Here is a 132,306-nt window from a genome sequence, read left to right on the forward strand (position 1 = left end):
CCTCTGCTCCGGGTTTTTTGGAGCAGAGCAGGGCGTCCGCAACCATCCCTGCCAGCAAGAAAGAACCTTTGAGAACCTGGACGCAGGCAGAGCGATACAGGAGATCCAGGTGAAAGTGAATTTATGATCTTTAACTCAAAGGACTCTGTGGAGTTTGAAAGTGAAAGTGCGTAGTAGGCAATAGTGGGTGAAAATGGCTGCCAAATCCTCTAAAGTTCCTAGAAGCGCAGGGGCTTCTCCGGTGCAGCAGTTTTCATTACAAGCTTTAATGCCCCCTCCCTCTGCACCTGCACCTGCATCTGTACCAACTCTTACACTTAAAGACCTGCAGGATGTGTTGCAAGAGGCTATGAAAAAGCAATCCCAACAATTAGCTGAGCTTATGGATGAAAAGCTTACAGAGCTTCTGGATGAGAAGTTAACAGAAATAAGGGCAGACATCTTACTTGCATTTCAAGGCATGGCTATATGCATAGAGCGCTTGAATGAGAGAGTGGAAGATCTCAGCCAAAATAATATTAGATTAGATGCAAAAATGACAGAGACTGAAAATGTGGTGGAGAAAATTGATAGTGATTTGACCTTGGTACAATACCATGAGATGGAGTTTGCTGTGAGAATTAGAGGCTTAAAAGAGGATCCTAAAGAAAATTTGAAGAAAATAGTTTCTGAGGCTTTGGGTGACCAGCAGATGCAATTATGGAGGATATAGATAAAATCTTCCATGTTAATTCGTGGATTGCAAGACAAAGGAAATTACCCAGAGATGTGGTGGTTTATTTTACAAAGAGAGCAATTAGAAATGAGGATATTCAAGCCTTTTACAATACTAAATTTGCAATTGCTGAGCAAGAAGTTTTGATTTTAAAAGAGATCCCTCCAAGAATCCTAAGGAGAAGGAAAGAATTCGCCTTTTTGGCACAAGAATTAAGACGACGTGATATTAAGTTCAGATGGGAGATACCAGTGGGTATGATGGTGATGCATGAAGGCATGAGACATCGTCTTACTACAGTGTTGCAGGCACGTGATTTTTATAGTAATGTTTTAAAAGCAGTCCCCATACCACTTTTGGAATCTACAAAGAAGAATGGTGAGGGAGAGCCTCAACTACGCAGTGAGAATTTACAAGGTGCTGAAGGAACAACGCAGATAGATGAGAAAGCTACAGGAGTGGATCAAATTTCAGTATCATTGGAGGAGGCCAGGGACCAGAGGATGACGCGTGCTGCTTCGAGACGAATGAGACGAGAGCAAGAACAAGAACAGCCGAAAGTCATGATGGCACCTCCAAAACTTACTTATAGTGAAGCTGTGGGAGGAGCGCAACCTAAGAGAGTGCAGGTGATTTTAGAAGAAGCGCTCCAAAAGCTTCGGGTCGCGAAGGATGGCGACAAAGTTTCTAACCTGGAATGTTAATGGCTTAAATTCACCACAGAAGAGAAGGAAAGTTTTTCAATATTTAAAACAATTCAAGAATGATGTTATTTGTTTACAAGAAACACATATCAGAGTTACGGATCAAAAGTACTTATTAAATTCAAGACTGGGTACACAATTTATTGCCTCTGCAACGGATAAGAAAAATGGAGTGGTTGTTTATGTTAAGAATACCTTGACAGCGGAGCTAATTGAAGCAGATAAACAAGGAAGATATGTTATAATTGAACTGTTAATAGAAGGCAAGAAAACACTTCTGGTGGATTATATGCTCCTAATCAACAACAAGCAGACTTTTATAGTTTACTACACAGCAAGATTACTCAGTGGGATTATAAATCTTTTATTTTTATGGGAGACTGGAACGGTGTTTTGGATGTACAAATGAACAAGAGTGGTTTTTTTTTAAAAGTATTCCAAGTCATGCTAAACTGCCTAAATCTTTTTTTGAAATGAAGGATGGTTTGGAATTGCCAGATATTTGGAGAGAAAGAAATCTGCAAGAGAAGGACTATACTTTTTTTTCCCGATAGACATCAATCTTTTTCTAGGATTGACTTTATACTAATTACTAATGATTTCTTTTCCAGGATTAAGAAGATTAAGATTTGTCCAAGAACTATGTCTGATCATAGTCCAGTCTGGTTAGAGATAGAAAAAGATAATAGAGATAGGCGCTCCTGGCGTCTAAATGAGAATCTGTTTAGAAATTAGGAAAATGTGGAAGAATGTAAAAAACAGATGAAGGATTTTTTTAAAATTAATATGCATAAAGGTACTTCTATTGAAATGGTCTGGGATGCTAGTAAAGCTTATATGAGAGGTGTATTAATATATTTGAATAACAAATATAGACGTAATTTGGAATTCAGGAGGAAGGAATTAGAGAATGAAATTAGGGAAAAAGAAAAGGCTTTAATTTTGAATCCATCGGATGTGAAGATTAAAGAGGTAATTAATTTATTAAGGGGACAGTTCGACAAGTTGATGGCTGATCAAGTGGCAACTAACGTATGATATGCTAGACATAATACTTTTTGCAATGCCAATAAACCAGGTAGATGGTTAGCTTATTTGTTAAGGAAGAAGCAAAGGGCTTCTAATATAGATAGAATAGAACATAAGGGTAAGGTAGTGTATCAGCAGTCTTATTAAGAAGACTTTTGTTGATTTTTACTCTAAGTTATATGCTAGAGATAAGATTAGTGAGGCAGATATTGATGTATATTTGATGAATGCTAATATTCCTGTTCTTACACAAGAACAAAAGGAAGAGATGAATCAATTGATAACTGAGGAAGAAATTTTCTCAGCAATTAAACAATTGAAAGTGGGTAAGGCGCCAGGTACGGATGGATTGACTGCTGTGTATTATAAAAATTTACAGTTAGAGATGTTAAATCCATTAAGGGAATTGTTTCAGACAATTCAAATGGGAGGAGGGGTGCCCCGTCCTGGAAAACTGCTTTTATTTCTTTGATTCCGAAGGAAGACCAGGATGTCACCCAAGCAAAAAATTATAGGCCAATATCACTTTTGAATACGGACTACAAGATATTTGCTAAGGTTTTAGCTAACAGATTAATGAGGGTATTGCAACAAGTAATTCATGGTGATCAAACTGGGTTTATAAGTGGTAGACAAATGAAGAACAATGTGAGGCATATAGTTGATTTGTTGGAATTTTTGGAAAGAAACAATCAGATCCCTGCAGCGTAGATCTTCTTGGATGCTGAAAAAGCCTTTGATCAATTGGATTGGCAATTTCTGTTGAAAGTATTACAGTAGATAAAATGAACTTTGGGGATAAATTTCTACAACCAATTAGGGCACTATATCAAAAGCAAACAGCCCGCATAATAGTTAATAATAGTTTGACGGAAGCATGTAACATTGAAAAGGGTATAAGGCAGGGGTGCCCGTTGTCACCTTTATTATTTGTTTTAACATTGGAGATATTATTGATTAAAATACGGGACTCGGAAAAAATTAGGGGAATTCAAATAAGAGATCATGATTACAGACTGAGGGCGTTTGCAGACGATCTGGTTGTTACGGTAACTCAGCCTGAAGATTCAGTGGTAGAACTGATGGAGATAATAATGCAATATGGGAAAGTCTCTGGATTCAAGGTCAACATACAAAAAACTAAAATGTTGTCTAAGAATATGACAGTATCACAAAAGGCGGTTTTAGAAGAGCTAACGGGATTTGAAATTGTTAAAAGGGTTAAATATTTGGGGATATATTTGTCACCCTCAAATGTAAAGCTATATAAAAATAATTATGAAAAGTTATGGGGAAAAGTTCAAAAAGAATTGGATAGCAGGAAAAGAACTACAATTATCTTTATTGGGAAGAATTGCAGCAGTGAAAATGAATGTTTTGCCGAAATTTTTATTTTTATTTCAAATGATACCTATTCTTAAAAAGGATTCAAACTTGGAGAAATGGCAAAAGGGTATTAATAAATTTGTCTGGGCAGGGAAAAGGCCACGAGTTAAATTTAAGATTATGCAGGACACGCGTGAGAGAGGTGGTCTTAAAATGCCTAATCTTAAACTATATTATGAAGCTGCTGCTTTGTCAGCGATAAGTGATTGGATTAATTTAACACAAGTGAGATTATTAAATCTTGAAGGCCATGATTTTTTATTTGGTTGGCATGCATATTTATTGTATGATAAGAAGGTGGATAATGTGTTCAAGGTACATATTTTAAGACATGCTCTGTTGCGAGTTTGGAAAAAGTATAGACACAAGTTAAATTATAAGATACCTATATGGGCAATAACGAAACACGCAATAGAAAATATAAGTGTTGGGTTTAAACATGATGTGACTACATATAAGGAAATTTTAAGTTTGAAAGGAATGTATGGCATTTGAAGATGTATAGTATCTTAAGAGAAGAAAAGATTGTACAAACTTGGTTTCAGTATGGGCAATTACAGGCCAGGTGGAAAGAAGACCAGAAAATTGGTTTTTCAATGACTGATGAAAATCTGGTAAAGCAAATTAGAGATCAAGGTCAAGCACATATTAAAAGGATATATCTTGCATTGATAGAAATTGATTCAGAGACAGAACTTGTTAAAGACTGTATGATAAAGTGGGCTCAGAATTTTCAAGAAGTCATTACAATGGATACTTGGGAAAAGATTTGGGTGAGAAATGTAAAATTTATGCAAGCTCAAAACTTAAGAGAGAACTTTTATAAAATGTTTTATAGGTGGCACTTAGATCCTAAAAAATTAGCAAGTATGTATTCGAACTGCCAGCCTAAATGTTGGAGGTGTGGTGGTGAAGATGCAACGTATTTTCATATATGGTGGACCTGTAAAAAGGTTAAAGCTTTTTGGATTAAAATCTGGTGGAACATGCAAAAGATATTTAAGAAAAGGATAAAGTTTTGTCCGCAATTGTTTTTACTGGGCATTATTACTGATACTACTGTTGTGGACACTAAGTTGATGTTGAATTTAATTACGGCAGCAAGACTTTTAGTAGGGCAATATTGGAAGAAGGAAGAACTGCCGACTATAGAAGAATGGACTTTAAAAGTTTCCAACCTGGCGGAAATGGCAAAGATCTCAGCGTACTTGAAAGACCATTCGCAACAGAGATATATTGTGGAGTGGAAGAAATCCAGAATAAATATGGGACTAAAAAGTTTCATCTAGCATTTGAATAAGTATTGATGTGATATTTATATTGCTTGTAGTTATTTTATAAGAGTTAAAGTGCGATAGATTTAATAGCTTATTGTTGTTTGCATAAGGTAGATTATGATTGTTTGTATTTTTATACCCTGTATTTAGCTCTGGGAAGTCGGGGAGGGGGGAGGGGGAAGGGAGGGAGGTGTTGGGGAGGGTTGGGGAGAGGGGAGGGGGTTGGGAGGGGTTTTGTTTTTTTAAAAAAAGTATTGTAAAACTTTTCAATAAAAAAACACTATAAATAACACATAATGTATAAAAATTAAAACAGAATTAAATCAAATAGCCCTAAACAATACACAGTTTAAAATTTAATTTTTTTTAAAATTTAAAACTAAAACCCCAATCCCTCAGTCCAGGCCGGCAAGTTCAAATAGCCAAGTCTTCAGGTCGCGGCGAAACGAGCGAAGGTCGGGAGCCATCCGGAGCTCAACCGGAAGCTGATTCCAGAGGGCAGGCGTGCCCACAGAGAGTGCTCTCCCCCTGGGGGCCGCCAGTTGACATTCCCTGACTGATGGCACCCTGAGGAGGCCCTCTCTGTGGGAGCGCAAAGGACAATGGGAGGTTAACGCCGGCAAAAGGTGCTCCCGTAAATAACCCGGACCCATGGCATTTAGGGCTTTATAGGTCATCACCAGCACCTTGAATCTCACCCAGAAGACAACTGGAAGCCAATGCAGCTCGCAGAGCAGAGGTGTTACATGGGAGTATCGGGAGAGCCCCATCACAACTCGCATTCTGCACCAGCTGGAGCCTCCGAGTGGTACTCAAGGGCAGCCCCATGTAGAGAGCGTTGCAGTAGTCTATCCGAGAGGTCATGAGCGCATGAGTGACTGTGTGCAGGGCATCCCGGTCCAAATAGGGCCACAACTGGTGCACCAGGCGAACCTTGGCAAAAGCCCCCCTGGTCACAGCTCCTATATGATTTTCAAAATTGAGCTGTGAATCAAGGAGGATGCCCAAGTTGCGAGCCCTATCTACAGGGGATAACACCTCACCCCCCATCATTAAAGGTGGAATAGAATGATTCACTCGAGATGCCGGTATGCACAGCCACTCGGTCTTGTCGGGATTTAGACGAAGCCTGTTCCTCCCCATCCAGACCCTCACCGCCTCCAGGCAATGGGACATCACAGAGAGGGCATCACTGAGTTGATCTGGGGTGGAAATAAAAAGCTGGGTATCATCAGCATACTGATGATACCCCACCCCAAAACCACGCATGACCTCATCCAGCGGCTTCATATACATGTTGAACAGGAGAGGCGAGAGGACCGACCCCTGAGGGACTTTGCAAACAAGAGGCCTCAAGGCCGACCTCTGGCCTCTTGTCAACACCGACTGCGAACGACCCAGAAGGTAGGAGGAGAACCACTGTAAGACAGTGCCACCCACTCCCAACCCCCTGAGGCGCCGCAGTAAGATACCATGGTCAATGGTATCAAAAGCCGCTGAGAGGTCTAACAGGACTAGGACAGAGGAGCAACCCCTGTCCTGAGCCCACCAGAGATCATTCACCAGTGCAACCAATGCCGTCTCCGTGCTGTACCCAGGCCTAAAGCCCGATTGGTAGGGGTCCAGATAATCCGCTTCCTCCAGGAACAGAGCAAGCTGATGAGCCACCACACTCTCAACAACCTTCGCTAAAAAGCGAAGGTTGGAGACCGGATGGTAGTTATTCAAAATGGCCGGGTCCAGAGCAGGCTTCTTGAGGAGGGGCCTCACCACCGCCTCCTTCAAGGCAGCGGGGAAGCTACCCTCTCTCAAAGAAGCAGTTATTACTGCCTGGAGCCAGCCTCGTGTCCCCTCCCGAGCTGCACAAACCAGCCAGGAGGGGCACGGGTCCAGTAAACAAGTGGTGGAACTCAGCTTCCCCATGATCCTGTCCACTTCTTCTGGAGTCACAGGATCGAATTCTTCCCAAGTAATATTCCCAAGACCGCTCGATTCCCCATCGTCAGACTCTGCCCAGTCGGAGTCCACGCTGGCCCGAATCTGAGTGATTTTATCCACCAGATATTGGCTAAATTCCTCAGCACGACCCTGCAGGGGCTCCTCCCTCACCTCCTGATTCAGGAGGGAGTGAGTCACCCCAAACAGGGCGGCCGGGCGATTATCTGCGGACGCGATGAGGGCAGTGAAGGTTCTTAGTCGCAATCGATCAGACTCAGACCGGCTGGACCTCCAACAGCTCTCTAGGCTCCATCTCCGATGCTTCATCTCCCGGAGCTCCATGTTGAACCATGGTGCCCGCCGGGATCTGCGCCGGGTCAGGGGCCGCATGGGATCAACGCGGTCGAGTGCCTCCGCGGCCAACCTTTCCCAGGCTTCCACTAAGGCATCGACCGGGCTGTGAGCGAAGATGGCAGGCACAGATCCAAGCGCCTCCTGGAACCGTTCAGGGTCCATTAGGCGCCTGGGATGGAACCACCTAGTCGGTTCTGTAACCCCATGACAGGGGGGGGGGGTGAAGCAGAAGGCCAGCTGCAGGAGGTGATCATCGGTCCATGACAGGGGAGTAATAAATAGAGATCCCCCTCCCAGATCATCAAGCCACCGTCCAGATATAAAAATAAGATCGAGTGTGTGACCCCCCCCTCATGAGTCAGGCCCTGAATTACCTGGGTCAGGTCCATGGCCATCATGGAGGTCATGAACTCCCGAGCCAACCCAAGGATGGTAGGTTAAAGTCCCCCAGAACCATAAGTCTGGGGAACTCAACCGCCAACCCAGAGAGGGTGTCGAGGAGCTTGGGCAGGGCGGCTGCTACACAGGTAGGTGAAAGATACGCCAGCAACAAGCCCAACTGAACCCCATGGCCAAATCTCAAGAGGAGCGACTCACACCCGGATATCTGAGTAATGGTTGCCTCCCACAGACACAAGGTCTCCCTTACAACCACCACAACACCCCCACCCCTTCCCTGAGCCCGGGGCTGGTGAAGCACACAGAAACCTGGCGGGCAAAGATCAGTCAGAGGGACACCTCCCTCTGGGCCCAACCAGGTCTCAGTAATGCAAGCCAGATCGGCATGCTCCTCCTCAACCAGCTCTCGGATAAGGGGAGCCTTGTTAACTACCAATCTGGTGTTAAGTGGTGGAGCAGTGGGCTAATGCCTCCTTAAGTAACACCAGCTGCCTGCAATTAGTGCAGGTTCGCATCCCACCAGGCTCAAGGTTGACTCAGCCTTCCATCCTTTCGAGGTAGGTAAAATGAGGACCCAGATTGTTGGGGGCAATTAAGCTGACTTTGTAATAATGCCGCTTGGGGTGTGTGTGAAAGCCCTAACAAGCAGGCATATACATAGAATGAAGGCTACTGCTAAGCTTGTAAGCCGCCCTGAGTCTTCGGAGAAGGGCGGGATATAAATGTAATAAAAATAAATAAAAAATAAAAATAAAAATAAAGGTACACCAGCCTGAGCTCAGGGGTCTGCTCATCCCCGCTCCCGGGAATACAGGGTAAATCCATGGGGTCAGAGCGCGCCACCTCTTGAAGATAGCAGGGGCGTGCTCCCGAATGTTGATGCGGGCCCCCGTACAACCACCTGTTGCCATTCCCAATCGTCGTGGGGATCCGCAACCCCACCCCTCCTTCTGGAGACCCAGAGGCGCCCAACCCAAGCCCAGTCCCACCGCGACCTGTCACAAGCCTGGACTGAAACATGGTTGGTGGATGCCCCCCAGATTCCAACCCAAACTGCAATCCAACCCTCCCCCTTAACCCCTTAAATTTTTTTGCTAAAAAACAGATCAGGGGTCTCTTCCTAACAATAAACTGGAGACCCCAATCCATACCTGGCCATCTCTCAGGGTCCCAACAATTGGGCTCGTCATCAAGAGGAGAGGTAGAAAAGAAGGCGGGACGCACCCAAGAGTGAGCAACACCCCTGAGGGCGTATAAGTCCGTGCCTGAATAACGTAAGCGTGCCATGAATGGCCATGTGAGTTCGGGAAGTGGCAGTCAGATGTCGAAAGATGATGTCATATCAGAAGGATGATGTCATATCAGAGTCCAAAACCGCCAGTCCAGCACCACTCTCACTTGTGCTGGGTACCCCAGAACCAGTCAGCAGTCGTTCTCTCACCCCGACCTCGAGGCTGATCTGGGAGGCAGATGCAAGAGTCCAACTCCATATAGGTGATAGGCAAGCCCAGCCCAACTTGGAAGCCGTAACTCCAGGCCATGATTGAAAGGCTGTTTTGCTAGGCAGCCAGCCAGTGCACCACCCAGCCAGCGAAGAACCCGGGAAGCAGCCCAAGCTGCCTCAGATCTCTTAAAGGCAGCAGATCTTAATCAACATAGGAGACCAACACCGTCCTGATTTACATGGGGCCTTGTGGAAAGAACGTGATTTACTCATTGCTCAAGGTAACCCTGTAAAATATGGACAAGATATTTTGAGGTTACTGGATGCTGCTTTGCTCCCACAAAAGGTGGATGTCATGCATGTGAGGGCCCATGGTAAGGATGATACTAAACATGGAAAGGGGAATGCCATAGCTGATCGCATCGCCAAGTCTGCTGCAATAGATCCCCTGTCCCTTTGGTATGTGGGTGCACTTGTACCTTTACTTTTGCCTATTCCAGCTCCAATGTATACTTCACAGGATAGGCACACAGCTTATAAAATGGATGCTGTCTATCAGGGAGAATGGCTGGTGAAAGATGGGAAACGCCTTCTCCCAGATCATGAATTATGGGCCCTCTTACGAGAATTGCATGCCAGCACTCACTGGGGTTGCAGAGCTATGGCTGAATTTCTTATCAAGGATTATGTTTGTCTTGGGATATATGACAAGGCCCTCACAACTATCAAACGATGTATCATTTGTGAATGGAATAATCAAATAAAAACTATTAAGTTTCCATTGGAGAGGCTTAGGACTGGTCATGCTCCTGCCAGTTTTTGGGAAGTTGATTTTACTGAGTTGCCAAGGAAACAGGGTTTTCGATATTTACTCGTTTTTGTGGATGTTTTCTCTGGATGGGTTGAGGCTTTTCCTTGTACTAACAAAGCACATGAGGTGGTCAAAGCTCTTAAGGAAATTATCCCACATTTTTCCTTCCCTTACCAGGGCATTGGTTCTGATAATGGGCCCCACTTTATCTCTGATATTACTCAGCAGGTGTCAAAGGCCCTGGGTATTGATTGGCAGCTTCATTCAGCCTACAGATCCCAATCATCGGGGTGCATGGAGAAGGCTAATGGCATTCTTATACGTCATCTTGCCAAGCTTGCTAAGAAGACACATCTTACTTGAGTTCAGGCACTACCCCTTGCTCTTTTGTGTGTGAGGACTGCCCCCAGGCAACCTCTTGGTTTATCTCCCTTTGAGATCATGTATGGTAGGCCCATTCTTTATCATTCTTCCTTGTCCACTTCCCTCCCTGTTTTTGGAGACCAGACTGTCAGGGAATATATGCACTATCTTGCTAATAATGTTTCTTCCATTTCTCAACCTGTTCAGGCCCTCCATCATCCGGGGTTGGATCATCCACTCCATCCTTTCCTTCCTGGTGATTGGGTGCTTGTCAAGTCCTGGACTGATTCTGGCCCTTTGGCTGAACGCTGGAAAGGACCTTTCGTTGTTCTTCTCACTACTCACATGGCAGTCAAGGTTGCTGGAATTCATGCTTGGATTCATCACACTTGTCTTCGCTCTTCTTCGCCACCTTCTGACACTGAGGACCAAGTTGCTTGGACTGTGGCCCCTGGTGCTGAGGAAGACCTTAGGCTGAAGCTTCTGTTTTAGGGCCAACACTGATCTGTATGCTGGGACGTTTTGGTCATTGTGATACCTGTGCCTGCCGGGCTTCTGCACGGGCGGTTTCCTCTCACCAACTTCCTGCTTCCTCACATCACAGGCATCACTCCTCTCTCCCTTGGCTGACATCTGGTTTTTTGTTTGGGTCGTTCATATTTTCTTTTTTGTTGTTCTATCTTGTTTTTCTTTCTCTGCTCCCTCTTTCTTTCTGTCTGTCTTTCTATTTATGGAGCCTAATTTGCCCCTGGGGGGGAGTTTGGCAGGGGTGGTCAGGTTCTGGCCATGGTTTAAGTGTGTGACATAGTAGGATGCACAGACATGGACTCCCTTAATATTTTACCACACTCAAGGACTCTCATTATGTTTTGGAGAAGACAGACTCATAATCAGGAGAGTCCAGAAGTTGGCAAAGACAACCCAAAGAACCCATCACATGTATTCCACCCTGGCATGTCAGTTTCAGGACTTCAGCCAGATGTTTTCCATAATGATGTGGTTGGACCTAAAAAGGGTACTTTGCACAACAAAGCCCAAAGTAAGACATCTGATATTTTGCCTCCAGAGGAAACCAGACATCAGGAGGGGGTTCTGCCATTTCCAGGTGATCACATCTGGGCAAAACAGCCATATTCTTCTGATTCTGGGGATCCCAAGTCTGTGCCTGAATTGTCTGGAGAATTACAAACATCATTTCCCATCCTTCCCAGTAAAATAGGCCAAGGTGCCCCCCAATTTCCCAGTCCCTCTTCGGGAATTTGGGGCTCCAACACCCATATACAGAATATGCAAGCATGGGTTAAGCTTTTGAATATAACAAATTGTTGGATCTGCACACATATATCCCCCCACTGGTACACATGGGTTGGTCATGGAGGCTACACCCTTAGGGGCTTTTATGTTCAGCATGAACAATGTCACTAGGGGTTGGACACTTCTTTTTTTTATTAAAAAGTTTTAGAATACATTTTATCTTTAACAAACAACAAAAAAAAACCCAGCCCCCTTCCCTCCCACCCTCCCCAACCCTCCCCAACCCCACCCTCCCTTTCCCCTCCCCCCCAGTTCCCAGAGCAGAATACAGGGTATAAAAATACAAACAATCATAATCTAGCTTACGCAAACAATCCTGAACTATATAGACTATCGAACTTTAACTCATATAGATAAACTCCAAACCCAGATTGTTGGGGGCAATTAAGCTGACTTTGTAATAATGCCGCTTGGGGGTGTGTGTGTGAAAGCCCTAATAAGCAGGCATATACATAGAATGAAGGCTACTGCTAAGCTTGTAAGCTGCCCTGAGTCTTCGGAGAAGGGCGGGATATAAATGGAATTAAAATAAATAAATAAATAAATAAATAAATAAATAAATAAATAAATAAATAAATAAATATATACATCATATGAATAATTATTCAAAAACAAGATAATACTTTTCAATCTACCCAATAAAAACAATCACAAATAAAACAATTTATCTGAATTGTCTAAAGCTGTTCTTCTTCCCAACTAAGCTTTAAATTCATATTATCCTGATATATTATACAAATTAAAATACCATAGATTACTTCCAAACTTAAAAATTTTTAATATAATCACATCATTCTTATATTCTTATATTCTATTACCTACTCCAATATTGCCCATAAAAGTATTACAAATTAATTTCAATCACACATAAAACAATTTATATCAGTTTTATAAAACTATTCTTCTATCCAACTAAACTTTAACATACTAAAACCAAGTTTATACAACCTTTCCTTCTCCTAATGTATTATACAACTTAAAATACCATACATTACCTTCCAGGCTTAAAACTTTCCATCCAAATAACAAAGCATAACCTACAGAATATCAATAAACACTACTACAAATCTTCCCAATTAAATTTTCATAATCATCTTAAAACTAAAGCAACACAAAATATTATATAATTATTTTATAAGGGTGAAAAATGAATCCCCAAATACTTAATCCTTCTAGCATCCTTATTACATTATTATCTCTTGCAATTATGCAACTAAATCCTCAGGTTTGCTTCATTCTTCCAGAAGCAGCACACCTCTTCCAATTTCTGGCCTTCTCCCATGGTGATGAAATTTGACCCACTCCTGTAGCTTTCACATCTGTCTGCGTTAACCCTTCAACATCTTGTGGATTCTCTCTGGAACGTTGAGGCTCTCTGTCACCTTTTTTCTTTGTAGACTCCAAAGACGGTATGGGGACTGCTTTTAAAACATTACTGTAAAAGTCACGTGCCTGAATCACCGTAGTAAAACAATGCCTCGTGCCTTCATAAGTCACCACCATACCCTCTGGTATTTGCCATCTAAACTTAATATCACGTCGTCTCAATTCTTGTGTCAAAAAAGCAAATTCCTTCCTTTTTCTTAAAATTCTTGCAGGAATCTCTTTTAAAATCAAAACTTTTTGCTCATCCATTACAAAATCAATATTATAGGAGGCCTGGATAACTTCATTTCTAATCTTTCTCTTTGTAAAATAAACCACCACATCTCTGGGTAATTTCCTTTGTCTTGCAATCCACGAATTAACACAGAAGATTTTATCTATATCTTCCATTATGTCATCTGCTGGTCGCTCCAACACCCCTTCCAAAACCTCAGAAACCATTTTCGTCAAATTTTCCTTAGGATTTTCTTTTAGGCCTCTGATTCTCAAAGCAAACTCCATCTGAGAATACTGTGTCGAAATCAAATCATAATCCATTTTCTCTATCACATTTTCAGTTTCTGTCATTTTGGCTTCCATTCTAATATCATTTTGAACAACATCTTCCACTCTTTCATCCAAAATCTCAATGCTTTTAGCCATATTTAACATTACAGATGTGATGTCTGCTCTCATTTCTGCTAATTTCTCTGTAAACTTCTCCTCGAACTTTTTCTCCATTATCTCAACAAATTGTTGCATTTGCTTTTCCATAGTCTCTTGCAGCAAACTCTGCAAATCTTTTACTGTAAAAGCTGATACAGATTCAGATGCAGAGGACAATGAAGTTTTCACCAAAGACTGCTGCCTCAGGGCAGGAACTTTAGAAGATATAGCCGCCATTTTCACCCTCTATTGTTAACTACGCACTTTCACTTGCAGATTCAGCAAAGTCCATTGAGTTAAAGATCAAAACATCATCTTCACCAAAATCTCCTGCATCGCTCTGCCTGCGTCCTCGTTCTCAAAAGCTCTTCCTTGCTAGCAGGGATGGTTGCGAATGCCCTGTTCTGCTCCAAAAAACGCGGAGCAGAGACGCCTCGCAGTCCGGAGCATGCCCAGGCTTCGGGGGGGCTCAATCCTTCCGCCACCAAAACTCTAAGTTCTGGCGGCCCCGGAGAGCTCTACCCATACCTGGACGCTCACCCCCTCCTCTTCTCCCGAGGTGGGGGCTTCCGAGCCACTGAATAGCTGATCGGTGCTGTTTTCGGCGGCTCTATGGAGCCGCGAGGCTGACAGCCAAGAAATGGCTGCCTCTGGCGTCGCCTTGCCATCCGGAGGGGTTGGACACTTCTTGTGTTTGGGGCAGGAAAGCTGCGGATTGCTAAATTAGGGGCACTACAGCACACACTGGTGATGACATATAAATCCCTAAATGGCTTGGGTCTGGGATATCTGAGGGAACACCTGCTGCCAGCATCAAGTTCCCTTCGTCCTGTGTGCTCCCACAGGGAGGGCCTTCTTAGGGTGCCACTGGTAAAAGATTGCCGGCGGATAACACCCAGAGGGAGGGCCTTCTCTGTGGGTGCACCTGCCCTCTGGAACCAGCTGCCCGCGGAGCTTAGGACTGCCCCCAACCTTCGTTCATTTCACCGGGACCTGAAGACCTGGCTCTTTGAGCTTTCTGGCCCAGGCTGAGAGTTTTAATCGGGGTTTTTTTATATTTTTTTCAGGAATTTAATTTAATCTTTTTAAATTGTTTTTAATCTTTATATCAATGTTTTAAGTACCCTGTAAACCGCCCTGAGTCCTTCGGGAAAGGGCAGTATATAAACTCAATAAAATTCAAATTCAAAAAATTAGAGTGGTATCATCTGCATATCTTACGTTGTTGATATTTCTCCCGGCAATCCTTCATTTCAAAAAAAAAACAAGTTTTATTGATTTCTCCCAGCAATATTAATTCCAACTTTTCATTCATCTAGCCATGTCTTTCTCATGATGTGCTCTTCATATAAGTTAAATAGGCAGGGCAACAGTTTACAGCCTTGCCAGATGCCTTTCCCAATTTTGAACCAATCAGTGCTTCCGTGTCCAGTTCTCACTGTTGCTTCTTGAGCCGCATATAGGTTTCTCAAGAGACAAATAAGATGGTCTGGTACTCTCATCGCTTTAAGAACTTGCCACAGTTTGTTGTGATCCACACAATCAAATACTTTAGCATAGTCAATGAAGCAGAAGTAGATGTTTTTCTGGGACTCTCTAGTTTTCTCCATGATCCAGCGTATGTTAGCAATTTGATCTCTAGTTCCTCTGCCTCTTCGAAATCCTTCCTGTACTTCTGGTAGTTCTCGATCCACATATTGCTGGAGTCTAGCTTGTAGAATTTTAAGCATAACTTTACTAGCATGTGAAATGAGTGCAATGGTGCAATAGTTTGAACATTCTTTGGCACTGCCTTTCTTTGGAATTGGAATGTAAACTGATCCTTTCCAATCCTGTGGCCACTCTTGAGTTTTCCAAATTTGCTGGCAAATTGAGTGTAGCACTTTTACTGCATTGTCTGGCTCGATGTCAGTAACCACCTCATTGTGGTTATCTGCAACGTTAAGTTCGTTCTTGTATAGTTCTTCTGTGTAGTTTTGCCACCTCTTCTTAATCTCTTCTGCCTCTGTTAGGTCCCTGCCATTTTGGTCCTTTATCATGCCCATTTTTGCATGAAACATTCCCTTCATCTCTCCAATTTCCTTGAAGAGATCTCTGGTCCTCCCTATTCTATTGTTTTCTTTATTTCTTTACACTGTTCATTTAAGAAGGCATTCTTATCTCTTCTAGCTATTTTCTGGAATTCTGCATTCAATTGGGCATAACTTTCTCTTTCTCCCTTGCCTTTCACTTCCCTTCTTTCCTCAGCTATTTGCAAAGCTTCCTCAGACAGCCATTTTGCTTTCTTGCATTTATTTTTCTTTGGGATGGTTTTAGTTTCTACTTCTTGTACAATGTTGCGAATCTCTGTCCATAGTTCTTCAGGCACTCTGTCTATCAGATCTAATTCCTTAAATCTATTTGTCACCTAGTGCTTTTCCCTACTTTCTTTAGTTTAAGCCTAAATTTTGCAACAAGAAGCTCGTGGTCTGAGCCACAGTCAGCTCCTGGTCTTGTTTTTACTGACTGTATAGAGCCTCTCCATCTTTGGCTGCAGAGCACATAGTCAATCTGATTTCTGTGTTGACCGTCTGGTGATGTCCATGTGTAGAGCCGTCTCTTGGGTTGTTGGAAAAGAGTGCTTGCAATGACCATCGTATTCTCTTGACAAAATTCTATCAGCCTGTGCCCTGCTTCATTTTGTACTCCAAGGCCAAACTTGCCTGTTATGCTGGTTATCTTTTGGCTTCCTACTTTAGCATTCCAATCCCCCATGATGATAAGGACATCATTTTTTGGTGTTAGTTCTATAAGGTGCTGTAGGGCTTCACAGAACCGGTCAATTTCATCCTCTTCAGCACCGGTGGTTGGGGCATAGACTTGGACTACTGTGATATTGAATGGTTTGTCTTGGATTCGAACTGAGATCATTCTGTCATTTTGGGGATTGTATCCCAGTATTGCTTTTCCTACTCTTTTATTGACTATGAAGGCTACTCCATTTCTTCTGAGGGATTCTTGCCCGCAGTAGTATACCTGATGGTTATCTGAATTAAATTCACCCATCCCTGTCCATTTTAGCTCACTGATTCCTAAGATGTCGAAGTTCAGTCTTGTGTGAATTGCTTATAGAACCAAAATAGGTATAAAAACAAGATATCTTTGCTATTTGGTGCTTTTCGCATTTTTTAGAGAAGCCCGTCTCTATTCAGCTGAATAAACACATACTTTTGAAGGCAAATTCTGGTTTCCTGTATTCCTCAAGGTTGACTCAGCCTTCCATCCTTCCGAGGTAGGTAAAATGAGGCCCCAGATTGTTGGGGGCAATTAAGCTGACTTTGTAATAATGCCGCTTGGGGGTGTGTGTGTGAAAGCCCTAATAAGCAGGCATATACATAGAATGAAGGCTACTGCTAAGCTTGTAAGCCGCCCTGAGTCTTCGGAGAAGGGCGGGATATAAATGGAATTAAAATTAAAAATTAAAATTAAAATTTTTGTTATCAAGCAAAACCTCAGAACCTGCACATCAAGGAGATAGTTAGAAATGAAATATAAATAGATTCTGACATCTATGAATAAATAATGAGAAGAAATACAATGTCAAGGTAATGATTTAGAAGCTATGCAGTTGTATAATGTGAGATGAATGAGGCAATGTTAGGAATGATTCAGCAAGACTTTGCATCCCTTTAAGAGCTTGAATATAAAAGGGAAGGCCTTGCTAGAGTCTTTCTATCTTGTCGGTTTCCTGCTGTAATTGCTGTATATTGAAGTTTGCTGAATTATCTCCACATGTATGCTTTTTGTTCCTTGTGTATATTTGTAGATATTGTAACACAAACCACCATTTAATATAAACCACTGTTCACTGTATTTTCTCTTGGGTTACCTCAGTGCAATAAGTCTGTGCATGCTCTGACAGGTTATGGGCCCAGAGTGAGGAGAAACCCAGTGAGAGCTTGACCCAGAGCCAGAGGAGTTGAGGCTTGTGATTTGTTGTGGTTTGTAGTGGTAGCAGGCAACATGGAGTCCATCAGCATAATGGGAGGAGGTTTTGTAGTATCTCGGCTGAATGAGACAAACTACCTCTCCTGTAATCTGAAAATGGAGATGTACTTGCAAAGGGAGAAGTTGTGGATAATATTTGCTGATCCACCTGCAGCCCTGGATGCTGGGGAGTGGTGAAAAAATGAGAAGGCATTGGCCAGCATAATCCTGAGTTTGGAGGATAGCCAGATAATAGACATGAAGGGTCTCCAGTCTGCTAAAGAGTGCTGGGAAGCTTTGTGCAGTGTGTATGTGAGAGAGACTGCAAGCAGCAAAGTAATGTTGACAAGAAATCTATATAAAGCACAGCTGAACCCAGGAGAGATCATTTCTATGCATTTGCAGTCCATGAGAAAGACATTCCTAGAATTAGAGGAAAGAGAAATGACTTTTTCTGAGTCACATAAGGTGTATGTGGTGCTCAGTTCATTGGGCACTTCATGGAATATCTGAGTGACCAGTTTAGAGGCCATGCAGGAGAAGGACATAACCATGAGTTATTTGACTGGCCGGTTGCTGGAGGAGGAACAGAAACATCTGGAAAGGCAGCAGAGAGGGGGCAAGAATGCACAGCCCAAGCCTAAAACTTCAATGTCCAAAGATGCCAGCAGAGCAGCTGAGAAAGTTTGCATGGTGAAATGCTACTTCAAATGTGGTTCTACAGAGCATCTCCAGAGACACTGCCCCGAGCAGAGAAACAGGTGCAGTGAAAAATGATCGTAGAACTATACAACCAACATTTTCTCTGGTAGCGACATTAACTGAAAAAAACACTTGGTTTTTGGACAGTGAGGCCAGTCACCATATTGCAAATGACCCACAAATGTTTTCCAATTTGAGACCAACTAATCAAGCATTTGTTAGCTTGGCAAATGGACAACAGTCTGCTGTTAAAGGGGAAGGTATTATTTATGTACCTGGTATTGGAGAAACTTTGGATAATGTGTTATATATGCCAGAATTAGACCATAATTTACTCAGTATTTTGAACTGGGATAATATGGGATATGAAGTACTGTTTGCAAAGGGTCAATACACCATCAGGAAAGGTGGGAGAGGCTTCTGGTTTTGATGTTGCAGCATTGCAGATGCAGGAAGATGGGGAAACCTATAAGACTGATGAGTCTTATAGGTTTCTCTATTTTCCCCAAGTAACTAATTTGCCGCTTTTCTTTTCTGAGGGAATGGGGTGGAAATTCCCTTTCCCTCTCTCTTCAGGGAGAGTGCTTTGGGCAGATTTTCAGGAAGGGGTCTTTAAAATATAATGCGGATCAGGTCTCACCCAGTTTCGTGTGTGTGTGTGTGTGTGTGTGTGTGTGTGTGTCTTGGAAATTTGGAGACTAAAAGTGGTTTTTAAGACCTTTTTAAAAAAAACTTGAAAAGTTTACAATATAAATTTTGGATTTAAAACTGAGAAATGGCATTGATGACATCTAGTGGTGAATTATGGCACTACAACTTATTTATGTCTAAAAGAAACGTGGCTCAAAGCTCAGAATTAGATAAGACTTTGGCTGGCCTTGGAAGATTTACTATTGAGAATTGCAATTGAGAAAAAAAGGAATAGACTTGAGGCTGCTTATTACTCTAAAATTGGCCTGTCAGAATTATGAACACAAATACTGACTTTCAGAACTGTATTGTGGAACTATTTTCTTGTAGAAGAAACATAAGGAACACTTTGGATTATAAATCTTGATTGTTAAACAACCTTTAATGTTTCTTTTTTCTCCCTGGAAAGGATATATTTCTGATTGGACAGAAAAAATTGAATTTTACTTATATCTGCTTAGGGGAGGTTTAGCAATGGCTAGTTGGTTGGATAAATTTATAAAGGCTACTTATAAAAAAAATAAAATAAAATGGATGTTCCATAGTTAGCTCTAAATAGTAAAAAATCACCCTTAACATCTGTCCCCAGTAGCCCCAATTTGCCATATAACCAAGAAAATACTGATGAAACACAGAAAGAAATTATCTCTGTGTTGAAATTAATACAAGAAACAATTGCTTTAGCTTGTGATCAGGTTAAAAATAACACAAAGGAGATAAAAGAACAATTTTCTAATTTAAATCTACAAACTCAGAAAATAATTATAAAGAAGGAACCAGCAACCCAGAAAATAGAAGGAAAACTAGAGAATGCTGACACAGACATTGATAATCTAAAGCAGACATGTCAAACACAAGGCTCTCGTGTCAGATCCAGCCCACAAAGTGGTTTTATGTGGCCCACAAAGCCATCCTGGAAACAGTGAGGGAATGGCCCCTGCTGCCTTGGCCCTGGCTCCAGCCAGCCAGGAGCCAATGCACAATTTTGTGGTGGCCATCTATGTTGAAACACATTCAATCTTAGCTCCACAAGGCCATCTGGAAACAGCGAGGGACCAGCCCCTGCTGCATTGGCCCTGCCCCGTGGGCGTGTTCTAGGGAGGTGTCACCATTTGTGAGGAATGAAGAAATGCACCATCGCTTGGAAGTGACCAGCAAATGGCACTCACCTAGTTCACATATCTAGCTTGATGGGCTCTGGGGGAGGGGTTTCGGGAGGCAGTGGGGTGCTGTCCTCTCAGCACCGAGAGGCTGGGCTGGGTGGCGCTAATCCAAAAAGAAGTGCAATGCCGCCCAGCCCCCAGCCTGCCTGGTTTCAGCAGGCAGCAGGGCGCTCTCCTCACAGTGCCAAGAGGCTGAACCGGGTGGCATGAATCCAAAAAGAAGTGTGACGCCGCCCAGGTCCCAGCCTGCCCAGTTTCAGCAGGCAGTGGGGCACTCTCCTCACAGCGCCAAGAGCTGAGCAAAGTGGCATAAATCTGATGAGAAGTGCAATGCTGCCTAGCCCCCAGCCTGCCCAGTTTCAGCAGGCAGCAAGGTGCAAAGCTGATGAGCTTTGCACCGCCTGGCTCAGCCTCTCAGCGCTGTGAGGAGTGTGAAACTGGGCAGGCTGGGGTCTGGGCAGCATCATGCTTCTTTTTGGATTTGCACCACCCAGCTCAGCCTCTTGGTGCTGTGAGGAAAGCATCCTGCCGCCTGCTGAAACTGGGCAAGCTGGGCAGCATTGCACTTCTTTTTGGATTTGCACCACCCAGATCAGCCTCTTGGCACACTGAGGAGAGTGCCCTGCTGCCTGCTGAAATTGAACAGGCTTGGGGCTGCGTGACATCATGCTTCTTTTCAGATTTGCGCTGCCTGGCTTAGCCTTTTGGCACTGTGAGAGAAGCGCCCATCTGCCTGCCGAAACTGGACAGTCTGGGGCCTTGGTGGCGTCGCCCTTCTTTTTGGATTTGCACTGCCTGGCTCAGCCTCTTGGTGCACTGAGGAGAGTGCCTTGCTGCCTGCTGAAATCAGGCAGGCTGGGGGCTGGTCAGTGTCATGCTTCTTTTCAGATTTGCACTGCCTGGCTCACCTTCTTGGCACACTGAGAGTGTGAGGTGATCTCACAATGAATCGTTAAAGGTGCTTCCAAGTAAAGGCATCACGCAGAGATGCAATCATATTAGCTTTATTCAATGATAGATCAAAGAGAAAGAAATACTTGGCATGAAAGCATTCATGCCTGCATGTGAGAGAGAAATAAAATAAAAGAAAACAAGCTAGCATTACATGACTAAAACAGAAGGACTAGGAGCTAGGAGAGGAGAACTGGAACTAGAAAAGGAGAACAAAGAGCAGCCCCTCGTGCAGAGGTATTTATGGGGGGTCTTGGTCCCTCCCTGACCATAAAACTCTCTCGCCAATGGGGCTGTCGGGTCCGAGACCCTTGGCTCATCAGTGGAAGCAAAGAAGCCTCTTTGCTCCCATCTGATGACCTTTTTGGGGAACTGCCAATGGCTGGCACTAATCATCTAACAGAGAGCACCTTGCTGCCTGCTGAAACTGGGCAGGCTGGGGGCTGGGTGGCATTGTGCAGGTAACGTTGGCTCTCATGCTGCTCATGGCATCCCCTCCTCCAGAGCCCACCAAGCCAGATATGTGAAGTAGGCAAGCACCACGTGCTGGCCATTTCCAGGTGATGGTGCATTTCTTCATTCCTCACAAAGGGTGACACCTCCCCAGCTGCATTTCTTTTCTGTTTTTCTCCCTCCCTCATCTCAAAGATTTTCCCAGCACTCTCTTGGAAGGAAGGAAGGAAGGAAGGAAGGAAGGAAGGAAGGAAGGAAGGAAGGAAGGAGGGAGGGAGGGAAGGAAGGAGAGGGAGGGTCTGAGGGAAGTCCTGCCTTAGTCCTGCCTTGCTGCCCTTTCACCATCCCTTTGCCCCCTCCTCCTGGCCTATTCTGAGGGTCTCCCATCCTATTGCTAAGGAAGCTTTGGATACAAAGCCCAGTCTCCTCCCATGGAGTGGGAATGGGCCTCCCTCTGACTTTGCCCTCGTACACATCATGAGCAACCTGGCTAAGGAGAACAAGCACAGCAGCAGCAGCCTTGTGGAGAAGGTAAGTTCAGCTGGGCACCCCCTTGGGGAAGTGGGGCTGGGCTTGGTGCCATGGGTGCTCGAGGGCCAAACTGGGCATTTGACCTCTGCTGCCCAGGGCTCTGGGCAGCCCGTGCCACCATCCAGCCCCCCCGCATGGCCTGAGAGGAACAGTGAAGCTCCTCCAGTGAACCATGCCTTGGCACTTGCCATGGTCCCACCCCCTTCTGCCAGAGACCCTCAGATCGGTCCCACTCCTGCCCAGGCCCCCACAGGCACCCTTGACATGAATGATGTAGAGCTGGCCATACCCACCCAGTAGGCCACACCCACTCCAGCCACACCCACCCAGTAGGCCATGCCCACCCTGGCCACACACCCTCACCCCCCCGAGAGCAACCACAATGCTGATGCAGCCCTCAATGAAATTGAGTTTGACACACCTGATCTAAAGGATGAAACTAACGACCAGACTCAGATAAATGAAAACTTAGAAGACACAGTGATAATATTGAAAATGGAAAAGACATTTTACAAACGAAGGTTTCAGAACATAGTGGAGGATAAGGAAGGAGAGCTGATGGAATGGAAGATAAAGCCATTAATAGAACTGTGGGGAACTGGAGAAGGAGGGAGGCTGTTTATTGTTCCTGAAACATGTTTTGCTCTCTAAGTTCCTGTAAAATGAGTGTTGTTATATCAGTTATATCTATTTCCAACTACTTAATTCAAGACATATAGAAAGGATTTTATTTCAGTTCAAAATTACTTTTTCTCCCCTAGGCATCTGAAAATGTTTTCTTTCTACTTTTCAAATAGAAGCCAAATAAGCTTTCCAGTATTTTAAAAGAGTATCTCTAGTCTCAGACAGGGTTAATTATCCCAAAGGTAAATTGTTTAACTCCAGCATAAATGTCTCTGATCTCCCAGGCAAGGCTAAAGAGAAAGACCAAAATAGCCACATCTATCCATTTGAATGCAAATGAGACACCATTATCACATCAGCCTTACCTGCATTCTGGTCCTGCAAAAATGTCACAATCACACGGAGAAGTCTAATTGCACAAGAAAAATCCTTATTGTCATTGTCCTCCCAATAAGCAATCTAGTGTTTACAGAAATCCAATCAACCAGCAGAAAAATATAGCTACATTGGTGTCAGCTGTTGCTTAGATAAATAACATATGTAATGATTTTCTTAATGTGGGCTGTCAACTGTCCCACTGGCATATGTAGCAAAAGAGACTCCCGGGACATTATTTTACCAAGAGTATAATTTACTGATAGGTCCCTGGACAGGCCCCAGGACAGTTATATGACTGGTGCATGCTGGCAGAAGAGGTAGAAATTGATCAATGTAAGCAATTACACCACCTGGTGAAGTTAAATTTCACCCCACACTCAGAAAACTGAAGGAAACCCACACAAGCACCGCCTATCTCACCCCACAACACTGTCTGTTTTAAATAGGGAAAGAATGGCATTGGGCCACAGAGTGTCAAGCAACGATACCTACAGGAAGGGGAGATCATCTATTGGCTGGTAGACCATTACAAACCCACCACACCCTAATGAGGGCGACCGAAGCCACCAAGGTCTCTTGGGGCCACAACCAAGAAGGTCGAGCTATGGCCCCGCGTTTCAAGGATCATGGATCTGTGGAAGACAAGGAAGAGGATGACCCATTGGCGAGTGGGCCAATCGATCCAATAATGGTCCCCGTAGAACTGTCTATCCCTGGTATGGGAAAGACATGAAATTAGCCGCCTTACTAGACTCAGGCTGCACTCAGTGCATGATTGGCCCAAAACTAGTTAGGAAAATGGGAGTGCCCCATAGGAAACTAAAGAGTCCAATCACATTTCACCAATTGGATGGTTTGATCGCATGGAGGATGCCTGCCAGCTTTACCACTAGTCTCTTACACATCGACCTAGGAAGCCACATAGAAACTCTACCTTTTATTGTGGGCCCTGGAATGGAATGGCCACTAGTCTTGGGGCTAACATGGTTAAGAAATTGGAACCCCATGGTGGACTGGAGGGAGGCGAAACTCAGATTCTAGAAAAAAGAGACTCTAAATCCCTGTAACTATCTGGAAGAAGGGAGTGAAATGAAACTGAAGGTTACCGCTATCCTTACTGAGCCAGAGAGTCAAAGCCTACCAATGGAGTACAGAGATTTGGCTGAGCCATTTAGTGAGTGGAGGGCAGATGAACTTACCCCTCATCGATCCACAGACTGCGCGATTGAAATCATCCCTGGGGCAAAGTTACCAAAGCCAAAAATGTATTCCATGACTCCTAGGGAACTGGATGAACTAAAAAACTTTATAGATAGGAATTTAGACCGGGGGTTCATTGAGCCTACCAAACCTTGAGTGGCACCCCCTGTGTTGTTCTGAGAGAAAAAAAAAAGATGGCTCTATTCGTCTCTGTGTAGACTATAGGAGCCTCAATGCAGTCTGCGTGGAAAATGTATATCTGTTACCATTGATGAAGGACATGCTAGCACACCTGTCGAAGGGCAGAATTTTCTCAAAGCTTGATTTAAGGGAGGCATACTACTGCATAAGAATTAGGGAAGGAGATGAGTGGAAGACTGTGTTTAACTGCCCCCTGGGATGCTTCCAGTTTAGGGTCCTCCCATTCGGGTTACAAGGTGCACCTGCAGTTTTTATGCAGCTAATTAATGAGGTCTTACGAGGACACCTCTATAAGGGAGTCCTAGTTTATCTAGATGATATCCTTATATTTACAGAATCCCAAGACGAACACACTAAACTAGTCAGGGCTGTATTAGAGAAACTGCACTCCGCTAAACTGTATGCTAAATTATCAAAGTGTGAATTTCACAAAAGTCACATTAACTATTTGGGGTATTGCATATCGCACCAGGGAATAGAGATGGACCCAGAAAATGTAAGAGCCATATTATACTGGGCTCCTCCTAAAACTCAAAAACAAATTCAAAGTTTTCTGGGATTTGCGAACTTCTACAGGCAGTTTATTCCCTCTTTCACACAAATCACTCTTCCTATTACGAATTTATTAAAAACTAAAGGGGGGGGATAAGCCAAAGCCTAGCAAACTTATCAATTGGACAATGAAGTGCCAAGTGGCAGATGAAAAACTAAAAACCCTTTTTTCTATGGAACCAGTGTTGAAGCACCCGGACCCAGAGGAACCTTTTATAATACAAGCAGATGCTATTGCCGTAGCTGTGGGTGCTGTATTACTACAGAGGAACAAAGTGGGGCAATTACAACCATGCACTTACACCTCCAGAAAACTTTCAGAGATGGAGCAAAGGTGGGCATCCTGGGAGAAAGAAGCCTACGCAGTATGGTGGACATTGCTAACTTGGAGACATTTTCTTGATAGGAATAAAATACCTGTTGGAACCATGACATGTTCTTGCTTTGACAATACCGTTCCAAGTATGGATGGATCATAAGAACCTAGAGGCAATGAAAACTCTTAGGAAACTTTCACCCAAAAAGGCAAGGTGGTCTCAATATTTTCACCATTTTAATTTCACTATCCACTACCTACCTGGAGGGAAGAATTTTTTAGCTGATTCTCTTTCTAGGTTACCTCAATATAACAGCAAGAAAGCTGTTAAGGATCACTAAAACCTTCTTATACCCTCACCAATTAGTTACCATCTGGGCCCAATCAAACTTGAAAATTCTGGTGAACAAAACTCTATCACATGAATTCAAATCAGCACTACAAACTAATGAGTGGCACTGCAACCATAACATATATGTAATATAAAGGATGGACTAACATGTGTGGGAGAGAAAATCTATGTCCCAGCTGAAATGAGAATTAAGGTGATGCAGGCTGGACATGATTCAAAAATCACTGGCCACTTCAGGTTTGTGAAAACATTACACTTGATTAAGAGACAATTTTGGTGGCCAGCACTCAAAAAAGATATTGAGAGTTATGTGGCCAGCTGCCCCACATGTGCATCAGCAAAAGGTGCCAATGGAAGAGCCCAGGACTACTTCAACCAGTAGCAAGTGCTTCAGCAGCATGGAGAGAAATTTCCATGGACTTCATTGTGGAGCTACCCGAAAATGCTGGTAATATGGTTATTTGGGTGGTTACAGATCTGTTTTCCAGACAGGTACATTTCATCCCATGCTCAAAAATTCCCACAGCAAAAACTTTGGCAAAACCTTTTGTACAAAATATCTATTGGTTCCATGGCGCCCCACAAAGGATAATTTCTGATAGAGGGGTCCAGTTTACTTCTAAATTCTGGAGAGCATTTCTGAATTTAATGGGCTCTAGCCAAGGCCTCTCATCTTCTCACCACCCTCAAATGAATGGGGGGATGGAACAATTAAACTTTGTCCTGGAATAGTACCTGAGATGTTTTATTAACTACCAGCAGAATGACTGGTCAGACTTGTTACCATTTGCCGAAGTGGCCTATAATAATGCTGTACATTCTAGCACTGAATTTACCCCATTTCAAGTCACCAATGGGCAGACTTTTGTAACCATGCTGGAACTTCCTCTTAAAGAGCCTAAAATCCCTTCGCTACAGGAATGGATTAAGCAACTACAGAATACTTGGCCAGTAGTCAGGAAGGCTCTAGATGAGGCTAGGGAAGCTTACAAAACCCAGGCCGATAAGAAAAGAAATGAACAAAAACCATTCAACATTGGGAAAATATATTTCTTGCCATTAAATATTTGCAATCGCTGCAACCCTCAAAGAAATTGGGTCCAAAATTTGTGGGTCCTTTCCCAATTAAACAAAATTCTAATTAAAAATTAAAAATTAATTATTACAAATTATTACAAATTATAAATTAATTATTAAAATTAGAATTGATTAATTATTATTTAATTATTAAAATTAAAAAATAATTATTAAAAATTAAAATTAGAATTAAAAGAATCTATGGAAAATCCACCCAGTCTTCCATTGCAGTTTGCTGAAACCAGAAATTACCTCTGACCTCAGGCCACCTGCTCCCCCTCTTCTTACCCCTATCTTGATTGAGGGAGAACAACATTTTGAGGTTCATGACATCTTAGACTCTAGAACCCACCATCAGAAAACTCACTACCTTGTGTCTTGGAAAGACCTCCCAGTTCCCAGAGGGAATGGATCTACGAAGAACATGTTAGAGCTCCTTGATTGCTTAAAACATTTCATACACTGTTTCTGATAAACCTAAATAACATTGTTGTTGTCCCCCCCTTTTTTTCTTTTTTCTTTTCTTTTTTCTCTTCTCTAGGTGGATCTCCTTCCTTTTAGAAAGGGGTCTGGTTCCCTATTTCATTTACCTTCCTTCTGTCCTTCCATCTTTGGAACCTGCCATTCTGTTGCAGGAATGGGGAGCCCAGCATTACTTGCATGTTTGTATTTGTTCACCAGTTCTGCTTCCTTTTCCTGATTGTCATGGGGAGGGGTACGGTAGCTCTCCGAAGACAATCGTGACAAACTGGATGTCAGTGAAGCCAGGAAGTTGCATGCCCAAAGCAACAGCTAATTGCCCCGAGATGCCAGCTGATTGGATATAATTCAAATCCCTGCGTGGCTTTGGTGGGAGGGGTTTTACAGTTTGGATGACTATACGATGTTAACGAGCTTTTACCTCAGACCTCGCCTTGATCCCCACTGTTACTGTAAAGAATCCCCACTGTAAAGAATCCTGCTTTGAAGCAGTGATTGCCTCAAGAGTTTGAATTTTTGGGACTTCCGGTGGCGACGCGACGCCGAAGACAGCCGTTTTTGGGCTGCCCGCTCCGCAGCTGTGTTTTTCCATCGTAAACAGCGCCGATCAGCTGTTTAGATGGATTTGAAGCCCCCTCCTCAGGAGAAGAGGAGGGGGTGAGGCCCCAGGTAGGGGTTGAGCTCTCCGGGGCCGCCTGAGCTGAGAGTTTGGGCGGCTGAAGGATTGAGACCCCCCGAAGCCTGGGTTGCTCCGAGCTGCGCAGCGCCCCTGCTCCGGGATTTATGGAGCAGAGCCAGGCGTTAGCAACCACCCCTGCCAAAAGGAAATACTTTTGATTGTTAAGATGCAGGCAGAGTGGTACAGGAGGTCAAGGTGATGTGGACTCTTATCTTTACTCTCTAGCTCAATGGATTTTATAGCTTTAAAGTGAAAGTGCGCAATAAGTGAAAGTGGGGGAAGATGGCGGCTAAAACTTCTAAAGCTCGTCGGAGTGCAGGGTCTTCCCTGGTGCAACAGACCTCATTGCAAGCTTTGCTTCCTCCTGTACCTCCTCCGACATTGACGCTTAAGGATTTACAAGATGCTCTTGGAAAGCATTCACAATTGATGTCTGACATGATGGATGAAAAGTTGAAAAAGCTGGAGGAGAAAATGGAGGAGAAATTGGAGAAATTGGAGAAGAAGATGGAAGAGAAGTTTAGAGCAATGAGGGTGGACATGTTGTCTATAATTGAATCTGTAGCTGAATGTGTGCAACAGCTGGATGTAAAAGTGAAGGATCTCAGTCAAAAGAACTCTATATTAGAAGCAAAGGTATTAGAAAATGAAAATATAAGGGATAAAATGGACGGAGAATTGAGCCTTGTTCAGTATCATCAGATGCAGTATGCTATTAGAATCAGGGGTTTAAAGGAGAATTGTAAAGAAGATTTAAAGCAGCTGATTTCTGAGGCTCTGGAAGGGGTATTGGGCCAGCCGGCATCTGAAATTGAGGGAAATATGGACAAAATCTTTCATGTAAATTCATGGATTGCAAGACAGAGGAAGTTACCCAGAGATGTGGTGGTCTATTTTACAAAGAGAGTAATTAGAGATGAAGTCATTCAAGCTGCTTATGATACTAAATTGGTAGTGGCTGAGCAAGAAGTCTTGGTTTTAAAAGAGATTCCTCCGAAGATTTTAAGGAGAAGGAAAGATTTTGCATTTCTTGTACAGGAACTTAAGAAATGTGATATTAAGTTTAGATGGGAGATTCCAGTTGGACTGGTGGTGATGCATGAAGGTAAAAGACATCGTCTGGTTACTGTGGCCCAGGCACGTGATTTTTATAGCAATGTGTTAAAAGCAACCCCCCTATCATTTTTGGAAGCTGTAAAGGGATACGGCGAGGGAAAGCTTCAAGATGTTGCAGATAGACAGATAGAGGACAATGGTGTTGGAGGGGATCAAGATACAGTTTCATCGGATGTTGCAGGAGGCCAGAGGATGACGCGTGCCGCCCTAAGAAGAGCGAGACGAGAGCAAGAGCAAGACCAGCAGAAAGTTATGGAATCTCCAAAGTGTACTTACAGTGAAGATGTGGGAGGGGCGCGGTCCAAAGAAGTTTTGGGGGTCATGACAGACGTGCTCCAAAAGCTTTGGGGCGTTAAGATTGGTGATTAAATTTTTAAATTAGAATGTCAATGGATTAAATTTATCATAGAGGAGAAAGAAAGTTTTTTTTTTAAATATTTAACACAATTTAAGATTGATGTTACTTGCTTGTTAGAAAAGTATATTAGGGTTATGGACTAAAAGTATGTGCTGAACTAAGAATGGGTATGCAAGCTCCTAATTAACAACAAGTTGTCTTACAGACTGCTTAAACCTTTTTTTTCTACTCTTTTTATTAACTGCGAGACATTTGGCGTGATACATGCAAGAATTATTTTTGATCATGGTTTAGTTTGGTTGGAGATTATTAAGGTTAATAGAGATAGGCGCTTTTGGCGCATAACTGAGAATTTGTTTAAATTAGAGAAAGGTTGGAGAATGTAAATAGTAGGTGAAAGGTTTTTTTTCTTTTTTTTTTGAAATTAATATGAATAAGGACTGGGATTAAGAAAATCTATTCTGAGTAAAGCTCTTTTTCTGTTTTCCTCTTTTTCTTTTTTACTTTATTTGTAATATTAATATTGTTTGTATTCATTTTACATGAGCTAGAGGGAGATAGAATTAATAGTTTATTGCTGATAACATAGGGGTGCTTATGTTTGTTTTTTGATTTTATACCCTGTATTTAGCTCTGGGAAGTCGGGGGGGGAGGAGGGAATGGGGGAGAGGGATAGGGAGGGTTGGGTGGGGGTGGGGGAGGGGAGGATTAAAGCCAAAATGTATTGTAAAACTTTTTAAATAAAAAAAAAAGAGTTTGAATTTTTGGGAGGACAGCTGAAGTGGGTCATTACACTCTGGCCTAACTTCTTTCTTTTCTTCTTTATTTATTATTATTATTATTATTATTATTATTATTATTATTATTATTATTATTATTATTATTATTATTATTATGTCAGGAGGGCCTTTTAAAAAGTCTACATAATAATAATAATAAACCTTTATTGTCAAAGTACAACATGTGTACATTGAGATTAGCTGAGCCTCCCCCCGTGCTCTCTCCCCCAACACACAGTGACAACAAACCCTCCATCCTACCACACCATGTGAACCAACTACAACACACACCGGCCTCCCAAGTCAATTCTGCATAAAATTATGTCCCATTTAAAAGCCTAACAGCCCACAGATAAAAGCTATTTTTCAGCCTGTTGGTATGGCTGGCTATACTCCTATATCTCCTACCGGATGGTAGGAGAGTAAAGAGATACCGTCCAGGGTGTGAGTCATCCCTGAGAATCTTCCTCACTCTTCCAAGGCAACAAGCCCTGGTGATGTCATCCAGTGGTGTCAGGGAACAGCCCACAATGTCTTGTGCTGTGCTCACTACCCTCTGTAATACTTTCCTGTACGCAGCTGTCAGACCAGCATACCAAACCACAATACCATACGAGAGGACGCTCTCTATAGTAGACCGGTAAAAGAGGGTCATTAGCCGTTGTTCTACCCTGTTCTTCCGCAAGACCCTAAGAAAGTGAAGCCTCTGTTGCGCCTTTCTAGCCACCTAGGTTGTGTTAACTTTCCAGGTCAGATCTTCACAGAGGTAGACTCCCAGAAATTTAAAGGAGAAAACTCTCTCTACACAGTCCTCCCCAATGTAAAGTGGGACAGGTTCCTCCTTTTTTCTCCGGAAGTCTAACACCATCTCTTTCGTCTTGCCAATGTTTAGGTGCAAGTTGTTGTTACTACACCATATGGATAGTTTTTGTACCTCCACCCTATATGCTGTCTCAGACCCACCTGTAATAAGACCCACCACAGTTGTATCATCTGCAAACTTGATTATCGCAGTGGATGGGTCAGATGATACACAATCATAAGTGTATAAAGAGTACAGGTAGGGGCTAAGCACACAGCCCTGTGGCGTGCCAGTGCAAAGCTTCAGGGGGGTGGACAAAGCAGACCCGACCCTCACTGTTTGTAACCAATCCCTAAGAAAGTCTTGAATCCAATCACAGATGGCGGGGGAGAATTTCAAGTCAGTCAGCTTCTCGATGAGAATGCTCGGCAAAATGGTGTTGAAAGCCGAGCTGTAGTCAACAAAAAGCATCCTGACGTAACTTCCAGGTTTCTCGAGATGACTTGCTACAGAGTGTAAAGCAGTAGCTATGGCATCGTCTGTTGACCTATTTCACCTGTAGGCAAATTGATGTTTATCAAAGTCCAGTGGGAGGCATGTCCTAAGAAGTTGGAGAACCAATCCTTCAAAGCATTTCATGACTACAGACGTTAATGCAATAGGTCTGTAGTCATTCAGGCACTCAACTGCAGTTTTCTTGGGGACTGGGACAATGGTAGCTGCTTTCAAGCACGATGGTACACATGCCGTTTGCAAGATGTTAAAAATCCTTGTCAGGACCCCTGCTAATTGATCGGCACAATTCCTGACCACTATCCCCAGCACCCCATCTGGGCCTGCGGCTTTGCTGGGATTCACAGCCTTCAATACAGCTCTCACTTGGTGTTCACACAGGGTGGGTGGCTGAGAGTCAGAAGGCCGGCCAGCAAAGGCTACTGGGTCTGGTCTTTTAACCTCGTTGCGGGTACATCTATCAACTTTACATGAGCCAACTCTTTCCCCTTTACTATTAATCAATCCTCTTCTTTATTCAAGACTCCATAAAGCATACTTGGAGTTAGTGTATATATTCTCCTTCTCCCTTATTAACAACCTCAGAGACTGCAGTAAGACATAAAGTCCACAGGTTTGAGTTCACTAAGGGAGGGAAATTCTTCCAGCCTCCACTTTCATTTTCTTGTCCCCATATTCATTATATCTCTTCCCACCCCCTTGCTATGAACAAGTGTTTACCTCCTTTCAGCTTTCTGATTTAAAATTACCCACATTTGATAAGAAATGCTAACCACCAAGACATTTCCCCAAATGTCAATTTTAGACAAAAATGCCATTGGCTGCCTCTTTCCCCCCACTTCTGGGACAAAACCTCCAAGCCTTTGTCTGTATTTACAAACAAATTGCTTAGTAAAGAACCAACAAAGGAGTGCTTACCAATCTCTGCTTGAGTTTGTTTAACATAAGCTCTTTTTCTAACAGTTTTGCATACAAATCTTTAGTCAAAACAGCATAGCTATTTATAATCCCCAAAATCTTCTCAACTCCTTCTTTGTTTTAGGCAAGGATTGAATTACAATTCCTTCAATTCTCTTAGGTATTATTTTCCATCACTGTGTCCAGCACACAGACATAAAAACATAAAAAAATAAAACAACAAAAAATAAACTCCCCAAAAAATAAACAAGCGTAATTAGATATTCTGAATTACTAAAATAGTTTTGTATCAAACTCTAGTATAAAATATTTGCTTTTAATATAAATTTAGTCAAATTCCAATTTGATCAGATTCCATTCAGGTGGAAACAAATTTCCATTAAGTAGGTTAAAACATTTACAAATCTAAGCAAAACAATTCAGAGTCATTTCTTTTGGTTGATGGATATATAGTTTAACTAAACCAGGCGCAGGCTGCCTCAGGAATTCTGAGAGTTGAATTCCACGAGTCATAAAAGAGCCAAAGTTGCCTACCCCTGAACTAAACAATTTAAAACTGTGAAAAAAAGCTGAAACTGCAAGAGTGGGTATTAAATTTCAAATCCACCCCACCTTTCTCAAACCAGAATTCTAAGCAGAAAAAAAATAGTTAAAAAGAGCAGACCCTCCCCCTCCCCTTTCTGTCTCTCTCACTCTTAAAGCTACACAGTCAGCAAAAAAGGAGACAGGAAAAAGAAGAAGAAATTACTACAAAAATCTCAACAACAAAATAGTTTTCTCTCCTTCACATGCATATTTTTTTCCACATCCTCATGCAAAAACTTGCTATTGCCTTTCCATTTCACTTTTACAGCATCAACAAAAAAATCTACAACTTACACACATCAGCATATTCACACATTCCTTTCCATTCAAACTGCTTGCATCAAAATTCCATATACAAATATTTCCTTTCATACTTTCTCCTGACAAACCAATAACTTATTATGAGCTCCTTTTTACAAATCTCTTTATCTTTGTTTTTAAATAAGGCCCTTTTTGTTATTATTAGACACAACACAGGCAGACACACATAATCACTACCGCCACAGTCTTAACAAAAATGAACTATTTACTGCCTGGAATCTAACAGGCATATAAACTTCTTTTATTAACATATATGTTCAGTGTTTGACATAGCCAATTTTCAAAACTTTCATAAGTTGGGCAAAATGCACTAGTGCTTGTAATAGGATTTCTTGGCCACTCAAAATAACAATATTGAGTCATGGTAGCTTTACTCTTATTCCAGGTATATTTTCCAGATGATTCCATCCCATCCTGCTAGCATTTAAAACAGCCATACTTTATCATAATATTTTTACTTTTACCTCAAGTATATAGTTTCTCCTGCCAACCTTTGCTCTAAGGGACTTTCCAGGGGATATTTTATCCCCTTACTGGCCTTATTGCCAATGACTGATTTTTCCCTGTCTATGAGACCCCCAACACACACAGTCAACCTATTTCTCTCTTTGTATATACAGGATCCCAGATTGATCCTTAATACTTTTATGTTCTATGATCCTGCCTGCCCAGGTCTCACAAACATACCAGTCCTGACCGCCCAGGTGAGTCCACCCACAAAGTACTCATCAGGGTCTGTGCACAGAGTTCTCTCTGTCGAAATATCTCCTTGCTTAATCCAATTGGCAGTTCCTTTAAAGTTGTTTTGTTCCAATGGGTTAGTTTGGGTAGACCTCAGATGCCCCCAGGTGGCTCAGATCTCTAGGCTGCTGAAATCAACAGGGCATGCCTCCTGAATTCTTACTGGAGCCAGCCAAGGAATTTTTGAGTTACAGCTTTCCCCCTATGGGCCACCAAATTGTGAGGAATAAAAATTCAACTCCAAGGGTGTTGGGAAACAAAACAAGTTTTATTAAAGATTTTGTAAAAGCTGGTGTACCCTTCTATATGCAAATAAAGAGCCACACTGAATGAATTTCTGCATAGGTTTTTATACCCTGTCCCGTGCATCACATCACATCCAACTGAAACCCAGTTGATAGGTTTCAAATGGTCACATGCTTTTCCGACCACCTAGCAACCATTATAATTACAAAACCCTCCAATTATTAGATCAAAAGTTCCTTTTGGTCCTGTCTTATCTCCCCTCCCTTTTCTGTGGCATGATTTGTAATATCCTGCTAACTAAGGGTGTAGCTTATCTACAAGGTGGACTGTTACCCAAAATGGATAATTGCAATTATAAAAGATTTATGTCTTCCATTCTTTATCTATAAGAGTGCCTGCTTTTCATCTAGAAGCTATGTGTGTAACAAAGTTCATGCTTCGATTAAACATTGCTGCACTTTGGTTCATAGTTATACTTTAAAATACTAACTCTAGGCAGTTTTACCCTTCATGGATTACTGCCTTGTCATGGTGAAGGGGCTTGCGTAATTCAATGAAGCTATGAGCTATGCTGTGCAGGGCCACCCAAGACGGATAGGTCGTAGCAGAGAGTTCTGACAAAATGTGATCCACTGGAGAAGGAAATGGCAACCCACTCCTGTATCTTTGCCATGAAAACCCTATGGACAGTACCAAAAGGCAAAAAGATATGACGCTGGAAGATGAGCCCCTTAGGTCGGAAGGCATCCAATATTCTACTGGGGAAGAGCAGAAGGCTAGTACTAGTAGGGCCAGAAAGAATGAAGTGACTGGGCCAAAGCTGAAAGGACGCTCAGCTGTGGATGTATCTGGTGGTGAAAGGAAAGTCTAAAGCTGTAAAGATTTTTTTCTCCATAGGAACCTGGAATGTAAGATCTATGAATCAAGGAAAGCTGGACGTGGTCAAACAAGAGATGACCGGACTGAAAATCGACATCTTAGCAATCAGAGAACTAAAATGGACAGGGATGGGTGAATTTAATTCAGATAACCATCAGGTATACTACTGCGGGCAAGAATCCCTCAGAAGAAATGGAGTAGCCTTCATAGTCAATAAAAGAGTAGGAAAAGCAATACTGGGATACAATCCCCAAAATGACAGAATGATCTCAGTTCGAATCCAAGGCAAACCATTCAATATTTAATTTAATTTAATTTAATAATATTTCTATACCGCCCTTCTCCCGAAGGACTCAGGGCGGTGAACAGGGCAAGAATAAAAATACAAGATTACAAAAGTTAAAACAAGATTAAATAAATGCCCATATACTAAAATACATCTTAAAAACCCAATAAAATAACAATAACAACCCCCCCCCAATCCCCTCATCAGGCCAGGCCAGCTTGTTCAAAAAAATATGTTTTTAGCTCGCGGCGAAAGGAGCGAAGATCGGGTGCCGTCCGGAGCTCAACCGGTAGCTGATTCCATAGCTCCGGGGCACCCACAGAGAAGGATCTCCCCCTGGGGGCCACCGGTCGATATTCTCTGACCGGTGGCACCCTGAGGAGGCCCTCTCTGTGGGAACGCACAGGGCGGAGGGAAGTCGATGCCGGCAGCAGGTGTTCCCTAAGGTACTCCGGACCCCTGCCATGTAGGGCTTTGAACACCATTACTAGTACCTTGAATCTCACCCGGAAGGCAACTGGCAACCAATGCAGCTCACGGAGCAAAGGTGTAACGTGGGAGTATCGGGAGACTCCCAACACAACTCTCGCGGCTGCATTCTGTACCAGTTGGAGCTTCCGGGTGGCCCTCAAGGGCAGCCCCATGTAGAGAGCGTTGCAGTAGTCTAGTCGAGAGGTCACGAGCGCGTGAGTGACCGTGCATAGATCATCCCGGCTTAGATAGGGCCTCAACTGGCGCACCAGGCGAACCTGGGCAAAAGCCCACCTAGTCACAGCTCCTATGTGGTCTTCCAAGGTGAGCCGTGAATCTATGAGGACTCCCAAGTTGCGAGCCCTATCTATGGGGGGTAATAGTTCACCCCCCATAGCAAGAGGTGGAATATCCAAATAAACCCGGGATGAAGGTATGCAAAGCCACTCAGTCTTGTCAGGGTTGAGTTGAAGTCTGTTCCTCCCCATCCAGACCCGAACCGCCTCCAGGCAACGGGACATCACGTTGAGGGTGATTTGGGGTTGAAAGGAAAAGCTGGGTATCATCAGCATACTGATGATACCCAACTCCAAAACCACGAATGATCTCACCCAGCGGTTTCATATAGATGTTGAACAGGAGAGGCGAGAGGACCGACCCCTGAGGAACTCCACAAACGAGAGACCTCGCGGTCGACCTCTGCCTTCCTGCCAACACCGACTGCGAACGTCCCTGGAGATAGGAGGAGAACCACTGTAAGACCGTGCCTCCCACTCCCAATCCTCTGAGACGCCGCAGCAAGATACCATGGTCGATGGTATCGAAAGCCGCTGAGAGGTCTAATAGGACTAAAACAGAGGAATGTCCCCTGTCCCGAGCCCTCCAGAGATCATTCACCAGCGTGACCAATGCCGTCTCCGTGCTGTGCCCGGGCCTGAAACCCGATTGGTACGGGTCTAGATAATCCGCTTCATCCAGGACCAAAGGGAGCTGATGCGCCACCACACTCTCAACAACCTTCGCAAGAAAGCGAAGGTTGGAGACAGGACGAAAGTTGTTCAATACAGCTGGGTCCAAGGCAGGCTTCTTGAGGAGAGGCCTCACCACCGCCTGTTTCAAGACGGCGGGGAAGCTACCCTCGTTCAAAGAAGCCGATATAACTGCCTGGAACCAGCTGCAGACCAGCCAGGAAGGGCACGGGTCCAATAAACATGTGGTGGTGCTCAGCCTCCCCATGATCCTGTCCACTTCCTCCGGAGTCACAGAATCAAACTCCTCCCAGGTAATATCGACAAGACCGCCCGCGTCCTGCTCGTCAGACTCTGCCCAGTCAGAGTCCAGACCGGTCCGAATCCGAGCGATTTTGTCCGACAGATGCTGGTTAAACTCCTCGGCACGACCCTGCAAGGGTTCCTCCCTCACCTCTTGATTCAGGAGGGAGCGAGTCACCCTAAACAGGGCGGCCGGGCGATTATCTGCGGACGCGATAAGGGTGGCGAAGTGGTTAGACCTCGCCTCCCTTATCGCAGCGAGATAAGACCTAGTATAGGTTCTTAGTCGCAATCGGTCGGATTCGGATCGGCTGGATCTCCAACCGCTCTCTAGGCCCCGTCTCCGACGCTTCATCTCCCGGAGCTCCACGGAGAACCATGGAGCTCGACGGGATCTGCACCGGGTCAGGGGCCGCAGGGGTACAACTCGGTCAAGAGCCTCAGTGGCTGCCCTTTCCCAGGCTTCCACTAAGGCGTCTGCCGAGCTGTGAGCAAGGGAGGCAGGTGGGGACCCCAGCGCCGCCTGGAACCTCTGGGGATCCATTAAGCGTCTGGAGCGGTACCATTTAATTGGTTCCACACACCCACGGCAGGGGGTGGCAAAATGGAAGACCAGCCGCAGGAGATGATGATCGGTCCATGACAGGGGCATAACAATTGGGAAGCCCCCACCAAGATCATCTAACCACCGTCCAGATAAGAAAACTAAGTCAAGAGTGTGGCCTCCCTCATGAGTCGGTCCCGAAATTACTTGCGTCAGGTCCATGGCCATCATGGAAGCCATGAACTCCCGAGCCAACTCAGATGATCCTCCCAGCGATGGTAGATTGAAGTCCCCCAAAACTATAAGTTTCGGGAACTCAATCACCAACCCAGAGAGGACATCGAGAAGCTCAGGCAGGGCTGCTGCTATGTGACTAGGCGAAAGGTACACCAGCAGCAAGCCCAACTGCGCACCAGGGCCGCATCTCAGGGCACGCCCGACATTCAGAGAGGCCACGGAGCGACCCACCGGCCCCCGAGACCAGCCGCTGGTGCCCACCGCCTCCCGGAGAGCCGGGAAAGCGCGCAGCCGCCGTGGCAACCCAGAAGCCGCCCGCCCGATGCCTGGGGAAGCCGTGGAATCCCTTACCGGCCCCCGGGACTAGCCGCCGATGCCCGTCGCCTCCTGAAGAGCCGGGAAAGCGCACGGCCACCGTAACAGCCCAGCGGCCGCCCGCCCGACGCCTGGGGAAGCCGCGGAAGAGCGCAACCGCCGACGAATCCTGCAACCACCCGCCCATCAGCTGGAGGGGCCATGGAGTGACTCGCCGGCCCTCGGGAACAGCCGCCGGCGCCCACAGCAAGCCGGGGAAGAGAGCAGCCGCCGACGCGGCCCAGCAGCCTCCGGGGCCGTCCGGAAGGCCGGGGTGCGGCCGTACGGTGGCGCAGCCGGCGGATGCCCAGCACCCGAGCAGCAGCCTGAGGAGGGGTGCCAGGGTGGACCTGGGGGCAGCAGGACCTACCGGTGGAACGGGGAGGGACTCAGCACAAGCACTGGCATTGCATTCCCCTGGGAACCCGTTCCCGGTCTCCTCGCCTGCCAGGGGACTGCATGACAGGCACCAGCGGCGGGTAGTCCGAGCGGCACAACTCACGGCGGTCTGGGGACCTGAGGGGGGAGGCGAGGGTGTGTCGGGCTCTGGGGAAAGGGAGGGCGGCTTGAGCTGGGGGGTGGCTTGCCGGCTGCAATGGTGGTGGGATGGGGACAGGGAGGATACGTACCTGGGACCGGGTGCCAAAGGGCGGGAGTCACGGGGGGCGGTAGCTAAGTAGGGTGAGGGCGTAGTTAGGCAATTAAGGGTGCGGTGGTGGGTGTCGGCTTTGCCGGCTATTTAGCAGCGTTGATTGTGCTGGGGAATCAATGCTGACTTCGTCTGTCTTCGAGTGACTGTTTGTGAGGATAATAAACGTGACTCAGGAGAACCAGCTCTCGTACCGGACTCATTCTTTTTGGTGATTCATCGGACGGGGCTGAAAGGCAGGTGGGGACCCCAGCGCCGCCTGGAACCTCTGGGGATCCATTAAGCGTCTGGGGCGGTACCATTTAATTGGTTCCACACACCCACGGCAGGGGGTGGCAAAATGGAAGACCAGCCGCAGGAGATGATGATCGGTCCATGACAGGGGCATAACAATTGGGGAGCCCCCACCAAGATCATCTAACCACCGTCCAGATAAGAAAACTAAGTCAAGAGTGTGGCCTCCCTCATGAGTCGGTCCCGAAATTACTTGCGTCAGGTCCATGGCCATCATGGAAGCCATGAACTCCCGAGCCAACTCAGATGATCCTCCCAGCGATGGTAGATTGAAGTCCCCCAAAACTATAAGTTTTGGGAACTCAATCACCAACCCAGAGAGGACATCGAGAAGCTCAGGCAGGGCTGCTGCTATGTGACTAGGCTAAAGGTACACCAGCAGCAAGCCCAACTGCGCACCAGGGCTGCATCTCAAAAAGAGAGACTCACACCCGACTATCTGGGGAACGGTGGCCTCCCGCGGACACAAGGTCTCCCTCATGACAACAGCCACACCCTCACCCCCAATATCACAGTAGTGCAAGTCTATGCCCCAACAACCGGTGCTGAAGACGATGAAATTGACTGGTACTACCAAAAATTGATGTCCTTATCATCATGGGGGATTGGAATGCTAAAGTAGGAAGCCAAAAGATAACCAGAATAACAGGCAAGTTTGGCCTTGGAGTACAAAATGAAGCAGGGCACAGGCTGATAGAATTTTCTCAAGAGAATACAATGGTCATCGCAAACACTCTTTTCCAACAACCCGAGAGATGGCTCTACACATGGACATCACCAGACAGTCAACACAGAAATCAGATTGACTATGTGCTCTGCAGCCAAAGATGGAGAAGCTCTATACAGTCAGTAAAAACAAGACCAGGAGCTGACTGTGGCTCAGACCATGAGCTTCTTGTTGCAAAATTTAAACTGAAGAAAGTAGCAAAAAGCACTAGGCCACTCAAATATGACCTAAATCATATCCCTGATAAATACACAGTAGAGGTGGCAAATAGATTTAAGGAATTAGATCCTGATAGACAGAGTGCCTGAAGAACTATGGACAGAGGTTCACAACATTGTACAAGAGGAAGCAATTAAAGCCATCCCAAAGAAAAAGAAATGCAAGAAAGCAAAATGGCTGTCTGAGGAAGCTTTGCAAATAGCTGAGGAAAGGAGGGAAGCGAAAGGCAAGGGAGAAAAAGAAAGATATACCCAATTGAATGCAGAATTCCAGAGAATAGCTAGAAGAGATAAGAATGCCTTCTTAAATGAACAATGCAAAGAAATAGAAGAAAACAATAGAATAGGGAGGACCAAAGATCTCTTCAAGAAAATTGGAGAGATGAAGGGAACATTTCATGCAAAAATGGGCATGATAAAGGACCAAAATGGCAGGGACCTAACAGAGACAGAAGAGATTAAGAAGAGGTGGAAAAATTACACAGAAGAACTATACAAGAATGAGCTTAATGTCCCTGATAACCATGATGAGGTGCTCACTGACCTCGAGCCAGACATCCTAGAATGTGAAGTGAAGTGGGCCTTAGGAAAGCTGAACAACAACAAAGCTAGTGGAGGTGACAGTATTCCAGCTGAGCTATTCAAAATCTTAAAAGATGATGCAGTAAAAGTGCTACACTCAATTTGCCAGCAAATTTGGAAAACTCAAGAGTGGCCACAGGATTGGAAAAGATCAGTTTACATTCCAATTCCAAAGAAAGGCAGTGCCAAAGAATGTTCAAACTATCACACATTGTACTCATTTCCCATGCTAGTAAAGTTATGCTTAAAATCCTACAAGCTAGACTCCAGCAGTATGTGGATCGAGAACTACCAGAAGTACAGGCAGGATTTCAAAGAGGCAGAGGGACTAGAGATCAAATTGCCAACATACACGCTGGATCATGGAGAAAGCTAGGGAGTTCCAGAAAAACATCTACTTCTGCTTCATTGACTATGCTAAAGCCTTTGATTGTGTGGATCAGAACAAACTGTGGCAAGTTCTTAAAGCGATGAGAGTACCAGACCATCTTATTTGTCTCTTGAGAAACCTATATGCGGCTCAAGAAGCAACAGTGAGAACTGGACACGGAAGCACTGATTGGTTCAAAATTGGGAAAGGAGACGGGCAAGGCTGTATACTGTCGCCCTACCTATTTAAGATGCAGAGCACATCATGAGAAAGAGGGCTAGATGAATCAAAAGTTGGAATTAAGTTTGCCAGGAGAAATATCAACAACCTAAGATATGCAGATGATACCACTCTAATGGCAGAAAGTGAAGAGGAACTAAAGATAGTCTTGTTGCGGGTGAAGAAGGAGAGTGCAAAAGTTGGGTTGAAACTAAACATTAAAAAATCCAAGATCATGGCATCTGGCCCCCTCAATTCCTGACAAATAGATCAGGAACAAATGGAGGTATAGAATAGTGGTGCCGTCTGCTGCTGATCTACTAAGAGACATGTTAGTCTCAAATGCTGTGGCACCTCCCTCCCTCACTTGCGGGCCCCTCAGTGGTTGCTTGGCAGTCGGGGGTGGTGACCAGCCTCCATGGGATTGTTGTCCCCCAATTGGCTGTTGCTCTCCAGGCTTCTGCATCACCAATCTGTTGCAAGGCCTCTGTTAGCTGACTTAGACCCAGAGGTTGCTGCCCCTCCTTCTGTGGGGGTTGCCATACTCCCCACTGCTGAGGGGGCCCTAGGTCCTCTTCCTCTGTGGGACTGGAGGCCCTAGCAGGGAACTCAAGGGGTTGGAGGGCTGTTAGCTCTGCGAAAAGGGGGCTGGGGGCCTCTTTTGGCAGGAGCTGTTCTGCGCTTCTCACTTCTAGTTCTTCAAACCTTTCCGCTAAATTGTCAATTGATTGGCTTTGGACTGCAGATGGATATTTCCACTCATCTGAGTATTCAATCTCAGCTGGCCTGGCCACTCCCCACTGGTCTGGGGAATATGATGTGCAGGAATCTCTTTGTTGTCACCCCACCTCCTCTGCTTTGAAGCACCTTTGGGGATGGCAAGGCTGCTTTGAGGCGCCTGGGGCTTAATCCACTCTGATGACCAGACCAATTCTTCTGGTTGTTTGGGTCTAGCTCCCAACTGGGAGGATTGCTGAAACTGTTTCCCTGTCGGCTTCTTCGCTGGCCCTTCCCCTGCTGGGATGGCTGCTGGTGCCGGGGAGCTGGCTTCAGGCAATTTTTCTTCCTCCATGATGGGATCTTCCCCAACTCTTGCCAGACTGTCTCCCAAACTTGGAGACAGTGATGGGAGGTCAGGACCCCCTAGTTAGTTTGTAAAGTAGAAAGATTCCAGCTTGATGTCAAGTTTCCAACGTATGAGGTTTTCAAGTGACTCTGAGGCATTGTTTACCTTAAAAGTCCTTTAATTAGCCCAATACATGGGCAAATGCTTGCTCGAGGAAGCTGGAATCTGAATCCCTTCCCCTTTGCACAATATATTAAACACAATTCTCCACCTTTCTATTTTTGTCATGAATCACATTCTCCAATTAATTTGAAGAATCAGTTTCTCTTCTGTTAGACAACCCACCAAGTTCTTATCTTATTTTATTTCAGACGGCCTTGTGGTGCAATCCTCCTCCTCCCTCCTACCAGCCATAATCCTAGTTCTAAAAGTAATACACAAGTTTAACATATGAAACAGCTGCTTCTTCATCTCTTGTCAAGCAAGAACATTCGATGTTAGCAGCGTTGACACACTGCAGTTCCAAAAGTTTGCAAACAGTTATGAAGAATCTTGGTTATCATTGTGAGGAATAAAAATTCAATGCCAAGGGTGTTTGAAAACAAAACAAGTTTTATTAAAGCTTTTGCAAAAGCAGTGGAACTCTTGGTAATGGAAAATCCCAGAGTCCACACTTGAATCAATTTTTGCATAGGTTTTTATACCCTGTCCCATGCATCACGCCACATCCTTCCAAAGTGAGCCCAGTTGATAGGCCCACCTGGTCACATGCTTTCCGACCATCTAGCAATCATTACAATTACCAGACCCTCCAATTATTAGATTAAATGCCCCTTTTTTCCTGTCTTATCTTCACTCCCTTTTCTGTGACATGATTTGTAACAGCCTGCTAACTCAGGGTATAGCCTTATCTACAAGGTGAATTGCCACCCATACTGAATAATTGCAATTATAAAGGATTTATGTCTTCCTATGTTTTTCCATAAGAATACCTGCTTTGCATCTAGAGGCTATGTGTGTAGCAGAGTTCATGCTTTGGTTAAACATGGCTGCACTTTGGTTCATAGTTATACTTTAAAATACTAATGTCATGGTTCCGACAAATGCAGTACTTCAAGGAACTTCAAGGCATTGTTCACCTTAAAGAATCTTTTATTATACTTGCACAGCTTCGGCAAGAACATACTGAAGCCAAAATCTGAATTCTCCTCCCCTGAACACATCGTATCAAACACAATTCCCTCCCTTAATTAAATGTCATAAATCACATTCTCCAATTAGTTTAGAATGCAAACTTTCCCTTCAGTTTAACAACCCACCAAATTCTTATCTTCTCTTATTACAAACAGTCTTGAGATACATTCTCCCTACTCCCCCCAGCATTCACTAATTCTAGATCTAAAAGTAAAATATGAGTTAAAGGAAGGCTATATCACCCTATGTTGTCAAGCAAGAACTTCCGATGTTAGCAGCATTGACAACTAATTCTAAGCAGTTTTTATAAAGAATAAGCCTTATATAAATTGAATAATATGTTATTCATAAGCTATATGCTATTCTACAATAGTGTGCAGTATTCTAAAAGTATACTTTAAGTTGGTGTATATAGTTTATCTCTATTCCTCCAGCTTACTACATCTCATTTCCTAAAAATACCTTAGCTAAGTGCCTCTGTATGCTTATTCCTTTAACAGAAATGGAAAATTACAACATGTACATTTCTTGTGTACCTCACATTATAAAGTATAATCAGACTTAGTACAGATATAATGCCACATCAGAGTATAAGAAACAGAAAAAGAAGGGATCATGAAATTATATGCCAAATTACAATTGTACTGAAAAGGTTCTTTTCAAAAACTAGTCTATGTTTGAACAAATCCCCCTTGCTGAAATGTAACAAAGCTTGCCATTTTTTCCTATAGCAGTTGTTTTGATTTCTCCTAGATGAAAAGCTTTGAAAATAGCTCATTGTGCTCATGACTGTTTTGGAAAGACTTCAGTTAAAGGATGTGACGTCCCTTTTTTGGAGACGAGGGAGTAGCCATTAAGCCGTGTGAGGCTGATCCCTGTGAAAAACCTCTTTGTTCACTGATCAGTCCCATATGGGCAAATGAATGTCAACGGATGTAATCAGCAAGAAGCTCAGGGTTGAGAAAGGAAGCAGAGATAAGCTTGTAGAGTTTCCCACATCATTTATATTAAACTGCTCCCCCTCCCCCATAGGCTTTCAAGTACGCATGAGCAGATAGGATTAATGTGAGGAGTTTGTTATTAGCGTTCAGCAGAAGTTGATGAAAGATGTTACACGTGAATGAAGTTCAGCATTCTTGAAAAACTAGGAATAAAATTTGCCTTCCACCCAAGCTGTCTAGTTGCTATTGTGGCTGCTGCTGCTTTATCTCTTGAGAACTAATGAGATTTCTCCAGGTACTATATTAATTCATTTTCTTAGATTAAATATAGAAGTAATTTGCAAAATGTACTTCTGGCACTGAAAAATAAACTTGTGATAGTTTAAAATAGACTGGTTTGATAACATTTATTACAGGTTTTTCTGCACCAAATGTTTATTTTAAAAAATACTTCTTTGGACATGAATGATAAGCATGCACAAAATAGTTTTTTTTAAAAAAGCTGCTGTTTTAATTGCTAATTTAATTCTAAAAAATGGGAATTACCTTTTTCTTTTTTTCTCACTAATGTGCCTCTGAGAGGCCATGTTATCTAAAAGAAAGTTGATTGAATCATATTCATGCAATATGCTTAGGCTGATGCAAACAGGAGGAGGATCTGTTTTACTTCATCAAAGAGGATTCTGTGCATGCATTGCACATGTGCAGGAGCTGCTGTTAACCAGACTTGGCTGACTGAGGCAAATAATCCCTGTGTCATTTGTTCAGTGACTCACCTGCAGGCTCTTCTCTTGTCAGCCTTGAAAGCTAGTCCAGACAAGAAGCACATCCAGAAGCAAAGCTCTAATTTTATTGTATGGTTATGTATATTGAAAGTACATTTCTCATTGACCTTTGCAGTCAATGACACTAGTAAGGGTGCCTTCTGAGACATTTGCCATACCCCCATTTCATCTTTGGGCTCAGCTGCCTCTGGTTTGTTATGATCTAGTTCACGGCTTTTCCACCTGTCTCCCAAGCTCATTCCCACATACCATTACAACATCCCTCTCTTATTCATGTATTCATAATTTTATATACATTTCAAAATATATAATTTCATAAACAATGTCTGTCTCTGTGTGTGTGAGAGAGTGTGTGGGGGGGAATATGCTGCATCCATCTGTTGAAATATCTGTGGAACTTCTGTAATGTTTACCTGTAACTTTTCCAGGAGATTTTAGTAACATGCTAAGAAAGCCTTCAATTAATTAGAGAGCACTGGATTTTTTTTCTCTTGATCACTTTTATTGTGAGAAGGTACCTCTCTGTGGATTGTGTCTGGCAAGCTATGTATTCAGGGAGATATGACATGGAAATGCCTATGGTGTACATGTATTATGCCTACATTGACATTTATCTTCTAAAAACTTAGTAACATTTATGAATAGAGATTGGACATCAAGGAGTTTTACAATTAGCAACACATTTCAGTGCAATGCCTAGCAATCTTTTAGACTCTACTTTTAGCAATTCCAGGCAGCATGAGGAATGATAGGTTTTATTGTCAAGCACAGTGGGAAGCATCAATCTGCAAAAGGAGCAACACTCTAAAAGCAGGGGTGTCAAACTGCCAGCCCATGGGCCAGATGCGTCATGCCAAAACCGTGCCCACCCCAGCTCTGGCAATGGGGAAAAAATTGCAACACGTCATGTGACATGGCAAGTTTGACACCCCTGCTCTAAAAGTCTTAATAAATTGAAAAATATTCCTATATGAGGAAATATGAAGTAATTTGTTTTATCTGGCAGAAGCATGGTAAAGAAATTAATCCCTCTTTCATCATTAAAAGATATCCATAAAAAAACTGAGGAAGAAAAAAAAAAGAAAAAACTTATTTTTCAACAGATTTCATAGACTGAGATCATCTCTGAACAAACTTTGAAGGTATTTAATATTTATAGCATGTCAACACAATTTCCAATTATCTGAATTTTTTCTAATATTGTCATGTTTTTCTCTAGTCTCAGATTTCTCATTCTCACTATCTGCAACTTGACTTTCCTGGAAGATATCATGGAGTGTTGTGCACATTTCTGGTAAATGAAACAAACATTTTCTTTATTAATTTACTAATGTCTCAGTAAAATGTGTAATCTGGCACAATTGCATTCTTATGAACATTAGATTTAATACTTTTCAATTTATTACACTCCAGTACAATATGGAAATCAGCAAAGAGGGTCCATTATTCACCATTATCTCCTTTAAAGAGCAACACATATAATTCAAAGAAAGCTGGCATAGTGACAGTGGAGTTAAATTACCGAGTGAAAAGCTACATATATGGGATCCTTGTTTGATTAGTCATTTTGTTTTATTTCATAGAACCTAATTATATATAGTTTTTATTCTCTACTTAAAAAGGTAAAGGTTCCCCCACACATGCGTGCTAGTCGTTTTCCAACTCTAGGGGCCGGTGCTCATCTCCATTTCAAAGCCGAAGAGCCAGCGCTTGTCCGCTTGTCCGAGGACGTCTCCATGGTCATGTGGCTGGCATGACTAGACACCAAAGGCGCACGGAATGCTGTTACCTTCCCACCGGAGTGGTCCCTATTATTCTACTTGCATTTTTACGTGCTTTCAAACTGCTAGGTTGGCAGAAGCTGGGACGAGTAACAGGCGCTCACTCTGCTACACGGCACTCGAGATTTGACCCGCCAAACTGCCGACAATCTGATCGACAAGCTCAGCGACCTAACCCACTGAGCCACCGCATCTTTATCTGCATCTGCTTTAAAAAAATGTTAATACACTGATAAAAAAATGTTAATACACTGATAAGAAAGAAACAAGAGAAAATAACCTCTAGAATAAACTATTGAAGCAACAAAAAGTGATCTCACAGGACTTAGGAATGAAGATGTAAGAAATAATAACAGTGTTTGCAGAAAAGCAAGCCTCTGGAATGGGACTGAGAGAGGCTTAACTAGCAGCAGAATTCTCTATCATTTACTATAGGCAGGGGTGTCAAACTGGTGGTGCGCAGGCCATACGCATCGCACGCAGGCCATTCCAGCTCTGCAAAGGCAAAAAAGGTTGCAATAGTCACAATATGTCACGTGACACAATCAAGTTTGACACCCGTGCTATAAGGAATTACAAATAGAGCCCCTGAGCTGCCTAAATTCAATAACTTCTCAAGGCTGCCATTTGTTCAGTTGTTGCAACCACTTCAGAAGGTTGCTAGGATGAGATCCTTAAAAATGACAGTATTAAAGACTTCATATCCAGGCTAACCTTCCTGACAGCCCAGACTGTGATTTCAACCTTTGAATATTTAACTGCAATAGAGAGAAAAGTGGAGCTTCTGAAAGAGTTCTTTAATGTATTCATGCCTAATTATCAGAGATTATTACTACACAACGTCCTTTATCTAAAAATAAGATGCTTACTGTTATGTATTAAATGTTATACCATTATGTATTGATGCCACAATATTATTGTGTTAATAGTTATGAGGTAAAACTGGACGGGAACACGCGGCAGCTTTGACAGCTGTCAAAAGCTGCCAAGAGTTAATGCGTAGGTGCGACGGCTGGACAGCTCTCAGTTGATTGCAAACAGTTGACAGCTCCTGGCTGTCAAAACCAGCCGCCGCCGATTGGTCCTTGCCAGGTGCTGTTTGGATTGGCTACCAGCCCGCCAGCTGGGGTATAAAAGTAGGTGCTGTAAGTCTGTCAGCTGCCTGGTTCCTCACCAATAAAGGTTGTCAACTTGAGCCAGCTGTCTCACGTGATCCTTACGTGAGGTGGGATTTACTGCTTCGCAAAGCTGAAGTGACTAGCCGGGGAAAGAGAATCTCTTCCGCCGGCCCAGAGCTAGTCACTGCTGTAGTCACAGGGCGGGAAGTACAACTTCCTTAAAAATGCTTGTGAAGCAGTACCCCGGACCGGGACAGCATGGCCAACCTCTGGCATATCCGTGAGTTCGACATTCATCACCCGGAGTGTTGGGAGTCACACTGGGGCCAGGTCGAAGGGTTCCTGCTGGTTAACAAAATCACGGACGACCGGTCCAAGGCAGCAGCACTCCTATGCCTCAGTGGGCCGACCGTGTATGACGTGGCCATTGGACTTTTCAGCCCTGAACCCGTCGCCTCAGTACCATATGCGGAACTCACGGACAGACTCTGTAAGCATTTCATGCCGACTAAATCTGAACTATTCTGGCGCATAAACTTCACGCGACGGTGCCAACTCCCGGACAAATCAGCCACTGACTTCATAGCAGGGGTCCGGCATGCCGCACGAAGATGCCGGTTCCCGGATCTAGAGGACCGGATCCACGACCAGATAGTCATTGGGCTTAAAGACGAATGACTGCAAAGGAAGCTGGTCGCAAAGCCCACCTTGAGTCTGGGCGAGGTCACCATGGAAATCATGGCTTATGAGGACAGCCACCATGAAACAACCAGACAACCAGGAAACGGACTGTTTGGGTCCGTACACCAGGACGACATAGCCCCCAGTGACTTTGGGGAAAATGACGTCTTGACCGATGTGGATGCCGTCCAACGAAGGTTTGAAAAACTCCAGACCCGCCGCAACGGTCGCGGGGGCCTGCCAAGCAACAAAACCACCAGCAAAAACACCAATTACCCAAGGGGCAATCCACAAGAAAACCTGCCCAGATGTGCCAGCTGTGGGGGAAGCCACCCCAGAGCCACCTGCCATTTCCGCAGTGCCAAATGCCACAGCTGTGGCAAAACCGGGCACCTCCGAGCCGTATGCCGAAGCCGGAACCGGGAGAACCTGCACGAGCTGGAGGTGACATCTGCAGGTATGAGACTGACAATGGCCAATAGAAAAAAGCCCCCTGGGTCCCTAGTACAAGCTGTAGATAGGAATAAGGGGTTGCTGGCGGTCCATCAAGTACTAAAGCCTAAAGTCAAAATCAAAGTCCGGCTACATGGGGTCCCCTGCGAAATGGAGGTTGACTCAGGGTCTTCAGTCTCCCTCATTTCGTTAAAAAACTTCCGGGAGATTTGCTGCTGCAGCAAGCAGCAAATTCCTTTACAACCCACCCAAATACACCTAGCCGATTTTCAAAAAGCCCCTATCACACTTAAAGGGAAGGCCGAGATATGGGTGGAGTTTAAGCAATTCAAGAGATTTCTAACAATCTTAGTTACCCAAGGGAACCGAACCAGCTTAATAGGCCTCGACTGGTTCGAGGCCTTAGGAATTGCCATAACAGGAGATAACGCAACCCAGGCAGCAAGCCTCGAGGCCGTCTGCAATCAATTCACAGATGTCTTCGATGGCTCACTAGGGAAATATGCAGGTCCCCCAGTATCCCTAAAATTAAACCCAGAAATCTTACCTGTTAGAATAAAAGCCAGAAGGGTCCCGTTCCTGCTCAAAAGCAAAATTGAGAATGAACTGGACCGGCTAGTTAAACTGGGAGTTCTAGAACCTGTCGAGGGTGGTAATTGGGAAACCCCGATCGTTACCCCAATTAAACCTAACGGCCAAATTAGAATTTGCACCGACTATAAGGCCACCCTAAACCCAGCGTTAAATTCGCATGCTTACCCGGTCCCAACAGTAAAAGATGTCCTCGCGGCTATTCGATCTGGCGCCATCTTTGCTAAGCTGGACTTGGCGCAAGCATATTTACAGCTACCCATTACCCAGGAAACTGCAGATGTGCAGACCATCGTTACCCACCGCAGGGCTTTCAATGTGAAACGCCTGCAGTTTGGCATCTCAGCAGCCCTGGGAATTTTCCAGGAAATTATGGAAAAAACCCTTAAAGGAATTCCCGGGGTCTGCCCTTACTTCAATGATATACTGATAGCAGGTGAGTCAGAAGTGGATCTAGCGGACAGATTGCATGAAGTTCTAGGCAGATTCAGAACAGCAGGGCTCAAACTAAAAAGAGATAAGTGCTCTATAGGGGTACCCTCTACCGAATTCTTGGGATATAAGATCGACTCCCAAGGAATTCACCCCACCGATGCTAAAATCAAAGCTATTAAATCCGCCCCCACTCCAAAAAACAAACAGGAATTGCAAGCCTTTTTGGGACTGCTAAACTTTTATCATACATTCTTGCCCCATAAGGCACCGATTGCAGAACCCCTTCATAGGTTGCTTGACAAGGGAACCCCCTGGTCCTGGTCTCCTTGGCATGACACCAGTTTCCAGCACCTAAAAAACTACTCACCAATAACTCCACTGTAACACTCTTCAGGGAAGAACTGCCCCTATGTATAGCATGCGATGCTTCCCCATACGGGATCGGGGCAGTTCTAAGTCACTTGATGCAGAACAGAACTCAAAAGCCAATTGCATTTTCCTCTAGAACACTTTCAAAACTTGAGCACAATTACGCTCAAATAGACAGGGAGGCTCTGGCAATTGTTGCCAGCGTGAAAAAATTTCACGACTACCTTTATGGACAGTATTTTACAATCTTCACGGACCACAAACTGCTGTTAGGAATATTCACATGGGATAAGCAGACACCCCAAATTCTGTCTCCTCGAATTTTAAGGTGGTCTACCTTTTTATCTGCTTATTCGTTTAAAATGATCCACAAGCCAGGGAAGGAAATGGGTCATGCCAATGTTTGGTGGCCAGGCATAGATAAAGACATCGAGGCACATGTGGCCAGATGCTACCCCTGCCAGCAGGCTAGGCCAGCACAACCGCAAGCCCCAGTCCACAAATGGGAGGCAACCAAAAATCCTTGGTCCCGGGTACACTTAGATTTTGCGGGACCCTTCCAGGGACAGGTATTTCTGATTGCAGTAGACAGCTATTCCAGGTGGCTAGAGGTCGTGCCTGTTAGCAGCACGACTATGGCTGCCACAGTACAGGTACTTAGGGGGCTTTTTGCCACACATGGCCTTCCTGATGCAGTGGTCTCGCATAACGGCCCCCAATTTACTTCCCGTGAATTCCAGATTTTCACTATGGAGAACTCAATTAGGCATGTCACATCGGCTCCGTTCCACCCCTCATCTAATGGCTTGGCTGAGGTTATGGTGAAATCCACAAAAGATGCGCTACGGAAAATCATCACGGGGAACTGGCACCGCAGGTTAGCCCAATTCCTACTAGCCCAACACACCACCCCCTGCACGGGTACAGGGAAGTCACCAGCAGAACTATGTTGGGGCGACGCCTAGTAACCCGACTTGACAGATTACACCCTGACAGAGCAACAGCAGAACCTGAACAACCCCTTCCGCACAGAACCTTGGGAAACAGACAAACCATTTGGGCAAGAAACTATGGGGGAGGGAACAAATGGATTCAAAGGTTTGTAATTGAGCAGACTGGACCCTAATCATACATTATTGACACTGGCAATGACTGCCACATACGTCGGCATATCAACCAACTACAGCAGCGCAGCACTCAGAACATGGAGGAAAGGAACAGAGAGTCACTTCCAACACCAAGCACGGCCGCCGGAACGAACAACCCCCGCCCTGCATCACACCCCCAATAATCACAACCAACAAAGGAAACCAAGGACTTCCAGAGCCGGACCCAAGACAAGTAATTTCGCATCCAGAACAGGGGGAAGGGGAGCCTAACACGGCAACACCCCTCCGCTGTTCAAAAAGAACCAAGAAACCCCCAGCCTACTTAAAAGACTACGAGTGGGCACCCAATTAAAATAGCAACCAACAAGGGGTAAACCCACCAGTTCAGGGGAGGGGTAAGGGGTGTTATGTATTAAATGTTATACCGTTATGTATTGATGCCACAATATTATTGTGTAAATAGTTATGAGGTAAAACTGGATGGGAACACGCGGCAGCTTTGACAGCTGTCAAAAGCTGCTGAGAGTTAATGTGCAGGCGCGACGGCTTGACAGCTCTCAGCTGTCAAGGCGCTGGCGAACTGCGCAGGCTCGGCAAACAGTTGACAGCTCCTGGCTGTCAAAACCAGCCGCCGCCGATTGGTCTTTGCTGGCAGTGGGAAACAGGCGCTGTTTGGATTGGCTACCAGTCCGCCAGCTGGGGTATAAAAGTAAGCACTGTAAGTCTGTCAGCTGCCCGGTTCCTCACCAATAAAGGTTGTCAACTTGAGCCAGCTGTCTTGCGTGGTCCTTACAAGAAGACATTACACTTACTGGTACTCCTCAATTTATGACCACAACTGAGCCCAAAATTTCTGTTTGTTAAGTGAATTTTGCCCCATTTTACAATCGTTCTTGCCATAGTTATTAAGTGAATTACTGCAGCTGTTAGATTAGTAACATGATTGTTAAGTGAATCTGGCTTCCCCATCGATTTTAATTGTCAGAAGTTTACAAAAGGTGATCACATGAACCCAGGATATTGCAATCATCATAAATATGAGTCAGTTGGCAAGCATGTGAATTTTGATCACATGACCATAGGTATGCTGCAATGGTTATAAGTGCGAAAAAGTCACTTTTTTCAATGCTGTTGTGACTTTGAAAGATCACTAAACAAAATGTTGTGAGTCGAGGACAACCTTTATTTATCCAAAAGAAAGATCCTAATCTTATTAACGAATCAAGTGGGAAAGGTGACCAACTCAATTTCCCACTGATATATGGTTTGGAAGCAAAACAATTACACCCTCCAGGTGTGAAGGGAGTTGGTTTTGTTTCGTTTTACAGATTAAACTCCCTTTTTACAATCTTTCATAAATTCAAGAAAGGCCTATGAGGTACAAAGAAAGCAATTTTGTTCTTCTAAACTCAGTTACTTCACTAATAGTATATTAGTCTACTGGAAGCAGTGCAGCTCCCAGTCAAATGGGCAACAAGTTAATTTTTAGACATTTAAGCATTCCACAATTTCAAACATATTATTTCAAATGAAGCCCTTTGGAGATACTCTCTCTGCATTTCCAAAATGCATATTTTGTCAGGCATAGATTATTTCCATCTTTAAAATACTGACAGCATCTTCTTGGAAAAATTCATGAAAAGCAACAGTTGCAGATAAGCATAAAGACATCAAACCAGAAATGCCCTTGAAAGGCAGCTTCTTTAGAGAACAACCTTAGATAATGATTGAAAGACAAATGATATTGAACTTCTGATACTTTTGTAACTTTGACAACATTTACTGGAAAAACTAGATCAGGGGTGTTATACTGGTGGCCTATGGGCCAGATGTGTCATCCGGAAGCCACACCCACCCCACTGCGGGCAATGGCAAAACAGTCCCGATACGTCTTGCAATGTCACGTGACTTCGCAAGTTTGACATGTCTGAACTAGATGATCTTCAGCAAATCCTGTCTATAAAGCATGAAAAACTCTTCTACTACTTTAATAGATTTGATTTCCCCAACTTCTTTAGATGGCTAGAAAACAAGGAAGTGCATTGAGTCCTTCCATAACACTTTCTGAGATCAGAAGACCTGAAGCCACTATCAAATCTGCTTTTAATATATTACATGTTTTTATATAACACTATCATATAATTTTCATCATTTCAATATTCCATTAATTATAGATTTATTTGTAGATTGTACTGACAATTTTTAAAATTTATTTTTATTTTAGCTATTTTATATTACATTATATTTTATAATATTTCTTTTTATCATTGATTTTACACAATTATAAAATGTTGTATTATACTCTGCTGCATTCTGGATGTAATCAAGTTTTAACTATCACTTGTATTTTTGTAATCTCAACCAGAAATTCAGAACCATGTTTTCATAGTTGTATTCATAATTTTATTTATTTATTTTATTTTATTAAACTTATATACCGCCCTTCTCCCGTAGGACTCAGGGCGGTTCACAAGGTTTTTTAAAACAATACAACAAATTACATAGATTAAAAACAATTAAAATGATTAAACTAACCTTGAAACTAAAAACCCCAATAACAATTAAAATACAATTAAAACCCCTATTAATACCCTCAGTCCAGGCCAGAAAGCTCAAAGAGCCAGGTCTTCAGGTCCTAGCAGAATGAGCGAAGGTCAGGGGAATTCTAACACTAATTCTAACACTCACAATGAGATCATTAAAAATTTCATCACTTATCTCATACTGAAAAAAGATTACCGCTACAGTTCATGAAATGTTGATTTAATGATATTTGGAATAACATTATAATACACCTTTAATTTTGACCATTTTAGCAAGAGCTGCATGAAGTAATATGTTAAAATATACCCTGTATATTTGTTACTATGGTTTCTGACTTTGCCTCTTCTGTTTTCTTATGTTCACTATGGGTGGCAAATGAATTAATTTAATCCATACTTGAGATTCAAAAATTACAGTTTACTGAATGTTGCAATGCAGCCTATAATGTTTTTAAAAAGTGTATTAGGAAAAAGAATTCTTTATGGAAATATAAAACATCATTTGATTGAAAACTTCAAAAACTCTCTATCTTGGGCAAAAGTGAAGAGAAAAAACTTGCTTGGAGAACTGCACTGTTCCATGCTAGTTGTGAACATCTAAGACATTTGTGTTTTAGCAATCCACAGCTGAAACTCATCCCAAATATTCTTTAAATCCTTAAGTTCAGATGGTCTTTTTCTACCTGAAGTGGCTTTACTGCTTTCTAGTCTGATGCATTCTGATTTCAATAAGAAAATGTGGGACAATACTTTCTGATTACCTTCAGGCATCAAAAACAAACAAACAAAAAAACAAACACCAGGTCTCTCTGTTTACATTAAAGTCCTTGAGACTGAAGAATAGCATATTCCTTTGATACAATTTACTCCATTGTTGGTTTCTACAGTTTTATAGCCATCTATAAATTTTATTATATATTAAGAACAGCCTTCCTTGAGATCTTGCTAAAATGTCTAACTGTTCTGTCATCTTTTTAGGAGATACCCAGTTTTAGTTCTAATTTTCTACCTGGTACTAAAGCCAAGTGAATCTCATGCCTTGATTACCTACAAGCCCAATATTGTAATCTTATTGGCTGATGATCTAGGCATTGGGGATCTAGGCTGCTATGGAAATACTACAATGAGGTAAAATCTTTCATACCAATGCTGTATTTTATTTATTCATTTATTTATTTGATTGATCCAAGTGCATGAAATATTTGGAAAGTTTATAGGGACATAACGTATAATTGGAAAAAAGATCACTAAGTAATATGCTCTTTCTATACACAGCATATTAGTAGATAAATATTCATAATCTATAATCTAGGCATCGATATTAGGAATTGTAAAAAAAAATTATACTCCCAGTATAAGACTATTATATGCATTTACTTGATAAAAAATTATGGGTTTTCCCTGTAAATTTTAATTGTAAATTAAATTAATTAGAGCTGATCAGCTTTTATCCCATGATGGGAATCGAAACAGCTGTTGAAACAGATCCTGCAGGGCAGGGGTCTTCAAAATTGGCCCTTTTATGACTTGTGGACTTCAACTCTCAGAATTCTGGGATTTGAAGTTTACAAGTCATAAAAGGGCCAAGTTTGAAGACCCCCTGCTGCAGGGACTTTTTACATGGCATCTATCTGCACTGCCTTCATATCCAAAGATCACCAAATGTTAGCCACTGCTTCCAAAGGAATATAATCCTTATTATTAGCTTTTTCTATTGTACAGAATTTCTGTCTCTGTTTCACCTCCAGTACCCAAGTTGTCCCATTGCTGGAAGAGTGGTCTAACAAGCATGTTCATGTGCATACTTGTATGTTTCTAGATTTAAGTAAATTTTGACACATGCAAGTATGCTCTGTTTTTACAATGGGATAACTGGTTTCTGTCCGTCCTCCCCACAACTATTTGATTGAAACATGTGTTGACATCTTTTCTTAGGACTCATAATATTGATCGGTTAGCAAAAGAAGGAATAAAACTTATTCAGCATATTGCTGCAGCACCCCTTTGCACACCAAGCAGAACTGCTTTCTTAACCGGAAGATATGCAATCCGATCAGGTTTGTTATCATATTTAAATCTCAAGTGGAAACTATTAGACATAATAGTGGAAAATCATTTGTATATGGAATATTAATGTCTTGTGGTAAGTAAAGGTTGGGCTAAATAATTAGTTGAGCTACACCATATATTCCAAGAAGGAACAGTTTTCCACAAATTAGTACCCTCCCAATGTTTTAGATTACAATTCCAAAATATGTAACCCAGCCTATCTGTAAGGTTGTTGAAGAATAATTAAATTTACTGTTTTTCTCCTTTTCCACCAAAGTTTTCAACATTAACTGCCTATGTCATGGTTCCGATAGATGAAACCCATTAAAGAAATTTAAGGCAAGAATTCTTCCTTAGAGAACATTTTATTCAGAAAACAAAGTATCGGCACTACATAGTTGAACCCAAAACTAGATTCCCTTCCCCCAGATACAAAGTAACAAGTTGCAAGTTCCACCCCCACGAAGCAGTCATAAATCACATTCTCCAATTAGCCTGGAGTGCAGGCTGTCTCCCCAGCTCCTCAGCCCACCAAAACAGCCCACAGAGCTGCATTATTATTATGGCTAGCTGAGCTCAAGCATTCTCCCCATTGCCCCTTCCACACCTGATTTCTAAACATAAGAAAAAGCATGTTAAAAGCAAAGTAAAAATGGCTGCAATTTCCATCAGTTGTCAGAGCAGGAACATCCATTGTTACAGCATTGACATCTGGCTCCCCTTTACAAAAAGGAAAAATCCTGCAATTCAAACAAAAACATAGGTTAGAGGTTGCCTCTTGATTTATTAGGGTGTTTATTATAGAAGTTATGAATGAGCCTGTTGGCTTTTACATCACTAGATTTTACCCAAGTGACCTCAGATAATGGGTATCTTTTCCACTGTACTAAATACTGCAACTTTCCCTTATAAAGTCTAGAATCAAGAATACGCTTCACTTCATAATGAGTCTGTCTGGCTACCACCAGCAGGCCAGGTGTCTTGTTAGGGAGAGGTTGTAGAGTAGAACCCCAAAAAGGTTTCAATAGGCTAGAGTAAAACACAAGGTGTTTTACTCTAAGAGTCTGGGAAGCTTTGACTCCATCGTAACTGGATTTATGATCCTTATGATGGGGAAGGGACTGAGGTATTTTGGTCCCAATTTCTTACTAGACAACTTGAGTCATAAATATTTTGTGGATATGTAAACTATTTCCCAACCTGGAATGACCTTTGGGGAGCCCTCTTTTTATCCACTTGTTTTTTATATGTCTCGGAAGCCTTTTTCAGAGCAGGTTTCATTTTCTCCCAAACCTCTCCCCACCCCTTCACCCACTGGTCAAGAGTTTGGGAAGCAGAGGGTCCCTGAGGATACTCAGATATTGGGTTGAATTCTTTTCCCATGGCAATTTTAAAAGACGTAAAACTGGTGCTGCTGTGAACAGTGTTGTTATAAGCCACCTCTGTGAAAGGAGGAGGTCAGTCCAGTTCATTTGCTGATAATCCACATAGGATCTGAGGTACAGCTCCACCACTGAGTTCACTTTTTTAGCCGCCCCACTTCTAGGTAGTGTCAGTTTAGCAGAGCCCAATGGATTGCAAAGGCTTCCTTCTCCCACACAGCCCATATTCTCTGGCAGTCGGTGAACTTTTTTGAGGTGTAGGCACAGGGCTGCAGGACCCCCTCATGGTTCTTTTGCAATAGTACAGCTCTGATGGCTATGTTGCCAGCATTGGCTTGAATAACAAAAGATTTCTCGGGGCAGGGGTGCTTTAGGACTGGCTCGACCACAAATAGCCTTTTCAGATTCTCAAAAGCAGTTTGACAGTTCATAGTCCATGTTAGCGGCTTGCCCAGTCACAGCTTTCCCCCATCTTTGCCTGTTTTTAAGAAATCCATGAGAGGTAAAGCAATTTTGGTAAATGAGGGGATGAATTGTTGGCAAAAGTTGGCAAACTCCAGAAAGCTTTGAAGCTGTTTGCAAGTCTTTGGGGAGTTGCCATTCAATTACGGCTCTCACTTTTGCAGGATCCATTTCAATACCCTCACTGGAAATTCTGTAGCCCAAATAATCCAATCAGGTCTGATGGAATTCACACTTTGACAATTTAACATATAGTTTGGCATTCAATAATTTCTTTAACACCTCTCACACTAGCTTTACATGGTCAGCTATGCTATTGCTGTATATCAGGATGTCATCAAGGTACACCAAAACCCAGGGACTTCTGGTGGCAACGTCACGCCAAATGGCGGCTTTTCTCTGCCTGCCCATCCTGAGGCTTCGTTAGATCCGCAGAGATGGTGACAATCAGCTGTCCCGCAGCTCGTAAACTTCCCCCGCGGGAGAAGAGGGGGAGGTGAGCTTTCCTACGGTAGTGGTAGAGCTCCCCAAGACCTCCCAGAATTATATGGGGGTCGGTGGGTGAGAGCTCCCACGGAGCCCAAGGCGTTCTCCGAGTCCAGGAAACCTTTGCTCCGAAGCAGGGGCGAAGCCAGATGCTGCATCCACATCTGCGGATTGTAGTGATTTATGATTGCTTTTAAAGCAGACAGAGCTGACCAGGAGGAGTAAAGTTGCAAGTATCCAGAACTTTAACTCGGGGTGCTTTAATCTTCCCCATACATAAATTTGATTTTGAAAGAGAAAAGATGACACCGAAATGTTTTTTTTTTCTTTTTTGAAAGAATAAAGTATGGAGATTCTGTCAAAATCTAAACATTATATTGGATTTTAGAGTTTTAAAGATTTTTTTTATTATTATTATTAAGGGTTCCTTATTTTTGGATTTTATTTTTATTCCAAAGTGCAGAGGGAAAGTGAAAGTGATAAGAGAAAGTGAATTGTAGCAAGTTGGAAAATGGCTTCAAGACGGCAGGCAGTTCCTGCTGTTTCTAAAACCTCAATTTCTTCTCCTGTAATACAACCTGCAATGCAATCCACTTCAAAGCTCAGATCCCCTCCACCCTCTCCTCCACCACCAGCACTTACACTTAAAGACTTGCAGGATGCTTTGAAGCTGCAGGCACAAGAAATGACCCATCAAATAAAGGAAGAGGTAGCTGATCTTCTGGACTGTAAAAATAGAGAGATGAGAGAAGACATTTTGTTTGCATTTCAAGGGCTGGCTGCACATATTGAACGTTTAGATGATCGTGTGGATGAAGTTGTGGAAAATAGTGAAAAACTTAAAAATAGAATTGCTAAAACAGAAAATAAAATTGATAAAACTGAGGATGAGGTGATTATTTCACAATATAAAAAAATGGAATTTGCTTTGAGAATAAGGGGGTTAAAAGAAAACCCTCGAGAGGATTTACAGGAAGAGGTGATTAAAGTCATTGCTCCCATCTTGGGATGGAATCCTAAGGAGTTATTAAGGGAGGTGGAAAAAATTTTCAGGGTCAATTCTTGGATTGCGAGGCAGAAAAATTTACTTAGAAATGTGGTGATTTATTTTACTAAGAGGTCACTTCGAAATGCAATCATCCAGGCCTTTTATCAACAGAGATTTCAAATTGCAGATCAAGATATTATAATTTTGAAAGAAATACCTCCTAAAATGTTGAGAAAAAGGAAGGATTTTGGTTTTTTGTCTGATGAGCTTAAAAATCGACAAATTCAGTTCAGATGGGAGATACCTATTGGAATAGTGGTAAATTATGCAGGGACATGATATAGACTTAATACGATCGTAAAGGCAAAAGATTTTTATACCTATGTCCTGAAAGCAGGTTCACCACCATCTCCATTACTCAAAAGAGTGAAAGAAGATAAACAACATTGAAGGGGCATCAGCACAGTTTGTTGCAGAGGCACAATTGGCTGAATCTACTGAACAGAGTTTGCTGTTAAAGGGTGATCCAAAAGAGCAGAGAATGATGCATGCTGTGCACAAACGGAAAGAAAAGGAGCAACTGAAACAGAAGATGGACTCTGGGCCTATGATACAAGACCCTGTTACTATGGAGCCAGTGGGAGGGGCGCGACCGAAGAGACCAACTGCGGATCTTCAGGTGGCATTCCAGAGGTTCCAGGTCGCTGAGGATGGTGATAAAGTTTTTGACATGGAATGTTAATGGTTTAAACTCACCGGAAAAAAGAAGGAAAGTATTTCACTACCTGAAGCAACATAAAAATGATATTGTTTGCTTACAAGAAACTCATATTTGTGCAAAAGATCAAAAGAATTTGATTAATTCCCAGTTGGGACTACATTTTATAGCATCTGCTCCAGTTATTTATCTAAGAAGAGACTTATCTGCTACATTAATTGAGTCTGATCCACAGAGAAGATATGTTATTATTGAATTATTGCTACAAGGCAAGAAAATTCTCATTATTGGATTATATGCTCCTAATCAACAGCAAAGAAAGTTTTATAAGTTTTTACATGATAGATTAACTCAATTGGATTATAAATCTGTTATTTTGATGGGTGATTGGAACGGTGTTTTGGATTCAAGTAAGGACAAGAAGGGGTCTTTTAAAAATTCTCCTAATTATTCTAGATTACTTAAAGGGTTTTTTGACTTGAAAGATGACTTGGAATTAAGACATATTTGGCGGGAGCAAAATTTGGAGGACAGAGATTTTACTTTTTTTTGGACAGGCATCAATCGTTTTCTAGAATTGATTTTTTTTAATTACTGGTGATCTTATTTCCAGAGTCAAGAATGTCAAGATTTTTCCTAGAACATTGTCGGATCATAGTCCTGTATGGATGGAGCTATTTAGGGAAGATGGGATAAGAAGATCTTGGAGATTGAATGAAAATTTATTTAGATATGTACTTTCAGAGAAATGTAAAGATTATTTGAAAGAGTTTTTTGTTTTGAACATGCATAAATGAACACTGATTGACATGGTTTGGGATGCTAGCAAAGCTTATATGGGGGGATTTATTAAATAATAACTATTTAATATCTATGGGTGTGAATTTAGATATGACTTCTTATAAGCAATTACTTAGACTGGTAGGGAATGATTGGCAATTAAGGTCAGTAGCCGAGTTAAAACAAGAAAATATCGTACAGTCTTGGTTTCAGTATACCCAATTGCAAGCTAGGTGGAAGTTAGATCAGAAGGTTGGTTTGACACTGATGGATGAAAATTTGGTAAAACAGATTAAAGATCAAACTCGAGTGCATATAAAGAGAATTTATAATGCTTTAATAGAATTAGATTCGGAAACGGAATTGGTGAAAGACTGCATGGTAAAGTGGGCTCAAAATATTCAAGAATCGATCCCATTGGATGTTTGGGAGGTAATTTGGGTTAGAAATGCAAAATTTACTCAAGCCCAAAACTTAAGAGAAAATTTTTATAAAATGTTTTATAGATGGCATTTGGATCCTAAAAAGCTGTCTTGTATGTATTCCAACTTACAGCCCAAATGTTGGAGATGTGGTAGTTTGGACGCTACTTACTTTCATATCTGGTGGACTTGTAGAAATATAAAAGCTTTTTGGATTAAAATTTGGTTGAACATTCAAAAGATTTTCAAGAGAAAGATAAAGTTTACTCAACAATTATTTTTATTGGGTGTTATTACCGATTGTGATACTAAAGAAATTAATTTGATGTTGAATTTGATAACAGCTGCAAGGTTATTGGTAGGGCAATATTGGAAAAAGGATTGCCTGCCTACTATAGAGGAATGGACGCTTAAAGTGTCAAATTTAGCAGAAATGGCTAAGATTTCTGCTTACTTGAAGGACATTCACAAGAAAGATACATTTCAGTTTGGAGAAGATGGACAGATTATATTCAGAAAAAATATGGGACTAAAAAATTCCATTTAGCTTATGAGTAAACTTTAGATTGTTATAATTTTTTTAAGTTGGATATTTTTAGAGTGTTTGTAATCATGTTATAGGCGGGTTAAAGTATATTATGTATTTGATTATTTAGATAGTTGATCAATGTTAGTTAGTTTATGATTATTATATATTTGTAACCCTGTAATCAGCTTTGGGAAGTGGGGGAGGGGGAGGGGCTTTAGGGGTGGGTTGGGGATGGGATAATATTGTAACTTTTATGAAACTCTTTAATAAAAAAAGGTACACCAAAACCCCTTGTATAAATGATTGTGTAGCACCTGGTTGATAAGTTCCATGAAGACATCTAGAGCCCTGTGTAGTCCAAACGGTATAACTTTGAAGTGATAGCCACCCATAAGACAGTTAAAAGTGGTCTTCCATTCATCTCCTTTTCTTACTTTCACTCGGTAGTATGCTTCTCTTAGGTCCAATGGTCCAATTTAGTGAAGATGCTCCCCTTTGCAAGATGGGTTAGTAGAGGTCCTTCAGGGGGTGGAGGGAGTCATGTTTTCTATACTCACAGCATTTAACCCCTTATAATCCACACAGAGACAAGGTGACCTATCTTTTTTCTCTTTAAATAACCCCTGACCCACTCTCCCCCACCTGGGATTTGGGTGGCTCAATGAAGCCTCTTGCTAGGTTTTTGTTCACATATTGCTGTAGTTCATCCATTTCAAGTGGGGTCATAGCATACATTCCCGGCTTTGGGAATTTAGCCCTGCTAATACTTCAATTCACAGTGATTTGGTCAATGGGGTGGCAAGATGTCACACTCTTTCTCACTAAATACCTCCACTAAATCTCAGTATTCACTGGGAATGAGTGGTTTGCCCGGTCAGAGAATGGCAGCTATCTTTGCTGATTCAGTGAATGGCTTAGACGCTCCAGTAATGTTGGCAGATTCAAGGGGGGGCTTGGGCCCTATGGGCAATCTCACAGTCCTCATCCCCTTTTCCCACCAGATAAAAGGTTTCCACTTGTCTAACCAGGCTAGATCTAAAATCACAGCCTCAGTCATCTTCGGGGCCACCACGAAATGGATGAACTCCCAATGTTCACCTATTTCTAAGCGTATAGGTTCTGTCAGATGGGTGACTAAAGTCCCTCCCATTAAGGAGCCATCTGCCTGTTTGAACCTCATAGGCCTAAAGAGCAATCTTGCTCGTATACCCATCTTGAGGGCAACTGGCAAACTGATAACGCATCGAGAACATCCTGAGTCCACTAGCACTTTCAGATCCATTTGTACCCCTGTCTTAGAGACTACAAGCTTAGCAGCAAGAGAAAAAGGTGGAATGGGTCGACTCACCATTGGGTCATTTTCCCCTTAATTGCAGAGTGATGGTAGGACCGGCTTGGGTTTCGGAGGTCTGCTGTGTGGGCAATGTGACCTGGGTAATGGGCTCTTGTGTGATCCAGCTTGATTTTTCTTTTCCCAGCTTTTGCTGGGCTGGTTTCTTCCTTACTGGTGGCCCCAATCTACTTCCCTGTTGGGGGTACGGGATTGAACAATTCACCGCTCAGTGCCCCCGTTGTCCACACCTGAAGCATTTGATTGGTGGACTGGCAGGTAGCTTAGGGGTTTCCATGGCTGCAATGGCTGGGGTCTTCATGGAGGCAGCTACCTAGTTTGCTCTAGTCTCAGCCCAGCTTCTGGAAGGGATGGTTTCTTGTAACGAGCAAGCTCGACATTCAATCTCACTGCTGCCTGATACCACTCTTGCAATTGATCAGGGACAGCTCGGTAGATGCAGGCCTGGGAAAGGCCCTCCTTGAAGTGATGCTGTAGGGATTGCTCAGGCCATCTTTCAATCTGACCTGCTATTTTGCGAAACTCTCGTATGTACTCCAACGCAGGTCTACTGTCTTGCTTTATTTTGTGAATTTGCTGGCCTCCCTGCAGTGGGTGCTGCACTCCTAATGGCTGTTGACCTCCCAACAGTGGCTGTGGCATTCCCAATTGCTGCAGGCCCCCCAGTGGCTGCTGTGCATTCAGGGGCTGCTTCCACCCCTATTGCTGCTGCACTCCCAATGGTTGTTGACCTCCCAGTGGCACCAGTGGCATCCCCAATTGCTGTAGGCCTCCCATCGGCTGCTGTGCATTCAGAGGCTGCTGTCCCTCCATGGCTGCTGCACTGCTAACGGTTGTTGACCTCCCAGTGGCAGCATCCCCATTTGCTGCAGAGCCCCCAGCAGCTAGGGCACCCCAACCTGTTGCTGTCTTTCCAACAGGGCACACAGCTGTTGAATCAAATCTCTTTGAATGCCCACATTTGGATCTTCTCCCTGCACAGGCCTCAGGCTTCAGCAACATTGACAGTGATGCTCAGGGCTGTGTGACCGATAGTAACGATGGTCAGGGCTCCCACGGTACTTGTGATGATCCAGGCTTTGACTATACCAGTGGTGGCTCAGGCTTCGGTAGTGAGGGCGTCTGTCAGGGCTGTCATTATAGTCCCACTGTCTGGAACTATCATGGTGGCAGTACCTGTCGGGAGATCACGATGATCGATGCCGACTAGGGCTTCTCAGGTGGCTGGGGCTCTTGTGTTGTGAGCAGTGCTCTGGAGTTCTAGAGGAGCAGTGATGACCTGGATTGCTGTGTCCTGAGTGGTGGCCAAGGCTCTCCTTCCTTACCGGGCTGGAGGTTAGCACTGGTAGCTTTGAATGCGGGGAAGCTTCTCACTCTTCATCGGTGGGGCTGGGGCTTCTCTTAGGCACAGATTGGCATCAGTCCCACCAGTCATCATGTTCACTTACAGGTGAGGAGTGGGAGAGTTGTTCCCTGCTTTTTACCTCTAGCCCCTCGAATCCCTCCACTAACTTCTCCACTGATTAGCTGCAGACTGCAGACAGGTACTTCCATTCTCCAGAGTCCTCAATGATTGCCAATCTCTTGGCTCCCCGTTGGTCCAGGGAGCCTGATTCTTGAGAGGTTCCTGCCTGTAAGTCGACTTCAGGCACTTTCGAAGAGCTCGTCTTCAGCAGCGTTGCCTCAAGATGCTTGGAGTCTCCGCTGGGCAAGGTCCATTCCGAGGACCAGATCAGTTCTCACACAAAGCCATTTGCAAGGCTTTCAAACTTTCTTTCTCCATCGGTGCAATGGCTTGCATTCCCTCCACCAAGACAGCAGCCTCGGCCCGAGTGCTAGTTACAGGCGCTTCTTCCTTTTCCATGATGAGATCTTCTCTGAGTCTTTGTCAGCCTATCCCTTGATTTAGGAAAGGTGACAGGAGCTCAGGATCCCAAGGTGGTCAAGGTAGAAAGTAGTTTTGGGTTAATGTCATGGTTCCGATAGATGAAACCCTTTAAAGAACTTTAAGGCAAGAATTCTTCCTTAGAGAACATTTTATTCAGGAAACAAAGTATTGGCACTACATAGTTGAACCCAAAACTAGATTCCCTTCCTCCAGATATAAAGTAACAAGTTGCAAGTTCCACCCCCACGTAGCAGTCATAAATCACATTCTCCAATTAGCCTGGAGCGCAGGCTCTCTCCCCAGCTCCTCAGCCTGCCAAAATGTTATTGGTTCATGTCCTTGAGTTCCCATTGAACTGCGTTACTATTATGGCTAGCTGAGCTCAAGCATTCTCCCCATCCCCCCTTCCACACCTGATTTCTAAACAGAAGAAAAAGCATGTTAAAAGCAAAGTAAAAATGGCTGCAATTTCCATCAGTTGTCAGAGCAGGAACATCCATTGTTACAGCGTTGACACCTTACTGATTAATAAAAAAATGTCGTTAGTTGCATAGATGGTTGACCATTTGCAGTCAAGAGACATTGACTGGTTGTTGTTTTTTAATTTATGTTTTAAATTTAGGTATGGAGGGAACCATTGGCTATCGTGTTCTTCAGTCACTTGCTAGTTCTGGTGGTCTTCCTCCAAATGAGACCACATTTGCAAAGATATTGCAGAGACAAGGCTACAGCACAGGTTTAATAGGTAAGGATATTATATATTTGCCTGCAAATGTTTGGGTAAAAGACAAAGCAACATATTACATGGCTTTCATTTTGGATAATTTTGATCAGAACTGTCCTTTCCACTAATATCTTTATGTGACGTTTACAAGTATAACAGAAGATTTAATTCAAGCTTGTTTGGTAAGAAGCATATGCTAATTTTTAATTTGAGAAAATATTCCATTCAATTTATGATTAACTAAGCACTGTAAAATTAATTTGCTTCAATTAATAAACTCTGCTGAAATTATTCTATAAGAATTAAATGGAAGTTAGAAATTGGGATTATTATGTTATCTCACAAGAAAAAATACATTCATTATAACTTAGCAGTCACAGAATATTTTATACATTTTCAACCCAAGTTTTAAAATATCTGACCAATGACATAGTACATACAAACAAAATGCAAACAGTTAATAAATTAATAATCACATGCTATTGACTACAATACCTTAAATATGATTTTAAGAGCCACCACAAAATGAATAAAACAATTCGCTTAATAAAGTTTTTGAAGTCTTTAAAAGTTCATCTAAAATTTAGAAACATTGAAGATTTTTTACAAGCATGATACCAAGTGATTTCCATCCTGACAACTATCATTGTGATTAATTGTCTATTTTTCTGGACTGCTCTGGAAGTTGTTAAGGGCATTAGATTGTAGGGAAAACATATTTTTAGAGAGGATGCATATCTTTTCTCTACAAAAGTAAAATTACAAAGTTTAATTTTCAAATGTTAATTTTATAGAGAAATATATGCTTCCTTTACAAAACAAATAATAATTGTTTTAAAGTTATACAAAAAGCAACAGGGGGCATGATGTCTCAGCGGTTAAAGACACTGAGCTTGTCAGCTGGAAGCTGACAGCCCAGGTTCAAGATTCAAGCACTGCATGATGGGATGAGCTCCTGTTCCTGCCCCAGCTCCTGTCCACTTAGCAGTTTGAAAGTAGGCAAATGAGAATAGATTAATAGGTACTACTTCGGTGGAAAGGTAGCAACATTCCATGCACTTCGGCATATAGTCATGCTGGCCACATAACCACAGAAATATCTTCAGACAACACTGGCTTCCTCTGCTAAGAAACAGAGATAAGAAACAGAGACACTGCGCCCTAGAGTCAGACATGACTGAAAGGGGATCTCTTTACCTTCATCTTTTACATAAAATCAGTAATATTGAAATTGTATGAGAGTGTAAGAAGGGAGAGAGCAATTTTGAAGAATCTTGGATCTAAAGAATGGCAGTTAACTAGACCATCCTTATATAAATAAAGCAAAACCTATTGTAATATGGATATAATTGGTAAGTAAATGAAGAATCCCATAGTTTGTTAGAAACAAGTGCATTACCTCCCTATTTGGGAAGGATTATCAATAGAAAATAATAAAAATGTTAGGAATAATGATTCATACAAAATAAAAATATTTAATCCCATCATATATGTACTATGATTGATATATACGTGTTAGGTTTCCAAGAAAATAAAGTCTTGTCTAGCATCTTCCTTCTTTTGAAGATCAAAATGGTTAAGATTAAACAAGACTTCTAATAATGTTTTAATATTTTGATTAAAATCAGTTTAATTTAATTGAAAGATTAAAGATGGTTAGAAATCATTTAAACATTTGTAACCTGTGAAAGATGCCTTGTATCACATTTTTAATTATTCCTAGATGATGATGGTGATGGTTGGTCACACAGTCAGCCAGATGTTTGTCTTGCCATGCCTTTTTTCTATTTTTCATTTGGTCTTTCTTGGACGCCACTTTGGTTATTATGTTTTAATTAAAAGTTATACATTATTTTGGATTACTGAAAAGCAGTTGGTACTTTTTAAGAGTACATAACATATAACAATAATGAACACACAAATATGTGATTGTGTATACATACAATAAAATTGTAGCCAATTTTCCCTCCTGATTCTGCAAAAATAGGATATGTTTGAAATGAATAAGGAAATATAAAAAGTTGTGGTTAAAGTAAGCCTGTCTTTGTTACTGATATTGATATTCATGTCTGCTTTGCTTGTTTTTTGTTTTGTCTTTTTTTACTGTATATTTCAGGCAAGTGGCATCAAGGTATGAATTGTGAATACCGTAACGACTACTGCCATCATCCATTAAATCATGGATTTGATTATTTTTATGGGATGCCATTTTCACTAATGAATGACTGCCAAATCTCACATCTCTCTGAATTAGATCTGCCACTGCAGAAGAAACTCTGGTTTTTTACTCAGATAATTACCCTTGCTCTTCTGACCTGTGTAGCAGCAAAACTAAATCATCTTGTCTCTCTCAGTTGGAAAGCCATCTTCTCTTTGGTTTTGTTTCACTTCTTCTTCTTTGTTTCCTGGTACTCAAGATTTGGCTTTGTGAGATATTGGGAATGTATTATAATGAGAAACTATGACATTATAGAGCAGCCAATGAAAGTAGAAAGAGCTGCACTTCTTATGCTGAAAGAGGCCATTTCCTTTATCAAAAGGTATGTTTTTTGCTGGGAAAACTTTATTTTTTATTTAATAATTCAGAACAAGAAGAAATAATAATAACAAAAAAGAAAGGCATTAAAATTGTTTATCTGCCACATGTGGACACCATGTAGACATTATACAGATACAGATTGGATAGATGAATAGATAGATAGATAGATAGATAGATAGATAGAAAGATAGATAGATAGATAGATAGATAGATAGATAGATAGATAGATAGATAGATAAAAGGTAAAGGTAAAGGTTCCCCCGCACATGCGTGCTAGTCGTTTCCGACTCTAGGGGCCGGTGCTCATCTCCGTTTCAAAGCCAAAGAGCCAGCGCTTGTCCGAGGACGTCTCCGTGGTCATGTGGCCGGCATGACTAGACACCAAAGGCGCATGGAACGCTGTTACCTTCCCACCGTAGCGGTCCCTATTTTTCTACTTGCATTTTTACGTGCTTTTGAACTGCTAGGTTGGCAGAAGCTGGGATGAGTAACAGGCACTCACTCTGTTACGCGGCACTCGGGATTCGACCCGCCAAACTGCCGACCTTCTGATCGACAAGCTCAGCGTCCTAATAGATAGATAGATGGATGGATGGATGGATGGATGGATGGATAGATAGATAGATAGATAGATAGATAGATAGATAGATAGATAGATAGATAGATAGATAGATAGATGATAGATAGATAGATAGATAGATAGTTTTATGCAACAGTATCAATAAGAAATGTCCATTATTTATTATAATTGTTCCATACAGTACATAATTATATCTGTAAGCTATCCATTCATAGGTTACAAGTAACATTGATGTTATTAATGAAAGCCTCATTCTTTTAGATGTAATCTATTGGATGCTGTACAATAAGTGAAATTGAAACAAAAAATAGGTTGGTCACCCATAGCTTCTTTTAAAAGCTTTTTCTCTGTTTTTCTGAAGCATAGATATATGGACTAATCAATTGTAAAGTTATTTTGAATTTCAACCAAGGGTTGTGTGAATGTAAGCTGATGACTACAGTACAAATACTACCATGTTTCCCCAGAAATAAGACCTATCCCAAAAATAAGCCCTCTCTGAAAAATAAGGCCTAGTTAAGAGCCTGCCCACTCCATCCCAGACTGCAATGCAGCCGCCGCCACAAGGTGGAGCTGCTCCATGTGCCCCACACCCACATACCCCTGGCCCCTGCAGCCAGGTCACTCCCTGCTTGCTGACCTCCCCCCACCTGTTCAATGATCCAGCTGCCCGCCTCTTCTCTTTCACACCCCTTTTAAGCCAGACATCCATACTACGGATGATGGGTGGGGGAGGCTCAGTCACCTTACCAAGTCCCCTTCCACCATTTTGGAGCCAGGGGGGGAGTGACAGTGAAAGGTTCCACCACTGTTGCACAACAGTCACATGTGCCATTGGAGGGGCTTTGTTTGGTTCCTGCCACCCCTGTTTTACCCTCACTTTGCCCCACAGATTACCTGCCCAGCAGCAGCCACTACTTCCTCCACCAACTCTCCTGTGGCTTGCGCCATGACTGGGCAGCGCAAGCCTTCCCTGTCACCTCCCTCTACTAGCCCTGGTATCCCTCCACCGTCACAGAAGAGAATGGGGAGTGGGGCAGCTTTAGCTCAGTCGCCAGGTTCGCACCTGCTTGCATGAAGCAGCAGCCCATATGGGCTGCCTCCATCCCAGCTGGAAAAGGGAGAAAGATGGTTTATGGTAGCTTCCTTTGCCTCCCCCAGGTGTCTGTCCATCCTTCCTTCCACAGTGATCACTGGTCTGTACTTTCTCACTGCCCTGCATTGCCCCACGTCTCCCATCTCCATTCTGGAAATGGCAGTCCTGTTTTCTGCTGCTTCTCCTCCTGGCATTGTGTTCCTCCTTTGTATGGAAGGACTCTAAGCTCCGGAAAAACTATGCCAGCTGGAGCTGGGTGAGGAAGGCTCCTTCCTCGATGGTTTTGCAAAGCCCTTCAGTTTTGCGCGGAGAAGCAGATCCACTTCCTACAAGGCTCAGCTCATGCTGAGGGGGGTGGACTCACATATACCAGTACACTCAGCTTCTTACAAAAATCATAACTACCGTATCCTCAGCTGATCAATAGAAAAACTTGTCTGCTCTGGATTTTAAGGTAGAAAGGGGGGGCAATTTCAAAGGCCCTGGAGAAAAAGAGCAAAGCTCTTCTCTTTGCTGTCTGAAGCGGGTGCTGAGGTCAACCTGCAGGAACTGATCCACTCCTCCATGCAAAACCTTAAGTGTTATGTGTTGAAGTTCTACTATGTTAAAATTATAATACTATGTTAAAGTTGTAATAGTTGTGAGGTAAAACCTCTGACAGAACACACCTGGCAGCTTTTGACAGCTGTCAGCTGTCAAAGGCTGCCGAGAGCGAATACGCACATGCGGCAGCTTGACAGCTCTCAGCTGTCAAGGCGGCCACCAGTATTACGCAGGCGCGGCAACACGTTGACAGCTCCAAGTTGTCAAACCGGGCATTGCTGATTGGACCAAGCTTCCGCAGCGGGAAAAATGTGCTATGCGGATTGGATAAGGGTCCGCCAGCTGGTGTATAAAAGAGCGACACCGCCACCCTGCTGTTTGTCCAGTTCCACACTAAATAAAGGTTGTTACTGTGAGCCAGCTGTCTCTTCAGGGTCATTATTGCTGAAGCCACTTCACTGGTGACGAAGATGGGATTTACTGCTTCGCGGAGCTAAAGTCACGAAGCCGAGGAAAGAGAACCTCTTCTGCCGGCCCAAGCACTAAGTCACTCGTTGAAGTCACTGGGCGGCAGAAGTCACAACTTCCACTGCACACTCGCAAAGCAGTACCCCGGACCAGGACAGCATGGCCAACCTCGGACACATCTGTGAGTTCAACATCTGTTATCCCGAGTGCTGGGAGTCGCACTGGGGACAAGTAGAGGGCTACCTAGTGGTCAACAAAATCATGGAAAACCGGCACAAGGCAGCGGCACTTTTGTGCCTCAGCAGGCCAGTAGTGTATGACGTAGCTGTCGCACTCTTCAGCCCTGAACCTGTCGCCACAGTACCCTATGCGGAACTCACGGACAGACTCTGCAAGCATTTTATGCCTACAAGGTCCGAACTATTCTGGCGTGTAAACTTTGCGTCGCGGTGCCAACTCCCAGATGAATCGGCAACTGACTTCATCGCTGGGGTCCGTCACGCCGCCCGAAGGTGCCGTTTTCCTGACCTGGAGGACCGGATCTGCTACCAGATCATCGTAGGGCTCAAAGACGAATGTCTTCAACGGAAGTTAGTCGTGAAGCCTTCATTGAGCCTGGCTGAGGTCACCATGGAAATCATGGCCTATGAAGACAGCCACCGTGAAACCCCTGTGCAACTGGGCAACGGACCTCACGGGTCAGTCCACCAGGATGACTTAGCCCACAGCGACAACTGGGAAAATGAGGACATGACCAACGTTGATGCCATCCAACAGAGGTTCATAAAACTCCAAGGCCGCCACGACGGACAAGGGGGACCAACTAGCAACAAAACCGCCAGCAAAAACACCAACTACCTGAACAGCAATCCTAAAGAAACACCACCTAGATGCACCAGCTGTGGAGGAAGCCACCCCAGAGCCACCTGCCGTTTCCGCAACGCCAAGTGCGACGGGTGCGGTAGGACCAGGTACATCCATGCTGCATGCCGAAGCCGGAACCGAGAGAACCTGCACGAACTTGAGGCGATATCCTCAGGTATGAGACCTACAATGGCCACTAGCAAAAAGCCCCCTGGGTCCCTAGTACAGGCCATAATAGGGATAGGGGGTCACCAGCGGTCCACCAATTACTGAGACCCAAGGTTAAAATTGAAGTCCGGCTACAAAGGGTTCCCTGCGAAATGGAGGTTGACTCAGGCTCTTCGGTCTCCCTCATTTCGTTTAAAACTTTCCGGGAAATATGCCGCCGCAGCAAGCAGCAAATTCCCTTACAACCCACCCAAATCCACCTAGCGGATTTCCAAAAAGCCCCAATCCAACTAAAGGGGAAGGCCAAGATGCCGGTGGAATTCAAGCAATTCCGGGGAAATTTAACTCTCTTAGTTACCCGAGGAATCCGAGCTAGCCTAATAGGCTTTGACTGGTTTGAGGCCTTAGGAATCGCAATAACGGGAGTCAACACAACCCAGGCCACAAGCCTCGAGGCTGTCTGCAACCAATTCACAGACATTTTTGACGGCTCTCTAGGAAAATATACAGGGCCCCCAGTCTCCTTAAAATTAAGACCAGAAGTTTTACCATTCAGGATTAAGGCTAGAAGAGTCCCGTTCGCTCTCAAAAACAAAATTGAGAACAAACTGGACCAGCTGGTAAAGCTGGGAGTTCTGGAACCGGTGGAGGGGGGAAATTGGGAAACCCCTATTGTCACCCCGATAACACCTAACAGGGAAATAAGGATTTTCACCGACTATAAAGCCACCCTGAAACGAGCATTAAATCTGCATGCTTACCCGGTCCCCACAGTAAAAGACGTCCTCTCGGCTATATGATCCGACGTCATCTTTGCTAAGCTGGACTTGGCACAAGTGTACTTACAGCTCCCTGTCACCCAGGAAACCGCAGATGCGCAGACCATCGTAACCCACCGTGGGGCTTTCAAAGTGAAGCGCCTGCAATTTGGCATCTCAGCAGCCCCGGGCATCTTCCAAGAAATAATGGAAAAAACCCTAAAACGAATTCCCGGGGTCTGCCCATACTTTGATGACATGCTGATAGCAGACGAATCGGAAGAGATTTTAGCGGAAAGATTGCAGGCAGTTCTAAGTAGGTTCAGAACAGCTGGCCTCAAACTAAAAAGGGAAAAGTGCTCTATAGGGGTAACCTCCACCAAATTCCTAGGGTATAGGATTGATGCCCAAGGAATTCACCCCACCAATTCCAAAATTAGTGCTATTAAATCCACCCCACTCCAAAAAACAAACAGGAATTGCAAGCCTTTTTGGGGCTTCTAAACTTTTACCATACATTCTTACCCCACAAGGCAACTATCGCGGAACCCCTGCATAGATTGCTAGACAAAGGAACCCCCTGGACCTGGTCTCCTCGGCACAACACTAGTTTCCAGCACCTCAAAAACCTCCTCTCCAATAACTCCACCGTAACCCTCTTCAGAGAAGAACTGCCCCTATGTATTGCATGCGATGCATCCCCATATGGAATCGAGGCAGTTCTAAGTCACTTACTGGGAAATGGAATGCAAAAGCCTATTGCATTCTACTCCAGAACACTTTCTAAAGCAGAGCACAATTACGCACAAATTGACAGGGAGGCTTTGGCGATCGTTGCCGGCGTGAAAAAATTTCACGACTACCTTTATGGCTGGCAATTCACAATCTTCATGGATCACAAACCCCTTTTGGGAATATTCACTTGGGATAAGCAGACGCCCCAAATTCTGTCTCCTAGAATCTTGAGGTGGTCTACGTTTTTATCTGCTTATACGTTCAAATTGGTCCATAAGCCTGGGAAGGAAATGGGTCATGCCGACGGATTAAGCAGACTGCCCATGCCTTGCAATGACCCCGACCCCACCCCAGCAGGTAACATCCTAGTGATCTTAGAGTTACCAGAATGCCCATTATCCGCAAAGGACATCGCAACAGCTTCGGCTACAGATAGAACCATTAGTAGGGTACTAAACTGGGTTACCTCCGGGTAGCAGGCCAAATGCCCGGGACCTGAGTTCCAGGCATACTTCACCAGGAGACAGGAACTGTCATCCCATCTAGGGTGCATACTTTGGGGCAACAGAGTAGTTGTCCCAGACAAACACAGACCCAAAGCTTTGCACACACTGCATGAGGGCCACCCTGGGATGGTAAAAATGAAAGCATTAGCCAGGAGCTACGTATGGTGGCCAGGCATCGATAAAGACATTGAAGCACATGTGGCAGGGTGCTACCTTTGTCAAAAGGCAAGGCCAGCACAACCACATGCCCCAGTCCATAAATGGGAAACAACCAGGAACCCATGGTCCCGGGTACACTTAGATTTTGTGGGGCCCTTCCAGGGACAGGTATTCCTAATCACTGTAGACAGCTATTCCAGGTGGCTAGAGGTCGTTCCCGTTAGTAGCACCACTACGGCTGCCACTGTGCAGGTACTTAGGGGGCTTTTTGCCACTCATGGCCTTCTTGATGCCTTGGTCTCAGATAACGGGCCCCAATTTACTTCTCGTGAATTCCAGATTTTCACCAAGGAGAACTCTATTAGGCATGTCACTTCAGCTCCGTTCCATCCTTCGTCTAATGGCTTGGCTGTGGTTATGGTGAAATCTACTAAGGACACACTTCGGAAGATCATCAGGGGTAACTGGCACCACCGGTTAGCCCAATTCCTGTTGTCCCAACACGCCACCCCCTGCATGGCCACAGGGAGGTCACCGGTGGAACTTCATTGGGGGCGACGCCTCGTAACCAGACTAGACAGAATGCACCTGGATAGAGCGACAGCAGAACCAGAACAACCCCTCCCTCAAAGAACCTTGGAGAACGGGCAGAGCGTTTGGGCAAGGAACTACGGGGGAGGGAACAAATGCATTCAGGGGGTTGTAATTGAACAAATGGGACCCTTATCCTATATTATAGACACTGGCAAAGAGTGCCACATACGAAGGCATATCGACCAACTAAGGAACCGAAGGGCGGAAAACCCAGCTGAAGGAAACGGCGAGATACTGGGGCTTCCAAACCCTTCCAGTGAACTGGACACTCCCCAATACATCACCCCACCAATGCCTATGCAGCAAGAGACGAACCAAAGGCTTCCAGGGGCCGAACCTATGCATCTACCTTCTCATCCAGGACAGGGGGGAGGGGGAGCCAAAGACAGAGACACCTCTCCGGCATTCTGATCGTACTAGAAAACCCCCAGTTTACCTTAATGACTACGAGTGGTCCCATAACAAACTAGCGAACAAATAAAGGTTAACCCTCCAGTTCAGGGGAGGAGTAAGGGGTGTTATGTGTTGAAGTTCTACTATGTTAAAATTATAATACTATGGTAAAGTTGTAATAGTTGTGAGGTAAAACCTCTGACAGAACACACGCGACAGCTTTTGACAGCTGTCAGCTGTCAAAGGCTGCTGAGAGCGAATACGCACACACTGCAGCTTGACAGCTCTCAGCTGTCAAGGCAGCTGCCAGTATTACACAGGCGTGACAACACTTTGATAGCTCCAAGCTGTCAAACCAGGCATTGCTGATTGGACCAAGCTTCCGCAGTGGGAAAAATGTGCTATGCGGATTGGACAAGGGTCCACCAACTGGTGTATAAAAGAGCGACACCGCCACCCTGCTTCTGTCCGGTTCCACACTAAATAAAGGTTGTTACTGCGAGCCAGCTATCTCTTCAGTGTCATTATTGCTGAAGCCACTTCATTAAGAGTTTTGTAGAACCATTGGGGAAGGGGACCCTGGTTTTCCACACCCAGCTCCAGCTGGCATAGTTTTCCTCAGAGCTTAGCATCCTTCCATACAAAGGAACACAACGTTGGGAGGAGAAGTGGCAGCTAATGGGGCTGCCATTTCCAGAAGGGAGAAGGGAGATGCAGAGTGATGCAGGGCGATGCAGGGGGGCAAGAAAGTGCAGACACTTGCTATGGGAAGGAAGGAAGGAAGGAAGGAAGGAAGGAAGGAAGGAAGGAAAGAAGGAAGGAAGGAAGGAAGGAAGGAAGGAAGGAAGGAAGGAAGGAAGGAAGGAAGGAAGGAAGGAAGGAAGACTGACTTAAGGACCCCTAGGGAGGTGAAGAAAGCTAACATAAGTCACCTTTTTCCCTTTCCCGACTGGGATGAAAGCAGCCCATATGGGCTGCTGCTTTGTGCAAGTGGGTGTCACCCTGGTGACCAAGGCTCCCCAGGGCCACTTGAGTAGTTTTGTTCCTAGGTGGTGGTGGGCAAAATTGACCACCCTGCAGCAGTTTTCCACCGCTACCTTTCCCTCAGGCAGCTAACTCCCCCCCCTTTACTTTTAGCATTCAGGGAAGTCCGTGCCTTTACATGTCCTAAAGTCACTCTTTGGGCTCTATCCTAACTCCTGGAGACCCACATTTGCCTGGCGTAAAAACTTTGGTCAGCATCACAGCAAAAGTCCTCCCCTCCACCCCGTTCTCTGTTCTCTCAAGTGGCGGCGATGGAGGGCTGGCAGTGGGATACCAGGGCTGGTGGAGGGAGGCAGCAGGAGAGGCTTGTGCTACCTGGTCACAGCTTAAGCCACAGGAGAGTTGATGGAGGAAAAGCCAGGCAGGTGCTCTTTTTGGAGAAGCAGGGGTGGCAGGAACCAAAGAAAACCCCTCCAGCAGCAGATGCAGCAGCAATGGATCCTTTTTCCATCACTCTCCTTGCACCAAAATGACAGAAGGGGGACCAGAGCATTCCCCCACCCATCCTCCATAGCATGGCAGTCTGGCTCGGGAGGGGAGTGAAAAAGAAGAGCCAGGCAGGCAGCTGGGTCATTGAATGGTCAGGGGCGGTCACCAAGCAGGGTGTGGTCTGGCTGTGGGGGTCCTGATATGTGCAGGTGCAGGCATGTGGGGCAGCTCCACCCCCCAAAATAAGACATTTCCTGAAAATAAGTCCTAGTGCATCTTTTGGTGCCAAAAAAATATAAGACCCGGTCTTATTTTTGGGAAAATACAATATATCCCTTACAAAGCAAGTAATCTTAAAATACTACAGAAACAAGAAAGCATATTGAACTTTCATAAATGAGAACATAGGATTATTGGTGGATTGGTTCAAAGCATCAAGTATTAATAGTACAATTGTTTTGCAAAATATCAATTGCCCCTCCCCAAAATAATAATTTCATTGAATAATTATTAAAGGCAACATTTCCTTATTTTTTAGAAAGAAACAAGGTCCATTCCTCCTCCTAGTTTCTTTCTTGCATGTTCATACACCTCTGGTTACTACAGAAAATTTCATTGGCAAGAGCAATCATGGATTATATGGTGACAATGTAGAAGAGATGGATTGGATGGTGGGTAAGTACAATTTTAGTTGTATTATTGATTTTATTTCTAGGCTGTCATATGTATCAAAATATACCTCAAAATTGTGTGCCTATATGTGTAACTACAATTAATAAAGCAATTAAATCATTCAAATATTATACTATTACTCAGAATAAGAATTATGTAATATTTATGTAAAAGCATACTTTTGTCAATTTTGTTATGCTGCATCCTGATTCTACAGTTGTTGAAATTCATTTTTTCTCATTAATCTACACTCAGTACCCCATGATGACGAAGTGAAAACAGAAGTTTAGAAATATCTGTAAATGTATTAAAAAGAAAAAACTGAAATATCACATTGGCATAAGTATTCAGACCCTTTGCAACAACACTTGAAATTTAGCTCTGGTGCCTCCCATTTCTCTTGATCATTGCTGACATATTTCTACACCTTGATTGGAGCCCACCTGTGGTAAATTAAATCGATTGGATATGATTTGGAAAAACACACACCTCTCTATAGAAGGCCTCACAGCTGACAATGTATACTGTAGCAGAGCAAAAGCCATGAGGTCAAAGGAACTGCCTGCAGAGTTCAGAGACAGGATTATTGCAAGACACAGATCTGGGGAAGGCTGCGATAAAATTTCTGCTGAGCCCAAAATTTCTGTTGCTGAAACATTTGTTAAGTGAATTTTGCCCCATTTTATGACCTTTCTTGCCATAGTTGTTAAGTGAATCACTACAGTTGTTAAGTGAATCTGGCTTTCCCATTGACTTTGCTTGTCAGAAGGTTGCAAAAGGTGATTTACATGACCCCAAAACACTGCAACAGTCATAAATATAAATTAATTGCCAAGTGTTTGAATTTTGATCAGGTAACCATGGGGATGTTGCAATGGTCATGTGAAAAAAGTGACACTGTAACTTTGAATGGTCACTAAAGGAACTGATGTTAAGTCAAGGACTATCTGTACTTTGAAATATGCCCTTCTGATAACAACGGAATAAACTCTTAGGCAGACACACCTATGTAGATGTTAATTTAAAATGTCAATGTATAGCTTGAAAAGGGACGTGGAGACATCCTCAGACAAGCGCTGGGTCTTCGGCTTTGAAACAGAGATGAGCACCGGCCCCTAGAGTCAGAAACGACTAGCACGCATGTGTGGGGGAACCTTTACCTTTTACCTGTAGCTTGATCCCAAATAAATACTTCTAGTTTCTTTTGCATAGTTACTTCATATCCACATTCTTCTGCTTATAATGTTTTATTGAGCAATTGTCAAAAGACTCCTTTCATTTAGATTTTGGTGAGTGTTCAGAAATAAAGATTTAAAAAGTATTATTATTTTTTTACTTACTGCAGCATTGCAAAGAAATGATGTCTTTTTGATGAGTTCAGCATCATGCAATCTCAGTTCATTCCAAGAGAACATTTGTCCAGTGAGGGAAGGGTGCAATCTTATGAAAAATCTCATAAGTAAATCTGACTAAGTTTATTGGCAGGCTCTGCATTATATAAATGTAAATATATCAGAGCATAGTTTTTAAAATAGTTTAAAATAACAAGAATGACGCAGAATCAAAGTACTTTTTCTCAGTTATTGAGCTAAAACTAGAGCCACAAAGCAGATAAAAATTAATGAAATAAAATTAATGAGATAAAATAGAATTAAAAGTAAAATAAGGTTATAAAGGTAGATAAAAATATAATCTAATCAAAATGTTCCTGGCAAGGTCCTGGCACACTAAAAATATTGCCAGCTCTTAGTGGTACTATAAGAAATTATAATACTCTGATCCATTATGAGATTAAATAAAGTAAAAACAATGAACACTAGTTGAAACATAAACTAAGAGAAGTGTACTAAGTTTCTATCATAGTTCATAGTATGATTGACAATAAAGATGTACATGAGCTTTTTGTCAAGGCTGCTAACATTGGATGTTTTTGCATTGACAACAGATGGAGATGCAGCCATTTTCTTTTTGCTTTTAGAGTTAGATGATACTGGGGGCGGGGAATGTGCACGAGAGTCTAGCTAGACATAATAACACTGGACCTAGCATGAGAACCAAGGTTCTTGAAATAAGAGCTGATAAGGAATTGGCAGCTGGAGAGCTGGAGGGGAAGCCTGGGCTTTAAACTAATTGGGGAATGTGATTTATGGTTGTTAACTGGAGGAGGAAATTGTGCTTTGATACTTATGTGCTCAGGGGAGGGGAACTCAGTTTTTGGCTTCAATTATGTTAGTGCTGATGCTATTCTACTCAAATAAAGATTATTTAAGGTAAACAATGCCTCAAAGTTCTTTGAAGAGTTTCATCTGTCGGAACCATGACACTTTTATTTCAGTAGCTCCTGATTTGCAGTAACTAAGGTGTTCATTTTATGGAATTTTCTGGCATCTTCTTTCAAAACTTCAACTTGCAACTCATTGCAACATGCCAAAGTTAAAACTAAAAGTATTAATAAAGCAATTTGATTGAAATGACAGACAGGGTTATGTCTGCTGACATGAGTACCTAAATAGACATCACCAGAGATTATGCTGTCCTCAATTTGTTGTTCCATATCAAACACACCTTCTAAAATTACAAATGAAGGTGTTGATAAAATGCATATGGATAAATAATATGGGAAAACCTGATTGTTAGAAAGAAACAGAATTCATAATCTGAACTTTAGGTCTTCTAAAGGATGTAGCAGTAAAAACATGCCCTTAGGCTCTCTTATCTGCACAATTGTTGGGATTATGTTATGAAAAGTTGATTTTTAATTTAATGAACTAATCTAACAATATTAGTGTCAAGAACAAACTAATCAAGATCACCAAAAATAGATGGTATAATAGAATTTTGCCTGACTTAAAAGTTAGTGATACATAAGTGATGTTTGCTTTACAGGACAAATTTTGGATACTCTTGATAAGGAAAACTTGAAAAACAGTACTCTGACATATTTTACTTCTGACCATGGTGGACACTTAGAGGCTTGGGAAGAAAATATTCAGCAAGGTGGTTGGAATGGCATGTACAAAGGTGAGAGTAACCCTCCTATGTTTCCTTAAAAATTGTTTTCCATTTTAAAAGCTATGATATGGTACTTTAAACATAGTTTAAGATACAGTATGGAACACTGAAATTTGGTTTAAGGAAAATCTAGTAGACCAATGAAGCATGCATCTGCAATCAGAAGATTCAAAATAGGAGTTTAATTCCTGCAAATAATCAACTTCGCTAGAATAAAAGATTATCTTTGAAGAAAGACTTGTAATAGTAACTCTATGAAGTCCCACATAGATCCATCTGACAGTGTTGCTTTTAATCTCCTAGAACAGTGATGGCGAACCTTTTAGAGACCGAGTGCCCAAAGTGCAACCCAAAACCCACTTATGTATCATCGGGTGCCGGGTGGGCATGGTCCATTGGATGGGTGTGATCAACTAGGTGGGCGTGGGCTATTGGGTGGGCATGGCTGCAGAACTGGGTGGGACTAAAAAGTTCAATCAATCAATTCCAACTTTGTGAGATCTTTTTTTTCCCCGTGAGAAATTGAAATTGATTCATTGAACCTTTTTTTTTTGCACACAGCGGCGGAGGCCTAAAGCAAAAAGGTTTTATAAAACCCAGCTGAAGGCCAAGGACTGGGGCAACAGCACACGTGCCTACAGAGAGGGCTCTGCATGCCACCTGTGGCACTCCTGCCATAGGTTTGCCACCACAGTCCTAGAAAGATCTATTTTGCAAAACCTAATGATTATAAGTCTCCTTTGCGAAAACAAAGCATAGATAAGCACTCTTACATGTAAACATTAATGTGCTTATGAGTACCACCCTGACCATCTGCTTGACTTACTGACCATTTGTAGGACTGCTTCTCCCTAAGAATATCCACCCATCCCACTAGATCAGATAGGGTGGGCAAGCTCCAGGTCTCACCAGCAATTCAACAGATCTCCTTTCTAGCCTTTTGTAAGCCCTTTAAGACCTAGATTTTACCGAGGTGCTGAGATTGTATGAGTACAATGAGAACAGTATGGAATGGGAGTAGCTGAGCCTCCTATGGGGCATCCCAAGGGGGATAATTATCACTCATAATATTTGCTTATTATTTGTATTGTTTTATTTATTGGTTCTATGATTGTTGTGAGCTGCCCAGAGTTGTTTTGAGATAGCCATATAAATATTTTAAGTAAATAAATAATTTAGTTTAATTTTCTGCATAGTTCCTTTTAATTGTTCATGGGTTCTTGCTCTAGGAATCTGATGTATTAAAAGGTTCTATTGTTTATAAGACCTAGTGACCCTACAACTCTACAACCTAGCTAAGATAAAAGTGAAGTGTTAGAAGCACTGGGTTCTGGCTGAAAGTTCTCTGTGTTTGCAAAGCCTTTCACAAAGACAGACTTACCAAGAAATCAGCAGCAACTGAAAGAGGCTGACAAGAGGGGAGAAGATGAAGGGGCTGTTAAGTTGATGATGATGATGATGATACCCCAAGGTTCTGAAGGAACTGACAAATGTGATCTCAGAACAACTGAACTATATCTTTCAAAGATCCTGGAGCACCAGGGAACTACTAAAGGACTGGAAAAGAGCTGATGTAGATCCCACCTTCAAAAAAGGAGAAAAAAAACAGACCCAGGAAACTACAGACTTATCAAGGCCTGGGAAGATTCTGGAAAAGATAATCAAGCAACGAATCAGTGAACAGTAGAGGCAAACAAAGTCATAACCAAAAGCCAACATGGGTTTCTCAAAAACAGATCATGCCAGACAAATCTTATTACATTCTTTGACAAGGTGACAAAATTAATGGACTAGAGGAATGCTTTACTTAGATTTCAGTAAGGCATTTGATAAAATAGACTAGAACCTACTACTTGATAAGATAGAAAAATGTGGGTTAGACAGCTTTACCAACAGATGGATTTGTAACTGGCTGACCAACTGCACTCAACATGTAGTCCTCAATGGAACTGTATCTGCATGGAGGGGAATATGCAGTGGGGTACCCCAAGGCTTTGTTTTAGGCCCAGTATTCTTTAACATCTTCATCAATGATTTGGATGAGGGGATAGAGAGGGAACTCATCAAATTTGCAGATGACACCAAGCTGGCAGAAATAGCCAACATTCCAGAAGATAGGCTTAAGATACAGAAGGACCTGAACAATGGGCACTATCTAACAAAATGAAATTTAATAATGAAAAAAGTAAGGTTCTACATTTAGGCAAGAAAAGCCAAATACACAGGTACAATATAGATGGTAACTCGCTCAATAGTAGTAACTGTGAGAGAGATCTTGGAGTCCTAGTGTACAATAACTTAAATATGAGCCAGCAGTGTGATGCAGCTGCCAAAAAAGCCAATACAGTTCTAGACTGCATTAACAGAGGGATAGAATCAAGATCAGGGGAAGTGTTAATACCACTTTACAATGCCTTGGTAAGGCCACACTTGGAATACTGCATCCAATTTTGGTCATCACGACGTAAAAAAGATATGGAGATCCTAGAAAGAGTGTGGAGAAGAGCAACAAAAATAATTAGGGGACTGGAAGCTAAAACATATAAAGAACGGTTGCTGGAATTGGGTATGTCTATTTTAATGAAGAAATGGTATAGGGTTTCCTGCCTCAGCAGGGGGACTAGAAGACCTCCAAGGTCCCTTCCAACTCTGTTATTCTAGAAGAAGAAGAAGAAGAAGTAGTAGTAGTAGTAGTAGTTCAAGTTGTTAACAACTCTTAGCAACCACATACATTTTCTTCCTAAAATCTGGTTTGTCAGCTGTTCCAGAAGTGCATTCTTCACTACTGTATTTATTCATTTATCAAATATATACATCCACATCCACACACACACACACACACACAGGCTCTCTCTCTCTCTTTGTTAGCTGAGAAGCAAGGGAGATATGTGTTAAATGTTTGTTAAGCATTCAGAATACACTTGCTTGGTCCCAGACAAAACAATTTACACAAATATGAGCTGCCACTGCTGTGGCTACTGCCTGTAGATGGCCTTGGGCTAGGCTGAAACAGGAAATAAGATTTGTCCCATGTCAGGGACCAAGCAAGTGTATTCTGAATGCTTAACAAACATTTAACACATATCTCCCTTGCTTCTCAGCTAACAAAGAGAGAGAGAGAGAGAGCCTGTGACCTAGGGGTTAAAACAACTGCTTAAGATGCAGTCGGCCCAGGTTCGAATCTCAGAAGGGTATGGCTGACTGATGAGAACAAATAAGTTTGAAATGATCATATCGGTCTCCCTTTATTCTTTGTTAGCAAGCCAAAAAAATTTACACACACACACATATAGGTCTTGGTGTATTCGGGTCTTTTCCCATGTAAGATTGAGAGTGTCTTGGCGACATTTCGACGAGGTCCCACTCGTCATCTTCAGGCTGGTGTCTTCGGCTTCGTGCTTGTGCGAGCAAAGTGTGATCGGAGCTGCTGTCTCTATAAATATTGGTGGGGTTGTGTGTGGTGCTGGCTTTGTTGCTGTAAGTGGGTTGGTTGGCTGTGTTGTTACATCATGACTGGATGATGGAGTTATTGTTTGCAGCTTAGTCGGCTGTTTTGTAACATCCTGTGTGGCTGAGGTGTTGGCTGTGTGCCCATTAGTCTTTTGTGTTGTAATGACTTGGATGATGGGCTGTGTGATAACATCCTTAGCTCTAGTGTAGTGATATCTTGAGTTCTGGGCTGCAACATCCTGGGTGGTTGGCTGTGTTGTGACATCCCGAGCTTTAGTATTGTAACCTCCTGAGTTCTGTGATGTAATGTCCTGAGCAGAAGGCTGTGCTGTAACATCCCAGACTCTGGCTTGGCTCCGAGTTTGCGTCTAGCTTTGTGTTCATGGCGTGTGTCAGTTTGCTTTGTGTGGGGGTCAGGAGGGGGTGCAGCAGCTGGAGATGCCACCATGGTTTAGTTTCTGGATGGTGGTTGCATTTTGTCATTGGGGTGGGTTTGGGTTTGAGTCTGGTGAGGATGATTGGTGGTGGCATCCTGTGTTGTTGTGGGTCCGGTGTCAGTTTTTGTGGCTGGGACTCGTTTGTTGACTAGGGCTAGTTTCCAGATGTCTGGTAGGCAGGAGGTATTGTCACGTTTATTCATGTTGTGGGGGTGTTTCTCTATTTCGATGGCTTCCATAATTATTCTCTTCTTGTAGTGTTCAGTTTTGGAGATTAATTTTATTCCTTCAAAGTCAATTTCATGTCCTGTTGCTTTAAGGTGCTGGAAAAGGGAGGAAGATTTTTCTTCTTTTCTGACTGCGTTCTTGTGTTCTGTGATATGTGCATTTATTCTCCTATTAGTTTGTCCAATGTATGTGGCTGGGCAGATTTTGCATGGTATTTTATAGACTCCTTGGTTTTCAAGCTGGAACTTGTCTTTGGGGTTTCTTAAGATGTTGGCTATTTTTTGGTCAGTGCCAAAGGCTGTCTTGATATTGTGTTTGTGTAGAATTTTGCTGATTTTATCTGTGGTGCCTTTAATGTAGGGGAGGAGGGCGATGCCATTGTCCTGTTCTGTGTCTTGGTTGTTGGGGGGTGTCTCCCTTTGGATTAGGTTAGTGATAGTGTTTCTTTGGAATCCGTTGGAAATTAATATGTTTGTGAGAGTGTGTAATTCGGTTTTTAGGTGGTCTTTGTCAGCTAGGCGTTTGGTTATGGAGATGAGGGTCTTGGCTACGGAGTTGATCTGTGCCGGGTGGTGATGGGATTTTGCGTTTAAGTAGCAGTTGGTGTGTGTTTTTTCCGGTAGATGGTGTGTCCTAGGGAACCATTGGGTTTTTTGTAGATTAGGATGTCCAGAAAGGGGAGTTGGTTGTTGGCTTCTATTTCCACAGTAAATTGTATTTTGGGGTGTAGGCTGTTGAGATGTGTGAGGAAGTTGTCTAGTTTTTCTTTCCCATGTGGCCAAATTACAAAAGTGTCATCTACATATCTAAACCAGAGTTTGTGTTTGTGTTCAGATTTGTCTAAGGCGTTGGTTTCAAAGTGTTCCATGTATAGGTTTGCAATGACAGGAAAGAGAGGTGATCCCATTGGTGCTCCTTCTATCTGTTTGTATCTTTGTCTATTGTGGCTGAAGTATGTGTTGGTTAGGCAGTGGTTGGTCAGATCTAGGATGTGCTTAGGGGGGTTGTATTTGTTTTGGATAGCTATCAAGGCTTCTTTAATAGGCACTTGGGTGAAGAGGGATATGACATCGAAGCTCACGAGTAGGTCGCTGGGTTGCAGGTTTTGTTTCTTTATTGTTTCTATGAATTGGAGTGAGTTTTGTATTTGTGAGGTGATAGATTTTGTGTAGGGCTGAAGTTGTTTGGCAAGGACTTTGGCAAGATTCTGTAGAGGTGAGCCTATGGAGCTATGGGTCTGGGTGGTGTTCCTTCTTTGTGTATCTTGGGGAGGCCATAGAGCTTGGGGCATCTGGATGATTTCTCTCTGGAGATGATTCTTTGCTGGATCTCTTCACTGATGGGAGAGGCTTTTATTTTGGATTTGGTGTTTTTTTCTAAGTAGGTGGTGGGGTCTGTGTTTAGAAGTTCGTAAGCGGGGTCTTGGAGTAGGTTGGCTAGTTTGGCTTGGTAGTCAGATGTGTTCATCACCACAGTGGTGTTACCTTTGTCAGCTGGGAGAATAATTATGTTGTTGTCTTTCCTCAGGTTGATGAGTGCTTTTTGTTCTTCTTTGTGTAAGTTGCTTTTAGGTGGATTGCTGGAGTGGAGGACATTGGTGACTTCAAGTCTGATTTTATTGGCTTCATCTGGGTTGATTTTGGTTAGGGTGGCTTCAACTTCGCATATGATGTTTTCAGTGGGGATGCATTTGGGGGCGACTGCAAAGTTGAATCCTCTGGAAAGGATGTTGGTTTCTGCTATGGTGAGGGTCCTGTCTGATATGTTATGTACTGTTTGTTTCATGAGTTGCTTTTGGCATTTTTCTAGTCTGTGGAGTTTGTTGGTGTGTGTGTCTGTCTTGTGGGAGGTTTCTGTTTCTGCTCTCCAGAGGGCTAGTTGTTTGGATTTGTCCCATAGTGCTGGGTGGATTTTGTTGCTGGGTTTGAGGTGAAGAGTGAGTAGGTCCCTGTTGGTTTGGTCTAGTAGGAATCATTTCTTGTGCAATTCATTTCTGATTAGGGCTAATTCAGTTCTTTTCAGGACCCTTTTGGAGGCTGAGGTTTTAGAGTGGAATTTTAGTTGGAAGCATGTGGGGATCACGTTTTTGTCTCGGCAGTTGTGTAGGAATGTGAGGTCGCATAAGATGATGGCTCTTCAGACTTTGAGTTTCTCATAGGTCCTGGTCAGCAGGAAGGTTTCCTCCCCGTAGAGGTAAGATATTTGTTTTCATAGATTTTCAGGGGTTCAGGTATGTAGGTCTTGGCGTATTCGGGTCTTTTCCCGTGTAAGATTGAGAAATTAATCTCCAAAACTGAACACTACAATAAGAGAATAATTACAGAAGCCATCTAAATAGAGAAACACCCACACAACATGAATAAACATGACGATACCTCCCGCCTACCAGACATCTGGAAACTAGCCCTAGTCAACAAACGAGTCCCAGCCACAAAAACCGACACCGGACCCACAACAACATAGGATGCCACCACCAATCATCCTCACCAGACTCAAACCCAAACCCACCCCAATGACAAAATGCAACCACCATCCAGAAACTAAACCATGGTGGCATCTCCAGCTGCTGCACCCCCTCCTGACCCCCACACAAAGCAAACTGACACACGCCATGAACACAAAGCTAGACCGCAAACTCGGAGCCAAACCAGAGCCTGGGATGTTACACCACAGCCTTCTGCTCAGGACATTACATCACAGAACACAGGAGGTTACAATAGTAAAGCTCAGGATGTCACAACCACCAAGGATGTTGCAGCCCAGAACTCAAGATATCACTACACTAGAGCTAAGGATGTTATCACACAGCCCATCATCCAAGACATTACAACACAAAAGACTAATGGGCACACAGCCAACACCTCAGCTACACAGGATGTTACAAAACAGCCGACTAAGATACAAACAATAACTCCATCATCCAATCAGGATGTAACAACACAGCCAACCAACCTGCTTACAGCAACAAAGCCACTACAACACACAACCCCACCAATATTTATAGAGAAACGGCAGCTCCGATCACACTTTGCTCACACAAGCATGAAGCCGGAGACAGCAGCCTGAAGATGACAAGTGGGACCTCATTGAAACATCGCCAAGACACTCTCAATCTTACACGGGAAAAGACCCGAATATGCCAAGACCTACATACCTGTATCTGTGAAAATCTACTAATATATATATATATATATATATATATATATATATATATATATATATATATATATATATATATATATATATATATATATATATATATATATCTCCACTTCATGGATTACTGCCTTGTCGTGGCGAAGGGGCTTGCGTAATTCAATGAAGCTATGAGCTATGCCGTGCAGGGCCACCCAAGACGGAAAGGTCATAGCAGAGAGTTCTGACAAAACGTGATCCACTGGAGAAGGAAATGGCAAACCACTCCAGTATCTTTGCCATGAAAACCCTATGGACAGTACCAAAAGGCAAAATGATATGACGCTGGAAGATGAGCCCCTCAGGTCGGAAGGCGTCCAATATGCTGCTGGGGAAGAGCAGAGGGCTAGTACTAGTAGTGCCAGAAAGAATGAAGCGACTGGGCCAAAGCCGAAAGGACGCTCAGCTGTGGATATGCCTGGTGGTGAAAGGAAAGTCCGATGCTGTAAAGATTTTTTCTCCATAGGAACCTGGAATGTAAGATCCATGAATCAAGGAAAGCTGGACGTGGTCAAACAAGAGATGGCAAGACTAAACATCGACATCTTAGGTATCAGCGAACTAAAATGGACAGGAATGTGTGGATTTAATTCAGATGACCATCAGGTATACTACTGCGGGCAAGAATCCCTCAGAAGAAATGGAGTAGCCTTCATAGTCAATAAAAAAATAGGAAAAGCAATACTGGGATACAATCCTCAAAATGACAGAATGATCTCAGTTCGAATCCAAGGCAAACCATTCAATATCACAGTAGTCCAAGTCTATGCCCCAACCACCGGTGCTGAAGAGGATGAAATTGACCGGTTCTATGAAGCCCTACAGCACCTTATAGAACTAACACCCAAAAATGATGTCCTTATCGTCATGGGGGATTGGAATGCTAAAGTAGGAAGCCAAAAGATAACTGGAATAACAGGCAAGTTTGGCCTTGGAGTACAAAATGAAGCAGGGCACAGGCTGATAGAATTTTGTCAAGAGAATACGATGGTCATAGCAAACACTCTTTTCCAACAACCCAAGAGATGGCTTTACACATGGACATCACCAGACGGTCAACACAGAAATCAGATTGACTATATGCTCTGCAGCCAAAGATGGAGAAGCTCTATACAGTCAGTAAAAACAGGACCAGGAGCTGACTGTGGCTCAGACCATGAGCTTCTTGTTGCAAAGTTTAGGCTTAAATTAAAGAAAGTAGGGAAAAGTGCTAGGCCAGTCAGGTATGAATTAAATCATATCCCTGTTGAATATACAGTAGAGGTGACAAATAGATTTAAGGAATTAGATATGATAGACAGAGTGCCTGAAGAACTATGGACAGAGGTTTGCAACATTGTACAAGAGGTAGCAACCAAAACCATCCCAAATAAAAAGAAATGCAAGAAAGCAAAATGGCTGTCTGAGGAAGCTTTGCAAATAGCTGAGGAAAGGAGGGAAGCAAAAGGCAAGGGAGAAAAAGAAAGATATGCCCAATTAAATGCAGAATTCCAAAGAATAGCTAGAAGAGATAAGAATGCCTTCTTAAATGAACAATGCAAAGAAATAGAAGAAAACAATAGAATAGGGAGGACCAGAGATCTTTTCAAGAAAATTGGAGAGATGAAGGGAACGTTTAATGCAAAAATGGGCATGATAAAGGACCAAAATGGCAGGGACCTAACAGAGGCAGAAGAGATTAAGAAGAGGTGGCAAAATTACACAGAAGAACTATACAGGAATGAGCTTAACATCCCTGACAATCACAATGAGGTGGTCACTGACCTCGAGCCAGACATCCTAGAATGTGAAGTGAAGTGGGCCTTAGAAAAGCTGAGCAACAACAAAGCTAGTGGAGGTGACAGTATTCCAGCTGAGCTATTCAAAATCTTAAAAGACGATGCAGTAAAAGTGCTACACTCAATTTGCCAGCAAATTTGGAAAACTCAACAGTGGCCACAGGATTGGAAAAGATCAGTTTACATTCCAATTCCAAAGAAAGGCAGTGCCAAAGAATGTTCAAACTATCGCACCATTGCACTCATTTCTCATGCTAGTAAAGTTATGCTTAAAATTCTACAAGCTAGACTCCAGCAGTATGTGGATCGAGAACTACCAGAAGTACAGGCAGGATTTCGAAGAGGCAGAGGAACTAGAGATCAAATTGCTAACATACGCTGGATCATGGAGAAAGCTAGAGAGTTCCAGAAAAACATCTACTTCTGCTTCATTGACTATGCTAAAGCCTTTGATTGTGTGGATCATAACAAACTGTGGCAAGTCCTTAAAGAGATGGGCATACCAGACCATCTTATTTGTCTTTTGAGAAACCTATATGCGGGCCAAGAAGCAACAGTGAGAACTGGACACGGAACCACTGATTGGTTCAAAATTGGGAAAGGAGTCCGGCAAGGCTGTATACTGTCGCCTTGCCTATTTAATTTATATGCAGAGCACATCATGAGAAAGGCAGGGCTAGATGAATCAAAAGTTGGAATTAAGATTGCCGGAAGAAATATCAACAACCTAAAATATGCAGATGACACCACTCTAATGGCAGAAAGTGAAGTGGAACTAAAGAGCCTCTTGTTGCGAGTGAAGAAGGAGAGTGCAAAACTTGGGTTGAAACTAAACATTAAGAAAACCAAGATCATGGCATCTGGCCCTCTCAATTCCTGGCAAATAGATGGGGAAGAAATGGAGGTAGTGACAGATTTTATTTTCCTGGGCTCCAAGATCACTGCAGATGGGGACTGTAGCCAAGAAATTAAAAGACGCTTGCTCCTGGGGAGGAAAGCCATGGCAAATGTAGACAGCACACTAAAAAGCAGAGACATCACCCTGTCAACAAAAGTGCGTATAGTCAAGGCTATGGTCTTCCCAGTTGCAATGTATGGCAGTGAAAGCTGGACCATAAGAAAGGCTGAACGCCAAAGAATTGAAGCCTTTGAACTCTGGTGCTGGAGAAGACTCCTGCGAGTCCCTTGGACTGCAAGGCGATCAAACCGGTCAGTCCTAGAGGAGATCAACCCTGACTGCTCTTTAGAAGGCCAGATCCTGAAGCTAAAACTCAAATACTTTGGCCATCTAATGAGAAGGAAGGACTCACTGGAGAAGAGCCTAATGCTGGGAAAGATTGATGGCAATAGAAGAAGGGGATGACAGAGAATGAGGTGGTTGGATGGAGTCACTGAAGCAGTGGGTGTGAGCTTGAATGGACTCCGGAGGATGGTGGATGACAGGAAGGCCTGGAGGAACGTTGTCCATAGGGTCGCGATGGGTCGGACACGACTTCGCAACTAACAACAACAACAACATATATATATACATATACATATATATATATATACATATATATATATATGTATATATATATATATACATATATACATATATATATATATATATATATATATATATATATATATATATATATATATATATATATATATATACATACACACATACATACACACACACACACACACACACAAATTTACACAAATATAAGCTGTCACTGCTGTGACTACTGCCTGTGGATGGCCTTGGGTTAGGCCGAAACAGGAAATAAGATTTGTCCCATGTTTGGGGCCTAGCAAGGTATTCCAAATACTTAAGAAACACTTAACACATATCTCCCTTGCTTCTCAGCTAACAAAACGAGAAAGAGCCAGTGGCCTAAAGGTTAGAACAATTGCCTAAGGTGCAATTGGTCCAGGTTCGAATCTCAGAAGGGTATGGCTGACTGATGAGAACAAATAAGTTTGAAATGCATATCAGTTTCCATTTAATTCTTTGTTAGCAATCCAAAAAAAATTACATATGTGTGTGTGTGTGTGTGTGTGTGTGTGTGTGTGTGTGTGTGTGTGTGTGTAAATTTTAGATTAGGTTAAAACAACTGCCTAATGTGCAATCAGCCCAGGTTCGAATCTCAGAAGGGTATGGCTGACTGATGAAAACAAGTACGTTTGAAATGCATATCAGTCTCCCTTTAATTCTTTGTTAGCAATCTAAAATTTACACAAATATGAGCTGTCACTGTTGTGACTACTGCCTGTGGATGGCCTTCGGTTAGGCCGAAACAGGAAATAAAGATTTTTCCCATGTTTGGGGCCTAGCAAGGTAATCTAAATAGTTAACAAGCATTATATATATATAATGTATGTATATGTATATATATGTATGTATGTATGTATGTATGTACAGTACGTATGTATATGTATATATGTTTTACTCTTAAAATTAGAATTGGAATTAGATGATACTGGGGGGGAGGAATGTGTATGGGAGTTAGTTAGACATAACAATATTGTAACAGTGTGAGAACCAAGATTTTTTGAAATAAGAGATGATAAGAAATGGTGGGTTGGAGAACAGGATGGAAAGCTTGCATTCCAAACTAATTGGAGAATGTGATTTATGACTGTTAATTAGAGGAGGGAATTGTGCTTGATACTATGTGCTCAGGGGAGTGGAATTCAGATTTTGGCTTTGCTATGTACGTGCTGATGCTATGCTACTCAAATAAAGATTCTTTAAGGTAAACAATGCCTTGAAGTTCTTTGAAGAGTTTTATTTGTCGGAACCATCACACACACACACACATATAATCATGACATGGTTTTGTATGTTATTTCAAGGTGGAAAAGCCATGGGAGGTTGGGAAGGAGGAATCCGTGTTCCAGGATTAGTTAGATGGACAGGAGTGCTGCCAGAGGGCAAAGAGATTGCTGTACCAACAAGCTTAATGGACATCTTTTCCACATTGGTTCATTTGGCTGGAGAAACAGTGCCACAAGACAGGTATGGATGCTACAGAACGTAATATCCCTAAAACTGCTGAAAAGTACTTAATGGTACAGACTTGCTATATTCTGATTTATTGATTTTCAGAATATTTCAGACTATTCCTTCCATTCTGCAACTATGCTGATTTTATTCTAAAAGATAAAAGGTGGATGAAGCAATGGGAAAACTTGGGAGGTTTCAAATTAAAGAAGTAAATGTATTTTTCATAAATTTTGAGAAATGAGGTAAAGCAGTTGCATGATCAAAAGTAATATAAGCAGAATATTTGTTCTACATTTAGGAACACAAGTCCAGATGGCTGGGTGAATGGATGGGAAATAGTTTGATATTGCTGAATTGCTATTCTTCCCATGGAATAGCACTTACAGTGTCCAAAATAACCCCAGTACACTGGTAGAAAGTTTTACCAACATAGACTTGCCTGTAGCAATATAATGGAAAAAATAATATTTCGGAGGTGGTTGAGAGAAAACTGAGTATTCTTGTTCCCATATAAAAGTAAGATCTCTTAAAAGTAAGGTTGACTCTTCATGATTTCATGAACATGTCTATGGAGTCTTATTGGCAGCAATACAGAAGTGTCCTTTTTCAGGAATTCTATTTAAAAAAAGCAGTTTAACTCACAGTTCCCATCTAAGGAAGAAAACAATCCAAAAAATAGCCTTTTAGTTGATATGATTATTCCTTTTTCCATTTGTTCAAAGTAAGCAAAAAAAATAAATACAGTAGGGCATAGAAGAACTGTTCTATCTTCTTCCTTGTTTAATGTAACATTTAGAAAATGATGTTATTCTGCCACAAAGTCTCTCCCACTCCTCTTATAAGAACTAATCAATTAAGATAGCATACAAAGTCTGTTCATTTATTTTCAATGAGATTAGTATTTTGTTCTCAGAACATCATTCCAACCAGAAATTCCAGTTCACTTCAATGAAGGCTTCAAAATCACAATATTTTTAGAAATTACAGAAGTAAATAGAGAATTATTTCTTGCTGAAGAATTCTGCATATACTCCAGAAAATTCACAGATACAAGAATTTGGAATTTCAAGTGATTTTGACTGTATATATAGTAGATGTCCAGCTATATTCATTCAATGTATTAACAAATGTCCAGTTGTTGGACTATTAATGCAAGGCTCTGAATTACTTCAAGTACATCTATTGAAAATCTGTGCTTGTTGTCCTTTTAGGGTAATTGATGGCCAGAATTTGATGCCTTTGCTTCATGGACTGGTTCAGCATTCAGAGCATGAATTTATGTTTCATTACTGTGGAATATACTTACATGCAGTGCGGTGGTACGAGAAGGAGAGTAAGTGTCAAGGGTTCCTCCAAAGAAATCCTAATTTGCCTGTGTTTTAACTTGCAGGGTTATGTGTTGAAATTACCTCAAAACTGATATGCTTTGCATTTTGATTTGACTTTTCTCTATTGGAACAATTTTTTTTCTTCCACTTTTACCCCTTTCCAAATGTAGGAATGTCAAATTTTTAAAAAACCTGCATACAAAAATAGATATAGTACTATGTACTACTTGAAAGATGATGGAATGGCAATATTTTGAAGAATTAATGGATCAGTATTTCAGTATCTTGTTTCTTTTAGTTTTCATAAAGAAGAGTCATATCTCTGCTTTACAGTTCAATCAAAAACTGTTACTTTGACCTAGGGTGTCAAGGTTCCAATTGATGATCCCAACAAAGAAAGCACAGATGAGACATTCCAATCTCTAATGCAAAACTTCATTGAGCACAGCATATTGGCACTAATGAATAGAAAACCAGCTCTAGTTAAAATGGTGCCAGAACAGTAAATTAAAAGTATATAACAGTGATGGCGAACCTTTTAGAGACCAAGTGCCCAAACCGCAATCCAAAACCCGCTTATTTATCACAAATTGCCAGGGCTGCAGAAGCATTGTGGTGACCTCGAGGTGGGGCAGGGAGGCACCTCTGAGTGATGCCTCTGGCACACAAAACTCGGGGGCACAAAAATGGGCCACTGTGCTGCAAGGTGCAAAAATGGCCACTGCCGCGCTGTACCACGCAATAATGGGGCAGGGCTATTAAGTATCACGCAGGCACTAGCCCCACTCCTTTTGCCACACATACATGCTTGCAGCCCCGTGCGCACAAGCACGCATGTAAAATGCTTCCCCTCCGTTTTCTTCCAGTCCACCAATCAACAGTGGTTGGTGACCTCTGCTCTACCACCTCTACTCAAGCTTACTAGTTGGCCACTTTGCCTCCTGGGTGGGGTTTCTGCTCCGGGCAGCAGTGGCGGTCTGATGGACCTGCTGCTGCTGGTGGCAGTGGCATGTGTGCCAAAAGAGAGGGCAATGAGTGCCACCTCTGGCAAACATGCCATAGGTTCGCCACCACTGGTATACCTCCCTTCCCCTCTGATAGTGCAGGTCACATTCCCCAGTTAAGTGTCAGACATTTGTTATGAGAAAATCTTCAATTCCCAGCCAACAGTTCTCCGATGACCTTGATTCTTACAATGGACTGCTCACACACCTGTGATAAGCATTCCAATCATCCCCCCTCCCACCAGGGTCTGTTGGCAAGCTAAAAAACAACAATGGCTGAAGCAGAATAAGTTTCTTTGAAGCTTGACAGGCTGGTCCCCTAGAAACTGGAAGGAACCTAAAAAACAATAAGCACACATTACATGAGGGTCCCAATTTCCGGGGACACGTATTATGGAATTTCTCTATTAAGCAATCCACCTTAACATTATGGGTTTTTGTCCATGTAGCCTCCAACATAGGGTAACCCTTCCACTGGATTAGGGACTACAACTTACCCTTGTGGATTCTAGAGTGTAGGATCCTTTTAACTTCATAATGTGAAGTTAAACACACACACACACACACACACACACACACACACACACACACACACACTGATGGGACCAGGGGCCTCTTTCTCAACTGATCTCATCCTAGAACCCTGAAATGGTTTCAGCAGGCTGCAGTGAAACACCAGTTGTACTCTACCCAGTATTCTGGACAACCTTAACTCTAGTAATCAGATTGATGACTTTTACAATGGTAAATGACCCTACGTACTTTGGACCTAGCTTTTTGCAAGTTTGTTTCAACTTTAGATATTTTGTACACAGACACATTTTATCTCCTACATGGAATGTCCCCTGAGGAGCTTGCTTTTTATCTGCCTGTTTCTTCTGGTTTCCTGTTGCTTTGTTTAAACTTTCTTTATGTTGCTCCAGACACTCTGGAATGAGTCTACCCACTCAGCTAAAGTGCCTGAGGAGGGAGGCTCCTGAGGGCATTCTGGCATAGGTGCAAATTCTAGCCCTGTGGCTATCTTAAAAGGAGTGAAACCTGTGTTACTGTGTATCATGTTATTATATGCCCCTTCAGCGAATGGCAGGAGCCCTGCCCAGTTAGACTGCTAGTAATTTACATAACAATGCAGGTACTGTTCCACTATTGCATTGGCTCATTCTGTGGCCCCATTTGTACTCAGATGAAAAGCTGAACTAAGCCCCTGGGAGGACCCAATCATCCTTATAAATTCTCTCCAGAACCTAGCAGTGAACTGGACCCCTCAGTCTGAAATGATGCACTTGGGCTTCCCATGCAGATGCTAAATGTGCTGCAGAAACATCTTTGCTAGCTTCTGGGCATATCACATGTCCATGGCATGCAGTGAAATGGGCTTGCTTGGAGAACAGGTCCACAACAGTCCAAATCACAGTGTTTCCCCCACTCTTGGGTAGTTCCACAATGAAGTCCATGGCTATCTTCTCCCAGGGTCTGGTCAAGTCAGCAACCCGCTGCAGCAACCCTGGCCTCTTTCCTGCAATTCTCTTACTGGCTGCACACACAGCACAGCTTTTTTCATAGCTTTCAATATCCTTTTTCATCTTTGGCCACCAAAACTGATGGTTACCTAGATGTGCTTGGCATCGTGGCTATGCTGCAAAATTTGTAGTCGCAAGCTGTCTGGGATGTACAGCTTGTCCCCCTTCCATGCCAATCCATCCCTCAGGGTTAGCTCTCTTTAATAAGCCCCAAACCACATGTCAGTTTGTATCTCCTGTTTTAGTTGCTGGGCAAAAACATTGGTAGGAGGTGAGCTCCTTTTTTTCTTTTGTTGCCTGATGGTGCTTGTGCCGCTTGCTGCCTCATAGGGATGATGGAGTTCATCGCCTCCTCTTGATTACTCTTATACTGAGGCATGTAGGACAAGTCGTCTGCCAGGAAATTCTCCCCCCCCAAATGTATTTCAAGTCAAAGTCAAACCACTTGAAATACTGAGCCCACCAGTATTAGGGGGAAAGTTTGTGGGAGGGGCTTTTAAGTTTTTATGGTCAATCCACATCTTGAATGGGCTTTTACTCCCCTCCAGGAATTGCTTCCAGGTTACAAGCACCCACCACACTGCAAAGTCTTCTTTTTCCCACGCGGTGCACTCTCGATCTGGTTCAGTTTTCAGGATGTGTTTGTGCACAGTTGCAGCTTCTCCTCCTGGTTTTGCTGGAGGAGGACCGCTCCCATGGCCACATTCCTGACATCTTCTTGAATTACAAATGGCTCCTCTGGGTTTGGATGTTTTAAAACTGGCTCAGCCATGAACAGCCCTTTCAATTTTTCTTTTTCTTTTTTTTATTGAAAAGTTTTGCAGTACATTTTTGAATACAAAACCCCTCCCACCCCCCTCACCTCTCCCCAAACCTCCCCAACTCTCCCCTCCCCTCCCTCCCCCTCCCCGACTTCCCAGAGTTAAATACAGGGTATAAAAATACAAACAAACATAATCTAAAATATTCAAACAACAATAAAATATTAAATTCTATTGCACTTTAACTCTTAATAAAATAACTACAAGCTAGTTATACATCATATAAATCCACTACTTATTCAAATGCTAAGTGAAACTTTTTAGTCCCATATTTATTCTGGATATAATCAATCTATCTTCTCCACTCCACAATATATCTCTGTTGCGATTGGTCTTTCAAATACGCTGAAATCTTTGCCATTTCCGCCAGGTTGGAAACTTTTAAAGTCCATTCTTCTATAGTCGGCAGTTCTTCCTTCTTCCAATATTGCCCTACTAAAAGTCTTGCTGCCGTAATTAAATTCAACATCAACTTAGTGTCCACAACGGTAGTATCTGTGATAATACCCAATAAAAACAGTTGCGGACAAAACTTTATCCTTTTCTTGAATATTTTTTGCATATTCCACCAAATTTTAATCCAAAAAGCTTTAACCCTTTTACAAGTCCACCATATATGAAAATACGTTGCATCCTCACAACCACACCTCCAACATTTGGGCTGGCAGTTCGGATACATACTTGCTAATTTTTTAGGATCTAAATGCCACCTATAAAACATTTTGTAAAAGTTCTCTCTTAAATTTTGGGCCTGTGTAAATTTTACATTTCTCACCCAAATCTTTTCCCAAGTATCCATTGTAATAACTTCTTGAAAATTCTGAGCCCACTTTATCATACAATCTTTAACAAGTTCCATCTCTGAATCAATTTCTGTCAATGCAACATACCGGTATATCCTTTTTATATGTGCTTGACCTTGATCTCTAATTTGCTTTACCAAATTTTCATCAATCATTGAAAAAACAGTTTTCTGGTCCTCTTTCCACCTAGCCTGTAATTGCCCATACTGAAACCAGGTTTGTACAATCTTTTCTTCTTTTAAAATATTATATGACTTTAATTGCCATACATTCCTTATATGTAGTCACATCATGTTTAAATCCAACATTTATATTTTCTATTGCATGTTTAGGTATTGCCCAAATAGGTATCTTATAATTTAACTTCTGTCTGTACTTTTTCCAAACTCGCAACAGAGCATACCTTAAAATATGTATCTTAAACACATTATCCACCTTCTTATCATACAATAAATACCCATGCCATCCAAATAACAAATCATGACCCTCAAGATTTAATAATCTCGCTTGTGTTAAATTAAACCAGTCACTTATCGCTGACAAAGCAGCAGCTTCATAATATAATTTGAAATTAGGCATTTTAAGACCACCTCTTTCACGCGTATCTTGCATTATCTTAAATTTAACTCGTGGCTTTTTCCCTGCCCAAACAAATTTATTAATTCCTTTTTTCCATTCCTCCAAATTTAAATCCTTTTTAAGTATAGGTATCATTTGAAATAAAAATGAAAAATTTTGGCAAAACATTCATTTTCACTGCTGCAATTCTTCCCAATAAGGATAATTGTAATTTTTTCCAACTATCTAATTCTTTTTGTACTTTTCCCCATAACTTTTCATAATTATTTTTATATAACTTCACATTTGAGGGTTACAAATATATCCCCAAATATTTAACCCTTTTAACCATTTCAAATCCCGTTAGCTCTTCTAAAACAGCCTTTTGTGATACTATCATGTTTTTAGACAACATTTTAGTTTTTTGTATGTTGACCTTAAATCCAGAAACTTTCCCATATTGCGTTATTATCTCCATCAATTCTACAACTGAATAATCAGGCTAAGTCACTGTAACAACCAGATCATCTGCGAACGCCCTCAATCTATAATCCTGGTCTCTAATTTGAATTCCCTTAATTTTATCAGAATCACGTATTTTAATCAATAATATTTCCAATGTTAAAACAAATAATAGAGGTGACAATGGGCACCCCTGCCTTGTACCTTTTTCAATATTACATACTTCAGTCAGACTATTATTAACTATTATGCGTGCTGTTTGCTTTTGATATATTGCCCTGATTGGTTGTAAAAATTTATCCCCAAATTCCATTTTCTCTAATACTTTCATCAGAAATTGCCAATCCAATTGATCAAAGGCTTTTTCAGCATCCAAGAAGATCAACGCTGCAGGGATCTGATTGTTTCTTTCCAAAAATTCCAACAAATCTACTATATGTCTCACATTGTTCTTCATTTGTCTACCACTTATAAACCCAGTTTGATCACCATGAATTACTTGTTGTATTACCCTCATTAATCTGTTAGCTAAAACTTTGGCAAATATCTTGTAGTCCATCTTCAAAAGTGATATTGGCCTATAATTTTTTGCTTGGGTGACATCCTGATCTTCCTTCGGGATCAAGGAAATAAAAGCAGTCTTCCAAGACGGAGGTACCCCTCCTCCCATTTGAATTTTCTGGAACAATTCCCTTAAAGGCTTCACCATCTCTAACTGTAAATTTTTATAATACACAGCAGTCAATCCATCCGTACCCGGCGCTTTGCCCACTTTCAGTTGTTTGATTGCTAAAAAAATTTCTTCATCAGTTATCAATTGATTCATCCCTTCCTTTTGTTCTTACGTAAGAACAGGAATATTGTTGTTGTTGTTGTTAGCTGCGAAGTCGTGTCCGACCCATCGCGACCCTATGGACAACATTCCTCCAGGCCTTCCTGTCCTCTATCATCTTCTGGAGTCCATTTAAGCTCACGCCTACTGCTTCAGTGACTCCATCCAGCCACCTCATTCTCTGTCGTCCCCTTCTTCTATTGCCCTCGATCTTTCCCAGCATTAGGCTCTTCTCCAGTGAGTCCTTCCTTCTCATTAGGTGGCCAAAGTACTTGAGTTTTAGCTTCAGGATCTGGCCTTCTAAAGAGCAGTCAGGATTGATCTCCTCTAGGACTGACCGGTTTGATCGCCTTGCGGTCCAAGGGACTCGCAGGAGTCTTCTCCAGCACCACAGTTCAAAGGCCTCAATTCTTTGGCGCTCAGCCTTTCTTATGGTCCAACTTTCACTGCCATACATTGCAACTGGGAAGACCATAGCCTTGACTATACGCACTTTTGTTGACAGGGTGATGTCTCTGCTTTTTAGTGTGCTGTCTAGATTTGCCATGGCTTTCCTCCCCAGGAGCAAGCGTCTTTTAATTTCTTGGCTACAGTCCCCATCTGCAGTGATCTTGGAGCCCAGGAAAATAAAATCTGTCACTACCTCCATTTCTTCCCCATCTATTTGCCAGGAATTGAGAGGGCCAGATGCCATGATCTTGGTTTTCTTAATGTTAAGTTTCAGCCCAAGTTTTGCACTCTCCTTCTTCACCTGCAACAAGAGGCTCTTTAGTTCTTCTTCACTTTCTGCCATTAGAGTGGTATCATCTGCGTATCTTAGGTTGTTGATATTTCTTCCGGCAATCTTAATTCCAACTTTTGATTCATCTAGCCCTGCCTTTCTCATGATGTGCTCTGCATATAAGTTAAATAGGCAGGGTGACAGTATACAGCCTTGCCGGACTCCTTTCCCAATTTTGAACCAATCAGTGGTTCCGTGTCCAGTTCTCACTGTTGCTTCTTGACCCGCATATAGGTTTCTCAAGAGACAAATAAGATGGTCTGGTACTCCCATCTCTTTAAGAACTTGCCACAGTTTGTTATGATCCACACAATCAAAGGCTTTAGCATAGTCAATGAAGCAGAAGTAGATGTTTTTCTGGAACTCCCTAGCTTTCTCCATGATCCAGCGTATGGCTCGAGGTCAGTGACCACCTCATTGTGATTATCAGGGACGTTAAGCTCATTCTTGTATAGTTCCTCTGTGTAATTTTGCCACCTCTTCTTAATCTCTTCTGCCTCTGTTAGGTCCCTGCCATTTTGGTCCTTTATCATGCCCATTTTTGCATTGAACGTTCCCTTCATTTCTCCAATTTTCTTGAAAAGATCTCTGGTCCTCCCTATTCTATTGTTTTCTTCTATTTCTTTGCACTGTTCATTTAAGAAGGCATTCTTATCTCTTCTAGCTATTCTCTGGAATTCTGCATTCAATTGGGTGTATCTTTCTTTTTCTCCCTTGCCTTTCGCTTCCCTCCTTTCCTCAGCTATTTGCAAAGCTTCCTCAGACAGCCATTTTGCTTTCTTGCATTTCTTTTTCTTTGGGATGGTTTTGGTTGCTACCTGTTGTACAATGTCGCCAACCTCTGTCCATAGTTCTTCAGGCACTCTGTCTATCAGATCTAATTCCTTAAATCTATTTGTCACCTCTACTGTATATTCAACAGGGATATGATTTAATTCATACCTGAGTGGCCTAGTGCTTTTCCCTACTTTCTTCAGTTTAAGCCTAAACTTTGCAAGGAGAAGCTCATGGTCTGAGCCACAGTCAGCTCCTGGTCTTGTTTTTACTGACTGTATAGAGCTTCTCCATCTTTGGCTGCAGAGCATATAGTCAATCTGATTTCTGTGTTGACCATCTGGTGATGTCCATGTGTAGAGCCGTCTCTTGGGTTGTTGGAAAAGAGTGTTTGCTATGACCATCGTATTCTCTTGACAGAATTCTATCAGCCTGTGCCCTGCTTCATTTTGCACTCCAAGGCCAAACTTGCCTGTTATTCCAGTTATCTTTTGGCTTCCTACTTTAGCATTCCAATCCCCCATGATGATAAGAACATCATTTTTTGGTGTTAGTTCTATAAGGTGCTGTAGTGCTTCATAGAACTGGTCAATTTCATCCTCTTCAGCACTGGTGGTTGGGGCATAGACCTGGACTACTTTGATATTGAATGGTTTGCCTTGGGTTCGAACTGAGATCATTCTGTCATTTTGAGGATTGTATCCCAGTATTGCTTTTCCTACTCTTTTATTGACTATGAAGGCTACTCCATTTCTTCTGAAGGATTCTTGCCCACAGTAGTATACCTGATGGTCATCTGAATTAAATTCACCCATTCCTGTCCATTTTAGTTCGCTGATACCTAAGATGTCGATGTTCAGTCTTGTCATCTCTTGTTTGACCACGTCCAGTTTTCCTTGATTCATGGATCTTACATTCCAGGTTCCTATGGAGAAAAAATCTTTACAGCATCGGACTTTCCTTTCACCACCAGACACATCCACAGCTGAGCGTCCTTTCGGCTTTGGCCCAGTCGCTTCATTCTTTCTGGCGCTACTAGTACTAGCCCTCTGCTCTTCCCCAGTAGCATATTGGACGCCTTCCGACCTGAGGGGCTCATCTTCCAGCGTCATATCGTTTTGCATTTTGGTACTGTCCATAGGGTTTTCATGGCAAAGATACTGGAGTGGGTTGCCATTTCCTTCTCCAGTGGATCACGTTTTGTCAGAACTCTCTGCTATGACCTGTCCGTCTTGGGTGGCCCTGCACGGCATAGCTCATAGCTTCATTGAATTACGCAAGCCCCTTCGCCACGACAAGGCAGTAATCCATGAAGGGGACAGGAATATTAGCTCTTACCAAATAATAATCTATATCTGCATCTCTAGTCTTATCTCTAGCATACAACTTAGAATAAAAATCAACAAAAGTCTTTTTGATAAGACTCTGCTGGTACACTACCTTACCCTTATGTTCTATTCTATCTATATTATAAGCCCTTTGCTTCTTCCTTAACAAATAAGCTAACCATCTACCTGGTTTATTAGCATTACAAAAAATATTATGTCTAGCATACCGTAAATTAGTTGCCACTTGATCTGCCATTAACTTATCAAACTGACCCCTTAATAAAGTAATTACCTCTTTAATCTTCCCATCAGATGGATTCAAAATTAAAGCTTTTTCTTTTTCCTTAATTTCATCCTCTAATTCTTTCCTCCTAAATTCCAAGTTACGTCTATATTTATTGTTCAAATATATTAATACACCTCTCATATAAGCTTTACTAGCATCCCAAACCATCTCAATAGAAGTACCTTTATACATATTAATTTTAAAAAATTCCTTCATCTGTTTTTTACACTCTTCCACATTTTCCTGATATCTAAACAAATTTTCATTTAAGCGCCAGGACCGTCTATCCCTATTATCTTTTTCTATCTCTAACCATACTGGACTATGATCAGACATAGTTCTTGGACAAATCTTGATCTTCTTAATCCTAGAAAAAAATCATTAGTAATTAATACAAAGTCAATCCTGGAGAAAGATTGATGCCTGTCGGAGAAAAAAGTATAGTCCTTTTCTTGCAAATTCCTTTCTCTCCAAATGTCTCACAATTCCAAGTCATCCTTCATCTCAAAAAAAGATTTAGGCAATTTAGCATGACTTGGGGTGCTTTAAAAAAACAAACCTTGTCCATTTGTACATCCAAAACACCGTTCCAGTCTCTCATCAAAATACAAGATTTATAATCCCACTGAATAATCTTGCTGTGTAATAAACTGTAGAAATCTCCTTGTTGTTGATTAGGACCATATAGTCCAACCAAAAGCGTTTTCTTGCCTTCTATTAACAGTTCAATTATAACGTATCTTCCTTGTTTATCTGCTTCAATTAAAGCCGCTGTCAAAGTATTCTTAACATAAATAACCACTCCATTTTTCTTATCAGTTGCAGAAGCAATAAACTGTGTGCCCAACCTTGAGTTTAACAAATACTTTTGATCCGTGGCTCTAATATGTGTTTCTTGTAGACAAATAACATCATTCTTAAATTGTTTTAAGTATTGAAATACTTTCTTTCCCTTCTGTGGTGAATTTAAACCATTAACATTCCAGGTTAGAAACTTTGTCGCCATCTTTCACGACCTGAAGCTTTTGGAGCGCTTCTTCCAAAATCACCTGCACTCTCTTAGGTCGCGCTCCTCCCACTGCTTCACTGTAAGTAAGTTTTGGAGGTGCCATCATAACTCTCTGCTGTTCTTGTTCATGCTCTTGTCTCATTCGTCTAGCAGCAGCACGTGTCATTCTCTGGTCTCCAACCTCCTCTGATGATACTGAAATTTGATCCACTCCTGTAACTTTCTGGAATTCTCCATCTTTCATCTGCGTAGCTCCTTCAGCACCTTGTACATTCTCACTTTGTGATTGACACTCTCCCTCACCATTCTTCTTTTTAGATTCCAAAAGTGGTATGGGGACTGCTTTTAAAACATTACTATAAAAATCACGTGCCTGTAACACTGTAAGAAGACGATGTCTCGTGCCTGCATACATCACCACCATACCCACTGGTATCTCCCATCTGAACTGAATATCCCGTCTTCTTAATTCTTGTGCCAGAAAAGCAAATTCCTTCCTTCTCCTTAAGATTCTTGGAGGGATCTCTTTTAAAATTAAAACTTCTTGTTCAGCAATTGCAAATTTATTATTGTAAAAAGCTTAAATAACCTCATTTCTAATTGCTCTCTTTGTAAAGTAAACCACCACATCTCTGGGTAATTTCCTTTGTCTTGCAATCCACGAATTAACACAAAATATTTTGTCTATATCCTCCATAATTTCTTCTGCTGATTGCTCCAAAACACCTTCCAAAGCCTCTGAAACTATTTTTTTCAAATTTTCCTTAGAATCCTCTTTTAAACCTCTAATTCTCACAGCGAACTCCATCTCCCTGTACTGTACCAAGGTCAAATCGTCGTCAATCTTATCCACCACATTTTCAGTCTCTGTCATTTTTGCATCTAATCTGATATTATTTTGGCTGAGATCTTCCACTCTCTCGTCCAGACGCTCTATACATACAGCCATGCCTTGAAATGCAAGTAAGATGTCTGCCCTCATTTCTGTAAGCTTCTCCTCCATAAGTTCAGCTAATTGTTGAGATTGCTTTTTCAAAGCCTCTTGCAAAACATCCTGCAGATCTTTCACTGTAAAAGTTGGTACAGGTGCAGGTGCAGGTGCAGGGGGGGCATTAAAGCTTGTAGCGAAGATTGCTGCACCGGAGAAGCCCCCGCACTTCTAGGAACTTTAGAAGATTTGGCAGCCATTTTCACCCACTATTGCCTGTTACGCACTTTCACTTTTATCAAACTCCACAAAGTCCACCGAGTTAAAGATCATAAACCTGCTTTCACCTGATTCTCCTGTACCGCTCTGCCTGCATCCAAGTTATCTGAAGTTCACTCTTGCTGGCAGGGATTGTTGCTACGTCCTGCTCTGCTCCAAAGCCCTGGAGCAGAGGCGTCCTGAGGTCCGGAGCAAACTCAGGCTTCGTGGTGGCTCGATCCTTCAGCCACCAGAGTTTCAACTCTGGCGGCCCGGGATAGCTCTACCCCTGCCTGGGCGCTCACCCCCTCCTCTTCTCCTGAGGAGCGGGCTTTCGAGCCATCAAAACAGCTGATCGGCGCTGTTTTTGGCGGCTCCACGGAAAGGATGGGGCTGACAGCCAGAATGGCTGCTGGCAGCGGAGCCTTGCCACCTGGAAGTCCCCCCTTTCAATTTTTCAAATGCCGCTTAGCTTTCTATCATCCAGTTCAAGGGCTGGATCAGCCAGGGCTTCTCTCCCCTTCCTGCCATTTTCAATTGTCCCATGATGGGCAGGGCAGTCTTGGTGAAGGAAGAGATGAATTGGGTGTAAAACTTTGTAAGCTCTGTAGCTGCTTACAGGTCTGAGGACCTTGCCATTCCAAGATGGATCTCACTTTCCCTGGGTCCATCTCCATCCCCTCACACAACACTCTGTAACCTAGGTAATCTAGGCTGGTTTTGTGAAACTCGCATTTTAACAGTTTGGCATATAGCTTAGCATCCAAAAGTTTTTTCAGCACCTGCCACACACGTTTTACATGTTCATCCAATTTCTCAGAGTAGGTGAGGATGTCATCCAGATAAACCAAAACTCTCTTGTAGAGGTGCTCATGCAACACCTCATTTATGAGCTGCATAAATACAGCTGGGTTCCCTTGTAGGCCAAATGGCAACACCTTAAATTGGTAGCTTCGTAGGGTGCAGTTGAAAGTTTTCCACTTGTTGCCTTCCTTCATTCTCACTCAATAGTATGCCTCACTCAGGTCCAATTTTGTGAAAACCTTCCCCTTGGATAAGTGTTCCAACTTGCCTGTCATAAGGAGGAGTGGGTACATGTTTTTCACACACACTCCATTAATTCCACCAAAATCAATGCACAATCTAAGCAACCCATCTTTCTTCTTTTTTTTTTTTTTTTTATTGAAAAGTTTTAAAAATACAGTTTTCCTTTAAAAAACCCCCTTCCCCCTCCCTACCTCCCCTCCCTACCTCCCCCCTTCCCCCCCTCCCCCCCTCCCTCCTCCCCCCCCACCTCCCCCTAACCCCCCTCCCCCCCCCGGACTTCCCAGAGCTAAATACAAGGTATATATATATAAAAAGGCAATCATAAACAACCATATACTAACAACTATAAATTCTAAAATCCATCACTCTCTAACTTATATAGGATCAAACAAAACTTAGCATTATTAAATATATATAGAAGACAAAATAAAAAAAGAAAAAAGAAAACGAAAGAAGACTTATTCAAATGCTAGATAAAACTTCTTGACCCTATACTTATTCTGGATAAACTCAATCCATTTTCTCCATTCCATAATATAATGTTCTTGCGAGTAATCTTTCAAATAGGCCGAAATCTTCGCCATCTCTGCCAAGTCGGAAACCTTTAAAATCCACTCTTGTATAGTCGGCAGTTCCTCTTTCTTCCAATATTGACCTATCAAAAGTCTTGCTGCCGTAACTAAATTCAACATCAACTTAGAGTCCACAACTGTAGCGTCAACAATTATTCCCAACAAAAAAAATTGCGGACAAAACTTTATCCTCCGTTTAAAAATCTTCTGCATATTCCACCAGACTTTTATCCAAAAAGCCTTGACCTTTTTACATGTCCACCATATGTGAAAATATGTTGCCTCTTCATCACCACACCTCCAACATTTAGGCTGATAATTCGGATACATACTTGCAAGCTTTTTAGGATCTAGATGCCATCTATAAAACATTTTGTAAAAGTTCTCTCTTAAACTTTGAGCTTGAGTGAATTTTACATTCCTCACCCAGATCTTTTCCCACGTGTCCATTGTAATAACTTCCTGAATGTTTTGGGCCCATTTTATCATACAATCCTTAACAAGCTCTGTTTCTGAATCGATCTCTATCAATGCAAGATATATCCGTTTAATATGTGCTGGTCCTTGATTTCTAATTTGCTTTATCAAATTTTCATCAGTCGTTGCAAATCCATTTTTTTGGTCTTCTTTCCACCTGGCCTGTAACTGAATATATTGAAACCAAGTCTGAACAACCTTCTCTTCTCGCAAGAAACTATATGATTTCAAGCACCAAATATTCCTTTCCAAACTTAAAATTTCCTTGTAAGTAGTCTCATCATGTTTGAAACCAGCATGTATATTTTCTATTGCGTGTTTTGGGATTGCCCACAATGGTATCTTGCTGCTTAACTTATGTCTATACTTCTTCCAAACTCTCAGCAATGCCTGTCTTAAAATATGCATCCTAAACACAGTATCTACCTTCTTATCATACAACAAATATGCATGCCAGCCAAACAACAGATCATGGCCCTCAAGATTTAATAACCTCGATTGTGTCAAATTAATCCAATCACTTATTCCTACTAGTGCAGCAGCTTCATAATATAATTTAAAATTAGGCATTTTAAGGCCACCTCTCTCACGAGTATCCTGCATAATCTTAAGTTTAACTCGTGGCTTTTTCCCTGCCCACACAAATTTATTGATACCACGCTGCCATTCCTCCAAGTTAGAGTCTTTCTTAAGAATCGGTATCATTTGAAATAAGAATAAAAATTTGGGCAGGACATTCATTTTCACTGCTGCAATCCGTCCCAACAAAGACAATTGCAATTTTTCCCAACTCTCCAGTTCTTTTTGAATTTTCCCCCATAACTTTTCATAATTATTTTTATATAGCTTTGTATTAGAGGGCGACAAAATCACCCCCAAATATTTAACCCTTTTAACAATCTCAAATCCAGTTAATCCTTCTAAGAGAGCCTTCTGCGAAACTGTCATATTTCTAGCCAAAATTTTAGTTTTCTGTATATTTACTTTAAATCCAGAAACCTTCCCATATTGTGTTATTATCTCCATCAGGTCCACAACAGAGTTCTCTGGCTGGGTCACTGTAACAACCAGATCATCTGCAAATGCTCTCAATCTGTAATCCTGATCTCCAACTTGTATCCCCTTAATTTTTTCCGAATTCCGAATCTTAACCAATAGTATCTCTAATGTTAATATAAATAACAAGGGCGATAGCGGACAGCCTTGCCTTGTGCCCTTCTCAATATTACATACTGTTGTCAAACTATTGTTAACTATAATTCGGGCAGTTTGTTTTTGGTATAATGCCCTAATCGGTTGTAAAAAATTTTCCCCAAAATCCATTTTGTCTAAAACTTTCAACAAAAATTGCCAGTTCAATTGATCAAAAGCCTTTTCAGCATCTAAAAAGATTAGCGCAGCAGAGATCTGGTTGTGCCTTTCCAAAAACTCTAACACATCAACTATATGTCTCACATTGGTTTTCATTTGTCTTCCACTAATAAACCCCGTTTGGTCCCCATGAATCACCTGTTGCAGAACCCTCATCAGTCTATTAGCCAAAACCTTAGCAAATATCTTATAATCTGTATTTAAAAGCGATATCGGTCTGTAATTTTTAACTAAAGTAGCATCCTGGTCTTCCTTCGGAATCAAAGAGATAAAAGCTGTTCTCCAAGACGGGGGCACCTTTCCCCCCCTCTGGATTGTCTGGAACAGTTCCTTTAACGGTTTTATCATCTCTAATTGTAAGTTTTTATAATAGGCCGCAGTCAAGCCATCAGTGCCTGGTGCTTTATCCACCTTCAGTTCCTTAATAGCTGTAAAAATTTCTTCTTCTGTAATCAGTTGGTTAATCCCCTCTTTTTGTACTTGCGTAAGAACCGGGATGCTAGCCTTCTCCAAATACGTATCAATATCTTTTGCATTAATGTCCTCTTTAGTATATAATTTCGAATAAAAATCCACAAAGGCATCCTTAATAAGATTCTGTTGATACACAACCCTTCCTTTATGCTCAATCTTATCTATATTAGATGCCCTTTGTTTTTTCCTCAGTCTATAAGCCAACCATCTGCCTGGCTTATTAGCATTGCAAAAAGTATTATGCCTAGCAAACCGCAGATTGGTCGCCACTTGATCAGCCATTAATTTATCAAATTGTCCTCGTAACAGTCTAATAGCTTTCTTCTTTCTTCTTTTTGAATAGCACAGGGGCTGCCACTCGGGATTTTGCTGCTTGGATAAATCCCCTCACCAAATTCTTATTGATGTAGTCCCTCAGCTCCCTCATTTCCCTTGGAGTCATGGAATACATTTTTTGCTTTGGGAGTTTCAGTCCAGGCAGAATCTCAATGGTACAGTCTGTGGGGCAATGAGGGGACAGCACGTCACACTCCTTCTCAATATTCTCTGCTGCTCCTCCCCCTGATCTGATGTAGCCTTGCTGCATTTGGGGTTTCCTTTTACCTTTCTCTCTGGTATGGACCCACCCTTCTTTACCCCTGGGAGGTCAGGCTCTTCCTTTTCATTACTACTCACTTTGCAGTTTTCTCCCAATGGACCTTGGTGCTCCACTTACCTAGCCAGGACAATCCTAAAATTGCCGCCTTGGCCATTTTGGGGGTGACCACAAACCTAATAGTCTTTTGGTGGTCCCCTAGCCTCAGGTGCCCCGGTTCAGTCAACTAGAAGGCAGTTAGACCCCACCCACCAGGGAACCATCAACTTGCTCAAATTTCATGGGCTTCCATGAAAATGAATACATGAATACAGGCAACATAACAAGATTGCTTGTCTCAATGGCCACACTAGAATTGAAACAGTTATACTGGTGAAAACTAGACTGTTTAAAACTTGTTCATTGTTCGCTTCCATTTTAATCAATCAGATTCTTTCCCATCAGGTGGAAAGGTGTGGAAAGCCCATTATGTGACCCCAATTTTCCAACCTGAAGGATCTGGAGCCTGTTATCATATTAAGTACTGTCCATGTTCTGGAGAAGGGGTCACCCATCATGATCCTCCTCTACTGTATCATCTCTCAAGAGACCCTTCAGAAGCCATGCTTCTGTCAGCAGACAGTGAACCACAATTTTACACAATTCTTGAGAGAATAAACAAAGCCAGAGAAGAGCATCGCAAAACTCTCACTCCTGTCCCACAACAGCTGTCTTTCTACAATATCATCTGGAAACCATGGCTCCAGCCATGCTGTAGGTCATTTCCATTTTGTTATTGTGACAAAGAAAACAATATGTAATATAGTCATCATTTTTGAAGTTGTTTGTTTTTCATGTTTTATCAAGTCTAGAAAAATAAACCCTCTAAACAGCATAGCATTCACTGGATATAAGAGAGTTTAAAATGTGTTGTGTTGCAAAGAAAGATTCCATCTCAGCTTGGGGGGGTGGTTTGTTTTGGGTATCTGTGTTTCCAGGATTAATGACATAAATAATAGAAATAGATTTTATTGCAATTTATTAATTTCCATTCAGTAAGGGAGACCTAGATTACTCTCCATGAGTTTTGCTTTAACATAGCATTCTACACTGAACGTCATGTGAGTCTCAGAGCCCTCTACTTTTAATTAGGATTTTATAAACTAAACATAATGATACTATATGACCCAGCAGCCTGGTACATTTACAACTGTCATTTCCAAAACTTGGTTTTCCATTATACATATGTACTTGCTTCTCATCTTCTATTTCTCCATAATGGGTTTTAGAGGTTTTAAATGTAGAAAATTGTGATTATGCTGGATTCACCTATTAACCAGGGCAACTTGGACTGAGGCAACTGCCTCAGTCATCAGTCGGAGCAGTCACGTGATACCGTGCTTACCTCCAAATTTTTTATAGTATTAAAGGTTACAATTTACAACCATAAAAACTAATACAAAAAAAATAAAATTTGTATGTGCAGAAAATAAAAAATATACTAAAGAAAAAAATAGTATATGTAAAGAAGTATATTTTCATGATGTCACACTTTATGACCACATTGCTTAGGGGGAGAGAATTGCCAGTTACAATTGTCCTTGTTCAGCATCAGACCAGGACTGTAGCCAGGCACAAAAGAGCAGAGCTTGTATGGTGACAACACAATGCATATTTCACCATTTTTGGCATCGTCATTGTTATGTATTGAGATAAGTTGCTTGTAAACTGTGTGTGTAATGGTTAACAGCCATTATGGTTAAACTCCAGACAGCTTGTCTCCGGAGTTGTTACTTTACATTTTAAGGCAGGAAGTTACTATTTAATCTCATTGGCTGCCGACTAGCGGCAGCCCGGATAAATAGAAACTGAGCAGTGTTTGGGGCTCCTTCTGTTATGTTGGACAAACAGGCAAAGTGGCAATGGACGAACGTCCATGAGAAAAGCTTCTTGGGGACTTCCGGGTGGCAAGGCGTCGCCGCAGGCAGCCATTCTGGCTGTCAGCCCCGCCGGCTCCGTAGAGCCGCTGAAAACAGCGCCGATCAGCTGTTTCGACGGCTCGGAAGCCCGCTCCTCGGGAGAAGAAGAGGGGGTGAGCGCTCAGGTAGGGGTAGAGCTCTCCGGGGCCGCCAGAGCTAAGGTTCTGGTGGCTGAAGTATTGAGCCCCCCCGAAGCCTGAGTTTGCTCCGGACTGCGGGGCGCCTCTGCTCTGGGCTTTTTGGAGCCAAGCAGGGCGTCCGCAACCATCCCTGCCAGCAAGAGAGAACTTTAGAGAACCTGGATGCAGGCAGAGTGATACAGGAGATTCAGGTGAAAGTGAATTTATGATCTTTAACTCAATGGACTTTGTGGAATTTGAAAGTGAAAGTGCGTAGCAGGCAATAGTGAGGGAAAATGGCTGCCAAATCTTCTAAAGTTCCTAGAAGCGCGGGGGCTTCTCCGGTGCAGCAATCTTCATTACAAGCTTCAATGCCCCCTCCCTCTGCACCTGCACCTGCACCTGTACCAACTTTTACAGTTAAAGATTTGCAGGATGTGTTGCAAGAGGCTATGAAAAAGCAATCACAACAATTAGTTGAGCTTTTGGATGAAAAGCTTACAGAGCTGATGGATGAGAAGTTAACAGAAATAAGGGCAGACATCTTACTTGCATTTCAAGGCATGGCTATATGCATAGAACGCTTGGACGAGAGAGTGGAAGACCTCAGCCAAAATAATATCAGATTAGATGCAAAAATGACAGAGACTGAAAATGTGGTGGATAAAATTGATAGTGACTTGACCTCGGTACAGTACCATGAGATGGAGTTTGCTGTGAGAATTAGAGGCTTAAAAGAGGATTCTAAAGAAAATTTGAAGAAAATAGTTTCCGAGGCTTTGGAAGGTGTGCTGGGGCGACCAGCAGATGCAATTATGGAAGATATAGACAAAATTTTCCGTGTTAATTCGTGGATTGCAAGACAAAGGAAATTACCCAGAGATGTGGTGGTTTATTTTACAAAGAGAGCAATTAGAAATGTGGTTATTCAAGCCTTTTACAATACTAAATTTGCAATTGCTGAGCAAGAAGTTTTGATTTTAAAAGAGATCCCTCCAAGAATCCTAAGGAGAAGGAAGGAATTCACCTTTTTGGCACAAGAATTAAGACGACGTGAGCTGAGAGTTTGGGCGGTTGAAGGATTGAGGCCCCCCCCGAAGCCTGGGTTGCTCCGAGCTGCGCAGCGCCCATGCTCCGGGATTTATGGAGCAGAGCCAGGCGTTAGCAACCACCCCTGCCAAAAGGAAATACTTTTGATTATCAAGATGCAGGCAGAGCAGTACAGGAGGTCAAGGTGATGTGGACTCTTATCTTTACTCTCTAGCTCAATGGATTTTATAGCTTTAAAGTGAAAGTGCGCAATAAGTGAAAGTGGGGGAAGATGGCGGCTAAAACCTCTAAAGCTCTTCGGAGTGCGGGGTCTTCCCTGGTGCAACAGACCTCATTGCAAGCTTTGCTTCCTCCTGCACCTCCTCCGGCATTGACGCTTAAGGATTTACAAGATGCTCTTGGAAAGCATTCACAATTGATGTCTGACATGATGGATGAAAAGTTGAAAAAGTTGGAGGAGAAAATGGAGGAGAAAATGGAGAAATTGGAGGAGAAGAAGATGGAAGAGAAGTTTAGAGCAATGAGGGTGGACATGTTGTCTATGATTGAATCTGTAGCTGAATGTGTGCAACAGCTGGATGTAAAAGTGAAGGATCTCAGTCAAAAGAACTCTATATTAGAAGCAAAGGTATTAGAAAATGAAAATATAAGGGATAAAATGGACGGAGAATTGAGCCTTGCTCAGTATCATCAGATGCAGTATGCTATTAGAATCAGGGGTTTAAAGGAGAACTGTAAAGAAGATTTAAAGCAGCTGATTTCTGAGGCTCTGGAAGGGGTATTGGGCCAGCCAGCATCTGAAATTGAGGGAAATATGGACAAAATCTTTCGTGTAAATTCATGGATTGCAAGACAAAGGAAGTTACCCAGAGATGTGGTGGTCTATTTTACAAAGAGAGTAATTAGAGATGAAGTCATTCAAGTTGCTTATGATACTAAACTGGTAGTGGCTGAGCAAGAAGTCTTGGTTTTAAAAGAGATTCCTCCGAAGATTTTAAGGAGAAGGAAAGATTTTGCATTTTTAGTACAGGAACTTAAGAAATGTGATTTTAAGTTTAGATGGGAGATTCCAGTTGGACTGGTGGTGACGCATGAAGGTAAAAGACATCGTCTGGTTAATGTGGCCCAGGCACGTGATTTTTATAGCAATGTGTTAAAAGCAACCCCCCTATCATTTTTGGAAGCTGTAAAGGGATACGGCGAGGGAAAGCTTCAAGATGTTGCAGACAGACAGATAGAGGACAATGGTGTTGGAGGGGATCAAGATACAGTTTCATCGGATGTTGCAGGAGGCCAGAGGATGACGCGTGCCGCCCTAAGAAGAGCGAGACGAGAGCAAGAGCAAGACCAGCAGATAGTTATGGAATCTCCAAAGTGTACTTACAGTGAAGATGTGGGAGGGGCGCGGTCCAAAGAAGTTTTGGGGGTCATGACAGACGTGCTCCAAAAGCTTTGGGGCGTTAAGATTGGTGATTAAATTTTTAAATTAGAATGTTAATGGATTAAATTTATCATAGAGGAGAAAGAAAGTTTTTTTTTAATATTTAACACAATTTAAGATGGATGTTATTTGCTTGTTAGAAAAGTATATTAGGGTTATGGACTAAAAGTATGTGTTGAACTAAGAATGACCCATGCAAGCTCCTAATTAACAACAAGTTGTCTTACAGACTGCTTAAACCTTTTTTTTTTACTCTTTTTATTTGAACTCAAGGATGACTTGGAACTGCGAGACATTTGGCGTGATACATGCAAGAATTATTTTTGATTATGATTTAGTTTGGTTGGAGATTATTAAGGTTAATAGATAGGCGCTTTTGGCGCATAACTGAGAATTTGTTTAGAAATTAGAGAAAGGTTGGAGAATGTAAATAGTAGGTGAAAGTTTTTTTTTCTTTCTTTTTTTTGAAATTAATATGAATAAGGACTGGGATTAAGAAAATCTATTCTGAGTAAAGCTCTTTTTCTGTTTTTCTCTTTCTCTTTTTTACTTTATTTGTAATATTAATATTGTTTGTATTCATTTTACATGAGCTAGAGGGAGATAGAATTAATAGTTTATTGCTGATAACATAGGGGTGCTTATGTTTGTTTTTTGATTTTATACCCTGTATTTAGCTCTGGGAAGTCGGGGGGGAGGAGGGAATGGGGGGAAGGGATAGGGAGGGTTGGGTGGGGGTGGGGGAGGGGGGGATTAAAGTCAAAATGTATTGTAAAACTTTTTAAATAAAAAAAAGAATTAAGACGACGTGATATTAAGTTCAGATGGGAGATACCAGTGGGTATGGTGGTGATTCATGAAGGCATGAGACATCGTCTTACTACAGTGTTGCAGGCACGTGATTTTTATAGTAATGTTTTAAAAGCAGTCCCCATACCACTTTTGGAATCTACAAAGAAGAATGGTGAGGGAGAGCCTCAATTATACAGTGAGAATTTACAAGGTGCTGAAGGAACAATGCAGATAGATGAGAAAGCTACAGGAGTGGATCAAATTTCATTATCATCGGAGGAGGCCAGAGACCAGAGGATGACGCGTGCTGCTTTGAGACGAATGAGACGAGAGCAAGAACAAGAACAGCAGAAAGTCAAGATGGCACCTCCAAAACTTACTTATAGTGAAGCTGTGGGAGGAGCGCGACCTAAGAGAGTGCAGGTGATTTTGGAAGAAGCGCTCCAAAAGCTTCGGGTCGCGAAGGATGGCGACAAAGTTTCTAACCTGGAGTGTTAATGGCTTAAATTCACCACAGAAGAGAAAGAAAGTTTTTCAATATTTAAAACAATTTAAGAATGATGTTATTTGTTTACAAGAAACACATATTAGAGTTACGGATCAAAAGTACTTATTAAATTCAAGACTGGGTACACATTTTATTGCCTCTGCAACGGATAAGAAAAATGGAGTGGTTGTTTATGTTAAGAATACCTTGACAGCGGAGTTAATTGAAGCAGATAAACAAGGAAGATATGTTATAATTGAACTGTTAATAAAAGGCAAGAAAACACTTCTGGTTGGATTATATGCTCCTAATCAACAACAAGCAGACTTTTATAGTTTACTACACAGCAAGATTACTCAGTGGGATTATAAATCTTTTATTTTTATGGGGGACTGGAATGGTGTTTTGGATGTACAAATGGACAAGAGGGGTTTTTTTAAAAGTATACCAAGTCATGCTAAACTGCCTAAATCTTTTTTTGAAATGAAGGATGATTTGGAATTGCGAGATATTTGGAGACAAAGAAATTTGCAAGAGAAGGACTATACTTTTTTTTCTGATAGACATCAATCTTTTTCTAGGATTGAGTTTATATTAATTATTAATGATTTCTTTTCTAGGATTAAGAAGATTAAGATTTGTCCAAGAACTATGTCTGATCATAGTCCAGTCTGGTTAGAGATAGAAAAAGATAATAGAGATAGGCGTTTGTGGCGTCTAAATGAGAATTTGTTTAGAAATCAGGAAAATGTGGAAGAATGTGAAAAACAGATGAAGGATTTTTTTAAAATTAATATGCATAAAGGCACTTCTATTGAAATGGTCTGGGATGCAAGTAAAGCTTATATGAGATGTGTATTAATATATTTGAATAACAAATACAGACGCAATTTGGAATTCAGGAGGAAGGAATTAAAGAATGAAATTAGGGAAAAAGAAAAGGCTTTAATTTTGAACCCATCGGATGTGAAAATTAAAGAGGTAATTAATTTATTAAGGGGACAGTTCGACAAATTGATGGCTGATCAAGTGGCAACTAACTTACGGTATGTTAGACATAATACTTTTTGCAATGCCAATAAACCATGTAGATGGTTAGCTTATTTGTTAAGGAAGAAGCAAAGGGCTTCTAATATAGATAGAATAGAACATAAGGGTAAGGTAGTGTATCAGCAGAGTCTTATTAAGAAGACTTTTGTTGATTTTTATTCTAAGTTATATGCTAGAGATAAGATTAGTGAGGTAGATATTGATGAATATTTGATGAATGCTAATATTCCTGTGCTTACACAAGAACAAAAGGAAGAGATGAATCAATTGATAACTGAGGAAGAAACAATTGAAAGTGGGTAAGGCGCCAGGTACGGATGGATTGACTGCTGTGTATTACAAAAATTTACAGTTAGAGATGGTAAAGCCATTAAGGGAATTGTTTCAGACAATTCAAATGGGAGGAGGGGTGCCCCCGTCTTGGAAAACTGCTTTTATTTCTTTGATTCTGAAGGAAGACCAGGATGTCACCCAAGCAAAAAATTATAGGCCAATATCACTTTTGAATACGGACTACAAGATATTTGCTAAGGTTTTAGCTAACAGATTAATGAGGGTATTACAACAAGTAATTCATGGTGACCAAACTGGGTTTATAAGTGGTAGACAAATGAAAAATAATGTGAGGCATGTAGTTGATTTGTTGGAATTTTTGGAAAGAAACAATCAGATCCCTGCAGCGTTGATCTTTTTGGATGCTGAAAAAGCCTTTGATCAATTGGATTGGCAATTTTTGTTAAAAGTATTAGATAAAATGAACTTTGGAGATAAATTTTTACAACCAATTAGGGCATTATATCAAAAGCAAACAGCCCGCATAATAGTTAATAATAGTTTGACGGAAGCATGTAACATTGAAAAGGGTATAAGGCAGGGGTGCCCGTTGTCACCTTTATTATTTGTTTTAACATTGGAGATATTATTGATTAAAATACGGGACTCGGAAAAAATTAGGGGAATTCAAATAAGAGATCAGGATTACAGACTGAGGGCGTTTGCAGACGATCTGGTTGTTACGGTAACTCAGCCTGAAGATTAAGTTGTAGAACTGATGGAGATAATAACGCAATATGGGAAAGTTTCTGGATTCAAGGTTAATATACAAAAAACTAAAATGTTGTCTAAGAATATGACAGTATCACAAAAGGCTGTTTTAGAAGAGTTAACGGGATTTGAAATTGTTAAAAGGGTTAAATATTTGGGGATATATTTGTCACCCTCAAATGTAAAGCTATATAAAAATAATTATGAAAAATTATGGGGAAAAGTTCAAAAAGAATTGGATAGTTGGAAAAAACTACAATTATCCTTATTGGGAAGAATTGCAGCAGTGAAAATGAATGTTTTGCCAAAATTTTTATTTTTATTTCAAATGATACCTATTCTTAAAAAGGACTCAAATTTGGAAGAATGGCAAAAGGGTATTAATAAATTTGTCTGGGCAGGGAAAAGGCCACGAGTTAAATTTAAGATTATGCAGGATACGCGTGAGAGAGGTGGTCTTAAAATGCCTAATCTTAAACTATACTATGAAGCTGCTGCTTTGTCAGCGATAAGTGATTGGATTAATTTAACACAAGTGAGATTATTAAATCTTGAAGGCCATGATTTGTTATATGGTTGGCATGCATATTTATTGTATGATAAGAAGGTGGATAATGTGTTCAAGGTACATGTTTTAAGACATGCTCTGTTGCGAGTTTGGAAAAAGTATAGACATAAGTTAAATTATAAGATACCTATATGGGCAATACCGAAACACGCAATAGAAAATATAAATGTGGGGTTTAAACATGATGTGACTACATACAAGGAAATTTTAAGTTTGTAAAGGAATGTATGGCATTTAAAGCCGTATAATATTTTAAGAGAAGAAAAGATTGTACAAACTTGGTTTCAGTATAGGCAATTACAGGCCAGGTGGAAAGAAGACCAGAAAATTGGTTTTTCAATGACTGATGAAAATCTGGTAAAGCAAATTAGAGATCAAGGCCAAGCACATATTAAAAGGATATATCTTGCATTGATAGAAATTGACTCAGAGACAGAACTTTTTGAACAAGCCGGCCTGACCTGATGGGATGGGGTTGGGTTTTATAAATTGACTTAACTTTTAATCTGTATTAATTTATTACGGGCATCATTGTTTAATTACTTTTAATAATTTTTAATTTTTGTATCTTGTTTTTATTATGTATTGCCCTGTTCACCGCCCTGAGTCCTTCGGGAGAAGGGCGGTATACAAATTAAATTAATAAATAATAAATAAATTGTATGATAAAGTGGGCTCAGAATTTTCAAGAAGTCATTACAATGGATACCTGGGAAAAGATTTGGGTGAGAAATGTAAAATTTACGCAAGCTCAAAACGTAAGAGAGAATTTTTATAAGATGTTTTATAGGTGGCATTTAGATCCTAAAAAATTAGCAAGTATGTATCCGAACTGCCAGCCCAAATGTTGGAGGTGTGGTGGTGAAGATGCAACGTATTTTCATATATGGTGGACTTGTAAAAGGGTTAAAGCTTTTTGGATTAAAATTTGGTGGAACATGCAAAAGATATTTAAGAAAAGGATAAAGTTTTGTCCGCAACTGTTTTTACTGGGCATTATTACTGATACTACTGTTGTGGACACTAAGTTGATGTTGAATTTAATTACGGCAGCAAGACTTTTAGTAGCACAATATTGGCAGAAGGAAGAACTGCCGACTATAGAAGAATGGACTTTAAAAGTTTCCAACCTGGCGGAAATGGCAAAGATTTCAGCGTATTTGAAAGACCAGTCGCAACAGAGATATATTGTGGAGTGGAGAAGATGGATTGATTATATCCAGAATAAATATCGGACTAAAAAGTTTTACTTAGCATTTGAATAAGTAGTGGATTTATATGATGTATAACTAGCTTGTAGTTATTTTATTAAGAGTTAAAGTGCGATAGATTTAATAGTTTATTGTTGTTTGCATAAGGTAGATTATGATTGTTTGTATTTTTATACCCTGTATTGAGCTCTGGGAAGTTGGGGAGGGGGGAGGGGGAAGGGAGGGAGGTGTTGGGGAGGGTTGGGGAGAGGGGAGGGGCTGGGGAGGGGTTTTGTTTTGTTAAAAAAATGTATTGTAAAACTTTTCAATTAAAAAAAAGAGAAAAGCTTCTCGGCAGTCAAATCACTGCTGTCTTCAAACTCAGTACTCACCCATTTTCAGGAAAAGCTGCCTTTCTGCATTGCTTGTGATGAATCACCATATGGGATAGGGGCCGGGTTGAGTCATTTGATGGGTGATGGGAGACAAGCTTCCATTGCTTATTATTCTAGGACACTGTCCTACAATTATGCACAAATAGACAAGGAGGCTCTGGCCATAGTGGCCGGTATTAAGAAGTTTCATGATAGGGGGCGGGGCCAGCATCGCGGTGGGACAACACAGCCTTTGGAAGCTCCTGAAGGATTGTCGCTTTTCAGCTGTTTGGGGGGTCTGTCTGAGTTTCAGACAGATCAGAGCCATCCTGTAGGGACGGCGAAGAAGGGAGGCACAGCTTTGGTCCACGCACTGCAAGCTTGGGAAGGTGACCAGGTTCTGTGACCAATAGATCTGTGGGTCATGCGCCCGGAGCCACGCCAGTCCCAAGACCACGGGGAAATGCAGATCTGAGGTGATATAGAACTGGATGGCCTCCACATGGGAACTGATGGCCATACATAATGGTTGTGTGGCGGCCGTAATTGGCCCAGACAGGAGCACTCGACCATCGATAGTCTCCACTAACATGGGCGGATCCACTGGGCACTGGGGAACAGCCCATTTGGTCACAAATGCTGAGTCCATAAAATTTGCAGTGGCCCCAGAGTCAATTAAAGCATGGACTGGAATCCCCTCTGGCTTGCCAGGAAGGATCAGACATGCTTCCAATATCAGATGCCGTGGAGGTCCACAGGCAGCATCGGAAAGACGTTGCTCAGTGTTGTTGTGGGACGCCCGATCTATCACACCGTCTAGATCGGGCTTGGGGCATTTCCCGACAGAAAAGTAGGGGACTTTCTCGGGGCAGACTCGGTCACTGATGCCCGCTGTTGCTTCTTTGGGCAAAAAGCAGCCAAATGCCCAGGGTCCCTGCAGTAAAAACACAACCCCCCCGATCGTCGTCTGTTCATTTCAGTCACCGATAGATGAGACCTGGTGGCACCCAGCTCCATTGGCTCCTCCCTTTGAACTGGGGGCTCACGCACAACAGGGGCTGCAGGGGTCTGTGGGATGGCACGGCAACTCCTTCGCTGCTGCAACTGAGCATCGATCCGCAGGCAGAGATGGATCAGCCCATTCAGGTCTGAGGGAATATCCACACGGGCCAGCTCATCCAACATCTCCTCCGACAATCCATCCTGGAAGGCATCCACAAGCGCAGCCTCATTCCAGGTGGAATCCTGGCTAAGAAGCCGAAAATCGCTGATATAGCCCTGTAGGGGGCGTTGACCCTGCCTCAGAGCTATCAGGCGTCGAGTAGCAGTTTGCGTCTTTATAGGATCCTCATACATAAGACGCATATGATCAGAAAACCCCACAAAGTTGTCCAACAATGGACTAGGTTGAGCCAGCAGAGGCGTGCCCCAACGAGCTGCATCGCCCGAAAGAAGGCTTAACACAAACCCCACCTTATCCCGGTCAGTGGGGAAATCAGCTGCTCTCACGCTGATAAAGAGCTGGCATTGTCCCAGGAAAGCAGGAAACAGTTCTGGATTGCCATTAAATTTATCCGGCATCGCAACTTGGCATTTTCTCCTGGGTGGGGGTGATGGTGGGGGTGCAGCATGGACCTGAGCTTGTAATTGAGCCACCTGAGCTGCCAACAAAGTGAGTTGCTGGGTGAGCTGGGCATTCTCAGCACGTAGCTGCTCCATAATAATAGTAGGAGGTGGGAGGCTGAAGGCAAACTGTTCTGTACCAGCCTGCTACCGGCCCTGCAGAAAAGGCAGGGACAACCCCTTTTACAAGAAGGCAAGAGGCTGGAACTAAGCCTACCAAATTTATGGATACAAAAGCAAACAAGACACAAACCATGAAACAGGAGCTATTCAAGCGGTTGCCTTCAGCAAACCAGCCCTCCCACGCATTCCCCTTTTATACAGTTCAGGGTGTGGCTTCTCTCTGCCTCCTTCCGAGGTGCCCCATTGCCTTCCTCTGTTTACTCCTGATTGACTGCCTCCTGCGTCGGGCGTCCTTGAACAGGGCCAGCTGTGGGTCATCTTCATCCATGCTGTCAGACTCACACAGCTGGGTCTCCGTCGTGACCAGGTGGGAGGGGCCTGGCTGAGGGCTCTCATCAGCAAGCTCTCCAACCCCCTCAGCAATCTCTTCAACACCCCCCTCCTCCTCTGAGTCGTCCAACCCAACTGCCAAACCCACAGGCTGACCCTGAATCACAACACTAGCTGTGTGTTCCATTTGTGGGTTTCGTCCCACCATGTTTCCGTAATGGCAACAATATCATATCTGCCCTCGTTTACCTGAATTTCTAGTTCACCCTGCTTACTGTTCATACTCTGTGCATGGGTATATAGACATTGGAGTCCTTTATGACTGACCCTGTGTTTACTTGCTACATAACTTGTGTGGTGCCTGAGTTCTCCTATTTTCTTAGATTGCCAGGGACAGTGATGTTCTGTATCAATTAACTCACTGTCCCCATTGTTTAGTTTAAATATTCCTCCAGAAAAGCTGTGAATTTATTGCCAAGTAACTCAGTCCCTTTCTTGGATAAGATAAGACTTTCCTGACCTTGGCACTATATGTGAGAGATTCAACTATAAGAGAACAACTGGGCAGTAAAATTGGCCTTTTTGAACTGTGAATGTAAACTTTTACTGACTATTGCTTAACAAACAACTTTTACTAGAAGGATTATTTACAAACACATGAAGGATGGATGAAGACCAGGAAAACATTCTTGCCATGTTGAAATCAATACATGAAACTATTCTTTCAGCTTGTGATAAAATGAGACCTAAAATAAAAGAGCAAGATGCCAGCTTAGATGCACAAAGAACTAACTAACTACAACCAAAGAACTAACAATGCAGAAGATAACATAAGAAGTGGAACAATTAAATATTAAGACAAAAGACTCAATTGACCAACAAGTACGGCTGATGGAAAACCCAGACAAGGAAGTAACAAAACTGAAATGACTTTCTATACAAATCAGAAGAAATTTGAGAAAGAAGAAGAAGAGATTGAATTGAACACAAATATATCATCTTTTTTTTCTTTGAACAACACAGGGGCTCCCACAGTAGACTTGGCCCTTTCAATGAATCCCCTTGCTAGGTTTGTATCCACATATCACTGCATCTCCTCCATTTCAAGGAGGAGGCAAGGTGAGGAGGCAAGGTATCACATTCTTTCTCACTAATTGCATCTGCTAGATCCTGGTAATCTCTGGGGATGAGCGGATCATCTGGTGGCCATGAGGCAGCCATGTGCACTCACTCATTGGGTGGGCTAAAATTCCCTGTAACATTTGTTGAATCAATGGGGGAATCAGGCCCTATAGGTAGTCTCACAGTTCTCATTCTTTTCTCCCACCAGATAAATGGCTTCCATTTGTCCAACCAGGCTAATCCTAAGATCACAGTCCCAGTCATTTTGGGGGCCACCAGGTAGTGAATAAATTCCCAGTGTTCACCTATTTCTAAGCATGGGGGCTCCTTTAATTCTGTGACTAAAGTCCCTCCCATCAAGGAGCAATCAGCTTGCTCGAACCTCACAGGTTTGGAGAGCACTTTTGCTTGCATGCCCAGTTTCATGGCAAATGGCAACCTAATGATGCATTGGGAGGATCCAGAATCAGCTAGCACCTTTAAATCTACCTCCGTACCCAACTTAGCGATTATGAGCTTCGCAGATAGTAAAAAAGGTGGGATGTGTCAGCTCACTTTCGGGTCATTCTCTCCTTCGTCATCGCTGTTGAAAGAGGGTAGAAAGGGGGTGAATCCAGCCTGATTTCCGGTGTCCTCTTGTATGGATGCAACCTGGGCAACAGGTTCCTGCATTATCCAGTTTGATTTTTCTCCCACTAGCCACTGTGCAGGTCTCTTTCTCACTGCTGGTCCTGGTATGTTCTGCTGTTGAGGGAAGGGGACTGGGCATTTTGCTGCTCGATGTTCTTGCTGTCTGCACCAGAAACACTTTTTTAATATAAATTTTATTGGTTTTTATAAGGGTGGGGAGGAAGATGAAGGGATAGGGTGTGGGGTTGGGATAGCAGGAAAGTTGGGGGAGGGGTTGGGGTTTCCCCCAAATACATTCAATATTTAGCAAATAGCATATTGTCTGGGTTGATATACATCAATAAAAGTTGTAAGAATAATGATTGATAACAATAATATAGCAAATTATAGTAAACAATGTTAAATTGAAGACTTCCGGGTGGCTCTTCAGCAGCGCGGACGGTCGGATTTGACCGCCGGCCCTTCAATCCCATTGAAGCGGTGGAATAGCCGACGATCAGCTGTTCCGCCACTCAAAAACTCCTCTCCTCAGGCAAAGAGGGGAGGGGGAGCTTCCAGGTAGGGGTAGAGCTCACTTGTTCTGGGGCATGAAGGGTGAGAGCCCCCCCGAAGCCTGGGAATGCTCCGGAATGAAGGACTGTTCTGCTTAAGCAGAACAAGACGCTGAATCCATTCCTGCAGGATCTGTTTGTCATCTTGAGTTACGGTAGCAGCAGAGCTGAAGCAGGAGCAGTATAAATAGCAAGTACAAAGCTTTAACTCTGAAATTCAACTCTCTTCCTATTCCAACGATTGTTTTAAAGAAGGGGAAGATGGCGCCTGACTGATTTTTTTTCCTAACTAGAAGTGAAAGTGTTTTTCTTCAAAGTAAAGTGACTGCTTGAACTGAGTGGGAATATGTAAAATGGACTTTCAAACCTTAAAAGACCTTGCTATAATTTGGAGGTGCTAAAAGTTATTTTCAAGATCTGGTTATTTCACAGTTTAACTACAAAGTAATAAATGGACTAGAAAGTGAAAGTGTGTATTGAAAGTCATTAGTTGCAAAAATGGCTCCCAAACCGCGTAGACCCGTTTTTAAAAGTGCAGAGGCATTGCTTGTTCAGCAGTCTGGAACGCAGTCTTTGAAGTTACCCCCCAAAGCTCCTGCATCAGTATTGACTTTAAAAGATTTACAATATGCTTTAAACGATGCCTTAAAAATCCAGTCTGAAAAAATATTTGAGAAGGTGGCAGAATTCATTGAAAAGGAAAGCAAGAAAATAAGGGAGGATACTTTGATGGCACTTCAAGTGTTTTCAGGCTGTATTGAGAACTTGGATGAACGTGTGGAAGAAGTGAAACAAAATAATCTGATGCTGGAGGCTAAAATAGATGAAGTGGAGAATAAAATGGAAAAACGTGAAGATGAAATGATGATAATGCAATATAGGATATGGAATTTGCCTTGAGGATCAGAGGTTTGAAGGAGAACCTGCAGGAGAATCTGGAAGAGATGTTGGTGGATGCTTTGGCGCCTATTTTGGGGTTTCAACCTGAAGATTTTTTTGGGAAGATAGATAAAGTATTTCGTGTTAATTCTTAGATTGCTAAACAAAGGAAATTGCCAAGGGATGTGGTTGTGTATTTTACAAAGAGAAAGATTTGAAATGAGATCATTCAAATCTCTTATAATAAAAGACTCAAAGTGGCCAATCAGGAGGTTTTGATTCTGAAAGAGATTCCTCCAAGAATTTTGAGAAAAAGGAAAGAGTTTTTCTTTCTGGCAGATGAATTAAAAAAACAAGAGCTTCGGTTCAGGTGGGAGATACCAATGGGGATTGTGGTGAATCATTCTGGAGAAAGATATTGCCTTAATACAGTAGGAAAGGCACGTGATTTTTATTCTAATGTATTGAAAGCAGGCTTACCGTCATCCTCAGAAGTTAAAAAAGGAAAGGAAGAAGAAGGGCGACAGTTACAAGAAATAGTTTTGGAAATTGTGCAATCCTTGGCTTTATTTAAAGATCTTAAGATTCAAAGAATGACACGGGCTTCATCTAGATTCAAGGAATAACAATAATAATAACAGTAGAGATTAAAGTCAAGTGTATTTAAGGAGGACATTGATTGAAACAAGATTTAGTAATGGAATTTGTTAAAGATAGTAGGATAATCAAGAACTAATAGTGGACATTTGGGGATGGAATTTACAGTATGTATGTATTTAAATTGTTAATCTAAACGTTGGAGATGTGGTTGTGATGATGCAATGTATTATTATGTATGGCTGAATTGTACAAGATTATAATTTTAAAAGTTAAAGTAATTTAGTGGAATATGTAAGATTTTTAAGAAAAAGATAAGGTTTTTCTTTTCTCTTTCTTTTTTTCTTTTTTCTTTGTATAACTATTTTTGTAGGGTACTATTATAGATTGTATTGTTATAGAAACTAAATTTAATAACTATAGTAGAAATTTTGGTATTCTTATATTGGAAGAAGGCTGATTTGTTTATTATAGAAGAATGGATTTTGAAAATTTTCAGTTAGGTAGAAATGGTAGAATTTGGAATATGTGAAGAATATTTGTAATGGAGATATATTGTGATGTTTAAGGAGAGTTAAAGCGCGATTGGATTTAAAGTGTAATTATAGTTAGTTAGGGTTATATTTTAGATTAAGATTGTGAAAATAATACCCTGTATTCAGCTTTGGGAAGTCGGGGGTGTGTGTGGGGTGGTGGTAGGGGTATTGGGTGGGTTAGGGTATGGGTTAGGGGTAGGGGGGATGGGGTTTATGTCTAAAAATGTAATTTAAAACTTTTTAATTAAAAAAAATGTTAAATTTTCAATCTATAATATTTTTCTTAGTAAAATAAGGTAAAAAAATAAGTATCACATTACTTTCTCTCTAATTTGTTTGTCTAGCCATTGATAAAATTTATTCCAAGTTCTATAATAAACTAAATGCTCTTTTTCTTTAATCTGTAAAATTAATCTATCCATTTCTGCACCATCTAGCATTTTCTTGATAAGCATTTCTTCAGTTGGTAAACTCTCATTTTTCCAGTATTGGACATACATAATTCTCACTGCTGTTAATACATGTAATATTAAATACCCAGTCTCTTTATCATAATTGGGATCTATCATTCCTAACAAAAACAATTCAGGTTTAAATTCTATTTGTTTTTTAACCATCTTCTCCAACCATAAATGTATCTTAAGCCAAAAACTTTTAGCTTTAGAACATGTCCACCAGAGATGATAATAGGTACCTGGTCTTTGTCTGCATTTCCAACAAACATTTGAAGTATTTTTAAACATTTTCGCTAGTCTCACTGGTGTCATGTGCCATCTATAAAACATTTTATACAAATTTTCTTTATATGATACATCTTTAATTAATCTAATATTTCTATCCCATAACTTTTCCCATTCTTCAAGTTCTATAGTGTGACCAACATTTTTTGCCCAAATTATCATTGTTTCTTTAACTTGTTCTTCCTCCATCTTTAGATTAAGCAGAAACCTATAGAGTTTTTTCATCAGCTTCTCATCTGTTTTTAACAATATACGATCGAGTTCTGTCTGTTCATTTTAGAGCCCCGTTGTTTTCAAGTCTTTTTCATATCTTGTTTGAATTTGTAAATTTGGCCACCATTTTAAATCAATACCTTGTTGATATAGGTTTTGTCTAGATTTCAATCTTCCTTCATTATCCAATAAGTCCTTATATGTTACAAGTTTATCATAATTAATTAAGTTTGGGTAAGCAAAAGCTTCCATTGTTGAAAGCCATTCAGGTATCTTAATATAAGTTTTTTCCTTTATTTTTTCCCATTCTAAGAGAAGTGCGTTTCTTATTTATTTATTTTATTTATTTATTTAATAATATTTCTATACCGCCCTTCTCCTGAGGGACTCAGGGCGGTGAACAGGGCATATCTTATGATATGGTTCTGAAAGTATCTATGGGCTTTGTTCTTCCCATACCATTGGAAGGCATGCCAGCTGATCTGCAGGTCATGCCCCTCAAGATATAATAGTCTTTTATCTCTGAGTGTTATCCATTCTTCAATCCACATTAGAATAACTGCTTGGTAATATAACTTCCAATCTGGGAGTCCCAGTCCTCCCCTTTCTCTAACATCTTGTAACATTTTCACTTTAATTCATGCTTTCCCTTGCCAAATAAATTTCAATATTATGGTGTCCAGTTCATCAAAAAAAGCTTTTTCTAATTTTACGGGAATAGTTTGAAATATAAAGAGTAAAATGTTCATTTTAATTGTGGCTATTCTCCCCCGCATTGAAAGTTGAAGGTTTTTCCAATTTTCTAAGTCTAGTTTTATTTGTTTTAGTAATTTTATGTAGTTATCCCCTTTTATTGTTGCACTTCTTGCTGTTAAGTAAATCCCCAAATACTTAACTTTTTTAACTATTTCAACTTGTTATTTTCAAGTTGCATTTTCTGTTTTTCTGTTGTTCTTTGTCAAAACTTTAGTTTTTTCTCTATTATCAAACCTGCTACATCACCATATTGTTCTATTGTATCCAACAGTTTCATGCTCATTTCCAAAGGTTCTTCCAATATAAAAACCAAGTCATCTGCAAATACTTGTAATTTATATTTTTCACCCTTTATCTCTAGTCCTTTAATCTCAGAGTCTTGTCTAATGTTTCTGTTCAATACTTCCAGAGTTAGTATAAATAGTAGTGGGGATAGAGGGCATCCCTGTCTTGTGCCCTTTTTAATATTAAAGTTTTCTGTATAGTCTCCATTTACAATTATTCTAGCAGTCTGTTTATCATAAATTGCATGGATTGCATTCATAAAGTTTTCCCTAAACTCCATTTCGGCAAGTTGCTGGAACATAAATTGCCAATTTAGATTATCAAATGCTTTTTGTGCATCAAGAATTATCAGAGCCATCTGTTTCCCTGGGTGGGCTTCATAATACTCTAGGACATCCAGGATTGTTCTTAAATTATTTTCTATCTGTCATTTAGGTAAAAAAAACCATTTTGATCAATGTGTATAAATTCACTCAAAAAGTTCTTAATTCTTTCTGCCATTATTGAAGCAAAAAATTTATAGTCCACATTGAGTAATGAGATTGAGCTATAATTTTTTTATATGTGTCAAGTCTGCATCTTCTTTAGGTATTAAAGTGATATTAGGTTCAGTCCATGTCTTTGGTATTTTGGTTTCCAGGAGAATTTCATTGCAAAGTTCTTTCAAAGTTGTAGTTAAGATATCTTGTAGAGCAGTATAGAATTTTGCAGGTAGTCCATCTGGCCCCGGGGTCTTATCTTTTTTATTTTTTTTGCCTTTTTATAGCTTCTGTAATTTCCATCATTGATATTGATTCATTCAATATATTTTGAATGTTCCGGGAAACTTTTGGTAAGTTTGCTTTTTTAAAATATTGCTGTATTTTTTCCTTGGGGATTTCCTTTGCTTTGTAAAGTATCTCATAATATTCTTTAACAATCAACTAAAATAAAGGGAATAAAAATAAAGCAGAATGATTATAGGTTAAGAACATTTGCGGATGACTTGGTTGTTACATTATCTCAACCGATTCAATTGGTTATAGATTTGATGGAAATCATAAGTCAATATGAGAAAGTTTCGGGTTTTAAGGTAAATAATAATAAGACTAAAATATTATCTGAAAATATGACTATGAATGAAAAGGAAATGTTAGCAAAATTGACAGGTTATGAAATAGTGAAAAAGGTTAAATATTTGGGAGTATACAGCCTCTAATGTGAAGTTATATAAAAATAATTATGAGATGTTATGGTTAAAAGTACAAAAGGATTTAAATAATTGGAAAAAATTACAATTATCTTTGTTGGGAAAAATTGCAGCTGTTAAAATGAATGTTTTACCAAAGTTTCTCTTTTTGTTTCAAATGATAACTATTTTGAAAAAGGATGCTAATTTGGATGATTGGCAGAAGGGTATTAATAAATTTATTTGGGTGGGGAAAAAACTGAAAGTTAAACTTAAGATTTTACAAGACGCTCGGGAAAGAGGAGGACTTAAGGTGCCGAATTGAAATTATATTATGATGCAGTGGTTTTAACATTGGTTAGTGATTGGCTCAATTTAACCAATAAAAGTATACTTTATCTGGAGGGATGGGATTTATTATATGGGTGGCATGCATATTTGATTTATGATAAAAAAAGTTGATAAGGCTTTTAAATCTCATATTTTAAGAAGTGCTTTATTGCGTGTTTGGAAAAAGTATTATTATAAGTTGAATTATAAAATACCAATTTGGGGGATTCCTGGACACGCAATAGAGGGTGTATCTATGGGTGTGAATTTGGATATGATTTCTTATAAGCAATTACTTAGATTGGTAGGGAATGATTGGCAATTAAGGTCGGTAGCTGAGTTAAAACAAGAAAATATCGTACAGTCTTGGTTTCAGTATACCCAATTGCAAGCTAGGTGGAAATTAGATCAGAAGGTTGGTTTGACACTGATGGATGAAAATTTGGTAAAACAGATTAAAGATCAAACTCGAGCGCATATAAAGAGAATTTATAATGCTTTAATAGAATTGGATTCGGAAACGGAATTGGTGAAAGACTGTATGGTAAAGTGGGCTCAAAATATTCAAGAATCAATCCCATTGGATGTTTGGGAGGTAATTTGGGTTAGAAATGTAAAATTTACTCAAGCCCAAAATTTAAGAGAAAATTTTTATAAAATGTTTTATAGATGGCATTTGGATCCTAAAAAGCTGTCTTGTATGTATTCCAATTTACAGCCCAAATGTTGGAGATGTGGTAGTTTGGACACTACTTATTTTCATATTTGGTGGACTTGTAGAAATATAAAAGCTTTTTGGATTCAAATTTGGTGGAATATTCAAAAGATTTTTAAGAGAAAGATAAAGTTTACCCCACAATTATTTTTATTGGGTGTTATTACAGATTGTGATACTAAAGAAATTAACTTGATGTTGAACTTGATAACAGCTGCAAGGTTATTGGTAGGGCAATATTCTTCTACTATAGAAGAATGGACGTTTAAAGTGTCAAATTTAGCAGAAATGGCTAAGATTTCTGCTTACTTGAAGGATCATTCACAAGAAAGATACATTTCGGTTTGGAGAAGATGGATAGATTATATTCAGAAAAAATATGGGACCAAAAAGTTCCATTTAGCTTATGAGTAAATTTTAGATTGTTATAACTTAAATCTTTTTTAATTAGTTATAATAATATATATATTATATGGTATTATTATTCTATTAGTATAAGTTGGATACTTTTAGATTGTTTGTAATTATGTTATAGGCGGGTTAAAGTGCATTATGTATTTGGTTATTTATATAGTTGGTTAATGTTAGTTAGATTATGATTATTATATATTTGTAACCCTGTAATCAGCTTTGGGAAGTGGGGGAGGGGGAGGGGGGTTTAGGGGTGGGTTGGGGATGGGATAATATTGTAACTTTTATAAAACTTTTCAATAAAAAAACAATTTTTTCATTGCATCATTTTGAAACTGTATTTCTCCATTTGTATTTTGTAATTTCTTTATCATTTTTTTTCTTTTTCTTTTTTCAATCTCTATGCTAGCCATCTTCCTGGCTTATTTGCATTTTCAAAGAAATTCTGTTTAGCCCATTTGATCTGTTGAGCCATTAGTTTCATCTCAGCTAAATTTAACCTATGCTTTATTATTTCCACTTGTTTATTGAGTGATACTTTATCCAGATCTGTTTGTAGTTCTGCTTCTAGTCTTCTGAGTTCCTCCCTCAGGTTAAATTGTAGTTGTTTCTTTTCTTTGTTCTTCTTAGCCATGTAAGTTATGGCCAGGCCTCTGAAATATGCTTTAGCAGTGTCCCAAACATTTTGGAGTGATGTTTCTTCCTTCTTACAGGTGAAACTCGAAAAATTAGAATATCGTGCAAAGGTTATACTGGTCTGACAGCCGCGGATGGGAAAGTATTACAGAGGGTAGTGAGCACAGCACAAGACATTGTGGGCTGTTCCCTGACACCACTGGATGACATCACCAGGGCTCGTTGCCTTGGAAGAGTGAGGAAGATTCTCAGGGATGACTCACACCCTGGACGGTATCTCTTTGCTCTCCTACCATCCGGTAGGAGATATAGGAA

The 132,306-nt window shown here is 41.8% G+C and overlaps 1 protein-coding gene across 1 annotated transcript; it reads left to right on the forward strand.

Annotated features, from left to right (window-relative positions):
- The first annotated feature begins 46,807 nt into the window (after positions 1–46,807).
- LOC308667822 (arylsulfatase D-like) lies at positions 46,808–112,257 on the forward strand. Its single transcript, XM_081327337.1, has 10 exons — positions 46,808–46,840; positions 55,605–55,754; positions 56,562–56,683; positions 66,304–66,426; positions 68,522–68,945; positions 77,820–77,956; positions 80,840–80,974; positions 92,895–93,057; positions 94,257–94,378; positions 110,718–112,257. The coding sequence occupies exons 1-10, from the start codon at positions 46,818–46,820 to the stop codon at positions 111,071–111,073; spliced, it is 1,755 nt and encodes a 584-aa protein (XP_081183463.1). The 5' UTR covers positions 46,808–46,817; the 3' UTR covers positions 111,074–112,257.
- Positions 112,258–132,306: the final 20,049 nt, after the last annotated feature.

This window comes from Vipera berus (assembly GCF_964194415.1).
Source record: "Vipera berus genome assembly, chromosome: 4".
In the NCBI taxonomy this organism is placed as follows: domain Eukaryota; kingdom Metazoa; phylum Chordata; class Lepidosauria; order Squamata; family Viperidae; genus Vipera; species Vipera berus.

What these genes read in the sequence shown, in the direction of transcription:
- LOC308667822 (XM_081327337.1), top strand. Translation starts at nt 46,818, where the DNA reads ATGGAGTGTTGTGCACATTTCTG. An exon ending in GCCATTTCCTTTATCAAAAG is followed by an intron (nt 68,946 to 77,819) that starts GTATGTTTTTTG and finishes CTTATTTTTTAG; the next exon opens with AAAGAAACAAGGTCCATTCC. An exon ending in GCGGTGGTACGAGAAGGAGA is followed by an intron (nt 94,379 to 110,717) that starts GTAAGTGTCAAG and finishes CTTTCCCATCAG; the next exon opens with GTGGAAAGGTGTGGAAAGCC.